The 144,179-nt window shown below is 42.0% G+C and overlaps 1 protein-coding gene and 2 long non-coding RNA genes across 4 annotated transcripts; 1 reads left to right on the top strand and 2 right to left on the bottom strand.

Moving 5' to 3' along the window:
* Window positions 1–58,519: 58,519 nt before the first annotated feature.
* On the bottom strand, window positions 58,520–60,942 carry Sox17 (SRY-box transcription factor 17). Its single transcript, XM_004653353.2, has 2 exons — window positions 60,366–60,942; window positions 58,520–59,828 (listed from the first exon to the last, which is right to left on the bottom strand). Exons 1-2 carry the CDS (start codon window positions 60,670–60,672, stop codon window positions 58,876–58,878), a joined length of 1,260 nt encoding a protein of 419 aa, XP_004653410.1. The 5' UTR covers window positions 60,673–60,942; the 3' UTR covers window positions 58,520–58,875.
* A 10-nt stretch (window positions 60,943–60,952) lies between these two features.
* Window positions 60,953–64,858, bottom strand: LOC123458503. 2 transcript variants are annotated; one of them, XR_006635692.1, is made up of 4 exons: window positions 64,529–64,858; window positions 63,581–63,958; window positions 63,229–63,367; window positions 60,953–61,066 (listed from the first exon to the last, which is right to left on the bottom strand). It is a non-coding gene; the product is annotated as an uncharacterized LOC123458503 (long non-coding RNA). The 2 variants fall into 2 exon arrangements; XR_006635691.1 differs by lacking the exon at window positions 60,953–61,066 and having other exon boundaries at window positions 63,147–63,367.
* On the top strand, window positions 64,376–114,733 carry LOC123458504. Its single transcript, XR_006635693.1, has 3 exons — window positions 64,376–64,450; window positions 95,832–95,970; window positions 114,255–114,733. It is a non-coding gene; the product is annotated as an uncharacterized LOC123458504 (long non-coding RNA).
* Window positions 114,734–144,179: the final 29,446 nt, after the last annotated feature.

Below are 144,179 nucleotides of genomic sequence, written 5' to 3'. Positions count from 1 at the left end.
AAGCTGACAGCCAAATTTGGGGGGAGGAACCACTTTTCAAGGCAGCAAGCGCTTGAGAAATGACCACCTTGTCCCTCTTGGTTTGGGTTCGCAGGCGGCAAATCAACCAGAGGCAAAGTACGCATCCTCCCAGGCAGCACACTAGGAACATTCCCACTCCTACCCCTTCCTTAAAATGACAGATAGCAGGAAGCATTGGTGCAATTACTAAAAGAGAAGTTACTAAGAACGAACAGAAACAGTGGATGAACACACACCAGCGCAGGGGCAAAGGAAGTATTCCTCCCACAGCCATGTCCAATGTCATTAACACCCCCAGATGTATTGAGGCGCTTCCAAGACGCCCCTTCATCTTGTGTCCCTTCCTCTTCCACTTGATTCATGGATTCCAGGCACAGGAGGAAGATTATTCACTAGACCTTTATCATCTCCGCCCTGATGAACATCACTGTCTCCTGGACCCTCCTCCGGAGATCGCTTGACTGTCCTCACCAGCCGGGCTGGAACCCAATGAGGGGAACCCAATGAGGGGAATCCTGTTCCTGTGGAAAAACACAAACAGCTCCCCTGGATCTTATCACAACAAGATCCGGTCCTTTCCATTTATTATCTAAGACATCCTTCCACAACACCATCTCACTAGATGATTGAATCACATGTTGACTGTGCCTGTCAGCTGCAGATTTATTATTATTATCCAAGATTAAAAAATTAAGGGTAAAAAGGGCTAAAGACACTCTTTCCTTGGGAGTTGCATTTTCCGCTATACCCCCTTTTTGTTTAAATAAAAGAACTTTTAGACTTTTATTGGCTCTTTCTACTATACCTTGACCTTGTGGGTTGTAAGGAAGGCCAGTGGTATGTGCAACCTGCATTTGGGCACAGAAGGCTTGAAAGCCACCAGATGAGTACGCTGGGCCATTATCAGTTTTTAGGCGGTGTGGCTTTCCCCAAGCAGCCCAGGCCTCTAGGCAGTGAGTTTTTACATGAGAGACCTTCTCACCTGCCAATGGTGAGGCAAAAATAATACCTGAGCACGTGTCCACTGAGACATGTAGGTATTTTAATCTTCCAAACTCTGGAAGATGTGTCACATCCATTTGCCAAAGGTCTCCAGGACGTAGGCCTCGAGGGTTAACGCCCACATGTGGGGAAGGCAAAAAGGTGACACAAGATTGACAAGATTTTACAATGTCTCGTGCTTCATTTCTGGAAATGAGAAATTTGAGTTTTAAAGTATTTGCAGGCACATGATATAATCTATGAAATTCTATAGCTGAAGCCTTAGGATCTCCTAAGGAAACCATGGCCAGCCTGGTAGCCCGATCTATCAGGTCATTAGCCTGTGACAGGGGTCCAGGCAGCAATGAATGGGCTCGGATATGAGAAACATAAAATGGGCAAGTTCTCTGCTGAATTAAAGATTGAAGTTGTAATAGAATATTGGACACTGAACTAGAGGAGCGAACTGAAGCTGCGATCTCTAAATTAGCCACTGCATTGGCCACATACAAGGAATCTGTAAACAAATTAAAGGAAGTGGGAAATGTCTGAAATACCTCCAAGACTATTAAGCATTCAACAATCTGAGGAGAGTCAGGTCTGAACATTCTTACTATAGGCTCTGATCCCTGTACCACGTAGGCCCCACGACCAGACTTTGAGCCATCAGTAAAGATGGCAGGGGCTGATGTAATAGGCTCCTGAACAGTGATTTTAGGAAAGTAAACCAAATTGTTTTTAACGAAAGACAAAATAGGGCTCTTTGGATAATGATTATCTATGACATTTGGGAAAGCACACATGAGAATGCTCCAATCATCCACAGTGCCAGACAAAACTTCTACCTGTTCCTTAGTATAGGGGATGATGAGTTTGTCAGGCAACTTTGCAAAGTGTATTAAACAATATTTAAGCCCCAAACAAGCCTGTCGAGCTACCAGTTGTGGAAAATATTGGAGAGTGCGGCTCCCAAAGAGTTTTTTTCCCCTTTTTTTTTTTTTTTTTTTTTCTCTTGAAGCCATAATAGAAGCCCCTCCTAGCGGAGGCCAGCCGCGACCAAGTTTTTGTTTTAATGAAGCGGCATGTGTCCCCAGGGGTGTTATGGGGTGGGGGTGCGGAAGGCTCTAGGGACTGTAAAGGACTACACCCTTGGCCTTTAGGCCCCTTTGTCTGTTCCCTTTTATAACAGGTGGTGGCCTCCTTTAGTCTTTCCTCTTCCCCTTTAAATAATTCTTCTTCTTCCTCCTCTGCAGAATCGGAGCTAGCCTCCTTATCTGTGTCAAGTACATTTGCATGTGTAAGCTCCTCAATGGGAGGATAGAGCCTGTTAAAGGCTCCTTTTTCCCCCTCAGGGGGGGGCCAATTATAGATTTTACCTGTTTCTTTGAGCTCATCTTGTAAACTTTTTTCTTTGTTTAATCCCTTCTTTTTTATTTTTTTTCTTTTTCTAGGCCTAGTTTTTGACTCCCCATTTGAATCTGACTCAGAAAGGCTATCCTGATGCCTTGTGAGAACTTCCCGTCCCCTTCTAATAAGTTCCTTGTGGTTTTCTTTACTTAAGCAAGAGTGAATCAGCCGCCAAAACGGCAGTGTACCCTTACCAATTCTGTCCTCTGAGTTGCCCATGTTGCACTCACAGCAAATGGCAAGGACAATAAACCACACAGGAATGAAAATAACAAGGATCAGGTAGGGATCTAAGTGAAAAAACATTATGACTGGGGATGACTTACCGACGTCTTCCTCTCCGACGTCTTCCTCTCCGTGTGTCAAGTTCTGGATCCTCTTCGGCCCCTCGCCTGGTGACCACAAAACACCCGGCGTTCCCGGGTTTCAGCACCACTTTGCGGCAAGCCCCTGTCCCACAGGAAAAGCACGACCAGCAAACAAGGATCCTTCTCGATCACACTTTATTGGAGAGCCTCTTGGTTAACAGAAAAGTTGATGGCGAGGGGCGAGGGGCCCAGGAGTGTAGCTGTTTTTATAGGGCAGAATACTATGGGACGCCTGCTGATTGGCTGCCATAGGCTCACCCACCCACAGGAGCCACGGGATAGGCTCAGGACAAGGTGCATCAAGTGCATGCACAACCTCAAGGGAGGTTGCTGCCTAAATGAGGAAGTATTTACCTCAAGAATGGCGAGAATGGCGTCTGCATTGGCTCCCTACATTTGATGAGCTCCACAAAGAATTGTACAGTGCTCACACATAGTAAGTAATCAAGAGCACTGAGGAGTTGCAGGTAGAAAGAAAAAGATGTCCTGGGCCTGAGTCAAGAGAGCCTGTCATTCAGGCTGGCTTACACATGAAGTGCACAATTAGTTAATTTATTCAGGGACTCTTGAGCTGAGCTATCAAAATGATAAATTTTTGAATTTTAAAGTGGACTGTTTGAAAAGCATTTAAAAATCCTTTTGTGTTAAGAGCTCTGAAGAGATTCATAAACATTTTAGAAGTTTGGCTCACAGTCCAAACTTGTAACAACCTAGCAATCAATATTTATCTAATAAATAGGTTTGTATAAATTTTTAAATTTTTTTTTATTTATTTGCAAGAAGAGAGAAATAGAGAGGAAAGAGACAGAGAGAATGCGCATGCCAGGGCCTGCAGCCACTGCAAACGACCTCCAGATGCACGTGACAATTTGTGCAGCTGGCTTTACATGGGTACTGGTGAACTGAACTTGGGTCATTAGGTTTTAAAGGCAAGTGCCCTAATCACTGAGCAATCTCTCCAGCCCAGTGCATATATATATATATTTGGTTTTTCAAGGTAGGGTCTCACTCTGGTCCAGGTTGATCTGGAATTCTTTATGTAGTCTCAGTATGGCCTCCAACTCACTGTGATCCTCCTACCTCTGCCTCCCAAGTGCTGGGATCAAAGGCATGCACCACCAAAGCCAGGCACTGGCCTCCCTATGCATGGCACACATGTGACTGGGCACCTCCACACGTGTGCCCATATGCACATGCACACACGCATACCACATACACATGCAAAAAAAAAAAAAGAAAGAAAGAAATGAAAATGTAACACTAAAACAGAATTTGCTTTTACAGAGTTGACTTTACAGGGACCTTTTTGCAAATAAAGCCATCCTTATAAAATAAAATGGTAACACATTTTTTTTTTTACTAGGATTATTTTAGTACCACTGCTATAGACTTTAAGATTTTTGGTTTGTTTTGTTTTTGCTTTTTGAGATAGGGATTCACTCTAGCCCAGGCTGACCTGGAATTCACTATGTAGTCTCAGGGTTGCCTCAAACTCTCAGTGATCCTCCTACCTCTGCCTCCCAAGTGCTGGGATTAAAGGTGTGCGCCGCCACGCCCAGCTCAATTTTAAGAGAATTTTTAATAAATTATATTATTGTAGTGTTGCTGAACTTCCTGTGTTATTGTCATCATCATGAAGAGGGGAGAGGAGCTGGGAGATGACTCGAAAAGCACATGCTGTGCAAGCATGAGGATCTGAGTTCTGATCCCCAGCTCCCAGAAAAGAGCCAGGTGTGGCGGTACCTGCCCATGATCCCAGCACTGAGGGCGAAGACTGGGGGATCCTTGAGGCTTGATGATCAGCTTGTCTAACCAAACAGGTGAGGTCTAACCAAATCGGTGAGCCCTGGGTTCGGTGAAAGACCTTGCTCAAAACCTAAGGTGGAAGGGCCAGGCACGATAGCGCACGCCTTTAATCCCAGCACTCGGGAGGCAGAGGTAAGAGGGTTGCCATGAATTCAAGGCCACCCTGAGACTACATAGTGAATTGCAGATCAACCTGAGCTACAGTGAGACCTTACCTAAAACACACACACACACACAAAAAAAAAAAAAAAAAAACAAAGGTGGAGAGCAATAAAGGAAAACTCTAAATGTGGACCTCTGGCCTGCACCTGAATGCATGCACATATGTATGTGCATCTGCATACAAATGTGCTTTCACACACATATGAACACCTATGCACATATATACACACACACATTACAAACCTACACAAACCAAATATGCGTGCGTGTGTGTGTGTGTGTAGGAATTGAGATAAAATTTATCTGAAGTCACCCAGTGGGCAAGCAACAGACCTGAACTCATCTATCCACTGTCCCTGTACGTGAGCACCTCATGCTGCCAGCACAAGGCAGTTTCCGAGGCTCCCCTGGCAGTAAGATGGGCTTTGGTGGCTCTGCACATAGTTCACTCGGTGCCCACTTCCAGCCATGTTTGGCTGCATCTCATCCTGCTACTCAGATGTCACTGAGCTTTTTCATTTAGTTTCTAAGTTCAAACCCCAGAGATAAGACCCCATGAGGCAGGAGAGGGAAGCACTTTGTCAGGCCTTCAGGATTTTCCCTCCACCTTTCAGCTGACACTGCTCACTTCCTGGAGAATGTTCAAGGAAAATGCCTGAAACACATTTCCTCTTGCTTTAAACTACACCATGAGAACCCATAAAGATCTCTGATTCTACACCAGAACATGAGAATTCCTGGATCTGATTCCAATTCTAAATTAGGAAATAAGCATTAAACAACAGGATGGTTTGTTTACATGAAGTACCACAGCATTGTTAGTCATCACTTAGCCTAAAAACTAGGTTGGCCCATTCCCATTTAATATTAGAAAGCTTCTAGTTTCCCTTTTTTAAAGACTTGGTCCGGTAAGAATCAATCCTGCAGTCTGTTCAAGAAAAAAGAAGGGGGTCCTTGTCAAGTGAAACACCCTGCGCTGGGAAGTCAGTGAACTTCACTGTCTTGTCACTTTGGAAGGTGGTGTGGGCTAAAGCAGACACTGTCCCAGGCACCTGTTGAAAAGTGGCAGCTTGAGTCCCCAAGAAGGTGCTGAGTTCCTTATTTTCATCAAGGAAAGCTGAAAATAAGTGCACAAGAGGTGATCCAGTGGTGTACACCCAACTCCCAAGTGGCAAAAAGGAATCAGAGAGTTCTTCAGGCTGTGTATTAAAAATTGCACAAAAGCCAGGCATGGTGGCACACACTTTTAATTCAAGCACCGGGAGGCAGAGGTAGGAGGATTGCTGTGAGTTTGAGGCCACCCTGAGGCTACATAGTGAATTCCAGGTCAGCCTGGGCTAGAGTGAGACCCTACCTCAAAAAAATCGAAAAAAAAAAAAAAAAAAAAAAACTTCCACAAAAGAGAATCAGATTCCTGAAGAAGCAGGATGCAAGGGCTAGAAAAAAAAAAACAAAGAGAAAATCATGTTTTTGCCACACATGGTGGGGCATGCCTCTAATCCCAGCACTCGGGACGCAGAAGTAGGAGGATCACTGTGAGTTCGAGGCCACCCCAAAAATACAGAGTGAATTCCAGGTCAGCCTGGGATACAGTGAGACCCTACCTAAAAAAAAAAAAGAAGAAGAAAAAAGAAAAGAAAAACATCATGTTCTTTGGGACCTGATCACACAGGTGAGGAGAAAGAATGGAACTTTCTTTCACATCTTTGAATAATGCCTCCAGTTCACATGGTATTCTAGGATGTAAATTTGGGCTGATGCTGCTGAATTGACCTACTGAATAGGCATTTCATTTTTTACAAGGAGGCTCACATGTAGGTATTCAAAATCAACTAGTTATGAAAATGGAGAACTTGTAAAATTATGGTTGTACACTTTAGACTGAATATAATGCAATATATTGCTCCTCTTACCTGTTAGGTTCTTGTTTGTTGTTGCATGCTGTTGTAAGCAATATGCTGTCATTGAAGTTTGCTTAGATCTTTGTACTGATGCCATTTTATGGGCATTTGATTTTTGGAATAGTGCCATATTGTTACTCACTATTTGCTTTAAAAGTAGAATTAGTCTTTTGGACAATAAAAAAATCAATATTGGGCTGGACAGATGGCTTAGTAGCTAAGGCATTTGCCTATGAAGTCTGAGGACCCAGGTTTGATTCCCTGATACCCATGAATGCCAGATGCACAAGGTGGCACATATATCTGGAGTTCATTTGCAGTTGCTAGAGGCCCTGGCGTACCCATTCTTTCTTTCTCTCTCTCTATCTATCTATCTCTCAAATAAATAAATAATAATAAATTTTAAAAATTCAGTATTAATTTAAAAAAAGAAGCTGGGCATGGTGACACATGTCTTTAATCCCAGCACTCACTTGGGAGGCAGAGGTAGGAAGATTGCTGTGAGTTTGAGGCCAGCCTGAGACTACAGAGTGAATTCCAGGTCAACATGGGATAGAGCAAGACCCTACTTAGAAAAAAGAAGAGATCTGCATCTGCTATTGCTATACTTTCAGAGACTATACTGAAAATAGAAGTAATTGGCCACTACTACATACTGCTTCTTAATGTAAGGAGGGTGGCAAGGGGGACTCAACACAGAACAACGTTTTTCTGAGACTATGTTAGCAATGTCATTTAAAAAATATGAAGTGCCTAAGCATTAATAATATTATGTGGTCCATTAATATTGAAAGCAGCGTAGATCAATGCAGCAATACAGACCTGTCTGGTGGTGAACACCAAGCACCCTCTAGGCCAGTCATATGAGCCTCACCTTGCCAGGTTGAGAGGCCAGTGCTCCTTCGACCTCATGATCTGACTACAGCCCTAGCCCTGTGGGCAAGGCTGTTCATAGGCCAGACAGGAAATTCTGCTCCCTGTGAGGGCTCTTGCTTCATTTCTTCCCTCCACTCACAGTGTCCACAGCTCTCTGCATCTCAGAAAATAAAAAAAAAAAATGGAGGCCCAGCTTAAATGCATGACTGCTGTAGAGAATGTGTTACCTTGGTTAACCATAAAAAAAAGCAGACCTACCTCTCTTCTTGAGCAATATGTTGTATGTGGTAATGTCTCAACACAAGCACAGCCAGAGGAATAAAAAGAAGTATACAGGTCAGCATTCTATTGGCTTTTGTCAGAATTTCTGATAATAACTGTATTTGGAAAGTTTGTCTTAACATGAGATATTAAAGAAACACATATATTCTCCTAATTTGGAAGCTATTTTTATTTCAAAAGAAAAACCATGGGTTGAATTCTGGGATTTTACAACATTAAAGGGACCAAATGTTTCCTTTTGTCTAGTAATTCTTAAAACAAATATCATAGATCACTGCCTCCTGACTAAGAATCAATCACCCTGAGTGCTTGTAAAATGTGGATTTCTTAGCTGGTACCTAGAGAGACCAAGGGTACGTGTTCTGACCAAGAGCTAAGATACTGCACAGAGGAAGCCTTCAGAAGAACTCTAGACAAAGCCATTTTGTAAAGAGACTGGAACAATCCTCTCAATAATAGAAACTTGAAAATTTTTCCAAGACTTTAGAAATTTAAAAATATTCCTAATAACTCATAGAAATTTAAAAGTATGTTAACTGGACAAAAGTAAAAGTATATTATCTTAGGAATTGTCAAAATAGCATTAATCAAAAAAAAAAAAAAAAGACTGAGAATACATAGTGAATTCCAGGTTATCCTAGGCTAGAGTGAGACCCTACTTCAAAAACAACAACAACAAAAAGACTGTTAATCAATAGTTTGAGGAATCTGTATTATTATACCAGGAAAGAAGAACGTACTTAATGGTTTCAACTACCTCAAGAAACTAGAAGAAGAAAAGTGAGCTTAAAATAGGCAGAAGAGCCGGGCGTGGTGGCACACACCTTTAATCCCAGCACTCAGGAGACAGACATAGGAGGATCATTGTGAGTGTGAGGCAAGCCTAAGATTACATAGTGAATTCCAGGTCCACCTGAGCTACAGTGAGACCCTACCTCGAAAAACAAAAGACAAAACAAAACAAAAAGGCAGAAGACATACAATATAAAAAATAAATAAATGATGGGAAAATGGTAGTGAAAAGAAGTGAGGTCAAAACATGGCCCTTTGAGAACAATAAAACTACACCAGGACAGCCTTTCAATGAAACCCAGGTTGTACCACAGAGCACCCTTCTTCTTGCCCATTAATCCTCATCTGGCTTTTGTGCCTTTTGGTGGGGGGGGGGGGCTTTTATGACAATGGATGAAATTATTTACTACAGAATGGGCAACTTTCCAGTGTCTACAGCCCTGATGAACCTGACCCCTCTATCCAAGCAACCATTTGCTATTCTGGGAGATCTGGCCTCATGCACCCTTCTCCCATTGAAGATGATGTATTGACAGGCTCAATCTTGTGCAGAAAATATAGATACTATGAATTCATAAGTGTATTGGTCATGTTATATCCAAAAGACAGAAACTTTCAGCCCTCCTCCAACTTTTACATTTTTTCTTTCTTTCTTTTTTGCTATTTTTATTTATTTTTTAATTAATTAATTTTGGGGGGAGGTTTCAAGTTAGGGTCTCGCTCTAGCTCAGGCTGACCTGGAATCCACTATGTACTCTCAGGGTGGACTCAAACTCACAGCAGTCCTCCTACCTCTGCTTCCCAAGTGATGGGATTAAAGGTGCGCACCACCATGCCTGGCTGATTTTTAATTATTTTTTATAGACCACTCCCATAATTGTAGACAATAACCCATAGTAATTCCCTCCCTCCCACACTTTCCCCTTTGAAACTCCACTCTCCATCATAATTCTTCCCCCTTTTAATCAGTCTCTCTTTTATTTTGATGTCATCATATTTTCCTCCTATCATGATGGTCTTCTGTAAGTACTGTTAGGCACTGTGACGTCATGGATATCTAGGCCATTTTGTGTCTGGAAGAGTGCATTGTAAGGAGTCCTACCCTTCCTTTGGCTCTTACATTCTTTCCACCACTCTTCCACAATGGACCGTGAGCCTCAGAAGGTGTGACAAAGATGTTTCAGGCGGAGAACTCCTCTGTCACTTCTTCTCAGCACTAAGGTGCCCTCTGAGTCATCCCAGCTGTCACTGCCATCTGAAAAGGGAAGAATCTCTAACCAAAAGTGAGAGTAGCATTAATATATGGCTACGAATATTAAGAGAAGTGTTTACCAGGCAGTTTGGTGAGCATAGTCCAGCAGATGTTACACCCCTACGGCTCATGACTACTCCTGTTGTAGGTTTCTCAATATCAAGGATGTATTCCCTCCCATGAAGTGGGCCTCCAGTCCAATTAGAGAGTGATTGCTTTCCTTCATAACAGACATGCACTATTACACCCCCTGGCTCATTTGGCCTGGCTGGCCAAATTTAAGGCTTGCAGTGTCCACTGTTGAGTATCTCCACGGGTGATTTCTCTCTCTCCCATTGAATTGCATGCAGCAGGGCTTTTTCCAGCTTTCTGTCAGCTGATCTACACAAAGGAGGTTTTCAGCTCAGCTCCAGCAGTATTTCTCAGTGACCTTTCAGCCCAAGTATGTGGAGTCTTCAGCAATAGAGTCTTACCATTTATTCCTGGTGGGAAACCAAGAGCTTCACCAATGGCCTGTAATGTTTTGGGGACATCAGTGACCTCCCTGGCCAACAACTCACTGGAAGGTATCCCATCCTTGGCACTGAAAATATTCTAGTAACAATCTAAGGCTTCTGGGTGTCCCGTTGTCCAAAAAAAAATAGGTTTCCATATGACTTATTTTTTCTAATTTTTTTAATTGACAATACTTACAGACAATAAACTATGATGAATATGAACATTAAGTGTAGTGCTTTCAGTCTGGTGAGAATAATATATGTATTTAGCAAGACCAGAGCAGGCTTTATACCCCTAAGACTCATAACCTCTCCTGCCATAGGCTTTTGATTAGGTTTGCAGTACCAGGCATGTATTCCCTCCCATAGAGGGGGCCTCCAACCCAATTAGGGAGCAGTTGGTTGTCCCCAAAGCAGACCTGACACTATTGTACCCATTCAGTCATTTGGCCTGTCTGACCAACCTGGAGGCTTCCAGTATCCATTGTTTTCACCACTGATGACTTCCGTTTTCCATAGGGCTGTGCAGCTTTTTGCAGTTTTCAGTTTGCTGGTCTACAGGGAGTATTTCAGCTCAGCACCAGCTTGATTTTTCAGTGATCTTGCTTGCCACATATGTGAAGTCTTCAGCAATAAGGTCTTACCATCTATTTCTCATGGGAAACCAAGGGCCTTGGCAATAGTCTGTAATGTTTTGGAGGCAACAGGGACCTTCCTGACCAACAACTCACTGGAAAGTTTCCCATCTCTGGCACTAAAAATTTTCTAGTAACAATCTATGGCCTCTGGGTGTTCTATTGTCCAAAAAAGCAGGTTTCCATATGACATATTTATATCATCTTAGATTTTGATTAGTCCTCCCTCCACCTTTCCTTTACTCAATCTCTTCCCCTGATATCACTCAGGCCTTTTCACCCCCATTAATCTGTTCTTCTACTTACATATATGTAATACCATCCTATTAAGTCCCTCCCTCCCTTTCTATTCCCTTTATATACCTTTTCTAGCTTACTGGCCTCTGCTACTGAGTTTTATTCCTACTCACATAGAAGTCCAATCATTTGTAGTTAGGATCCACATAGGAGAGAGAACAGGTGACCTTTGGCTTTCTGGGCCTGGGTTACCTAACTATAATTCTTTCCAGATCCATCCATTTTCCTGCAAATTTATTAATCTCAATTTTCTTTACCACTGAGTAGAAATCCATGTGCTACATCTTCATTATCCACTCATCAGTTGAGAAACATCTAGACTGGTTCCATTTCCTAGCTATTGTGAATCAAGTGGCAATAAACATCATGAAGCAAGTGTTTCTAAGGTATTGAGATGAGTCCTTAGACTATATTCCTGGGAGTTCTATAGCTGGGAAATATATTAGATCTGTTTTTAGCTATCTCAGGAACCTGCACATTGATTTCCACAATGGCTGGACCAGATTGCATTCCCATCAACAGTCTAGAAGTGTTCCTCTTTCTCTGCATTCTCACCAACATTTATGATCATTTGTTTTCATGATGGTAGCCAATCTGACAGGAGTGAGATGGAATCTCAAAGTAGTTTTAATGTGCATTTCCCTGATGGGTAGGGATGTAGAACTTTTTTTTAGATGTTTACATGCCATTTGTATTTCTTCTTTTGAGAACTCTCTATTTAGTTCCATAGCCCATTTTTTTAAATTGGGTTGTTTGACTTATTACTTTTTTGAGTTCTTTGTATATTTTGAATATTAATCCTCTCTCAGATGTATAGCTGGCAAAGATTTTCTATTCTGTAGGTTGCCTCTTTTTTTTTATTCACCGTGTCCTTTGCTATACAAAAGCTTTGTAATTTCATGAGGTTCCAGTGATTGATCCATGGTTTTATTTCCTGTTGCTCTTACATTCTTTCCATCCCCTTTTCCACAGGGTTCCCTGGGCCTTGACAGAGGAGGTTTACATGTTGCAGTAGTTTCAATCAGATGTCCACCATAAACTTATATATACTTCTTGGAGGAGATGTCCTGCTGGGGTTGGTCTTGGGACATTACAGTTACAGTCTTGCTAGAGATCTGCTCACTCTCTTGCTACTGTTTCCACCCCCAGAGGGTGATGTCCAGTCTCTGCGCTACCATCTTTCCCCTGCCATCAGACAGCTTCCCCTTGAGACTTTAAGCCAAAATAAATACTTCCTTCCATTACTTGCTTTTGTGCAGGTATTTTGTCCTGGCAACATATATATATACACAATAGCATCCCCTTAAATCCTTCCTTCTCCTTGTTCCCTTATAACCCATTTTTAGCTTACTGGCCTCTGCTACCAAGTTTTATTCCAACCCACATACAAGTCCAAAAATTTGTAGCTAGGATCCACATATGAGAGAGAATATGCAGAACCTGGCTTTCTGGGCCTGGGTAAATCTATTTTTAGAACCTCCACACTGATTTCCACAATCTGGCTATACCAGATTACATTCTCACTAACAGTGTAGAGGGTTTCTTTTTTTTCTCCACCCTCTCCAACATTTATTGTCATTTGTTTTCTTGATGACAGCCATTCTGACAGGAATGAGATGGAATCTCAAAGTAGTTTTAATTTGCATTTCCCTGATGACTAAGGATGTAGAACGTTGTTTTAGATGTTTATAGGCCAACTGTATTTCTTTCTTTCAGAACTCTCGAGTTAGTTCCATAGCCCTTTTTTATTGGGTTGTTTGATTTCTTATTATTTCACTTTACGAGTTATTTTTATATCCTGGATATTAATCCTCTGTCCGATGTATAGCTGGCAAAGATTTTCTCCCATTCTGTAGATTGCCTCTTTGCTCTATTCACAGTGTCCTTGGCTGTACAAAGGCTTTATAATTTCATGAGGTCCCAGTGGTTGACTAGTAGTTTTATTTCCTGAGCAACTGAGGTTATATTCAGAAATTTGTTACCTATGCCAATAATTTGAAGGGTTTCCCCTACTTTGTCCTCTAGTAATTTCAGTTTCATGTCTGATATTAAGGTCTTTGATCCATTTGGACTTGATTTTTGTACATGGAGAGAGATCAGGACATATTTTTATCCTTCTACATATAGATATCCAGTTTTCTCAGCACCATTTGTTGAAGAGGCTGACTTTTCTCCAATGAGTATGTTGGGCATTCTTGTCAAAAATTAGATGGCTGCAGCTGCCTGGACTTAATCTGGGTCCTTTATTCTGTTCCATTGATCTACATGTCTGTCGTTATGCCTGTGTTTGTTACTATGGCTCTGTAACATAGGTTAAAATCAGGTATGGTAATACTGGCAGCCTTATTTCTGCTTCTCAAAATTGTTTTGGATATTCAAGGTTTTTGTTGTTGTTGTTGTTTAATGATTTATTTATTTACTTAGGGTTATTTTTATTGACAACATCCATGATTATAAACAATATCCCATGGTAATCCCCTCCCTTCTCCCACTTTCCCTTTTGCAACTCCACTCTCCTTCATCTCCCCTCCCCCTCTCAATTAGTCTCTCTTTTATTTTGATGTCATCTTTTTCTCCTATTTTTCTGGTCTTGTGTAGGTAATATCAGACACTGTGAGGTCATGGATATCCAAGCCATTTTATGTCTGGAGGAACAAGTTGTAAGGAGACCTACCCTGTTTTGGGCTCTTACATTCTTTCTGCCACCTCTTCCACAATGCACCCTGAGCCTTGGAAGGTATGATAGAGATACTGCAATGCTGAGCACTCCTCTGTCACTTCTTCTCAGCACTATGGTGCCTTCTGAGTCATCCCAAGGTCACTGGCATCTGAAAAAGAGAAGGTTCTCTAACCAAAAGTGAGAGTTGCCTTAATATATGGGTATGAACATTAAGATAAATGCTTCCTGGGCAGTTTGGTGAGCATAGTACATAGATTTAGCCAGACAGTAGCAGACATTATACCCTTAGAGCTCATGACTACCCCTGTTGTAGGTTTTCAGTAACAGGAATGTATTCCCTCCCATGGAGTGGGCCTCCAGTCAAATTATAGGGTGGCTGGTTTCCCCCATAACAGACATGCCACTATTGCACCTGTTGGCTCACTTGACCTGGCTGGCCAAATATAAGGCTGTGGAGTCTTCAGCAATAGGGTCTTACTATCTATTCCTGGTGGGAAACTAAGGGCCTTGGCAATGGCCTGAAATGTTTTGAGGGCATCAGTGACCTCCCTGGTCAACAACTCACTGGAAGGTACCCCATCCTTGGCACTGAAAATTTTCTACTAACAATCTATGGTTCCTGAGTGTTCCATTGTCCAGAAAAGTAGGATTTTTAGTGCGGGGGGGGACTTCCAATGAATTTTAGGATTATTTCTCTATTTCCATGAAGAACATGGAATTTTGATGGGGATTGCATGATTAATGTGTAGATTGCTTTTAGTAAGATTGATATTTTCACTACATTGATTCTTATCATTCAAGAATATGGAATGTTTTTCCATTTCTTAGTGTCTTCTACAATTTCTGTCTTGAGTGTTTTAAAGTTTTCATTATAGAGATTCTTCACTTCCTTGGTTAGGTTTATTCCAAGGTACTTTTTTTGAGGCAATTGTGAATCAGAATGATTCCCTGAATTCATTCTCAGCCTGTTTGTTGTTAGTATATAGGAAGGCTACTGATTTCTGCATGTTTATTTTTTATTCTGCTACATTGCTGAAAGTGTTCATCAGCTCTAAAAGTTTGCTGGTAGTCTTTAGGGTCCTGTATGTATAGAATCATATCAACTGCAAATAATGATAATTTGATCTCTTCCTTTCCAATCTGTATTCTTTTTATGAGTGTCTCTTGCCTTATTGCTATGGCTAAGACTTCCAGGACTATATTAAATAAAAGTGGGGATAGTGGACACCCTTGTCTTATTCTTTATTTTAGTGGAACTCTTCAAATTTGTCCCCAGTTAGTATTATGTTGGATGTAGGTTTGTCATAAATAGCCTTTATTATGTTGAGATATGTTCCTTCTAGTCCCAGTTTCTTTAGGGCTTTTACCATAAAGGAATGTTGGATTTTGTCAAATGCCTTTCTTACATCTATTGAGATGATCATGTGATTTTTGTCCTTCAGTCCATTTATATAGTGTATTATATTTATCAATTTGCATATGTTGAACCATCCCTGCATCGCTGGGATAAAGGCTTCTTGGTCAAGATGAATGACCTTTTTGATATATCCTTTTATTCTGCTTGCTAATATTTTATTGAGAAGACCAAAATTAATGAGGAACTAGATCTTGTTCATGGACTAGTACTTTCAGTATTGTTAATATGCCAATTATTACCTACTGCTATAATGATGCCCCAATCTAATCCCTGGATGGCTACTTTGGTAAAAATTTTCAAGCTTATTCTAAAATTCATGTAGGAGCACAGAAGATCTGCAATAGTCAAAAGATCTCTTACAAAGAAGAACATAGAGCAGGGTGTGGTGGCGCATGCCTTTAATCCCAGCACTCAGAAGGCAGAGGTAGGAGGATAGCCATGAGTTCAAGGCCACCCTGAGACTACATAGTGAATTCCAAGTCAGCCTGGGCCAGAGTGAGACCCTGCTTTGAAAAAAAAAACACAAAAAAAGAAAGAAGAACATAGTTGAAAAGCTAACACTAACTGATTTCAAGATTTGTAAAGCTTCATTAATAAGTGGTGCTGAGGAGATGACCCAGCAGTTCAAGGCACTTGCTTGCAAACCTGCAGGCCTGAATTCAATTCCTGAGTACCCATGTAAAGCCAGATACAATAGTGGGACACTGCCTACAATTTCAGTGTGCCTGTGGCAATGGGAGGTAGAGCCAGGAGAATCTTAAAGCTCTCAGGCAACTAGACTAACACACATAATAGCAAAATCCAACAAGGAAGATCCTGCTTCAAGCAAGACAAAGGAGAGAACAAAACACCCTGAGGTTGTCCTCAGACTTCCATAAACACACTATGGCATCTACACACACACTTATTTCTTTTTTTTTAAGAAGCAGCATGGTAGGTCTATAATGATAGATTCAGGAAGCAGAATGGTAAAACCAGGAATAAGCCTACATCAAGACAAAACAAACTTATTTTTGATAAATGCACAAAGGCAATACAGTCAAGACAGGAGATCATGTCCAAATAGTGATGCTCAGATAAATTGATACCCATATGCAGAGTGTGTACCTTCATCTTTATCCACACTGTCTCTAAAACATTAGCACAAATTACATACACACCACACCTAAATTTAACACCTAAAATTACAAAACATCAAGATAACCAAAGATAGAATTCTCATATGATCTAACAATCTAGTTTTGGCTATTTTCCCAAAAGATCTGAAATCAACATATTTGGGCAATATTTGGGTCTGCACTACAGTGTTAATTGGAGTATTATTCACTATAGCCAAGATTTGTCTTCAACCTAATCGTCCATCAACAGACGAATAAAGAAAAGACTGCAGGGGCTGGAGAGATGGCTTAGTGGTTAAGGCACTTGCCTGCAAAGCCAAAGGAACCAAGTAACCAAGTTCAATTCTCCAGGATACACGATTCCAAGTGCACAAGGTGGCACATGCATCTGGAGTTCATTTTCAGCAGTTGAAGGTCATGGTGCACTCATTTTCTCCCTCCCTTCCAATCCCCCTGCCTTCTCCTTCATAAATTAATTAATTACCTTTAAAAAAAATAAAAAAAAAGGGCTGGAGAGATGGCTTAGCAGTTAAGGCGCTTGCCTGCAAAGCCAAAGAACCCACGTTCAATTCCCCAGGGCCCACATAAGCCAGATGCACAAGGGGGTGCATACATCTGGAATTTGTTTGCAGTGGCTGGAGGCCCTGGCATGACCATTCTCTCTCTCTCTCTCTCTCTCTCTCTATCTATCTATCTCTCTCTCTCTCTCTCCCTCTTTCTGTCAAGTAAATAAATCAATAAAAAATATTTTGAGGGCTGGAGAGATGGCTTAGCGGCTAAGCGCTTGCCTGTGAAGCCTAAGGACCCCGGTTCAAGGCTCAATTCCCCAGGGCCCACGTTAGCCAGATGCACAAGGGGGCGCACGTATCTGGAGTTCATATGCAGTGGCTGGAAGCCCTAGCGTGCCTATTCTGTCTCTCTCTCTCTCTCTTCCCCCCTTTCTCTCTCTGTCTGTCACTCTCAAATAAATAAACAAAAAATTTTTAAAAATTTTTGAAAAAATAAAGGTTGCAAGCAGAAAAACTCATTCTAGGGTGGAGAGATGGCTCAGCAGTTAAGGTGCTTGCCTGCAAAGCCCATTGACCCAGGTTCAAATCCTCAGTACCCATGTAAAGCCAATGCACAACGCGGCACATGCATCTAGAGTTCAGTTGCAGCAGCTAGAGGCCCTGGAAGGCCCATTCTCTCTCTCTCCTCTCTTCCTCTCTTTCTCTGCTGGATGAGGTGGTATATGCTTTGAATCCCAGCACTCAGAAGGCAGAGGTAGGAGGAGGATAGCAATAAGACCTCACCATAGCCCAGGCTGACCTGGAATTCACTATGTAGTCTCAGGGTGGCCTTGAACTCATGGCAATCCTCCTATCTCTGCCTTTCAAGTGCTGGGATTAAAGGTGTGCACCACCACACCCAGCTCTGGTTTGTTTTGTTGTTGTTATTGTTGTTGTTTTCTTCAGGATTGTGTAAAGCTTTTAAGTGATATTTCAAAAATACTCTCTGGGCTGGTGAGATGGCTCAGCAATTAACGAAACTTGCTTGTGAAAAAGCCTACCAGCCAGGGTTTGATTCCCCAATACCCATGCAAAGCCAGTTACACACAGTAGCATATACATCTGGACATTATTTGTATTGGCAAGAGGCCCTGTACCTCCATTCTCTCTGTCTCTCTCCTCACAAATAAAAATAGTTTTAAATAACTAAAAATATTCTTGTGCGCTGGGATATCAATCAGAATATAGCCACCACTGTCACCAACCCTCATAAAGTCTTCCTGGAGGTCCGAGACTTGGGCATTCCATGGGGAAAATGGCCCATTTTCTTTTCAGGATCCATTATGTGCTAAGTGTGCATGTGATTTATCTCAATATCAACCTTAAATCAGAAGTGTTACAGTAGTCTATGAGCATACACTGTAGCAACATGAAGACAGAGGCAATTAACTGTGGGCAGGAAGGGACTGGGCCGTGGCTCAGTGGGACAGCACCTGCCTTGTGTGCATGAAGAGCCCAGATCCGAAGCACCACAGAAACCGAAGCAAAGAAAACTTTGACCAGCAACAGTCCGCACTGAGGAACAGGATGAAGAGGAGTTCTCAAACCCTAGAGACATGGATGAGGAGAGTGGAGAAGTGAAAGACTATGGGGAGTGCACTTCCTTCTTTTCTTTCTTTGAGAATTTTCATAAATGAAGTAATTTGTAATTTGATTATAATCTCCTCCTCTTACCTTCTTTTGTCTCCCTTCCTGAATTAGTCAGGGTTCTCTAGAGGAACAGAACTGCTAGAATGAATATTAAGAAGGGAATTTATTGGATTAGTTTACAGTAGTCCAACAGCAGTTTGCAGGCCAGAGAATCAAAAAACGCGGCAGCTGCTCAGTCCACGCAGCCAGATGTCTCAGCAGTCCCGATCCAGCACTGAAGGCCTGGAGGCTTCCTGAGGAGCTGCTGGGTTTCCATCCGCATGGGTGCATGGGTTTTCATTTCAGTCCGCGCTGGAAGACAGCGAGCACCGCCCACAGCCAAGTGGGAGGAAGGAAGGAGCTCTTTTCACCCAGAGCTTCCTTATCTGAAGTCCCCCTCTGAGAGGGTCACTGCTCTGGGAATAGGGTTCACTCTGGGGGAAGGACTCCCTCCTTCAGTTAGTCCTTCCTGGAAGCAACCTCAGAGACCCACCAGAAAGGGATTCCTGTGAATTACTAAACAGATCAAGTTGACAACACCGTAACCTTCACAACTCCCCCGTCCATATTCCACTGAATCCCCTCCTCTTTCCAACTAGTCCGTCTATCTTGCCTCTCTTTTTGTCCCTCCATCTCCTATGTCAATGTTGGTGGGCACCCCACAGATACAGTCTCTAGCACACTGTTGCTCTTCACATGAACTCACAACTTGTGCATCAACTGGTCTGAAGTTCTATAACAACATACAGAAGGAGAATTTGGGGAGTGCCCAGTGGAGGTGCTAAACTTAGGGAGACAGAGGTAAAACATGAGGAAAGGGGTTGAGACAATAGAATTTCTGGACTACAGTAGCCAAGTAGTAGAAAGAGCTCCAGAAATCTGTATAGAAGTCCCTGGAGTTGTGGCTGCATATTAGTCTGCATGTGTGTAGGAAGAAGTTTCACAGGGCTCACTGAACAAGCAATGGGAAGATCACCAACTACTGGGCCTTCCCAGAACTCACTCACAGAGCAAGGTCACTGGGTATACCACGAGGACACTCTAGCACACTTCTGCTTTTCTTGTTTGTTTTTTGAGGTAGGGTCTCACTATAACCCAGGCTGACCTGGAATTCGCTATGTGGTCTCAGACTGGCCTCGAACTCACAGTGTTCCTCCTACCTGTGCTTCCCAGGTGCTGGGATTAAAGGCATTCAACACCTCACCTGGCTGCACTTCTGCTTTTCACATGGACTCCCCTTACTTATGTGCTTCACTGTGCGTCCTCACAGGGGCAGCCTTCGAGGTTGGATTCATTCTAGACTTCGGATGCCTCTTCACATTTTTCCTTATTAGCAGTCCCCAGTGCTCCATGGCTTCCCTTTCTAGCACAGGTCAGTCTTCTGGCTGTCAGATAAATTGACAATCAGGAGTTCCTGGCATTTCAGAAGCAAGGATGAGGAAGGAATGGAAATGAGGACCTGGGTACCATAAGTCATAGCAACTTTTTATAGCTTGCCATAAAGGAGAAGAAAGAGTCTACCTACATCAAGAGGATAGAGAAAGGCTTCAAAGGGGAAGGGTTCTTTCAGATTAGGAAACACTTCAAGTATATACAGGCAAGAGGTATGGAAAAACGGTCCAGATTAGACAAGCAATGGTAGAGGGAGATGAATAGATATGCTGCTGATAGGCCTCCTGGCCCCACTTTATCTTTTTGCTCAGAGAATACATTTGATGGCTGGAAATTGCCTGAAAAATCTCCAGAGTAACTGCAAGAAAAATCCAGCCTATGTTTCTAGATACCTTGTACAAGACTAGTGCCAATTAGTGAATCTGGAGCACACTTTCTCGTCTATGACACAGGCATGGCATTACTTCACAGAGCTGTTTGTAGTGGAATACATGGCCACAGGAAGGGACTAATATAATATCCTAGATGTTCAACAATGATTTACTTCTGTGGTTCCTTTTCCTAGAAACTATTTATGCCTGAGGGTATTAAGGAATAGGAAGGGGAGTATTCTGAAGTAATTTTCAAGCACCAAGGAAAAATGTATAATCTCATAAAATTAATTATTATGTTACCACTGGGACAATCTCTCCAGGCAGCTTCCTTGAAGGTTTTACACAATAACTTACCACAAAAGAATGAGAGTCCTGGAGATTATTACTTATCACAGCTCGGCATCCAATACCATGTGATGTGATGCTCAAGCCTGGCTCACAGAAAACAAAACTGTGATGGAGGTTTATATACGTCTCTGCATTGTGACATCCGTGAGAGCCTCTCCCAGTCATTTCCTTCCTCAGTCTACAGCTTCAGCAACCCACACTTCAAAATAAGGAACATACTCATGTTCAAGAAAGAGGGAAGCAGTCCAAAGTGGAAAAGTCCAGTCTGTGTCTCATTTGATTACCTTCTACTTTTTTCTATTCAGATGTAAAGTGCATGTAATCCACAGTGATTAGCGCTGTCAGAGTCCTATAGAGAACTGGAATTTGGCATCAAGATTTTGGTAGGGGTGTGTGTGTATGTGTGTGTAGCTTGTGGAGATCAGAGGACAACTTCAGTTGTCAGTCCTCATCTTCTACTTTGTTTGAGGCAGAATCTCTCATTATTCACAGCCATATTCACCAGGCTGGCTGATCACAAGCTTTGATGGATTCTCCTGTCTGTACCTCTCGTCTGACAATAGGAGCACTGAGATTACAGGTGCTCATGCTACCACATCTGGCTTACATAGATTCTGGGAATCTGGTACTCACCTAGCACTCCCTTTATCCACAGAGTCATCTCCACAGCCTATTCTGCTAGTTCTTTATCACTTTGAGGGTAAAGGCTCCTTTAAAAATCTAAGGATCCATTGGATTGCTCTTCCCAGAAACTCTCACACACAAGGACCTGATATGCAACTTGAGGATTTTACTTGCTCTCAGAAGGCCATCTTTAGACTCCAGGCCAAAAGCATTTCAATGGCCAGAAAGGCTGAGATGGTATTAAATCCTAAAAAACATCCCTCCCCACCCCCACCCCCACAGCATAAAAGGAAACCAAAAATACTTCCAGGTCAAAAGAATTACAGCACCATCCAAGTGAGTAAAAGCAGAGGGAATCTGGTCCAAAGTTATAGCTCACTTAGTTTCACTGAAGCATCTTCATTGTTAGGACTTACTGACAATGTGGACTTTTGAATATGATTTCTTCAGAGTCCTAGAGTCCATGTGGAATGATGAGAGCCAGGTTTCCCCCTCATTGCAACCTTCCACAAGCAACCACAGGTCTGATAGCAAGAAGGTCTTGCTCCATGTCCTTGCCTACCTGGAGAGAATTTTAAGTGAAGCACCACCTGGCCACTTTTATTCTTTTGAATTAGATTCAGAATGTATTTAGCAGAATGCATTTGAATGTGAAGCTGTATTTTCATTGCATTCAGTGCAGAGGGGAAGCCCAGTGTGGCAAACTTCCCCAATTTCCACCTCAAGAAATGTGGAAGCTCTTACTGTTACCCAACTCATCTCTGGAGACTGCCAAATATGGTAGCTTTGACTAATTGACAAAGAAAACATATTTTCCTCTCCATACAAATCATTTAGAATGATTTTTCAACTCAGTGTTCTCTCTTATCAAGTATAACTTGTGTCAGAACATCTATAACAGCTACCAGTCTGCCAGGTGACTCACACTGCTACCATTTTGTACTTGTGTAACTTCATTTGGTTCTAGAAGCTTTTTCAAAGACATACTGGACTGACACTAAGCTGGTTACAATAAAATCCCATGAAGGTGTACTATCTACCACAAGGATTCTGAGTTCTAGTCCGTGAGCTTAAGGCTTATGCTTGCTTTGGCTCCTCGTCCAGGGCTTGAAACTACTGCAATGCTGCATGCCTTACCATTCCCAAGCAATCCTTCACACCTACACTGCAGCAGAAGTTTCCTTTCAGTTTCATATGCAGAACTGACATCACTGAGCTTGAGACCCTCATCATTGCCCCAGCATGTCACTTTCTAGACGTGCTTCACTGACCATCTCCTTTTCCTCCTGTTTTACTCTAAGATGCCAGGGGGATGTGTATTCCCAGGGGAAGCACATAAACTCTACTGGTTTATGCTGCCGTCAGGAAGAGCCATCCTGTGATGATGACTATTATAGTTCAGTTCACAGCTCTTCAACAAAGAGTTGGGATTTTGCATCGTGCACTAGTTTTCTTCTTGCGACTCACCTATTTCATTTAAAAGAACTCCCAGGTCCATGCTATGGCATGTGGCAGAATTTTATTTCATTTTAAAGATTATGTGACATTTCCACATGTGCATGTTCCTAGTCATCCCTTGATGTATGTGGGGAATTGAGTCCAGGACCTTCCAGAGATACCAAAATCTGAGAATGTTCAAGTCCCTTATATAAACTGAAATAGCATGTACAGGCAACTTGCACAATGCTGTCATATGCTCTATATCATCTCTACATTATTTATAATTCCTAACAGAGCACAAATGCTATTTATATAGCTACAATACTACATTGTTTAGGGAATATTAACAAGAAAAAAATTCTGTGTATGTTCAGTACAGAGGTAGATTTTTGTTTTTGTTAATTTTTTATTTTATTATTTTTCATTTATTTGAGAGAAAGAGACAGAGACAGAGAGAGAATTGGCATGCCAGAGCTTCCAGCCACTACTAAGGAACTCCAGATGCATGTGCTACTTTGCACATCTGGCTTATGTGGGTCCCAAGGAATCAAACCTGGGTCCTTCAGCTTTGCAGGCAAGCACCTTAACCACTAAACCATCCTTCCAGCCCACCGTTAATTTTTTGAACAAGAATATGATGTTGTAATGGTATTTGATTTCAGAATACAAAAAAATGTTAGGTGTGACAGAAATAGGATAAAATTTAATTAAGATAAATTACCCGAAGACATGGCCTCCACTACCCATCAGACTCCTCAGTGTTACCTCTACCATCTCAGCAGAGACCATGGCATCAGTGAAGAGTTCAGTTCTTGGCTTCCCCCATTCTGAATGGACATTTTCAAATCTACAACAGATAATGATCATGAAAGTTTCAAATTATTAGAGACTCCCTTAGAGAAATTGTGGCTGAGGATGTAGCTTAGTGGCAGAGCACTTCCCTGGCATGCCCAAGGTGTTGCATTTGAGCCTCAGCAGCACACAATAAACCCAAAAAGGAGAAAGGGAGGGAGGGAAAGATAAACAGAGAAAGAGAGCAATGGAGAATGTTCATAACTATAGTGGTGGTTTGCTGTGTGTCTGTATTAGAATTCCTAACACTTGGCTATACTCAGCAAGAGTAAAGCCTGGGGAATTCAAGCCCAGAGGTGCTTTAAAGAGTTAGCAAGGGTACAGGAAGGAAGGCTGCTGTTTTGCTTTTACGCAATGGGTAGGCAATGTGGCTTAGTTGTAGCTCTCTTGCCGAGTGTGCATGAGGGCTCAGATACCACCATCAACACAACAAGGAACCAAAACCAAAGGCGAAAAATGTGAAGGACTAGTGCATACCCCTTGCACCTGTTCACAATTTTGTCCAAACCCCTCTGAAGAAGATCAAGAAACATCATAGAGCTGGAGATACCTGACCAGAACAGACTTGAGATTTATTTGATTTTGAAATATGAAGCTACAAATGACAGAAAGTGCATTTATGGTTTTAAAAATAGAAAGTTAGAAGAGACTGTGAGATGACTTAAAAAGTTTCTTCAACTTCCATCACCTTGAAGTTGGGACAAAACCAAAAAGGCAAAGATGCCCTGGAGGCAGGGAAGGGCTGCAGGGAAGGCAGCCATGCAAGGGCACAGAGAAATCCCCACCCCCCTGGTGGCTGGGAGATTTCCTGAGTCCCAGGAGAAGGGGAAAGACAAAATTCAAGCCCACAGGAGTCACCAGACAGAAATGGGATGTGGCACATAAAAAGGCCAAGCCATGAAGAAGCCAGCGTGGCCATGGGACTATGAGTTCAGTTCAGTCAGAAACAAACAAGGAACCACTTCTGCATGTCTCAGCGGTGTGGGCTCTGAAATGGGAAATCCACTCCATCAACAGGAAAAGTCATTACAGATACGTGCCGTCATCATTTTTGGATGACGCAGAGTGTTGGCAGCACAGTGGTAAATCTAATGAAGGGAGTCTCTGCAGTTGAGCAAAAATGGAAGCTGGTTCTCACTGTAACTACGTGAGCATTGCTGTTTGCATTGATATAATGTAGACAATAGCACTTTTATCATGTAATACATACATGGCACATAAACCATAATGTCAGACATCATGCTGTTTCACTTATATTATCACCTTTTGAGAGCAGCTTGGGAATTGAACCCTGGCCAGCAGACTGCATTCAAGTGCCTTCAACCAGAGAACCAACTTCCCAATCCACTTACATTATTAGCACATGGGAATTTCTCATTGACCCTGAAGCAGGCACTGTTCTCCTTGTTTATCACAGATGAAGAAAATGAAAACTGGTAACAGCATCGAATACTTACAGTGTGCCAAGCACTGTATTAGATGCTCCACATTTGTATTCATCCCCATGGTAGGAGGAAGGCAACATGCATAGTTTGTAAGGGTACCAATCAGGAATTGAAAAGATTTCAAATCCAAACATTACCACTCAGGCAGGAGACTTGCCTGGGCTAGATAGTGACACTGCCTCAAGGGGGGAAAAACCTGCTATTCAAACTCACTATTTCAAACTTCACTATTGAAGCTTAATTCTTGAAAACTGTATTGTCAAATAAATGCCTGCTTGACTTTTTCTCCTTTGTTTGTCTTTTTCTTGAATTCATAAAAATTTAGGTCTAGAAGGCAGGTTATAAGTCATCAAACTTAACTTCTTCGTCCTCTGTATTAGAATATGCTGATCCAAGGAATGAAATGACTTCCTCAATTCCAGGAAGATAGTGGCTGCAGTGGGACTGGGATCCAAATTTTCAAGCCTATTTCAGGTTTTTTTTTTTTTTTACTCTAGAAAGCCATCGTATCTCTTGCAGCAATCAGCCCACATCCTCCTCTATGAGAAGTGAACCTTGCAGAGCAACCATTCCTGTGCTCAGTGCTGGTTCGGTGACCAAAATGAAGCCCATATAGAGCTTAAAGAGTATTACTGGAGCTGGAACCTCCAGAAAAAGTCAGGTATTCATGACCCTTGACTTGAATCTCATGTCATGGACATATTGAAGCCATTTCAGTCATCTTGCCTCTCTCCATGTGGAATCTAAAGATGTACCTACTGTCAAGGAAACAGCTGTGGGGGGAATGGAAAGAGAAAGTTTTGGTCTTATAAAAATTCCTGATCCTGTAGATCTAGCCATGCCTGCTACCAGACTTAGTTCTAGATATCGTAGTTGTGTGAGTTAACAAAATTACTGCTGTTCTCTCTTTCTCGCTCTCTTGCATAAAAAAGGCTAGTCTGTTGGGCTTGCCTCAAAAAAAAAAAAAAAAAAACCATCTGATTGTAAAGCATTTAAATTAGCACCTTGTCACAAGTCTAAAGAAATAGTATCTCTCCGCCAGGCGTGGTGGCGCACACCTTTAATCCCAGCACTCGGGAGGCAGAGGTAGGAGGATCGCCAAAAGTTCGAGGCCACCCTGAGACCACATAGTGAATTCCAGGTCAGCCTGAGCCAGAGTGAGACCCTACCTCGGGAAAAAAAAAGAAAGAAAGAAATAGTATCTCTGATGCAGCAGACATCACAATTCTAGCTGAAGGTTTCAAAGGGGACTGACAGGAGATAAGGCGCCTCTACCCTCAGACCAAAGTTAGCAAAAACCAGATTGAGTTCCAAGGCTGACGTAAGCCAGAAGCTTCTCTAGTCACTGATCAGGGCTAGAGATGGCCAATAAAGGCAGATGCACAGGGCATAGAAGGGCCTTCTCAGGTCAAACCCACAGGGACCGTCCAGGGAAGGGATGGTGACAAGCTCAGGAAAAAGCAAGAAGAGCACCAAGAGAAGCTGATGAGAGCTAGTCAGAAATCACTCTTTGACAGAAGCCCTGCTTTGAGAACAAGCAATATGCTGACCTTCCACACAGTGACATTTTCCTTGAGTTACCTAAGAAAGGAAGCCCATCAAGAAAAGACCCAAAAAGAAGCCATGTCCAGTACTAGTCACACTTTAGCGGACCACAGTTAAACCAATCAATACTAAAATTCCTTGAGTGGCCTAGGAGTGTAGCTCCATGGTAAGCACATGCTTGGCCTGCACCAGGCCTGGGTTTAATCTCCAGCGCCAAGAAAGAAAAGGCTTGCCTGGAGACTCCTGCCAAATTACCATTTCTCTAGATTTTTCATCTTCATAAGTGTACCATTGCTAAGTACCTTAACCTACAAAGCAATTATATACAAACCGCATCTCTTTCGGACGTCCTCAGCCAGAAAGTATGACTTCTACTTTACAAGAATACTTGGAAACTGTGAAGATGTGGGCCAGATGCTTTCTGCCTTGGTCTTCCATAACATCGAAAGAGCATGAACAACAAACAGCACTCATGAGGGCCTTGGCTGTTATATGCCTTTATAAAAAAATAAATAAAAAGGAAAGGGGCCGAGCATGGTGGCGCACTCCTTTAATCCCAGCACTCGGGAGACAAAGATAGGAGGATTGCTGTGAGTTCAAGGCTACCCTGAGATTCCATAGTGAATTCAAGGTCAGCCTGAGCTAGAGTGAGACCCTACCTCAAAAAACAAAAAAAAAAAAAAAAAAGGAAAGGAAAGAAAAAAAGAAAAGATGTAAATATGCTACAACATAGCAAAGAAAAAAAGTACTACCAAAGAGGACCTCAATCAATCTGTGTTGCTCAGGAAGAAGATGTGGCTCTACATACTTATGCCCCTGTGACCAGGCAGGAACAGATACAGCCCTACAAGATGCCACCCAGCCTGAGGAGCACACTGCCGTCTTCTCAGAGGAAACAGCGTACGTTGAGGATCCTGTATCTGAGAAGTTGAAGACCAGAAGTGTATGTGATTTCACATCATTGTGGATTTTTGCAGTTAAAAGAATTTGAGCTGTGTGAAGATGGAATCTAAGTCTAAACATGAAATTTATTCATGTTTCACTTATCCTTTATACATAATAGCTAGATGTAATTTTATATCATAATTTAATTTACCTATGCTTGGACTTTAACCCATCATATGAGGTCAAGTGTGGAATTTCCACTTGTTGGAATGATGTTAGTCCTCAAAATTTTTGGATTTTAGATTAGGCAGGCTCAGCTTTAAGCCAAGCATTGTGGTGCATGCATCACTCCAGCTAATTGGGAGGATGAGAGGAAAAGGGATTGTTTGAGCCCATCTATTCAAAACTACCCTGAACAATAAAGCTACAACCTGTTTCTGAGAGGAGACTCAGTCTCACCGTAAATATTTAAGTACTATCATTGTGTTGTATATAAAAATGTATACTTTGGGGCTGGAGAGATGGCTTAGCAGTTAAGGTATTTGCCTGCAGAGCCAAAAGACCTTGGTTCAATTCCCCAGGACTCGTGTAAGCCAGATGCACAAGATGGTTCATGTGTGTGGAGTTAGTTTACAGTAGCTGGATGCCCTGGCATACTCATTCTCTCTCTCTCTCTCTCTCTCTCTCTCTCTCTTTCTCTCTCTCTGTCTGTGTGTGTGTGTGTGTGTGTGTCTGTCTGCCTCTCTCTCAAATAAATAAATAAAATATTTAATAAAAAAACAAAAAAATGTACACTTTTAAAGAAGGGGAAATTAAAACAAGAAAATGGAAGGAGGGGAAAAGCAGGGAAGGGAAAGGAAGGGGCTGGGATATAATAAACTAGTAAAGCACTTGACTAGCATGCATGAATCCCTGGGTTCCATCTCCAGCACTACACAACACAAACCTGCCCAGCCTCCTTAAATTAGTTAAGAGAACAAAATTACAGTGTAAAGTGCATGTTTGATTTGTAGCTCCATTTGGCCATCAATGTGATCATTAAAAGAAGTACACTTTCTTATACATTTATCTCTGCCTAACAGAGGAAAAAATTCTGTTTTAAACAGGAAGTGTGCAGGATAAATTTTGTTTTTAAACTGCAATAACAAGAAGCCTTAAAGCAAATTAGACACTGTAAAGTAATTTTACAATGCCTTGGAAAGAGCCCAAGACTATGGGTTCTTAAATAGGTTCTCTTGGAAAATGGAGCTGCCACCCTCTCTCTGCATGAACAATAAGCCTATTCCCAAGAAACTCCAAGGAATACTGACTCTCGTAGATTTAGTGATAAGGAGTGGGAATATGTTCAGTTCTTTGCCTCATTTTTAACTCATTGCAGCAAAGTTCTTAATGAGTGTTTTGCAAGCCTCCTATCCCACCCCCAGTGCAACTTCATACTTGGGTCCACTCTACACAAAAGGGCTTATAGACTGCTCCTTATGACATAGGTGCTCCTACCCTTGTGCTCCCACACACCTTTAGCTTCCACACCTGTGAGGAAACTAGAGCAGCCATGAGAGTGCACAAAGTTGTGCACAAGGAACTTTGCAAACCCATGGTTTTTTCAAGAAAAAAATTAAATATTTTCATTTATTTATTTTTAAGCAGAGAGAGAGAGAGATGGAATGAAAGTAAGAATGAGAATGAGTGTGCCAGGGCCTAGTGCCTCTGAAAATGAACTCCACACACATGCACCACCTGTGTATCTGGCTGTACATGGATACTGGGGGACTGAACCAAGGTCTTTAGTCTTTGCACGTACGTGCCTTTAACTGCTGTGAAGACTCATTGTAATCTAATCCCAACTCCTTGTCATCAATTTAAACCCTTAGACTTCAAACACCTTTGTGTGTTGTATTACATATGTTTAAATTAAAACCAAGCCTGGTTTAGAGGCGCATGCTACTCAGAAGGCTGAGGTAGGATCACAAATCTGAGACCTGACTAGGCTACATAGCAAGTTCAAAGTCAGCCTAGGCAACTTAACAAGATACTGCCTCAAAATGAAAAGTGAAATGGCTACGGATGTAGCACAGCAATGTAGCGCTTTCACAGCAAATGAAAGACCCTCGATTCCTTAGAAGTATGTTCTACTGTCAACTTTAGCCATGGAAGCACCTCCCTCCCTCCCTCCTTCCCTTCCTTCTTTCTTCTTCTCTTTGGCAGTGGGAAGTAGTCCATGCAGAGAATCAAACTTGGACAAGTCCTGAAAATAAGTATCTGATGAATACGCAGCCCTTCACGGGACACACACTTCATCCCCTCCAAGGCCCAGGGAACATGGAAGAAGGTGAGTTGGGGAGAATGTTAGAGCTAGAGGATGGGGGACAATGCTGTAGTACTTTTTTCCCTTTTTAAAAAATATATGTATTTTTATTGACAACTTCTATGCTTACAGACAACAAACCATGGTATTTTCCTCCCCTGCCCTCCCCCACTTTCTCCTTCATAACTCTGCTCTCTGCCATATCCCCTCCCTCCCTCCATTAGTCTCTCTTTTAATTTGATGTCGTCATCTTTTCTCCTATTATGAAGGTCTTGTGTGGGTATTGCTAGGCACTGCAAGGTCTTGGATATTGAGGCCAAATTCTGTCTGGACAGTTGTATGTAAGGAGTGGTACCCTTCCTTTGGCTCTTACATTATTACCACCACCTCTTCCGCAATGGACCCTGAGCCTTGATGGGTGTGAGATGTTTCAGTGCTGGACAGTCCTCCATCCCTTCTTCTCAGCACTATGTTGCCTTTTGGGTCATTCCAGTGGTCATCGCCATCTGAAAGAGAAGCTTCTCTAACCAGAAGTGAGAGTAGCATTAATATATGAGTACGAACATTAAGTGTGGTGCTTTCAGGGCAATTCTGTGAAAGTAATATATGCATTTATCCAGACAAGAGCAGGCTTTATACCCCTAAGGCTCATGTCCTCCCCTGTCAGAGGCTTTTGATTAGGTTTTCAGTACCAGGCATGTATTCCCTCCCATAGAGTGGGCCTTCAGTCCAACTAAAGAGCCGTTGGTTTCCCCCAGAGCAGACATGCCACTATTGCGCTTGGTCAGTCATTTGGCCTGTCTGGCCAAACTTGAGGTTTCCATTGTCCACTGTTTTCACCATTGATGACTTCTGTCTCCCATAAGACTGCATATTGGGAAAAGTGCAGCTTTTTCCGGCTTTCTGTTGGCTGGGCTACATGGAGACAGTTTTCTGCTCAGTACCAACTTGATTTCTCAGTGACTTTGCTGCTCAGGCATGTCACATCTTCAGCAAAAGGGTCTTACCATCTCTTTCTCATAGGGAGCCAAGGGCCTTGGCAATAGCCTATAATGTTTTGGAGGCAACAGGGACCTCCCTGAATAACAACTCACTGGGAGGTATTCCATTTCAGGCACTGAAAATTTTCTAGTAACAATCTATGGCTTCTGGATGTGCCATTATTTAAGAAAGTATATTTTCATATGTCTTATTCAGAATATCTTGAATTTTGATTGACCCTCCCCCCACCCTTCTTTTATATAATATCTTCCACTGACCTCATTTAGGCCTTTCCCCTCCCTGTAATCTGTTCTTCTACTTACATATATACAATACCATTCTCTTAAGACCTTCCCTCTCCTCCCTCCCTTATAGCCTTTTTCTAGTGTATGGGCTGCTGCTACTAATTTTTGGTTACAGATCACACACAAGTCTATACATTTGTAGCTAGGATTCACATATAAGAGAGAACAAATGATGCTTGGCTTTTGGGGCCTGGGTTACCTCACTTAGTATAATCCTTTCCAGATCCATCCATTTCCCTGCAAACTTCATTTTCTTTAACACTGAATAGAACTCCATTGAATAGATGTACCTCATCTTTACTATCCATTCATCTGTGGATGGTCATCTAGGCTGGTTCCATTTCCTAGATATTGTGAATAGAGCAACAATAAACATGTTTGTGCAAGTATCTCTGAGGTCATTAGAAGAGTCATTAGAATATATGCCTAAGAGTACTATAGCTGGATCATATGGCAAATCTATTTTTAGCTGTCTCAAGAACCTCCACACTGATTTCCACAATGGCTGTACCAAATTACATTCCCACCAATATTGCAGAAGGGTTCCCCTTTTAGCACATCCTCACCAACATTTATTTTTATTTGTTTTCTTGATAGTAGCTATTCTGACAGGAGAGAGATAGAATCTCAAGGTAGTTTTAATTTGCATTTCCCTGAAGGCTAAGGATGTAGAACACTTTTTTAGATGTTTATATGCCATCTGTATTTCTTCTAGTGAGAACTCTCTATTTAATTCCATCACCCATTTTTTTATTGGGCTGTTTGATTTCTTATTGTTCTGTTTTTTGAGTTCTTTGTATATTCTGTATAATAATCCTCTGTCAAATGTGTAACTGGCAAAGATTTTCTCCCATTCTGTAGGTTGTCTCTTTGCTCTATTCACAGTGTCCTTTGCTATGCAAAAGCTTTGTAATTTAATGAGATCCCAATGTTTGATTAGTGGTTTTATTTTCTGAGCAAGTAAGGTTAAATTCAGAAAGTCATTACCTATGCCAATATGTTGAAGGGTTTTCCCCATCTTTTCCTCTAGCAATTTCAGAGATTCAGGTCTGATATTAAGGCCCCTGGTCCACTTGGATTTGATTCTTGTGCATGGAGAAAGACAAGAATCTATTTTCATCTTTCTACATATAGATGTCCAGTTTTCCCAGCACCACTTGTTGAAGAGGCTGTCTTTTCTCCAATGAATATTTTTGTCAAAAATAAGATGGTTGTAGCTGCCTGGATTAACATCTGGATCCTCTATTCTGTTCCATTGATCTACATGTCTGTCTTTGTGCCAACACCATGCTGTTTTAGTTACTATGGCTTTGTAATATAGTTTAAAATCAGGTATAGTGATACCACCAGCCTTATTTTTGTTGCTCAAACTTGTTTTGGCTGTTCAAGGTGTTTTCTGCTTCCAGATGAAATTTAGGATTTTCTTTTTTCTATTTCTGTGAAGAATGCCATTGGAATTTTAATGGGGAATGCCTTTGGTATGATTGACATTTTCACAATATTGATTCTTCCAACCCAAGAACATGGGATATCTTTCCATTTCCTTGTGTCCTCTGCAATTTCTCACTTGAGTGTTTTAAAGTTCTCATTGTAGAGCTCCTTCACCTCCTTAGTTAATTTTGCTATAGTACTTTTCATCTGGACAAGACACAAAACAAAGCTGTTGTAGTCATGAGCTCACAGCAGCTATGGGTACCTGCACCAGATGCACATGATGAGGCCACAGAAGAGAATGGGAGGGAGGGGGCTTTGGAAGCCACGTGCAACAGCTAATAGGTATTGGGTGTTGGGACTTGAGAGGCCCAGGGCGTGAGGCCTAGTGGAACTTCCTGAGCCTAGCTAAAGTTTGGTGATCTACTTCGAGCCAGCTACACCTAATGGCTTCTGGCCTGCTACTTCCACATAGGAGTTGGAATTCCTGCGCACCGCACTTGGGGCCAATCATCTCAAATATCTTGGTTTACTATTGGCCCTTGCCTCTACCCTCTTCCCCCCTCCTAGAATCCCCGCCTTCATTCCCAACATTATATAGGCAGCTGCTTGTAACAATAAAGCGAGTTCCTGCTTCCACAAGACTCCCAACTCACTATGGTTTTTCTCCAGTGACTAGGAGAGGGTCTGAGTCCTCCAACATTCATCCTTCTCCTCACCCCCTTGGGAGGAACCAGCAGGCCCGGTCCCTCCTCAGCACTACCTACCCGCCGGGGAGGAGCCCGGCAGTTGGGGAGGAGGACTCATTCTCTGCCACAGCTTAGCCACTGGTAAGTGATGCGAACTGCAGTGGGACTGAGTGAGATAAAAAAGCGTAATGTGGGGCACATGTGATCAAAATGTAATATGTATATGTGAAATGTTCCAAGAAACAAAAACCAATAAAAATATGAATTAAGAAAGAAAGACTGGGCTCAATCTAAATCACAACCAAACAAAACAACACAAAGGTCTGACTTGAATCCCCATCTTGTGCTTGGTGAGACGCACACCTTCATCCTCTGGGGATCCCTTTCTCTTCTTCTGGATCACCATGCACTTCAGTTCTTGTGCAGTCCACACAGGTTCCTCCAACATCCTTTCCCAGCTCGATCCGAGGCTTCATTAGCCCTGATACTCCTAAAACCAGACTCTCATAGTTATCACATTTCTGCAATCCATAATTGCCATCATCTATGGTCTCCCTTTTATCCAAAGCAAAGGCTGACCTGTCCCGAATCCTAGCACAGACTAGCAAAATTTTCTAAAGGTAGATGCTGCCCTGTATGCCTCTACCTCCTCAAAGCCACACTTGATTAAGTTTTTCATTACAATGGCCATGCTGTAGCCTAAGTGCCTAGCATTTTGGTTAAATGAATGGCCTTTCTCCTCTGATCCCAACTGCCCCAAAGACACATCTCCATCAGGCTCGGTGTCGGTCGTAGTGCACTTCTGTAATTCCAGCATTCAGGAGGCTGAACCAGGATGATGACCATGAGTTCAAGGCCAGCCTAGGCTACATAGTGATATTGTTTCAAACAAATAAAAACAAACAAGGTTCACTGCTGGTTAAGGCCATTGATGACTTTTCTCCCCCAACAGGCTTCACAGCTCTTTGCAGCATGACAGCTAGTCAAGAGGAAGAAAGCTTCCAACTCAGCCCCAGCTTGATTTCTCAGTGCCCTACAGCCCAAGCATGTGATGTCTTCAGCAATAATTATCACGATTTAAAAAAATTTATTTGCAAGCAGAGACAGACAGACAGAGACAGAATGGGCAGGCCAGGGCCTCCAGCCACTGCAAACAAACTCTAGATACATGTGCCACTTTGTGCACCTAGGTACTGGGGAAATGAACTTGGTTTTGCAGCCAAGCACCTTAACTGCTGAGTCATCCCTCCAGCCCTACCTAGAATTTAAAATGATGCAATAATATTTCAGTAAGTAATTACAGGTGTGCGTAAAACAAATGAAAATATGCAGCCGGGTGTGGTGGCGCACACCTTTAATCCCAGCACTCGGGAGGCAGAGGTAGGAGGATTGCCATGAGTTCAAGGCCACCCTGAGATGACAGAGTTAATTCCAAGTCAGCCTGGACCAGAGTGAGACCCTACCTCGAAAAACCAAAAAAAAAAAAAAAAAAGAAAGAAAATATACAAAGCCTAAGACTATAAGCCAACATTGCAGTAAGTAAATTTAACAAAAAAAAAAAAAAAGGAGACGTTTTTTCAAAGAAGTTTTTTTAGGAGGAGACAAAGTAAGGCACGAGTGTGACTAGCACCAAGAGCATGCGTGGACGCCAGGGTCTCCGGACGCTTCACTCTGTTCTCTCTTCATCATTTGTGTTGGCCCTGCCCAGTTTCCTGTGAATTTCAGTATTAAGTTGCCCATTTCTAAACAGAAAAAAGGTGTAACTCTGTCTGGATTCACACTGAATCTCTAGAAAAGATTGGAGAAGGTTATACAGAAATGTTTCATAAAGGTATGTCTTTCCAAAAGTAAAATACATATGTACAAATTCAACTTGAAACCCAATCATTTTTAAACTGGGAAAATGTAATTTCTAACTTAAATACAGGATGAAACATCAGCAAATGAAAAAAAAAAAAACAAAAAACCTTTAAATAAGAATAGTTCATAGGTTGGCCTTACCATGACTAAAATACACTATGAATTAAGACTGGAGATATTTGCAAAAAATAACAACATACAGAGGAAGAATACAAAACTCAAAATAAATTAAAGCATGCACATAAAGCAGCCAATTTTGAGATGAGTGAGAAAAGAGTAGTTTGTTAAATACTTTGAAATAATTTGCTGTTTTCTACCCTATAAAAAAAATCATTCATTAGGAGGCAGAGGTAGGAGGATCGTCGTGAGTTTGAGGCCACCCTAAGATGACGTAGTGAATTCCAGGTCAGCCTGGACAACAGTGAGACCCTACCTCAAAAAAAGAAAAAACTTATTCAAGAGCTTGAGAGAACACTCAGCTCAGTAGTCACAGGTGTTTCTTGCAACATCTACAGGCCCAGGTTCAATTCCCTAGTACTCACATAAAGCCAGGAACACAGTGGCATATGTATCTGGAGTTTATTTGCTGTGGCAAGAGGCCCTGATGCACCTACTCATTCTTTCTCTCTCTCCCCTCTCTCTCCTCAGTCTTCCCTTGCAAATAAAATTAAAATGTATTTTTTAATGATTTAGGTTACAAACCAATAAAAATAATGGACCTAAGTATGAAAAAAATCCATCTTAATAGTAAAATTTAAGAGAAGGACATTTAGGGCTGGAGAGATGGCTTAGCAGTTAAGCGTTTGCCTGTGAAGCCTAAGGACCCTGGTTCGAGGCTCGATTCTCCAGGACCCATGTTAGTCAAATGCATAAGGGGGCATACACGTCTGGAGTTTGTTTGCAGTGGCTGGAGGCCCTGACGCACCCATTCTATGTCCCTCTCTCTTTATCTCTCTCTCCCTCTTTCTTTCTGTCTGTAGCTCTCAAATAAATAAATAAAAATAAACAAAAAAAAATTTTAAAGAGAGAAGGACATTTAATCTCTATCACATAATCTAAACAAAATTAACAAGATGACACACTATAGTTTGATCAACTGCAGAAACTGACCACAGTGCCGGGCGTGGTGGCAAAGCCTTTAATCCCAGCACTCAAGAGGCAGAGGCAAGAGGATCACTGTGAGTTCGAGGCCAGCATGAGACAATATAGTAAATTCCAGGTCAGACCCTACCTAGGAAAAAAAAAAAAATGACTACAGGCTTTTTCAGATTCTTCCATGGAGAAGCTCAGTTTCCTTTTCCATCCATGAAGCTGGGCTTATTCATGTTTCCCAAACGCAGGCACAAATACTCCTCATACAGTATGGCTTACTTCCTTGCTGTTCTGTATAATCCTTTGACCATCAACAGCATTCTAGCTGGTAAGTACAAATGGCCCAGTTGCCTCCATAAGCCTGGTATTTAATACCCAACCCATTGCCAAATGTGTAAGAAAGGACACTCACGTCCATCTGACTCCAGGCCGTTCTAGCTGAGCCCTCCCTAAACTGTCCATGGAACGGTGGCCAAGTAAATAGTTGTTTAAGCCCCAAGTTTTAGGATACTTTATTTTGTGCCGTAAGTTAGCCCACACGTGAGTGCTGAGAGTGTGGGAAAGTAGCAGTCATACAACTGGTAGAAGTATGATGAGAATTCAATGTGATGCTATGGAAATTTTAAACGTGACAACATCAAAACTTTAAACATTTTGCAGCAATTTCACCTATAAAAATTTATCTTATAAAAATATTTACAGGGCTGGAGAGATGGCTTAGTGGTTAAGCACTTGCCTGTGAAGCCTAAGGACCCCAGTTTGAGGCTCGATTTCCCCACCCACACTAGCCAGATTCACAAGGCAGCACATGCATCTGGAGTTCATTTGCAGTGGCTAGAGGCCATGGCACGCCCACTCTCTCCTCTCTCTCTCTCTCTGCCTCTTTCTCTCTCTGTCGCTCTCAAAAATAAATAAATAAAAAATATTTAGATATGGTGTGCAGTGACTGGAGGCCCTGGTATGCCCATTCTCTCTCTATCTGCCTTTCTTTCTTTCTCTCTGAAAATAAGTAAATAAATAAATAAATAAATAAAACAAAAAAAATTTACATATGGGACTAAAGAGATGGCTCAGAGTTTAAAGGCACTTGTTTGCAAAAGTCTACCAGCGTGGGTTCAATTCCCCAGTACCCACATAAAGCCATATTACAAATGGCATGTATCTAGAGTTTGTTTGCAGTAGAAAGAGAACTTGGCATGCCCATTCTCTCTCTCTCTCTCTCTCTCTCTCTCTCTCTCTCTCTTCTCTCTTCTCTACTTGCAAATCAATAAAAATATTTTGAAAAAAATTTTTAGCTTACATATGCTCAGTAAAATAAAATAATATTATTGAAATCATTGTTTATAATCAGAAGCTATAAGAGACAACTTTAATAACCATTGAGAGCTTTATCATATAAGTAATTAACATTGCAATCCTTAAATGGGCACAGTAACACATTTTAAAGAAAGGTGTAAATCTATGAAATCGATATTAATTAGTACTGAGCATTCACTCTCAATGTTTTTCTAGAAATAAAATTCATGCCCCAAGGATTATAGCCGAACCTAACATAAGACACAGTCCTCCAAGTCACGGTAATTGGTTCAATGATAAACATACAACTTCTCCTGAGATTTTTGGCTACAATGTGCAGGAATACATCTGTCTAGTGATCGGGCTATGAAGAGGTCTCAGGATGGTTTCAGTGTTCAAGAGCTCCAGAGCCCAGCTGATTGAAGCCAACAAACCAAGAGGAACTCAGATAAGAAAAAGAAAGAAGACTCCTGTATATAACCAGTCCTTTCTTTTTTCTTTTAAGGTCAAACAAAGTCATCTAATTATGATGAGCAGTGGGAAAATAAATGTATGCTATTACGTTGTGTAATTTTAAATGTTTTGTAATTACACAATGTACTATTTTAAATGCTTTTTTTCTTTTCAAGGAAGCTAGTGGTTACAAAACACAATAAAGGAGATTTGAATTCTGGTCCCTAGTTTGATATCTAAGAATCAAGCTAAAGAGAAAAAGGATTCAAGAAAAAGTAACAGCATGGGAAGTGGAGACATGGGACAAAATGTCACTGCCCCAAGGGGCATATGGATTTCTTTGGAGTCATGAGGACCCCATGGAAAGTGTCCAGACCTTGACTATCTGTTTGATGGACCAGGAAGAAAATTTCTCCTTCAAGGTAAGCACAGAGCGTTTGGGCTCCAGCCCAGGACAGGGGGAGAAGCAGGAGGCAGCTGAAGGGCATTTTCATATCAGGGAAGTCTAAGTATTCACATATGACCCGCCAGAACCAGGGAAATTGAATCCTATGGATGATTTGCGGGGAAGCAGCAGGGAACTATCAAGTGGCCTAGTAAGCAAAAGACCCACGTTCCCCTTTTCCTGTCCTTCTTGCACACCCCCAGCACCCAAAACCATCGTCCAGAAACAGCACTGAGAGGGAGGAGAGGGGAACATATCTGCCAGGCAAGTCTGTCCCCTCTCTACAGTGATTAGGAGATAGGGTCACTGCTTAACTCATGGGGATGGGATCAGAGGGAGGAGACTTAAGCTAGGAAGAAGACTTTACTCTGGCTGATTTTTTGCATCCTTAATTTTCAAAATAGATTTTTTTGTTGTTGTTGTTTTGTTTTGTTTTTCAAGGTAGGGTTTTACTCTAGTCCAGGCTGACCTGGAATTCACTATGTAGTCTCAGGGTAGCTTTGAACTCATGGAAATCCTCCTACCTCTGTCTCCCGAGTGCTGGGATTAAAGGTCTGCACCAACATGCCTGGCCAAAATAGGTATTTAAATATTTTACATTTATTTATTTATTGTGTTGTGAGAGAGAGAGAGAGACAGAGAGAGAGAGAGAGAGAGAGAGAGACAGAGAGAGATTGGGAGGGAGAGAATGGGTGCAACAGGGCCTCTAGTCACTGCAAACAAACTCCAGATGCATGCACCACCATATACATCTGGCTTACATGGATTCTAAGGAATCAAATCTGGGTCCTTAGGCTTCTCAGGCAAGTGCCCCAACTGCTGAGCCATCTCTCCAGTCCTCAAAATATATTTTTAACAAGTAAAAGTAACTAGAAAGTAATAAAACCTTCCCCAAGTCACGAGCTAACAAGACAGGGGGAGGTTCAAGAGAGCACAGCTAAAGCTCTACTTGGAGAAAAGCAAAAACCTCTCATGTCTATTAAGACTTCTGAGTAAACTGGTTGGTTTATCTATAGACTCCTGGTGCATTGTTGTTAGAGATAGGGACTGGAATCACAGCCCTGCCTTGTCCCCCCACCGACTCCTCCCTAAGGAAATATCAAATGGAAAAAACACATATATAGCTATCTAATAACATCACTCAGACCCTGTGCAGACATTCCAGTGACTGTCCCTAGTTATTGCCCACTTCTTACAGATGAGGAAACTGATGTCTTAAGTAGCAAAGGGGCTAGCCCATGGCCACAGAGTCAGCCAGTGAGCTCTGTGGAATGCAAACCCAGTCTATCTGGGCACAGCATGAACCAGCCCTAGGATGCGACCTGCCTTCACTTTCTCCCTAGATGGCTTCTTGGAAACCTCTGTGACATCCAAAGAGCTCCTGCCACTTCCCCTACCTTGGTGGCCCTTTGCCCACTTTCCAATTCTACCTTTCCAAAAGGTTTCCTTCCATGGCTCATGGTCACACACACTTAACTTTCTGCCTTCCAAATTGCTGAATCCTGAGTTGGGGTGTTTGATGTGATGGTGGAGATACTTCTGCAAAGCCCCTGAAGCTAAGCCTAGCCTGCAGTGCAGCCTGCGGGAGGAAGAGGGGGTGGGTCAGCTAGAGAGGATGCTGACCCCACAGGTCAGCCGGAGGAGGGGCCGGGGCCCTGTGGGTTGAGGGAAGTGAACACAGGGAGTGCCTGGAAGAGATTGTTCATGCTTTCAAGCAGGGCCAAAGTGAGTAACTGTGGGCGTGCTGGCCTTGCTATAAATACCTGCTCCTTAGACCCCCTACGCCTGTGAGCCCTCGCCCCATCACAAGTCAGCCTCCCCCATTCTACAGCCTGGAAAGGAAGGCTGAGAGCCTGCTCTTCCCTTTCCCCATTCAGCAGAGTGGTGCTGATAGAACAGGACTGGGAGCTCACTTGGGAAGCAGAAAGCCTCCCTTCTGCTGCCAGTGTGGAGTGGTCCGCAGCTCCACCTTCCTAGTACAGGCAGTTTACCCTGGCCTGAGGCAGACGGTCAGATTTGCTGTGCTTGCAGCCGCTGCCCTGAAGGTCTTTGAGTGGCTGTCCCTGGGAGAGGGACACATCTTGCCAAGCCTCTGTGGTGCTGGACTTCTGGAGGAGGATTGTAGGAGTCTCCAGCACGCATGCTTCCCTGCCCTGTGCAGTTCTCCCCACGCACTCACAAAAATCCTGGACAAACAAGCCTACCCTCTGCCTTCCAGTATACCTCAGGTCAGAAGTGACCATTCATTCATTCATTTATTTATTATTAATTTATCTATTTGTTTAAGAGAAAGTGGAAGAGAGAGAGTATGGGCACACCAGGACCTTGAGCTGCTCTAAACATAAATCCATTTGCATGTGTCACTTTGTGTATCTGGATTTATTTGGGCATTGAGGAATCAAACCTGGACCTGCAGGCTTTGCAAGCAAGTACCCTTAACTTTTAATGTCTCCAGCCCCCAGATAGTGACATTTTTGACATATGGTGTCCTTGTGCTTGTCTGACACAAAGCCTGATGATATTGCATTGAACCGAGAGTCTAGAATGGGAGGGAGGCAGCCAGAAGGCCAAGCGTAGGAAGCCAGACACCTTTACTGGCTAAAGAGAACCCAACAGCCAGAGAGTGGGGCTTTGCTGGTTAGGGAGAATAGATGTTTTATCAATGGTGATTTTTAAAATTTGGTCCCTAGAGATCAAATACAATTAATTCTAACAGGATGTGCTCTGAAGCATGGCACTTCCTTTGATGGCTAGGAATTTCTACATTTTCCCCTCAGTCTTTCCCAATCTGAGTGGGCTTCTCATCTGAACATATGCCTGCACTCTCTTCTGGTGGGCTCTACTCCACAGTGGGCCCACTGGTCAGGAGTCTGATGAACTGTTCAAATGATCACATTCTCCCTCCTCTTTCCTCCCATCCAGAAGATTTCACAATCCATACCCAGACCTCCAGCAACCACAGGCCACTCCTGTGCCATCCTCCTTACCCCCACTGCCTCAGGAGAGCATATCCCATCCCCCCCACACACACACACACAAGCAAAAACTAAAACCTTCCATTGACTCCACTGTGCAGCCTCTTTAAAAATCACTGGCTTTAAAAATCACTGTGCAGCCTCTTTAAAAATCACCTACTGAATGGGAGAAAATCTTTGCCAGCTATACCACTGACAGAAGCCTAATATCTAGAATCTACAAAGAACTCAAAAAACTAAACAATAAAAAATCAAACAACCCACTCCAAAAGTGGGGCAGAGAACTAAATAGGGAATTCTCAGAGGAAGAATTACAAGTGGCTAACACACACTTAAGAAAATGTTCAACATCCCTAGACATTAAGGAAATGCAAATTAAAATAACTATGAGGGCTGGAGAGATGGCTTAGCGGTTAAGTGCTTGCCTGTGAAGCCTAAGGACCCCGGTTCGAGGCTCGGTTCCCCAGGTCCCACTTTAGCCAGATGCAGAAGGGGGCGCACGTGTCTGGAGTTTGTTTGCAGAGGCTGGAAGCCCTGGCACACCCATTTTCTCTCTCTCCCTCTATCTGTCTTTCTCTCTGTGCCTGTCACTCTCAAATAAATAAATAAAAAATTAAAAAAAAAAAACAACTATGAGATTCTACCTTACCTCAGTAAGGATAATAAAACTTTAAAAAGTTAAATGAAGGATGGAGGGATGGCTTAGCCATTAAGGAATTTGCTTATAAAACCAAGGGATCCTGGTTTGATTCCCCAGGACCCACATTGGCCAGATGCACAAGGGGGTGCATGCGTCTGGAGTTCATTTGCAGTGACTGGAGGCCCTGGCACACCCATTCCCTCTCTCTGTCTCTCCCCCACTTTTTTCTCTGTCAAATAAATAAATAAATACAAAAAAAAAATGTTGACAAGACCGTGGAGAAATAGGAACCCTCATTAACTGTTGGTGGAAATGTAAGCTGGTACAACCACTGTGGAAATCAATGTGGAGACTCCTGAAAAGGATGAATATAGTTACCAACAGACCCTGTTATTCCCTTACTGGGCATTTACCCACAAAGCTCTGCATCTCAGTTCAGAGATATTTGCTCAACCATGTTTATAGCTGCTCAATTCATCATAGCTAAAAACTGGAATCCACCCAGGTGCCCATCATTGAGTGAAAGGATAGCCAAGATCTCCTATATCTACACAGTGGAATCTATTCAGCTATAGAAAAAAAAAAAATGACACATTGAAACTTGCAGAAAAAAGGTCAAACTTGGAACAGATCATTCTAAGTGAACTCACACAATCACAGAAAGACAACTGTTGCATGATCTCACTCATCCGCAATTCCTAACCTGGATCAGCCCAAGTTGCTGACATAACTAATACCATCTTGAGGCTTGGGCAATAGGAGGGTAGGGCCTGGGGGAAGGGAAAGAGTTCGGGGGGGGGAAACAAAACTGAATCCAAATTGAACTGGTACCATAGAATCCTATATCCTGGAAGTCAGACTAATAGGTGGAACCCTCGAGAGGAACTTAGGAGGAGGACCTAAATCAAAGTGCCCTGGAGAGGGTGAGACAAATATAACCTCAAATTTCTCCTGTTTCTTTTTCTTCTGTCTTTTTCTTTTTTCTTTTCCCTTGGTGCTGGCCTGTAATTCCCTGTACCAGGATGTGGTATACATCCACAATGAGCTGTTGATCAGAGAGACATACTCGATCTCCCAAAACAAATAAGATGCACATCTGTCAGAGCACTTGATTACCCACCAGAGGTTAATGGTAAGACTCTACTGCCGAAGACACCATATGCTGTTGGCATAGACCATGAAGAGACCTGGTTGTAATTCAAAGGAGAGCTAATCCCCAATTAGCCCATTGAGTGCTGGAAGGCACTATATGAGCTACTGGGGTGGAGGGGGAGGGGGAGTGGCCAATATCTGTCCAAGCAACTCAAAGTCTAAGTGACTCAGAAGCAAACAACAGGATGTGATGCTCACTCAAGTGCAATAGTGGCACACAGCCATGGTGAGTAACCAACTGCTCTTGGATTAGCTAACAGATCCACTCAGTGAAAAGGAAACCATATCTGGAAGGAGAAAACAAGTCAGAATCATATCCAGATAATGCTTCCACTTTCCATTGTCAAGCTCCCACTAACCTTAGACTATAAGAGGGTCTACACCCTTTTAATACTCTATAAATTAATAATGGTTATTCCATTTAACCAGTACTGACTTCATTCACTGTTGGAGAATTTGCTTTTCTTTTTCAGATGGGAACTGGACCTGAGGAGATAAACAATCCAGTGCACTCCACCCCGGCCCCAGCTGAAACCACAGAGGAACTGGGGAAATGAGCAAAAGTGCTGCTTTCTTAGTGAATCTCATATCAGCACAAAGGTGATGGAGATAGATACTGAGGGCACTCAACTCCTATCAAACCAGAAATCCAGGGGCTCCTAAGTGCCCATCACTGAAGTAGATTTAAAATGCTCCCAGCATGGCTCAGGTAATTTTGTGGAAGAGAGGGTGTATTGTAGTTTGAATAGATGACCCACAATATAGTCAGTGTTTTATTAGTTTGTAGTTTGCATCCACAGCCACCTGGCTGAAGGCAGTGTCACTGGGTGGATCTTAAGGTGTGGTGGGGGGTTGAGATTTCAATCTAAAGATATGTAAAGTGTGCCTATCTGGAGTTCCTGAAGTGTGCTGTGCTGTGTGGCTTTTAGGCTTGTGCTTCTTTCTGGTTTGGTCCAGTAAAAGCAGGCCAGCTTCTTCTGCCATAATGGAACTTGCCCTGGTTCTATAAGCTTCAATAAATCCCTTCCTCCATAACTGTGCCTGGTCTGGAAGTTCATCTCAGCAAACCTGAAGCTGTCTGCTACAGGACGGAAAGATTGTTAGAGCCACAAGTTGGGACACTTTGCACAGAGACATTGCCTCTCCTCCCTTCCCCATAGTACATGACCCACAATCCCCATGGGGTTGACCTGCATCCTCAACAAGGAAGGCTTCTTCAGAAAAGGGGCTGGGAGGAGAGAAAGGATGGTACCAACATGTGTTGTTTACATACAAAATATGTCCATATCTAATTTAAAAGTTGCTTAAATAAAAAAAAGAGAGAAAGAAAAAAGAAAACTAACTACTGGACTGGATAGAGGGCTTAGCAGTTAAGGCATTTGCCTACAAAGCCTAAGGACCCAGATTCGATTTCCCAGATTCCACATACACAAGGGGGCTCATGTGTGGAGTTCATCTGCAGTGGCTGGAGGCCCTGGTGTGCTCATTCTCTTTCTCTCTACATTTGCCTCTGTCTCTAAAATAAATAAAGAAAAAAATCAAAAGGAAAAGAAGTCACTGGCTCATAACTCAGTATCTAAATCTAATAAGTTATGTTACAAGAAGAGCCTGGTTCTAATCTAGCAAGAGAGACAAACAAGAAGGAGATTCGTGCAATGTTAAACAATTACGAAGTTGGTGATAAAGTCAATGGAAATGCATAGTGGGGGCTGGGCACCTGTGACTGACTCCTTAGGACCAGTTTTCTAAGATTTTAGAAAGGCAGGCAGACATGGTGGGTGCATGCCTGTAATCCTGGCATTCAGGAGATGGAAGTAGGAGAATAAGTGTTTGAGTCCATCCTTGGCTACACAGAAAACTCTAGGCCAGCCTATGCACAGGAAGGGGGTATACTGAGCCTGACTTTGGAGAAAAGATGTCCATAGTTGTAGAAAGATAACAACAGGCAGACATGACCAAGAAGGAAGAAATCACCTAACACTGTCTAGCTGATGGACTTTTCTAAAATGACTCTTCAGCTTCTCTCCTGTATTTGGCATGTTCTAGGTAAAGAACGGTCTCTTGGGCCAGGCGTGGTGGCACACGCCTTTAATCCCAGCACTTGGGAGGCAGAGGTAGGAGGATCACCGTGAGTTCGAGGCCACCCTGAGAATACATAGTGAATTCCAGGTCAGCCTGGGCTAGAGTGAGACCCTACCTCAAAAAAAAACAAAAAAAAAAAAAAGAATGGTCTCTTACTCAGTAGGGCCACAGCACTCTAGCCTTGTGGCCATCAGTCTCATATGATTTTCTCAATCATTTCAGCAAGATGGCCAGAACATTTGCACACCTGCTCAAATTTGAAATGACAATTCCTATTCCACACCAGAACTCAGCACATTTCTGCCAATTTCTCCTGTAGTGAAAAATGCTGGTTGCTGGTCCAATGCATTTCATACAGGTTTTCTTTCTGCTAACCAGAGCAACTAGAAAGTACACAGCCCCCAACTTGTCCTATCCTCCTATCTGTAATAAATTCCCTTCCTTAAAATGAGAAGCAAAACAAACCAACACAGCGGGTTTTGGTGGCAGTGGTGCTGGTAAAGTAGTGATAGTAGTTTTGGTTTTGTTATTGCTGAAGCAGTGTCTCACTCGCATCTTGTGATTACAAATGTGTGCCATTCTATCTGGTGGGGTTAGAGGAGTTAAACAGTACATGAACTAACTGCAGTTGCTCCCCTAACAGAAGCACCCAGAGGTAGGGCTCATGTCCTGCTTGAGAGATTCAGATTCTGTTCCTGCCCTCCCTCTCACCATGCTTCCTGGGTGACATTCAGGGTCTGCTCTAGTAAACAAACTGGCTTCGTCACAGCCTGTCACCCCACTGTGCACAAGACAATCTCTTCCAGTCACACCCTATCTCTGGACCTTCAACTTGATAATAGCTTGAGACCTTCAGGGCTCTCTGAGAAGAGTTACCTCCACCTACCTGGCTGAAGAGTAACAGACAGTAGCTTCCTCCACTGGAACTGCTAAGCATGGAAAAGGAAAACAGAGGTTGGGGTGATATTGCAAGTGCCACTACCACATCCCATCTGCAGGGATAAAGGGAGCTCAGTCCCCCATCCTCAAAGTACAATACAGTGCTCGTCATGTGAGTGTCCAACTCGTTCACTTTGAAATTTATGTAGCTAGAATCTACATAGCTGTACCTTTGATAATAAACATGCTTCCTAAAATCTGATTTCGAAAATTCTCCACAAAGCCAGCACCCACAACACTGACCCCAAGGGAAGGCCCCAAGAGCTTTTTAAAGCAAAAATGAGTCTTGTTTTCAAAATTTCCATGTTCATGCAAAACCTCAAATAGCATGAAAAAATGCAGCCCCATGTGAACTGTATGTTTGACACAGAGAATGGAACTTATTATTATTTTAGGACTAGAGATGCATCTCCAGGGTGTAGAACATAGTGAAAAATGCTGGGTTCACCTACTACAAGCTGCCTGTTGATTTCTCTTCTTTCATATCTTTCCCATCTGACCCTGACACAGACACACTTAGTTAAATTTTGCCAAATACAAAGTATACACATACTGAGCGTGTGCAGGGTCCTGGGTCTGATTCCAGAAATAGAGAACCCTAACCTTAGGAAAGAGGAAGGAAGGAAGGAAGGAAGGAAGGAAGGAAGGAAGGGAGGGAGGGAGGGAGGGAGGGAGGGAGGGAGGGAGGGAGGGAAGGAAGGAGAGAACAGAGGAGAAAGGGAAAAAAGAAGAGGGAGGAAGGGGAAGGAGAATGGGAGGAAGGGAGAAGAAAGGAAGGGAAGAAGGAAGGGAGGGAAGGAAAGAGAAAAGGGAAGAAGGGAAAGAATGGGAGATAGATCCATTATTTTAATGTCATTTCCAAGCACTAATCAGCTTTAACTTTTGAGAAAAAGCATCCTTGAAGACCAGTGTTTCCAACTAATAACATTCTGGGGCTTTGGTTTGATTGATTGGTGATTTTTGGTTTCCTTTTCTTGTTGCTTGTTCTGGGTTTATACTTTCTTGTTTTTGTGTTGCTTTATTATTTGTTTTTGAGACAGAGCTCTGCTATGTAACCCAGGCTGGTCTTCAATTTTCAATCCTTCTTCCTCAGCCTCTGGAGTGTTGGGCTTACTAGTATGTGCCACCCTGCCTGGCTCCAGTAAGTAACAGCACAACAAGCTTCTAGGAGGGTGTTGCCAGAACTTTCTAGGAAATGACCTCAGCCGGAGAAGGGAGGTGATGCTCTGCTTCACAGTTCTGTACTGTTGTTACTCACTTTTTCCTGTGTCCCCACCTGGGCCACAAACTTCCTGAGAAGAAGCCTCAATTCAGACTCCCTCTACTTCTCACCCAGCAGTAGTCAGTCGTGTCACTGCGTTCATCCTAAGTGCTGTGCTAAGCTCTCCTGTGATTTGTTTCAAACTGGGCAGGCAGGCAAGGGAGGAAGTCCCATCCTGTCTGGAAGCATCTTCCCCTTCTTCTGCTCCTGCCCTCTTGTTTGTGAGTCAGGGTTGGCCAGCCAATAAGAAAAGCAACAAGATTTTCCCTAGGACTTATTTCCTGGATTCATCTTCTGGGCCACTGTCTGCAGTCATTGTCTTCCCCAAGGCTGTAGCGCCAGGCTATCGGAAATCTTAGGTCACTGGGTTCCAATCACTACCCCTCCATCTTAGCAGCCAGGCTCATGTTAGGTGTCTGGAGAGAAACTGCTGCCCTGAGGAATTTCCAATGTGGCTGGATTCACCTATTATAGGTTGCTTGTTGATTTTTCTTCTGTTATGTCTTTCCTGTAGAATCCTAACACAATATTTAATTTTGCAAAATAGAAACTGTACATATTTTTTTCACTTTTATAGGGATGTCAATAGTTGAAGAGTCTAGAATTAATAATTTCAAATGCAGATGATAATAAATGGTAGAAAATATTTAAAACTAGCCCAAAAGAGATCTATTTGGAAATATATTTTCCTCCTCCATTTGTCTATTTTTCTTTTATGGTGATTAATTTTTCATTTTTTAAAGCAATCCATATTTAATTAAGAAGTATCATGTGTAAATAGAAAATGTCAAGAGATTGATTTTTTTCACATATTGAAGCTAACTAATGTAGAAATCCATATTGGTCAAAGTACTGAAAATAAGTGACTAATGAATGCTTGGCCTACTCAGGAAATACATATTCTCCCCTCCGAGACTCAGGGAACTTCACAAAAGATGGGTCAGAAAGAATGTAAGGGCTGGATGGGAGGAGTGCAGGATTTTAGCCTTTACAGTCGTGAATTCACAGCAGCTGCTGTTACCTGCCCAAGACCTGTACTACCGGAGCCCATCAACATTCTGGGAGGGGCCTCTCCGGCCACTGCCCTCCCTCAGGAGTTAATGAGTTAATGGTTGCTGGGGGAGTGGGAATCATTTTCTTCCCTGGAGTGGCCACCATAGTGGTAGGAAGAAATGGCACTGAGAATAATGGTAAGTATACAGAGTGCATATGAGTAAAATGCAATGTGTGTATGTTTCTGTGTGTAAATGTCAAAATTTAAAAAAAAAAAAAACAAGGGGGAAAAAGACACAATCATGTTAGGAAGTACAAAAACATTTCCTGTATTCTGACAGGGTAAATGGGCAACAGAACTCAAAGGACAGAACAGAGGAGTTAAGGCTAGCCTTGACACCGCCTGGCCACCAGCTGTCCCCAGGGAGCTCTAGGGACTTGTAGGTCCTGAAGTGGCGCGGGTCTGCTGCTGACCGCCTGACAACATCTGGCAGCCCTGGCGGCTTGCAAGCCCACCGCACCGCAGTATGCATCCTGGGCGCTGGGGGGCGGCAAGAGGTCAGGAACTGCGTAGCCCGCCACAGGTTCCATACCATAAGGCTGAGCGGCAGGAAAGGCCAGGTCTGGTTCCTTGCGGTTCCAGCAGACGAGTCCGGCGGTCTTGTCTGAAGAAGCTACTTGACCCGCAAGGGCAAGTTCAAGTCCTTTGGTGGTTGCGGTGGTGGTGGGAGCACAGACCAAGGCTGTGGGAAGGGCAGGCTCAAGCCATGCAGGGCCACAAGACCTGGGCAGCGCTGGTATTACCGCCCTACAAATGCCAACAAGGCACCTTGGCTGCAAACAAGGAGTTAAGCGAATGAAGTAGGGAAACATTCCTCCTCAAGCAACACCCAAGAGATCGGTTGCAAAAGCAGCTTGTGGCACAAGTTTGCAATTAAAGGTCTCATAATCTCCAGCTCTTTTCGAATGAAATGTGCTCCCTTCCCCCCCTGCTCCCGCCCCCAGTCCTCTAATTTAAGTACTGGCACAGCCGGCTCTTATAAGCAAAATTCAGATTTTGCATATCTATTAGGAAGTCTTAGGGCTCTCACTGTAGAAGACTAAGCCGTAGACAAATTTACATCCTCCTAGGGATGGGATCACACGCCAATCACGCGGGAATACTAGAACTCCAGGTGTGTGTGTGTGTGTGTGTGTGTGTGTGTGTAAATGATTGGAAAAGCAAGTTTCAGAGCAGGAAGAAAATTCATGTGACTGCTGACTCCTCCAAGTCTACATAGACCGTGGGTGCAGAGGAAATGTGTGCCGGTGGACACAAGGCCAACAGGTATAATGAACAGGAAGTTACCTCGGAGGCAGAAATGAATTTTTTCATGCGTTGTCTAAATTTTGGGGGCGGGGAGTTTGTGCAAAAGAACAGTGATTTTACGTTGGTTTAATAAAATTAAACCTGGCCATTTCATCCCCTCTCTTTATAAACAACCACAACAAAAACAATTCTACCTCTTAACGTTAATGATTGGGGGGAGGGGCAAATCGAGGCCAACCTCTCTCAAGTTTTCTAATACAAAGTTAAGGGACAACTCCCCAAAGCTCAAGACTGCTAGTGTGACATTCTAACTCTAACACCATTTATGAATGACAGTTTCATGCAGTAAATCTGTCCCCATGACCCATCTCTAGATTTCTCTCACCTGAAAAATAAAGCAGACATGCAGCTCAAAAAAAAAAAAAAAAAAAACAGTAAAACTGAGAAATAAGGCAGTTTTTTTCTTCTTTATAGAACCGCACCTCACAAAACAGGCACCTTAATATTTTCCCAAGACAGCACAAACGCACATTGTCACCCAAAAGTGGATATGGAAGGACAATTTAGTCTTGAGCCTTTTACTTTAATCTCCTGCCTAACAACACTGTATTAGTCAGTTCCCCCAAAGATAAAAGGAGGGGAGTTCTCTACGGTAGCGCCTCCGACTCGCTGATGTGGAATTCCCCTTGCGGCGCCCGCAGTCTCCAGCGCCTCCTCCAGCCCGGCCCGCAAGGTACCGGCGGAGCTTAGAACTGGACTCGCGCGCAGGCAGATGCCGGCACTTAGCCTAAGAAGCTTCTGAAACGCTGGAGGCGAAGGATGCAGCTCGTGCCCTTCGTTGGGCCGGGACCCTGGCCTTTGCCACCCCCTTCACCTGAGAGTCCCAGTGGACAGGCGGTGCGTTCGGGGCGGCTCTGGTCCTAACTGGCACGTCCGGCTTCCCACCTGGCGCTCCGTGCCTGCGCACTTAGCCACGCCATCCTCCGCGGGTCCACGGCCTCCCCACACCCGGGTGAACCCGGAGTGGGTCTGGAGACGCCGAAGACTGCGAGGGTCTCCCGTCCAAACTCGCCGGGCCCCAGGGTCCCACTCCCGGAATGAGAGCGCCGGATTTTCCCTCCACACTTGATGGCGCGTCCGGAGAAGCTGAGGCAGGAGGATCGCGAGTTTGGGGCTTACCTGGGCTACAAAGCAAGAACCTCCCGCCTCCAAGGGAGAAAAGAAAACGTGTTTAGAGCCACACACACAACACCCTCCTGGCAGGAAGGCCGTCCCGGATGTCGCGCTTAGCTCTTAGAACCCCGACACGAGAGACGCCTCCGTCCAACCTGGAGTGGGAAGCGGTCACCGCGGCGCCGAGCCCGGGAGTGGAGACACCTGGACGCAGGGTGCCGCGTCCTTTCATGCTCCTCCCCAGCAGGCGCAGGCGGGAGGCGCGTAGCCCCACTGTCCTCAAGCCCCCCACTCCCCGCCTGTCCCCCAAGGTCACTGCTATGTCCCTTTATCTCTTTAGGTAATGTCACTCCGGACACTTGTTTAAAGCTCCGATTAACAACAGCCTGAGAGCTGATTGCTGGCCTTCCGCGCCCCGGGGGCTGGGGTGCTTTCGCCTGCCCCGAAGAAAGGAGGGACCCTGCCTGACGCTCTCGGGCTGCGGCTGGGGAAACCTAGCCGAGAGCCCGGGGTCTGCCCCTTTCACACGGTTCCATTTCCGTATTTCCATAAAGCTTTGAGGAAATCACTTATCTTTCTACTTACTGAAGTGTAGGAAGACAACGTGGAGTTACAGCTCCCAAACGAGATAATAGGTCTCGATTTTCCTAGGATTACTCGAAACGTTGTAAAAGGGAGATATATCTTGATTAAAGGCAAAACCAATATCCCGCATACTAATCATACCCTTCTAAAAAAAAAAATAAGTCGAAAAATATCCGAGTTTGCGGAAAGGAGGAGAGTGGCCTGGGGAAGAGTCGACAGCCTCAACCTTTTCAGATGGGGGAGCCAAGATTTCCCTTTCCTTTGCAAGGGAAGGAATAGAGGTTCGGGGCCCTAGTGTTTTAAAAGGTGATAATTATAATACATAGGAAGCCCACATTCGCAGGTAGAGGAAGGCAGGGAATTCTTCGTTACCCCATCTATAAGTGAATAAATCTGCTAACCTAGAATTAGATTACTAATCACCAGATGTCCAGCGGAAAGAACAAGTATGGGTTCTGCCATGGGACTGACTGACTCTTCAGAACTCATTTAACATATTTGGGTTCGACTGTGCATCATTTAAATGTTTTAATTATTTTAAAAGACTTAAACCGAAAGTATCTATTTTCCAATTCCCACAATCCGTGTTGAAGCCATACACTTGAATTTTTGTCTGTTATCCATACTGTAACTTCAGTAAATGTTTTCAGTTTAATATCATTGTCTCTGTACGTGCTCAGCTGCACTGCCGGCTTTCAAATATCCAAACAGATTCTTAATTTTAAAGAGAGAGAGAGAGAGAGAGAGAGAGAGAGAGAGAGGGAGAGGGAGGGAGGGAGGGAGGGAGGGAGGGAGGGAGGGAGGGAGAGAGAATGAGAGAGAGAGAGAATTCAGGGCTGGAGAGATGGCTTAGCGGTTAAGCGCTTGCCTGTGAATCCTAAGGACCCCGGTTCGAGGCTCAGTTCCCCAGGACCCACGTTAGCCAGATGCACAAGGGGGCACACGCGTCTGGAGTTCGTTTGCAGTGGCTGGAAGCCCTGGCAAGCCCATTCTCTCCCTCCCCCCCCCCCCCCGTCACTCTCAAATAAATAAATAAAAATAAACAAAAAAAAATTTTTAAAAAAGAATTCAGTGCATAGGGAACAACTGTAAAATTCCCCCCTTCCTTCCCTCACCAGCAATTTGCTGTTGCCCTGAGGAAACAACTCAGAGAGAAGGCTGAGTGTCAGGTTTCCGTGTTACCTGGGACTGCTAGAGGCAGTTTTTAATTCCTTTTCCTCCTACCTTGCCCTCAAAAACTCTGACTGTTAGACTTTTAAAAGTAAATGACTTGGAGCTGCTGAGGACTCAGAAGCCCAGTCTGCTGTGTGAGGTGCACTGGAAGGTATTTAACAACGTGTCTCAATTGGCTGATTGGCTTATCATTGTCTTGAGATTTTCAGACAAAGTGGGAGTTTGAGGGTACTGAGACCTCTTACACATGTTCTCCAAGTTGCAATCATTTCTGTTCTCATGTTATTAATCAAAGAGCCTGAGCTACCCAGAGTTTAGAATACAGCCAAGATATCTGTTTCTTCCACCAATGTGGACAAGCTTATAAGACTGACATGCTTGTTCTTGGTCCACTAAACAAAGCATCCAGAGACGATGCATTCTGTTATCTCCTCTTTTCCAATGGAAAAATGAGCTCAACTCCCCACCGCGCCCCCAGTCTGCTGGGATGGACATGAATTCAAAAAATGAAAAGACAAACATAAAAAGAGGACCACTGAGGCACCAGTGCATTCTGTTCAGAACAACTGTGATGGATCCCTGAACAATCCAGCAAAGCCAAAATGGTGAGGTCTTTCCCCTTGTTTTGTTTTGTTTGGGTTGTTTGTTTTAATAAAGTATACCAGAGATCAGAAAAGGCCAGCAAATTCAACTCCACAAAACTATGTAGAGCCAGGTGATTGCTTATTGTCTTGTGTTGTTGAATTTGTATGTCCCAATATATTGTGTGGTACAAAGGAATTCTAGCCACTGGCTGTGACCATCAAATAGAAAAGACAGGGAAAGCCCCTACAGAAATCTAAGGCAGTAACAGCCATGCAAGTTGTTTGAAAAATGGTCTGTGTTCCTAGCAGGTGCTACACCAGGGACAAAAAGTGCTAAAGCCCTAAGCCCTGCCTCAGAATTCCAGCCTGAGAAAGCAGATAGGCACACATGCCTCAAATCTTGTCTTTATCCAATTGTCAGGTATATGGGGAGAGTGGGCATCCACATCTACTGACACGTCGTTTTTAAAAAATAAATATTTTGGGGCATTTTATTTATTTGAGAGTAGGGAGGGAGAGAGAGGGGAGAAGAGGCAGATAGAGACAATGGGCATGCCAAGATCTCCAGCCACTGCAAAGGGAACTCCAGACACATGTGCCACCTTGTGAAACTGGCTTACATGGGTACAGGGAAATTGAACCTGGGTCCTTAGGACTTCATAGGCAAATACCTTAGCTACTAAGACATCTCTCCATCCCTACTGGCACTTTTTTTAAAATGGTTTGAGAACACTGTCTTGGAGTGGTGAGCTGGAAAGTAACTACAATACTTCCATACTGACACTGTTCTCTGAATCTCCAGAGAGGATGGCTTCACAAAATCATCTTCTCCAATAACATCAATGGGGAATATTGTTTTGAAATCATTTTAGCAAGATGTTAAAGTAGAAGTCTTGGGCTGGAGAGATGGCTTAGTGGTTAAGGCGCATGCCTGGGAAGCCTAAGGACCCAGGTTCGACTCTCCAGGTCTCATGTAAGCCAGATGCACATGGTGGCACATGCATCTGGAGTTTGTTAGCAGTGGCTACAGGACCTGGAGTGCCCATTTTCTCCCTCTCTCTCTCTCTCAATAAATAAATAAAAATAAAAAAGCAGAAGTCTTCAAAGTTAAGTTTCCTCAACAAGAATAATTGAAATTTTATCCAATCAGTTGTTTGAATCTGAACTACTGAGAACTTTTTATATTAAAGAGCATTCTTGTTATCACATCTTGTTTAGCCCTTGCTATATACCAGGTTCTGCACATGGAAATTTTAATTTTCAATATTTTGAATACAGTTGGGAGAAGTGTCAGTGGTAAAGGTTCTGTGTTTATGTATAGGACATGGTGAAGCTTGAATTCTTCTTGCCCATAAAGTTGTTTAATGGTTCAAAAGAAACAGAATAACCTTCTCATCAGGAGAGTGGGGAAGAGATGTTACCCTGAAAAATGAAGGAGATGCAGTTGGAGCCCAGGACAGAGGACCTACCCAAATACTCAGTTTAACACAAGCTCATAATGTGTGGAGGAATTTGTGCTAAATGAACAGCCATCTTATCCAACTCCAGATGGGGACAATAACATTTTCTCCTGAGAAATATTTTGGACCCAGAAGTAAACACCTTTAAACAGGAAGAATAAATTGGTGCTGAAATAGTTCAAATACTGCTGTCTCCACTATTGTTCAGACAAACAGCAGAGGAACAGGGGATGAGGGGAATGTTGAACATCCATTATGTGACTGATGCAATTCTGAGTATTTAAAACAAAATGAAATGAAACTTGTAAAAAAAAAATTAGGTTAAATCAATACATTTTGGTTCATTGCACCTCATTCCATTTTCCCGTTTGTTTCCTTTTGTTTGTATGTGCTTTTGCTAATATCAGCTCAGATTTAACGTTTTCAGTACAAACTGAAGTAAATCTTCTCTGATAAGTAAAATTGTGATATCACTTAGCCACTTGTATAAGTAATTTCCAAGTTTACCTGTAGTTTAGCACCTAGTAGCTTTAATGAGATTACGCAGTGCCTTCAAGGGTGAAAAAAATACCCTCACCCTTATTATTATCAGAGGTGTACAGTTGGATCCTCATTTTCTGACACTTCTAACAAAAAGCAATGTATTCTTCATGAATATTTTCCAAAGTAAAATGGCTTTAAAAATTAAATAAATGGTTTTTTGAAAATAACTTGCTAGGGGCTGAAGCATAGCTTAGTGAGAAGCACTTCTTAATGAAAGGCACTTCTCGCAGTGCCAAGCACTGGGTTCCACCTTCATGGAGCAGGCACTAGTTACCAGGCACTGCTTGCAGAAAGAGCAGTTAAATGCTTGGTGTTGTCATGATCACAATCTTCCAAACTTTTTGCCTTTCACTATAAAATAATATTTCTGTGGGCCCCAAAGCCTTTTCCTGATTTTGCTCCCAGGGTCCACATTTCAATACTTAAAACTGAGTGTCCTATACGTTAAAATAGGTGTAAGGATAACAACTGCTTCAGGAATCTCTTACTACACCAAAGTATTGCCAGAATTGATTTACAACCACCAACCTGCTGCTTCTTATCTTAAGAGTTCCAATCAGGTGGTGGCAGGTGGGAGTGGGCTGAGTCTGCTCCCTTTTCAGGAAGTTGGAGGAGTCTCCACATTTCCGTGTGGTATCTCAAAATGGTTAAGAGGTGAATTGGCTTCTATAGTTGTTCAGTACTCACAAGTACACGGGTAACAAAATCTGCAAAATCCTCTCACAGAATGGTCCAGGAGTTTGCATAGCTCTACTTCTATTATCTTTTATTGGGTTAGAAGAGCAAATCCCACTGAGGCAAGTCATGGGAAGAAATTATGCAAGGCTCTAACTACCCAAGTAGGTTTATTGGGGTGAAACATAGAAACTAGGCACCACCAGGACTCCAAGAATTCACATCGTCCTCTTGCCCAAGCATTATGGGTTTCTCTTACATGTGAAAGTGACACCTATTCCTCTTGTTCCTGACTAATATGCCACGAGAAAGGAGAGGTAAAGGTAGAGAGGGTTCCTTCTGTTTTCAAATATTGAAAAACTGCCTTTTTGTTTGGATGCTTGGGTTGCTTGTGCTGTTCCCCTCTCAACAAACCTCTATCAAGGACTTCTATATCTAAGGACTTCAGATACTCAACTCTTGGATGATTAGGATGGGTCATACAGTACCTGAATTATATCTCAGTACTAAGTGCATGTGCGTGTTTCTAGGCAGGGCATGTCTGTTTTCCTCAGACTATTCTGAGGTGAATCAAAGGCTACTTAGAACCCAACAAAGAGCTGACCTGCATTCTCACCTTCTGATACACTTGTAAAGTATCCTTTATGTATGTGTTTACTACATAAAGCAGTAAAAAAAATGAAATAAATACTAAACAACAAAGCAATCACTTAGTACTTTTGGTCATTCACTGGAGTGCTTGAGAAAAAAGAAATTGGCTAGAAGCCCTCCAAGAGTTATCTAAGATGAATAACTGCCCCAATCTAGGTAATCACATTGCAAATGCCTTAACAATTTTAGCTCATAGCATTTTCCCACTTACAAGTAGTGAGGAGTTAATAACTTAATCAGATTTTAGATTTTTTCCCAAAAAACTTTTTCTCCCTTCCTCTTTTCCATATTTATCTTCAATTTCTTAAAAAGATGGCAGCCACAGGTTAGCTTAATATCTCCTGCTCATGCTCCAAAATGTATAAATACAGAAAATCTGAACTGGTCACATGACTTCAAACCATGGTCAGGGAAACCCTTATCTACTGGGGAATGACCCCAATATATGAATTTAGGCTTGGGGCAGACAACCTCTTTGGAACTAGAGAAACAAATACTGTGGCAAAGAGAACACTAAAGATTAATTGGATTAGACCATAATTCTGAGGTAGATTTAGCAATTTTAAATATAATTTTTAAATCAAAATTTAGTTCCCATTATATCTAACAAAATAGAGCAGGGCATGGAGGGAGTTCAAGGGCACCCTGAGGAATTCCAGGTCAGCATGGGCTAGAATAAAACACTACCTTGAAAAACTTAAAAAAAAATTATATTTCAATAAAAAGGCTTACCATTTCCTAGCTGAAACCTTCCATTGCAAGTATCCAGGAGATAGTATATATCTTGTCATCTTCAAGATAATCTAGCCGAATCTTTCAATTCAGCGCTCTGCCATATACTTTACACTCTGACCAGAATGTGTAAGGTCCAGTGTCTGTGGTTACAATCCACAGGAAGGAACAGTGTGAATAAATGTTAAAAACTAATAATGGGGGGGGGCAGCTCACGGGCAGAGCACTTGCCTAGCGTGCCAGCGACTCTCGATCCAATGCCCAGAACCACAGAAAAAAATGTTAACGCCAACCCTTTGTATGTGTGGCAGGAGAGGATTTTGTGCCTCCTGTCACTTGCAAAATAAAAAGAGACCAGCACCTGAGCTTCCTGGCTTGTTCAGGCACAAACTATGCAGAAAGACACCGAGGAAACATCTGGCACAGGAAACACCCAATGCAAGCTATCAGTTCCCACGTATGCCTCGGTCTTCACAAGTGCTACTAGTGCTACAGTAAAAAAGTATTTGTAAAGCACACACATCATCTAGATTCTCCCCCTAAGTTTGAGAAGCTCACTTATGTACCTACAGCAAAAGGCATAACTAAAATTAAATACTGAAGTTTACTAAGTCATCATGCAAGCTTTATTGATTAGTTCATGCAACTCCTCCATGTTATTTCTTAGAGCGAGAACGGCGCTTCCTGGAATGTGCCGGTTAGGTTAAAAGCAAACTGTTGAGTGAAGGGTAAGATAAAGATTACAGTGGGATATAGGCAAGGAATGCCCCCTTACACAAGTCATAAGATTATGAATTAACAACTAAGAAAACCAAAAACATTTGGGCATCCCCACTTAACCAGTGGCATGCCAGAATTAAAAACTCAGTACTATTTTTAGAGGGCAAGGTCACTTGGAATGTATAAAACAGGCTCATTCTCAGAAAACTTTCCCCCTAATGAGACAATTGCACGTGTATATCCACTGTTCATTTACTAGGGCTTCTATATGAGTTATTTAGGTTGGCTACTGCAAGAAGACTGTAATTACATACTTATAGTTATATAGTACCTACCAACGGATGATCCTTAAAATTGATCCCCAGTAAGACGAAAGTGATAGAGGCACTGCTAAAGTAAAAGGACAGGATTCTAGATTTTATTTTTTAGGATATTGAAAAAAAAAAACATGCGGGACAAAATTTCTTTGATCAATACTTTCCAAGAAATGGAGCAAGTTGTATTTAGACACATGAAAACTGGGCTACTTGAAGGAGATTGGAAACAAACCAGGTTTGGATGATAACACGATGGAGAACAAGTCCCTGAATATAGGTTAAAACAAAGCTTCCCATAACACCTCCCCCCCAACTGTTCAAGTGGCAGACAAAATAAATTACCATAAATTATGTGCGAAGGCAACTTCAAAAAAAAAAAAAGGAAAAAAAGAAACATGACGCTAAGGATTTCCTTTGCTCTTCCAGGAAGCGTGGAGCAACGGTGCTTCTGACCTGCAGGCTGGGGCTTCTGGGGACCAGTCAAACGTCAGGGTAGTTGCAGTAATATACTGCAGAGCTGGCATCCGACACCACGGAGGAAATGGCCCCGTGGTTGTCTGGGAGGGTCACACTACAGTCGTGTCCCTGGTAAGGAAGACCCATCTCGGGCTTGTACACAAAGTGCAGATACTGTTCAAATTCCGTGCGGTCCACCTCCCCGAGCAGCTCGGCGGGCTGGCTGGGGTCCGCGCCGTCCCGACAGGGCAGCGCTTCCGGAGGGGGCGACGGCTGCCCGGGGCCGGGCGTGGGGTGCTGCTGCTGCTGTTGTTGGGGTGGCAGCTGCTGCGGAGGCTGCACGTGGAACCCGCGCCCCGCCGCGGCCGCGGGGGAGCCCATCGCGCCGTAGTACATGTGCAGGGCGCTGGGGGGCGCCAGGAGGCCCGACATCGCGGAGCCGGCGGCGGGCTCGGGACCCAGCCGGGGGTGATGCAAGGGGCCCGAGGACGGCTCCTGGGGCACCGCATAGTCCGACACCTGCGCGTAGGTGTAGGTGCCAGCCGCCGGGCAGTCCCCAGGTAGCGGGGCAGCGAAGAAGGCCGGCTCCGGCTCCACCCCATCCAACGGGGACGTGTCCGGTGTGGGCAGCGGGTAGCCGTCGAGCGGGGGCGCGCCCAGGCCCTGGCAGTCGCGGTAGTGGCCGCCCAAGTGCGGGGGCAGCAGCGGCGGGCCGGTGGGGAAGCCCTGGTCGGGGAAAGGCAGGCCCAGGCCGTCCATGGCCACGCGGCCGCCCTCGGGGCCCAGCGCGGCGGCCGGCGGCTCGGCTAGGCCGTGCAGGAAGCCTCCCTCCACCCGCTTCATGCGCTTCACCTGCTTTCGGCGCCGGGGCCGGTACTTGTAGTTGGGGTGGTCCTGCATGTGCTGCACGCGCAGCCGCTCGGCCTCCTCCACGAAGGGCCGCTTCTCCGCCAGCGTCAGCGCCTTCCACGACTTGCCTGCGGGGCGCGGGAGGGTGGAGAGGGCGCGCGGTGACTCCGGCGCTCCCGCCAACGAGCCCTACCTGACTGTCCTCTCCACCTTGCGTTAGAACCCAGATCCGGGGAACCCCCGCGCCGCACGGAAGAGAGGACGCGTTCTCAAAGGCCGCTTTCAGCCGCTTCTCGTCCCACCCATCTTCCGTGTAATTAGAAAAAAACTGAAAGTGTCCCCTAGGCTGGGAAGCGGACGGAGCACCAAGACCAAGACCAGGACCAGGACCAGGACCAGGAGGGCCCAGGTCGCCACTCAGAGGCGCCTCCCTCGTCACTGTGATCGTTGCCCACCACCCGGGAAATCCCAGCGACCCAGGCCACCGCCAAATGCCCGTTTGGAGAGTCGGGAGGTGGAAAGGGAGCGGAGGGCCCTCTGGGAAGGACGTGGCCGCACGCACACCGAGGGTGTCAATCGCAAGGCTCGTAAAGACACCTTTCGGATCAAGGAAGTGGCCGAGGGACCCAGCAGCGCTTGGCCGGCCGCCTGGGGCGCGGGCTCACCTAGCATCTTGCTCAGCTCGGCGTTGTGCAGGTCCGGGTTCTGCTGTGCCAGACGCTTGCGCTCATCTTTAGCCCACACCATGAAGGCGTTCATGGGCCGCCGGATGCGAGACTCGCCCTTGGCTCGGCCGGACGCCCCCGCGGGTGCTCCGCTATTCGTCGCCGCTTCGCCCTTCACCTTTACGTCTCCGAGGGGGCTCAGTGACTCGGCCCAGGGGCACGGGCCCAGCCCCGCCATCGCCGGGGGCAGCGAGCTCCGGGACTGGCTCTGGTCGTCACTGGCGTATCCCGCATCCGGGCTGCTCATGGCGCTCCAGACCTGCCCCGCGCTCCGCTACCCTCGACTAGGGGTGGGGAGCGAGCCCGGAGATGCCCCGAGGGCTGCGCGGGTTTCCAGGCGCGAACCCGCCGCCTTCGCTCAGGACCAGTCCAAGTGCAACGAGATCCAGTGCCCGAGGTTGACCAAGAGACACTGCGGGGGCCCCGCCGGGAGCCCTTTTCTGTATAGACGTGGCCAATGGCGCTGCGGGGGCGGGCCGGACCCGCGTCCTTAGGCCCACGCCCAGCCGGTGGTCCGAGTCCCAAGTCCCAGTTCAACCCCACGCCCGCCTCTTTCCCCTCCCCCAGTCCTGCGTCCTAGGTTACACCTGCCCCGGGAAAAACTGGCTGGAGCCGGGCTCTGGCGCCAAGTCCTCTGCGACCTGGGAAGGAAGACTGCTGCATTCAACTGGGTGGGGGGGGGGGGGGGCGACGACTGTACTGTTAGAGGTTCTCACCCTCAGTAGTAGTAGTTGGCATTCTAAATATCTATTCTAGTCTCTTCTAAATCACATATTTATTACCCGCCAACAGCTATTCCAGGGTATCTACCCTCCCACCAAAACTGTCCGTAGTTTCTTTCATGTTTTCCCCCACCCCCACACAAGAGATACTTCAGATCTCCCATCCCAAGAATTAATCTTGCTTAAATTATTTTCAAAACGCTATGCTCAAAAGAAATGGTATTTTTTAAAAAAAAAAAAAAGGTTAAATACAGAATGTCCTCTCTCCAATAGTTCCACACATCAAGAAATAAAAGCTTAAACCAGTCCTTGAAAATTCCCATATGTAATGTGTAAGGTAAATACACCTTGCTAATATGTGCTCAAGTAAAGCCTAGTTTTGATTTTCAGGTTATAGGCTTGCAAGAGGCCCTTGGTTTCATCCTAGCACCACAAAAATAAAATGGAAAGGCAGGATCAATATGCATTTAAGTATACGTTTATGAAGGAAGGAGAGCAATTCTTGTAAGGAGCAAAATAACTCTCTTTGTCACTTTAAGGCATTTACCTGGACAGATAACTACAACAGTTCTGTGTATCTCTTGAGACTGATTAGGGAATCTGAGTAACTTATTTTTACACCGGAAAGAACTTTTTCAGGGGATTTTTCAAAACATTTTGTGGATAGTACATACATATGACATAGTGTTAGTAGCATCCTCCACACTTTATCCAAGTAGTGAGCCTTCAACTAATCTTATGAATTGGACACTAGTATAGCTTACAGGGAAGGGAACAGGCACAGAGGTTAAGGAATGAGTCTGAGATCAAGGCATTCAGAGGGTGAAACTGCCAGCAGCAGTCTGCTTTCAGACTAGGAGCTCTAAAGCACCGAGCCAAGCTGTTGTGTTGGGCATTTGTTTTCATATTTGTGCTGTTTTCTAAGGAAACTAGTGTTGCCATTCCTTCATAATTTTGAGGCAAAAAAAAAAAAATTGAAGAAGGGGGAACCTAGCTCGGTTGATAGTTGATAGAGAGCTCGCTGAGCAAGCACAGGGTCTGTAGTTCAATCCCCAGCCCTACATAAACCAGGGAAGTGCTGGGCACCGTAATCCCGGACCCTCAGCTGCTAGAGACAAGAGGATCAGAAGTTCAACACCATCCTCCACCACTCAGGGAACTGGAGGTCAGCCTGAGTTACAAGGGACACTGATTCAATACATCAATCTCCAGACAGATTTCGTTTAATATGAAAGGCTCATTATTTTAGTGCTTATATCTTGGATCAAAGTGGTAAAATGCAGCTTCTTATGCTATTTCAGAGACAATGTTTTCTACTGGTTTGCAGAGCTTTAGTCAACTCCTGGTCTTTGATTTCTGGCATGTCTCTCTCCAAACAACAGAACCATTTAAGGCAACCTTTTCTTTATTTATGGCTCTGAAAAGCACTGGTGACTCTCTGTCCCCTTGTACATAGTCTTCCCCGAAGAGGCAATGTTGACAGTGGTTAAAGCTCCTGGTCTATAAGGTTCAGATGAGGAAAAAATTTAAATCTTCTTAAAGAAATCAATGAGATGTGTTTTTTGAATTGATTTGAAAGAAATTGATCGTAAACAAATGTAACTGATAATGTGCTTTGCTTTAAAGCGTTTTTCTGAAAAATTGTTTTGAAACTAAAATAAAATCGTGTTATAAATGGTTTTATAAGTAAGGAAACTATGGGAGTAGTCAACAGTATTACAAATTACTCCCCTAGCAACTAGATTTTTTAAAAAAGTGTCTTTTCTAACTTTTTGTTGTTTTGTGAAGGAGTTTCCTTCTGTGGCCCTGGCCTCCAACTTGCAGTGAGTGATCCTCCAGTTTTGGGTCTCCCAGGTCCATCCACCCTGGCACTGACTTTAGCAGATAGTAACAAAAAACTTTACAAAGATGTCAGAGCAGAATTTTCTGTAACAGCGAAATATTTTGTGAACCATGAGTTTTATTACAATGAAAACTAAACAAAAACAATACTGGTCTCTTTTTTTTTTTGGCTACTTTCTTCAAATATAACTCAAGGGCAGTTGCAGAAAATGTCTACCCACGCTTTTACACTTTCTCACCTTCGTGTTCTTGCAAGGTCAGCCCTTCACCAGAAGTGCGCTTGGGACCCGGGAAGGCCCAGGCCCGGGTGGGGAAGAAAACATGCGTGCCTCCTTGTTTTTGCGCTTGTTCCTGGGCTCTTGCAGACAAGCTACTGATCTGTCAGGAACGATTACCAAGCAATCAGGGCAGAGATGGGATGAAATGGCATTGGAGGGTCACGTTCTTGTACTTCTCCCCTACTTCTTAACCGCACCCTCACCACCAGCTCACCTCCCCCCACACCCAGGGAACTATAAGCCTTCACTTAAATTTACCAGGAAGCAACTGTGGTGCCTTTCCCCAGACTACTCCCCAATCCCGTCCTCTTACCTAGATCTAATTTCTGACCATTCTCCTGACAGTTACTTTTGGTGGCGCGTTGTGAGCGACGGGGCCGCAGATGCGTCCGCTCAGTGTGTGGACTCATACTTCAGTTTCTGAACTACACGCGGTGTTGGAAGCTGAGCTGGCCACGTTATCAGAGCCAGCCACAAATGCCACATGTAAAGAAGCAAACATCCGGAGTGGCTTCCTGCGAGGCTGGCTTTGCTCAACACCAGACACCAGAGATTTACTGGTGAAGGGGACGAGTTTCAGGAGCCTGGCATGCCTACTCCGCAGCCGGCGGTGACACTCGCAACGCCCAGTGCGCGAATTCTGGGCTCCTGGCGGCACCCACATCCCGGAGTCCACAGACAGGACCTGAGGCTGGGCGAGAAAACAACTAATGTAACAAAAAGCCATGCTCGTTATCACTTGGGGTGTTTGGCAAGTGGGCGCGGGCATTAACCCGGGAAGGTGAGGGGCTAAGGCTCAAATGTGAAAGCGTCAGAGCCACGCTTTTCCACCGGCCTCTGGGAGACCGAACGATGGGTGGGTGATTCCCCGCAGATTTTTGTGTTTCCATTGCTCAGAAAGCGGGAGCCAGATAAAGGGGCCTCAAGTCCAAGGCGCAGGGTCGCAGGCCCCAGCGCTGTCCCTAGAGCGCAAGTTCGCAGGGGCGGGGGCGGGGAGGGGAGTGCGTGCCTCCAGCCCCCCCTCACACTCCCGGCGGGACCTGGGAAACGGACAATGGTGTCCCAGGAGCAAAGAACAATACGGTCTTTGCATTTATAAACCGGGCCCCTAGAGGCTGTCTTCAGGAACCCCTGGGGCTGTGGAGGACTGCAAGGAGCGCGGCCCCTGCTCCGCACCTCCCAGGTAGGGCCACGCAGCACCACGTCGCTCATTGGCACCTCGCGCCCGGCGCCTACACGGCGTCGTCGCGCCCCAAGATACCTTTAAGCGTCTCCTCCCAGTTCCCCGTGGGTCCAGGATGGAGGTCGAAGGTCGCGAGCAGGAGGGGAGAGGTGGGGAGGAAGGAGTGGCCGGGAAGATAGCGGTCACCCGCTCCAGCGAGCCAGCCAGCACCCAGCGTCCCTGGCCCAAGGAGGATTACTCCAAAGTACACTTGACTACACCTGCCTCTCTCGCGGGGGTCCAAAACAGGGCTACAGCAAGAGTGGCTTTGGGGACCCTCCTTTCCTAACTGGATGGGACCGCGCATTCTACTTTCAAGACACCTCGCTGCCCTCTGCCTGTAGCCCTCTCCAATCCTGGCTGTCCTCCTGGCCGCCCCCATCTCCAACCTGGCAGCCTGCGGCTTTTCGACCGAGTCCTCTTTCCAGCTAGGCCTCGCCTTGAGTTTGCACACAGGCCAAGCAGGAAATGCGCTGTTCCGGGTCCACTTCCCAGCTCAGAAACTGGTAGGCGGGAATGTTTCTTAGATCCCCCAACCCCCCTACTGTGGTCTCCAGTAGAAATGGGTGCGCCCTCCCTTTATTGCCTGGTGTATTGAATCTCAGACTCCATTGGGGAGGTGGCCTGGGGGTGAGGGAGAAAATGCATACAGCTTTGCTCATCTCTTAGGAGTTGGCCTTGCACAAATGTGGTTTGGTTTTCCATGTAGGCAGAGGTAGAGGTGGCTGGCTGGCTGGCTGGTTAGTCATTGTCCACTCAACATTCTTCTTACCAGAGACCGGGGCTTTCTAAGGAGAGGTGTATCCTCACCTGACCGGACAGCTTTACCAGCTGCAGGCCCACTGTGAGCAGAGAACACTTCTGTTCCCTCAAAGGAGAGCAGACAGGACTGCTACCTCCAAAGAATGTACAGTGCAATAGCATTAGTCTTCCTCCCTGATTTATTAAAGTCCACCGTGTGTTCCCAGGCTGTGGTCCTGTAATTGGTTCCTGGCATGGGAAAGTGATGCTGACAGCAGTAAGTCAAGCGCTTTGATTTTTTTTTTTTTAGTAGTAGAGGCAATAGGTGCCTTTGCACTCTGAAAACTGTTGCCAAGTTTCCTGCAAAGCAGGACTGATGTGCCAGATGCTTGGTGAAGGCAAGGTGTGCATTCTGTGATCATGGAAGTGATCAAACTTAAGTGGGTTATAGAACAGGGCCACTCCTAACAGCACTTATTACCTCCACTGGGCAACTTTACCCACACATATATCATATTTGAACGTGAACCTAAGTTGACTTCCAAAGTTTCCAAGCAGGAGGGAAAATATTAAGGATCCTTGCTGGAATCCATGCTGTTAGTTTTCTGCTGATTCCTTCTCTCTAGGTCTGGTTATCCGACCCTGCCAACAATTTTGTCTTTGGTTTGTTTATTAGGAACACGGGGTCTTTGTTCATCTCACCTTTGTGTCCCTAGAGTGCTCAATGCATTACTCTTTAATAAATGCTTATAGTTACTACAAAGCCGCCAATCGGGGTTATCAACCTTGTGGGCAATGCACCAGGATGGATTTTTGTAGATCTTAAACTAAAGACTCGCCTATGGACATGTCTTCTGGTGGGTAACATTCGCCTACCCACTCCTTCACTGGCTCTGTCTGCAGACATTAAGCATCTGACATTTCACTGTGAACTTAACTAAACTCTGTTGCTTTTCTTAATGCATTCAACATGGAAATCCAAGCTAAGAATGTGCATGTGTAATCGTGTGGATATAAGGCAAAAGCAAATGTCTTTTTTTGTTGTTGGGGTAGGGGTTGGGGTTGGAAAACTAGTCTTATTATCAATTTCTTCATGAACAGTGCAGAATACAAAGCCCATCCTCCCCTCCCTTCCTATTTCCCCTTTTTTCCCAAGCTTCATTCTAGTTCCCTGACAGTACTTCTGACGCTTGCTCGTCATCTCAAGCTGTTCCAGGTTAGGAACCACATATGAGGAAGAACATGAGATGTTTGTCTTTCTGATCCTGTGTAACCTCACTTAGTATGATTTTTTTCAAATCCATCCATTTTCCTGAAAATTGCATTTTTTTTTTTTTTTTACTGCTGAGTAGAGCTGCCTTGTGTATATGTGCTATATCATCATTAACTATTCATCTATTGATGGGCATCTGGGCTGATTCAAGTTCCTAGCTATTGTGAATAGAACATTGATGAATACACTTGAACAAGTATCTCAATAGTCAATAGTAAAGTCTTTAGTGTGTTTGGCCCAAAAAGATACAGCTGGATGCAATGGTAGATCTGATTTCAGCCTTTTGGGGAGTCGCCATACTGATTTCTCTAGTGACTATACAAGTGTTCACTCCCAGAATCAGTGAATAGGGGGTTCCTTTTTTCTCATATCCCCACCAGCATTTGCTGTCATTTGATTTTCTGATGATTTCCATTCTGACTGGTGTGAGATGTAGTCTCAGGGTTGTTTTAACTTGCATTTCCTAGTGGCCAAAGATGTTGAATATCACTTTAGGTGTTTGTTGGGCATTTGTATTTCTTCCTTTGAGAACTCTGTTTAATTCCCTGCCCCACTTTTTGGGTGGGCTGCTTAATTTTTTTAAATTATTTGCTTTTTTTTTTTTGAGTTCTTTGTAGAGCTTAGATATTAAACATATGTCGATTGTATAGCTAGCACAGATTTTCTCCCATTTGGTAGGTTGCCTATTGACTCTGCTGATGGGTCATTTATCTGTACAATAGCTTTTCAGTTTCATGAGGTCCCAATGTTTGTGAGTTTGTCTAATTCCCTGGGCTACTAGGGTCTTACTCAGAAAGTCTTTGCCTACACCTTTATCTTGGAGTATTCTCCCATTTCTTTCTTCTTGTCATTGTAGAGTTTCAGGTCTTATTTGAGGACCTTGATCCACATGGAATGGATTTTGTGCCGGGTGAGAGAAGAGGATCCAGGTCCATTCTACATGTGACTATCCAGTTTCTCCGGCACCATTTGTAGATGATGCTGTCTTTTTTGCAATACACATTTTGGGCCGTTTTGTCAAAGATCAGTTGGCTATAGTTGCTCCAAGTTTTACCTGTATCTTCTATTCTATTCCATTGATCTTCGTGTCTGTTTTTGTGCCAGTCTTAAATCTCATTTATTTTGACTGTTGTTCCATACCGATTCCAGTTCAACTAAAATGAATGAGAAAAGTTCAGAGTTAAATGAATCATAAGTTCACTTATAAGGAAGTTGAAGATTTATAATTTTCTGTTATGTTCCTTCTGACTGTAAAAGATTTAATTAATTACCCTGAATTGTTGTGGTCTCATGCATCACCTACTTAAGCCATTGGCTACTCAACACCCAGTACGGAGCCAGTTTAAAATACATAGGCATGTACCACAGCTAGGTAAATTCTTTCATTCTAAGTGTTGTTAAGGTGTAAAATTAAGGGTAAAACAGTTGAGGGATTTGCTTAGTGCTTCCAATCATAGTAACAGACAAGAAAATAATCAATTAATTTAATGAACAAATAATTACCCAGCCCTTGTTAAGTCGGAGGCTTAGCACAGCATGGCATATCAGTAATGAGCACAGACATGGGGGATGTGCTGCTTACGCTTGAATTCCACCTCAACAGCCGCCAGTTGCGGGTCTTTGGAATGTTATGAAATGTCTTTAAACTTCATCTGTAAATGAGAATAATGATAGCAATCACTTCAGAGGGCTTTATGAGGATAAAATGAGGTCATTACTCATAAACTACTTAAAATAGGTCCAGGCACATAAATAGATGCTACACAAATATTTAATAAAGAAAGAAGTAAATTAATGTGTATTTACATAGTGAGGTAAGCTAAGAAAAGTAAGAGAAAGTTCAATTTAACAAACTGAAAATATATGAATTATAACAACTAAACAGATAATTTCATTATATGTTAAACCTATGATAGTAATATTTAATAATGTCATACTTTAATCAAAATTGTCTGCTTGAAAACTTTAGGAAGTGTTCTGTAAACTATCGTGCATTTTTATTGCATTTGAACATAAACATTCTTCTACTTATGGTATAGAAAAATTTGTACATGTCTACCTTCTAAAACTAAACTTAGCAAGGAAAAATTTCATAGGATTCTAAAACACTCAACATTCCAGTTGAAAAAAATATATAAAGCACAAAAATATACCTTTCAAATCAGTCCTAACCTATGTGATCCTGGAAACTTTCCTGAACACTCTAAAAGCAGCATTTAATCTCCATCACTGTGGTTGGTACCTGTATGTTTCCAAGAAAGAATAATTTACAAGTATTCCAATCCAACCTAGGCCTTCTGTGTTGTCTAGGGGAAGATTCCAGATCCTAGTCTTGGTAGCTCAATAGCTTGCTACCTGGTAAACTAAAAATCACTTAAACTGCCTTAAGATCAATTTTCTCAAGAAAAATAAAATGAGGGAGGAGGAAGAAAGAAGAGAAAGGTGCTTCATCTCTTCCTAGCTTTTCCAGTTAAAGATGAGAACAAATATTCACAGGCGCTGTTGCAGCCGAAGAGGACTAAGTAAAACTATGCTATTGAATGCAGGTGGTGCTGGCTATAGGTGTTTGAGGCAATTAGGAGCTAGAGAAGATTCTTTTACAGAAAAACAATAGTAGCAAACTGTGATAAAATGGAAACCAGGGGTTGTAATATTATAGCTTTGTATTATAATAGAATGCTATTATTTGTAGAGCAAAAGTGTTTGTAAAACTTACAATTTTTAAATTATTTATTATATTTGTATGTGTGTGTGTGTGTGTGTGTGTGTGTGTGTGTGTGTGTGTGTGTGTATACATGTGTTCCAGAGCATACATGTGGAAGTCAGAGGATAACTTCAAGGTGCCTGCGCTCCTTGACCTTGAGACAGGACCTCTTGCTACTGCCAAGAAATGTCAGGCTGGCCCAGTGACCTTTGGGTTCTTCGAGTTCCACCTCCCATTTTCCTCGGGTGTGTTGCCATCACAGATGTGTGAGCCCCTTGACATCTGCCTTAGGGTGGTTGGTGGGGGTGGGGAATTGACCCCTAGCTAGCAGGCTTCGCAAGCAAGTGCCTTTAGCCACTGAGCCATCTGCCCAACCCCTAGAAATGAATTGTTTAAAAATTCAATTTAGCCGGGCGTGGTGGTGCACACCTTTAATCCCAGCACTCAGGAGGCAGGGGTAGGAGTATCGCCGTGAGTTCGAGGCCACCCTGAGACTCCATAGTGAATTCTAGTTCAGCCTGGGCTACAGTGAGACCCTACCTCGAAAACCCCCCGCAAAAATAAAATAAATAAAAATTCAATTTAACTTAACTATTTATTGTACAGATAGTCCCACCTTTGATCCAGGGAAAAGCAGAGTCTGTTTCAGTGAACTTAGACCAGGGATTTACTGGAGTACTATTATCTTTGTGATTAACTTAAAACCAGAATTTGGAGATAAAATTGAAATTTCTTTCTTTTTGACATTTTTCCTATCATGACACATTTCGTCTAACATTCTGATTGACATATATTGAATAATACAGCTAAAATGACCACATAGCACACACCCTCCCTTCAAGTTCTGTAATTCCTAAGGAGAATGTTAAAATATGAGTCTGCCATCTAAAATATTACAGATGTCCCTACAAGTTAGTGTTTCTTACTAATAAAGGCATAAAAATACTACATTATTTTTAAAACATTTATTTTGAAATAATGTCAAGCTGGCAAAGAAATTGCAAGATGGAACAAAGGAGTGGATGACTTTCACAAAGACTTTCCTGTTTGTTAGCATTTATTTTTTGATGCATCTGTCCCTACCTAAATGAACATAAACATTTCCCTGTACTTGCCCCATCCTGTTTTCTCTTTCTAAGTATAAATGTATAAAGCAATATGAGTATACACTATGTTCATATATAGTAGTACTAACATATTGACCATGAACATACACCATGAATATACTCTCATATCCTGTACAGTAAATTGTATGTGTATGTGTATGTGTCACTAGTTTTTCTAAACCACTTGAGAGTAAGCCACAGCACTGCGTCTCATCACTCATTGCCCGTTCTCTAGTGGGGGCTCCTCTGAAATAAGTATGCTCTCCCCTAGTCACCACAAAACTGTAGAAATCAGAAAATGAACATGATGCCTTTATGGCACTGTCATCTAAGCCGCAGATACAACTTATATTTTGCAAACTGCTCTGGCACTCCCTTTTCTCCTTCTGAGTCACAGAATCACACTGTTTACTACCAAGCATCTTCAGTCTTTCTCTCTTCCTCCTCCACCCCACACACCTTTCAGAGCATGCAGCCTTTCATTTATGGTCTGTACAGGCTGATTTGGCTCATATATTCTTTGCAGGAAACCTATGGAAATGGTGGCATGCTAATATCAGAGCATGACAAATACTGGTGATAGATATGAACCTTGATCACCTGGTCAAGTTGGTATCTCTTACTCCAATTTAGATACAAATCTAAAAATTCAAGCTGGGATCTGCATATGAGAAGAACATTCTGGTTTGTGTCACCTCACTTAGTATAGTATTTTCCAGATCCATCCATTTTCCTGAAAATTTCTATTTTTTTTTTTCTTTTGGTCTTTTGAAGTAGGGTTTCACCCTAGTCCAGACTGACCTGAAATTCACTATGTAGTCTCAGAGTGGCCTCGACCTCATTGGTGATCCTCCTACCTCTGCCTCCCAAGTGCTGAGATTAAAGGCGTGCGCCACCACGCCCGGCCATACTCTTATTTTTTGTCTACTGTTTTTTGGTTGGGATTGTTCTCTTTTCCAAGGTCCTGAGATGCTTCATTAAGTTATTTCATGTAATAGTTAGCTTATTTGATGTTGCTGGCACAAAGCACCCAGCCCAAAACAGCTGATGGAAGGACAGGGTTTATTTTGATTTACAAACTCAAGGGGAAGCTCCGTGATGGCAGGGGCAAATGTGGCATTAGCTGAGGTTGGACATCATCTCCTGGTCAACATCAGGTGGACAATAGCAGCAGGAGAGTCTGCCAAACAAACACTGGCAAGCTAGGGGTTAATAAACCATCAAAGTCCAGCCCCCGCAACACACCTCTTCCTGCATTTGGAACACAAGAGTTTATAAGGGACACCTAATTTAAAACACCATATTTCAGAGTTCTCTAATTCCTTAATATAGGCACTTAGAATTATAAACTTGCCTCTTAGGACTGTCTTTATTTCATCCCATAAGATTTGATGTTGTGTGTTTTCAGTATCACTTGATTAAAGGAATTTTTTGATTTTTTTCTTAGTTTCTTTAATGGCCCATGCATCGTTCAATTGTGAATTGTTTAACTTATATGACTTTGTGTATGTACTAGAGTAGGATCAGATAGAATGCCAGGAATTATTTCAATTTTCCTACATTTGTTAAGATTGGATGGTGTCCTAATATAAGATCTATTATAGGCAAAGTTCCATGCACTCTTGAAAAGATGTGTGCATTCTGCAGCATTTAGATGGAAGGTTCTGTAGATGTACACTAAGTTAATTTTTATGAAATCCTTTAATACAGAAGCTTCTATTAATGTTTTTGCTGTGTTGATCTATCAGTTGGTAAGTAGAGTATGGAAGTCACACACGACTATTGTGCTTGAGGCTATCTCTGACTTTACATCTAATAGTGTTTGTTAATGAAATTAGGTACACCCATGTTTGGTGTGTTTATGTTTAGAGTTATAATGTCCTCTTGTTGTATTATTCCCCAAATCAGTATAAAATTACCTTCTTTATCTCTTCTAAGTTATGTTGCTTTGAAGTCTATCTTGTCAGATATTAGTCCGTAACACCTGCTTGTTTCCTATTCCCATTTATTTGAAATACCATTTTCCATCGTTTCACCCTAAGGTAGCTTCTGTCTTTCATGAAGAAATTTTTGTTGGAGAGACAACAAACAGAAGGATCATGTATGTTTGTCTATTCCACTAGTCTGTATGTTTTGATTGGGGAATTGAGACAATTTATATTCAGATTTAGTTTTGAAAAGTGTATATTAATTCATACTCTTGTTGATTTTGTAGTGCTTGATGTTTTTCTATTCCTATCTTGCATTAAGTATTATTTCAGCAGGCTTCTAAGGCTTCATGCCTGTGCTTTTCCTCCTCTTTAGTCTGAAGGATTATTTCAAGTGTCATGCCTTCTTATTAATTTCTTGTTGGAGTACTTGAATTCCTTGATCTTTTCTTTAAGCTCATATACTCTACCTTCACTTTCTATGGAGGTTTTGTTGTTGTTTTGAGGTAGGATCTCACTCTAGCCCAGGGTGACCTGGAATTCACTATGTAGTCTCAGGCTGGCATTGAACTCACAGCCATCCTCCTACCTCTGCCTCTCAGTGCTAGGACTAGAAGTGTGGACCACCACACCTGGCTGTATGGAGTTTTGATTTTTTTTTACTTTACTGTGTTTTTCATTTCTAGCTTTTCAGATTGTTTTTCTTCAGTATTTATATCTCCTTACTCATATCTTTTTGAAAAAAATAGCTTATTTATTTAATAAAGGTTATAGTCTATGTCCCCTCTCCCGCAGACCCACTTTCCCTGCAGGTTCTCAGTAGGGTTACTGTTATTCATTGTGGGGCAATTAAAGCCTCAGTCCACCTCTGTGAGTGGGGGCTGTACTTCTGGAAATTTCTACCCTCCTTGTCTATTACAATCTGCCTTCCCTCTCTTCTTCAATGTTCCCTGAGCCTTGACTGCTCTGTTAGCAGTCTGGTTTAGTGCTAAGATTTCTGTAGCCTCTGGGTTTCTGCTTTGATATGATTTCATTAGCCACTGTATCTATCTCCTCCTTACTCATCTTGTATCACCCTCCTATTTTCGTTGAGCTGATTTTTTATTTTTATTTTTTGGTATTTTCCTGAGATTCCTTCAGGAATGTTCATGTTTCTTATATTACTATGTTGGGATTTTCACATCTTGGACTAATTCCTTGCTTTGATTTTCTGTTTTATCAGCTATATTCTTAGGTGTATAGTTCATATATCCTCAATATAGGAGCTCAAGATATCTGGCATGACCTCGATGTTCCTCCTAGAGTAGTCTACTAACAGCAGGAGTCACCAAAGCAAGCAGATGTGTATGCTTTTGGAATGAATTTTTCTCACCTACACTGAGTTGTGAAGTCAGTTCCCTACTTAGTGCTCTCTAGGCTCTTCTCCTCCAGCATCTTAAGGTTCTTCCTAACACATATCATATTTGCAAATCCCTCTCCTACAGTGTGAAAGATGGCTCCTCTGTCCTTCAACATATGTACATTTCTCTCACTGTAATCACCTCCCAGCCATACTCACATCCCCTTTGCTTTGCTCTTGGATGAGCCAGCATTTTTGGGCAGTCCTTTTGAGTACCTTGCTTTCACTGTGTCCACAGCAAAGCAAAGAAAGAGTAATTGGTTTAAGTGTATGTTTGTTTATTTTGTGTTGAGACAAGGTCTCCCAACATAGCCCAGCTAGCCTGAAACTCATAATCCTCCTGCCACAGCCTCTCAGGTGCTGGGATTATAGGCATGTGCCACTATATCTAATTTACTGGTTTGGATTTATTTAAAATAGTTAAAGTACTAAATATGACTATAACTAAAGCCATTCTTTTCCTCAATGCCATTACTTGCTGGCACATTCCTTAGGAATAAAAAAAAAAAAAAACAAATTATAGAACACTGTCTTAAAGAGTATCCCTCATAGTTTTGAAACTGAACATAATACCATAAAAAATATTCCTTGGACTTAAAGTCATGACTAAAGCAAAACTAGATATCAACTTAACCTTGTATAATTTCTTTTACTCAAACTGTAAATAAGAGACTTTGGAAATGGCTTAGTGATTACGGCATTTGTCTACAAAACCTAAGGACCCTTGTTTGATTCACCAGGACCCACGTAAGCCAGATGCACAAGGGGGCACACGTATCTGGAGTTTGTATGCACTGGCTAGAGGCCCTGGAGTACCCATTCTGTCTTTCTCTCTGTCTCTTTGTCTCTCATAAGTAAATAAATGAAATATTTTAAAGAAACATAAAGAAGGGATGGGGATGTGATAGAATAAGTACCCAGCATGAGCAGCGCCCTGGATTCCATACCACACACACACACAGAGAGAGAGAGAGAGAGAGAGAGAGAGAGAGAGAGAGAGAGAGAGAGGAAGATAACTTAGGAAGAATAAGAAACAACCATGAAATAAGATTTTTCCAAATATATTAGACTTTCTAGCAGCTTTAAGCAATACTTCAGAAATACATTGTTTCTCCCCTCTGGCAGCCCCTCCCACACTCTCCATGACCTTACATGAAGAAAATAATGAGTAACGAGTCAGGTTTCCTGACTTGCCAAGAGTAGGGTTGGCCAGTCTGCTTTACACTGCTTCTATGCATGAATGGGTTCCCATGCGTCACTGTCATCTTAGATGTGAGAGAGAAAGTCAGTAGAAATAAAACGAAGACCAGCCACCGTGTTTCCAGAACATGCTCAGCCGCCTCTGGAAGCCACGTTTGCCTTGAGGTGCTGCTGTCCCTCTGCAAAGACCAGGGCCGTAGGTCCAGGTGCAGGTCCCCGTTCAACTGCAGGACAAGCGGGGTGCGCGTGTACCCAGGCTCTTCTCTTGGGCCAAATCTCTTCCTTTATCAGACCTAAAAGCAGAGGGTACAACTGCGTTAAATCTATAGAAAAGCAGCTGAAGAAATGTCTCAGGACCAGAAAGGGCAGCCTCTGAGAAATCCAAGATTCTCAGCATGAGAGATTCAAATAGCTGTCAGCCAGATGTACCTGCAGTAACTGGTGTGAGCTGTAGGTAGTGACATGTACTCTAATATGTCCTGTCAGTTTGAAAGCTTTTGCTAACTGAAACTATAATCCCCAGGCAGTTGAATATTCAATTACTAAATGGCCTAGGAAATTTTAGTTTTGCTAGTACTCATGTGATTCTGATTGACAACAAATTATTATAACAGTCTATTTATGAAAAATGAGTGGTGTGAATACTTTTTAGCACTTTTCTAGGGGATTTTATCTGGGCTTTTTTTTTTTTTTTTTTTTAAACCTAGGGCTTCCTAGTTCTACCACTAAGCTACATCCCCACCTTGTTTTGGATTTTATTAATGAGGTCAATCCAATACATAGTTGTAGCATCACAGTCTCCTAATCCAGTCAACCTTATGAAGATACCCGGCCCACAATAGTGACCTTGTGGTGCCCCATCAACTGGCTGCTTCTCTCTTTGTACCCCATCTTTCCACTCCTAAATTCTAGCCAGCTGAACACTGCTGTTTCTAGAACATGTCACACTCTTTCTTCCCAAAAATCTGTGTCCTCTTCCTTTTGAATGTTATTAAGGCCACAGATATTTTCCTATGGCCAACTCCTTTCATCTATCCTGAGCCCATCCTGCCATAGTAGTTAAGGTGCCTTTCTTTTCCACAAATGAAACACTGTTCTTTCAGTTAATATGTTTTACACTTTTTGCCATCTGTTCCCTGCCTATTAGGACCAGTTTCCTGAGATATCATCTGTGTTGGCCATTTCTTTGAAAAATCTTCTGCTCAATAGTGAAGTTGATTGACCCATCATGAGAATGCCACCAAATTAATAAAAACTTCTTATTTATTTATTTATTTATTTATTTATTTATTTGAGAGCAAAAGAGAACATGGGCACACCAGGGCCTCTCCAGACACATGTACAACTTTGTGCATCTGACTATACATGGGTACTGGGGGAATTGAACCCTGGACCAACAGGCTTTGCTAGCAAGTTTCTTCAACTGCTGAGCCATCTTTCCAGCCCCTGACGCCAACTTTTTGAGTGTATAAAGGTTCACTGACACTCTGACACTTTCTCTGTGGTCCTCAGTTGAACTAACGCTAGGGAAGCTTAGAGTACACATGCTCATATTTCCTCTTTTTCATGAAATCACTCTTCCCCTTTAGAGCTTTCATTGCTTTTACTTAAGCCTCATTATGTCACTTTAAAAGGAATGTTTCTGAAAGGGACACCCCACAAGCATGTATTTCATTAACAGAGTATTATCTCAAAGTGTAACTAAGAACTTTCTGAATAAGGGGAATGCTTATAACAACCTCTAAATAATTTTGGCTGATTAGGTATCTTAATCTAGTTGCCAGTTAATTGTGTTTGTTGTGATTAAGAATACGATTTTCACCTGCTTCCCGGGACAGTCTCCCTGTGTTTGGAGAAAGCCAATCTGCCCACCTTCTTTGTATCTGTAACACGCTCTTTGAAGATGTTTGCTGAGGGGATGAGAGCCCAGCTCTCACCTGGAGCCAGGAGCTGGGAAGAAGGAATCTCTGTCAAGCCACCTGCAGATTCACTAAGAAAGATTCCAACACCCATAGCAAACAAGGACATCTGAGGACATGTCTCCTGGCCCACCCCCTCACCCTGTGCTCTGATCACTATTTCTAGGCATGAGATGACTCAGTCCTTGTGAATTCCAATCACAATTTAATAGTAAATGTTCTTTAAAGAAAGGTTTCTCAGCATACCAAGTGCACAAGTACCAGATTTTTCTCTTTATTTTTGACTTGTTGCACAGCCATACTTTAAAGAAGGAGGAGGAGGAAGAGGAAGAGAAGTAGTAGTAGAAAATTTTAAGAAAAGTCAGGGCAGGCAAAATACCAGTTCATGTTTTGTATTATGGTTTCGGCAGTATCAGGTGACTGGCTTTGCTCTCAGAGTTCCCTTCCACTTCCTTGAGGTTTCTGCGCTTCCCCTGCAGGTGGGACAGAGAGGGTAGAGGTCTTCTCGCAGATAGACCAGGCAAGGGTTCTGAAAATAGTGGCCCTTTCATTCGTTTTGCATTTTGTTACTAGACTTTATTTTAAAAAGAAAGAAAGAGGAGATATCTAATTAAAACAACAACAAAACTTGCACCACCTCTCTAGTGAATCCACATCGAGCCATCTACTGACTGCATTGCCTGTCACTGCAGGATCTTAGGCCCCCTGGGAGTGAAGATGTGAATCACTCAGCTTCCTCTCCTGGGTCTTAGTTTAGGTACAACAGGCTAAAGGGGGTGAGAAGTAAACCAAGTGGCCAGGAGGCAAAGGGGAACAGGAGCCTTCAGGTTAACTTAACCTGCCAGTGACCTGATCCTCAACCACAGATTTGAATTCTTTCTTCTGATGCCAAATATTTAAGTCTATTTTATTAACCACTGTGACTCTTACACAGCAAGTTTTTTTTTTTTTTTTCTGTTCTACTGATGAAAAAAAAATTGAAGAGTAGTTTCTAATACCCAATCCATTTTGGGCGGGGGGAGAGGCTTAGGGTTGAGCCTTTGCCTGCAGCTCTGACACACAGGACTGTCGCACACACCTTTTGAACCTCCACCTGAGAGACAAGCAACTCACAGACCAGTCCACTCTTCAAATGGAATCAGGTGTTTTGTCCAAACTCTCCTTCCATAGCAGTTTTAAGACAAGCCTTCTACTCCATCTTCCAAATCATTTAGCTTTTGACTTTCCAAGTACACTTGAAATCCTGGCTGTGGAGAAAATATGGGGCTCTCATCATCCTCCTATTGTTCCTACCATGGCCAAAGAGCAGTGATGACACACTTCCATGCATGAGAAATGGTAAAATAATATTTATATTTTTGTACCAATTATTACCATCCTACACCCTTTATTCAGACAGAGGCTTATAATTGTCATTTGACATGCCATTTGACTTTCCAGGCAGGTATTTGAACTATTTACCTACAAATCTTTTCACTTTAAATGGCAACTAACTGACTTCTCAAGATGCCTAAATCATATAATATAGTCTCATTTTAATCTTTTAATAAATAACATTCTTGAGTTCAAATCATCTGCAAATATTATCTATTTTAAATGTCCACATATTGTCTCAAAATCAGTCATCCATAATCATCTTCACATCTTTTTGACTAAGAACTTTCTGTAAAGAAGGGTACCGGAAGAAAGAAGGAAAGCAAGAAAAAAAAAAAAAAGAAAAATTTACAGCATGAAGAAATATACAAAAGAAAAATGGTTCTCTTGCAGATTTATTTATTTTCGTTTTTGTTTTGGTTTTTGAGGTAGGGTCTCACTCTAGCCCAGCTGACCTGGAATTCACTATGGAGTCTCAGGGTGGCCTCAAACTCACAGCCATCCTCCTACCTGTGCCTCCCAAGTGCTGGGATTAAAGATGTATGCCACCACGCCCAGCTGTAGATTTATTTTGTGATTACATGGATTTGCAAAAATATTTTTTAAATAATATCACTTTGTGAAAGTTGTTAAAATAATTGGTGTAGCTTTTCAAAGGACATACACTTGGAAAAATTCTTTGGCCTTTTTTTTTTTTTTTTTTTTTGCAAAATACGTTTACATAATACTTAGAATATTTTTGTATACATCAAGTTACTTTCAGAAATCATCCTGCCAGTAAGATATTTCTACTGGTGAAGAGCAGAGTTGTGAAGGGGAAAGTTGGGGAGGGGAGGAAAATATCATGGTTTATTGTCTGTAAGTATAGAAGCTGTCAATAAAAAATAAAAATTAAAAAAAAATTCTACTGCTTCCATTTCTTTCAAAAGGAAATGGAGTTCAGAGAGATGAAATGACTCACCGAGAGTCACAACCAAGGATGTCAGAGCTCCATTCCACATTTTGTGCTTCCCCTGTGTTATACACTGCTAATATGATTTTACACATGCACAAAGGACCATTCCACCATATACCCATGGGCTGCAATGTTGCTTCTCCATTGCTTGAAGGACTTCCGCTCACTTAAATTACAAAGACATTCTAGTGAGGGCTAGAGATGGGCTGCAACATACTTCTTACATGCACACACTCGTGTGTGTGTGTGTGTGTGTGTGTGTGTGTGTGTGTGTGTGCTGATTAAACCTCCAGCCCCATGCATGCTAGACATAATCTACCACCAAGTTATATCCCAACCTCTATAATACACTGCTTATGAAATATTTTTGCAATAATATTTACTATGGCTAAGCATCATGATAACTTCATATCTGAAATTTAGATTATAAACTCTGTGAGAGTGTGTTTCATCGTCCCAGATCTCTCCCCTTTGGCCCTCTCAGTGAATCTGCAGACGGCCCTGATTCTGAATACCCTGTGGGTTCACTTCCCTGGCCATGGCTAGGCCATGCTGCTTGCTCATGTTAAAAGTTTTTAACTAAGGGTTGAGGGTAGAGTGAAGTGGTAGACTGCTTGACTAAGTATACGTTAGGACCCTGGATTCAATCCCAAGGGCTTGGGATTGTGTGTAAGGGGGCTGGCCATAGCTATCGTTAATAATTAACTTCCTGGTTACCTGTAAAATAGTAAAAACTTTTGAGGATAGGATCTTATAAACTTCCTCATATCACTTTTTCTATAAAAGGAATCTAGCCTGGGTCATCTTTACTGCCTCTTACCCAAAGGGGGAAAAATGACTCAAAGGTTTCACAGCGCATTTTTCTTTCCTTCCAGGAAGAATTATTGTTATCTTCCATATCACTTTGTCATAATTTTGCTAACACAATTCTAGCCTCAATATGTTGGAATTGATTACCTTTGTGAAAATTGGCAATTATATCTTATTTCTCTGTATACCTCTTCATGCCACCTTTCTCCAAAAGTAAGTACTTAATAGATATTAATTATGACTCCAGTTTACTAAGACTAATGGAAAAGAACTTGATATGCCTTTGACTTTTTAAAGCTCTGTCTCATATGCCCTCATTGCACTTCCTATAGTCAGTCCTAAGCTTTCATGTTACTAAATTTTGCTGGGCACACAAGAAAAATAAAACTGCCTATAAACAAATGCACATCTTTCACTTAATTTCTATAATTAAGCGGATCTGGTGAGAGCATACCTCAGTCTCATCTGGTTTCAAATCATTTTCAGAAAAAATTCATAATAGCAATTCATATTGCTCATAAAGGGTTAGAGATGTAGCACAGGGTGAAATGCTTGCCTAGCATGTCTTAAGGTCCTAGCTTTAATCCAAATCACTGCAGAAAGCTATTTATAAGCATTTTTTAGTAAATTGCCCTTAACTATGACTATTTTTAATACTGTGTTGCTACAGGTAACAGACATTGAAACCTTTCAACATATGATTGATAATAGGCTGATGTGGATAAGGGACTAGGGAAGGATTATACAACTTTTATTTTAGCAACACTTCTTTGAAGGTTTGAAAGTATTCTCAAATTAATTCTTCAATTAAACATTAAACATTGGAAACATTAAGAAGAATATTAAAAAGCTTATCATAAAGGACCACAAATTGCTTCATTTTGATTATATGAAATGCCCACATAGGCAGTTAATAAGAAGAAAACAGATTATGGAGTCCTTAGCGCTGGGTGTGGGGTTATTTTGAGGCTAATAAAATTATTTTAAACTTGAGTATGGTTATGATCACAAAATTGAATATACTAACCTCCTATATTGTACACTGTAAACAAGTGAACTACACTGGATATTAATTTTATCTCAATAATGCAGTTATTTTTAAAAATTAGGAGCAAGAGATAATCTGGAAAAGATACATATTGAAGGTCTGGTTCAGACTGATACTGTGATACTGGCACCATGGAGTAGCCCCCTTTGATGACAAAATCAGGATTTTATCATTTCCCCCCCCCCCCCCCGCCCGGCACATTTCACCTTAGCTATAAATGTCCATACTAGTCCAGACTAGTTCATAGACAAAAATTCTGGTGCAAAACTTTAAACTAATAGATAAATTTTAAATTTTGTCTTACAATATAAATTCTTCTGAAAGAGCTTTTTGTTTTTACTTTTTCTAAAAGCATTGTACAAATTCGTTTAGAATCCTAAATGAAATTTATCCTCTTTATCTTCCTATCTGGAGTGGATGAAAGTGGCTTTTCACCTCACTCTTGCTCAGTTTTATTAAGATGAAGTTTTGTTCAGGAATTCTGAAGAACTAAAAAAAAAGGATAAGCTTATCTTAAGTTAATCAGTTAAAATGACCTGAGTAATTAATGCAAGGATGGAATAAAATCTCTTCAACATGTAGTGTTTCTTTGTTCTCCTAGTATAAATGGGATAATATGTCTTTATCAACCATTCTCTCCCTTGCTTACTTTGGAACTTACTTTGGAACTTAAGGAATTCCAGAACTTAGTCAAATGTTCAGTGATTTTATGTAAGAATGGGGTTGAATGAGTCAGAAAAATAGTTACATAGAAGAAAAGTTTCATTGTTGATCAATATTTTGTGTTCATCCATATGAAATAAAACAACTTTGTAAATAGACTTAAAGACACAGGACTGTGTTCTGTGTGAGATGCTTTCTTCAGGACCGTGAAAGGATAATAAGAAAATAGTTGCTTTTCTACGTATTGAGATCTGCACCACCCAGGTTGTTTTCTTCCAGCATAAGCCTGTGAGAGTATGCCACTATGTAGAAATCAGCCATGGGGATGTAACTCAGTGATAGAGCTCCTGCCTAGCAAGCTCAAAGCTCAGGGTTCTGTTCCTGGCATAACAAAAACATAACATATGGAAATCACTCAATTTCTGCCTGGGTGTCCATTTCATTGTAAATGGAGGTATCCCGGGTGCAGAGATGTGAGAATAATTCTAACACACCAACACTGAGCAAATGAGTTTGCCAGCTGCCAATTAAACATCTTACTTGTCCTTCCTGCCTCAAAAGGAAATATTTTTCTAAAGTTGATTGGGGTAATTTTTCTATTGCAAACATTTGCTACAAGGAAAAAAATGAGATTTCATGAAATGTTAAGGAATAATACACAAGGGCCTATGATTTAGTTTTGAAATATAGATAGATAGATAGATTCTTTTATTTTATTTTATTTTTGTTTATTTTATTTTTTCTCAATTTTTAAAAAACATTTTCCATGATGATAAAAAATATCCCATGGTAATAATACACTTTCTCCTCCCTTTTCCCCCTTTAAAATTTCATTCTCCATCATATCCCCTCCCCGTCTCAATCAGTCTCTTTTATTTTGATGTCATGATCTTTCCCTCTTCTCATGATGGTCTTGTGTAGGTAGTGTCAGGCACTGTGAGGTCATGGATATCGAGGCCATTTTATGTCTGGAGGGAGCACGTTGTAAGGAGTCATACCCTTCCTTTGGCTCTTACATTCTTTCTGCCACCTCTTCCGCATTAGACCCTGAGCCTTGGAAGGTGTGATCGAGATGTTACTCAGTACTCTAGTCACTTCTTTCCAGCACTATGATACCTTCTGAGTCGTCCCAAGGTCACTGCCATCTGAAAAGAGAAGATTCTCTACCCAAAGTGAGAGTAGCATTAATATAAGGATATGAATATTAAGAGAAGTGCTTCCTGGGCCATTTGATAAGCATAGTATGTACACTTACTCAGACATCAGCAGATGTTACACCCCTACCCCTGTCATAAGTTTTCAGTATCGAGGATGTATTCCCTCCCATGGAGCGGGCCTCCAGTCCAATTGAAGGGCAGTTTGTTCCCACCATGATAGACGTGCCACTATTGCACCCATTGTCATATTTGGCATGGCTGGCCAATTATAGGGCTTGCAGTGTCCACCAGTGTTCACTGATGATTTCTCTTTCTCCCATTGAACTGCATGTAGAATGGCTTCTTCCAGCTTTCTGTCAGCTGGTCTACATGGAGGAGGTTATCAGCTCAGTTCCAGCAGGATTTCTCAGTGGCCTTGCAGCCCAAATATGTGGAGTCTTCAGCCATAGGGTCTTACCATCTATTCCTGGTGCGAAACCAAGGGCCTTGGCAATGGCTTATAATGTTTTGGGGGCATCAGGAACCTCCCTGGCCAACAACTCACTGGAAGGTATCCCATCCCTGGTACTGAAAATTTTCTAGCAATGATCTACGGCTCCTGAGCGTTCCATTGTCCAAAACTGGAGGATTCCATATGATTTATTTATATCCTCTTAGATTTTAATTAGCCCTCCCTCCACCTTTCCTTTACTCAATCTCCTCCCCTGACCTCACTTTGGGCCTTTTCACCCCCCCATTAATCTACTCTTCTACTTACGTATATACAACACCAATCTATTAAGTACCCTCCTCCCTTCCCTTCTCTTCCCTTTGTATCTTTTTTAGCTTACTGGCCTCTGCTGCTGAGTTTTTTCCTTCTCACACAGAAGCCCAATCATCTGTAGCTAGGATCCACATATGAGGGAGAACATGCGGCGCTTGGCTTTCTGGGCCTGGGTTACCTCACTTAGTATAATCCTTTCCAGTCCATCCATTTTTCTGAAAATTCATAACTTCATTTTTTTTTTTGCCACTGAGTAGAACTCCATTGTATAAATGTGCCATATCTTCATTATCCACTCATAAATTGAGGGACATCTAGGCTGGTTCCATTTCCCAGCTATTATGAATTGAGAGGCAATAAACATGGTTGAGCACGTACTTCTAAGGAAATGAGATGAGTCCTTAGGATATATGCCTAGGAGTGCTACAGCTGGGTCATATGGTAGATCAATCTTTAGCTGTTTTAGGAACCCCCACACTGATTTCCACAATGGCTGGACCAGATTGTGTTCCCACCAACAGTGTAGAAGGGTTCCTCTTTTCCACATCCCCGCCAGCATTTATGATCATTTGTTTTCATGATGGTGGCCAATCTGACAGGAGTGAGATGGAATCTCAATATAGTTTTAATCTGCATTTCCCTGATGAGTAGGGACATAGAACATTTTTTTAGATGCTTATACACCATCCATGTTTCTTGTTTTGAGAACTCTCTGTTTAGCTTCATAGCCCATTTTTTAATTGGTTTGTTTGATTTCTTATTATTTAACTTTTTGAGTTCTTTGTATATTATAATTTTTTTGAGGTAGCATCTCACTCTAGCCCAGGACCTGGAATTCACTCTGTATTCTCAGGGTGGCCTCAAACTCACAGCAATTCTCCTACCCTCACCTCCTGAGTGCTGGGATTAAAGGCGTGCACCACCATGCCCAGCAAGATGCATATTTTTTTTCTACCCAAATAAGTAGTGTGTTGGAGTCAAAAAGAACTTTCACTAATTTTTTAAAATTTCTTATGACCAAATAGTTGATTTATATTTTCCTACTTTAAATTCTCTAAAATGAAGTAGCATAAAAATGGAATTCTCTACTTTCACTGAACTAGATAATTGCTAATGTAAAACACTATGTTTAAAATTTAATAAAGGACAGACTCCTTTGAATGCCTAGTGTGTCTTTATCAAGCATTTCCTCCCTTGCTCACTTTGGGACTCAAGGAATTCCAGAATTTAGTCAAATATTCAATAATTTTATATAAGAATGGGGATTAAATAAGCCTGAAACATTATTCATGCAGGAGAAATTTTTCAATGGTAATCCATATTTTGTGTACTCCCAAATGAAATGAAACCTCTATTAAGAATTCTTAAATAAACAAACAAGCCAACGAAAATAACAATGAAACTGGGAGTTGGAGATTATGCATGTGCTGCTATAATGATTCATCAGTGCCTACAGGTTTCCTTTTCTGATTTTTGAAAGCTAAACAGTAGTGGAGGGTTTACCAATTATTGTCCTCTATGCTGATCATATTATTTAAGGTTTTTAAAGGTTATACTGAATTTCATAAAACATAGCCTCATAATACTGTTTGATAACTAATTGAATTAGAGCGAATATCAATAAAATAAATATCTCTGATATGATATCAACTATTCTAAATTCTTCCATATTCTTCATTATAGCCCCAATTCATTAGAGGCAAGAGAATTTTCTAGAAGAGCTAGCCACTGAGTTTTGCCTTATGTGGGTTTTGAAATCTATCATTAAATATTAGCTAATAGACGGTATTCACCAGTACAACTGACAAAATGTTGTATCTTACCAAATGTGTGATCATTAATTCCATTTTAAATAAATATTATTGATCTCAATAAAAAAAGAACCTTGAATTTTATGATGTAGTCATTTTGGACTAATTTTTACACTGGAAATGTTCTATTAAGTTAGATCAAACACAAGTTCTTTGCCTTAACTAAGTGGACATGCTGAACTGGCTCCAGAGTTGATTTGTGGAACACATTATGAGCTTCACAAAGTGTTCAAGGTTTCTTTTCAATTTGCTTCGCCCAAATCAATAAATCTCACCTGGTTTTTCTGCTGTACATGTTGTACTGGTTAACCATGTATGTTTGAAACACAGCACATTAGACCCAGAAAAAGAGCTTTCTGATGGGAGCCAGTTTTTAACAACCACACTGTTGAAGACTGAAAACAAAAGAGAGCTGCTTCTGTTTATTCCTAAGGCATGATGTGAACTAAGAGCCATAAATAATTCTGCTGGCCACTTTCCAGAACTAGAGGTAGGGAAAGCCTGAGAGTATAGGGAGGATATTGCAATGTTTAGACAATCCTTAAAAGAAAGACACACCATTGCTCCCAAAGAAAGGGAAAGAATCAATTTACAAATATCAAAGTGAGCTTTCTTACATGCATGCATACCTGGGAATACTTCCTAGAGACTAAACACTAAACTTTACTATATATAGCAGAGAATATCCTTTCAAATCTTTCCAGTAACCCCTTTTCATGCTTACTACAAACTTGTTTTTCTTTTCTCTGGATAATTTTTACTAATGGCAGATGGATATAGCATGTAATGTCCTAACAACCAAGCTCTGCTTAATGGAGCTGAAGTTGCTGCTCTGGACATCAGAACACCTGAGCACCAACTTGCCCAGCTTCATCATGTGCCTGTAACACAACTGTTCGAAAGACTGGATGGTCATCTTAGTTCTTCCACCATGAAGGAGACATTGCACTGGGTAACTTTTCCCCAGTGCTAGTTGTGGAGTGCAGGGCCTCCTGAGTACATAGCGAGTCCTTCTGTGGCATGTATATTGTGTGATGTGCAAACATATGTATGACTATGCATATGTGTGTGCACACATATGTAAAGGCCACAGGTCAATATCAGGTGTCCCCCTCAATTGCTCTCCACCTTATTGTCTGAGAAATGTATGTCACTGAAACTGGATCTCACTGACTGGGTACCAAGCACACCCCAGGGACCCTCCTGTCTCCTCAGCGCTGGGATTACACATGTGACCTACCATACTTAGCCTTTACATGGGTGTTGGGAACCCAAAAGCAGGTCCTCATGCTTTCAAGGCAAGCATTTTTACTAACTGAGCCATCACCCCAGCCCTCTAATTCCCTTATTTTTCTAAAGAAAGCAAGTGGGTCATCTACAAAGATACCACATTGTATTATACATAAGAATCACTTGGGGCTAAGGTAGGTTTGAGATTGCCACTTTGAATGTAATTTTTTCCCCTGCCACCAAGATGCTCATAAGATCAGGTATGGGGAAGCTCTAACCCTGGGCTTTCACATAGAAGACAACTGAGAATCAAGTCTTTATTCATTTGTTCATCTCTATCTTTTATCTATTTGAGTGTTTATTATCTACTTATTGGTTGATTTATTTTTACATTGCCAGGAATTAAACCCAAGGTCTTGTGCATACATGTGCTATATCACTGAGCTGCACTCTCAGCCCAAGATTTTGTAAATGGGTTTATCTAGGGGAATTATTAACATTTAGCATGAAAATAAGAGCTTTTGCATTGTATAAATTGACCAATATAAATGGTAACTTCAGAAGGAGTAAGAGTCATAGTCACCTATGGGCTGCTAAAGAGTGAGACGACAGCAGATAAAGAACGAGTAAGATATGCTGGGCATGGTGGCATACGCTTTTAATCCCAGCACTCAGGAGGCAGGATAATCATCATGAGTTCGAGGCCACCCTGAGACTCCATAGTGAATTTCATGTTAGCCTGGGCTAGAGTGAGACCCTACCTCCTTAAAAAACCAAAAAAAAAAAAAAAAGAAAAGAAAAGAAAGAAAGAAATATTTGAATTTCATAATCAAAATAATATACACTGCAATATATGATATTCATTCAATCTAAGTGTTAGTAATTTTATATGCCATAATACTCATTGTTTAGCACTTTTGTAATCTAAAGCTTTTTGTTTTGTTTTGTTTTTTGAGGTAGAGTCACTCTAGCCCAGGTTGACTGGGATTCACTATGGAGTCTCAGGGTGGCCTCAAACTCACGGCGATCCTCCTACCTCTGCCTCCCGAGTGCTGGGATTAAAGGCTTGCACCACCACACCTTGCTTCTAAAGCTATTTTTTAAAAATATGTATGTATTTATTTGCAAGCGGATAAAGAAGAGAGACAGAGAAAATGGGTGCTCCAGGGTCTCCAACCTGAAAATAAACTCCAGATGCATGCACCACTTTCTGAATCTGGCTTTACATGGCTACTGGGGAATCAAACCTGGATCGTTAGGCTTTGCAGGCAAGTACCTTAACCACTGAGCAATCTCTTCAGTCCTAATGCCGTTTTTAATCAATGACACAATTTAATGATGGTGAATCACTCCATTGTTGTATATGTGTTGTCTTTGAGATTTAATTCCTATATTACACAATTCATTTTAACTTGTACTATCCAGGAGTTTTCATTACATTCATAGATATTCACAGCAACCACCACCATCAATTTTGAAATGTTTTCATCATGCACGAAAGGAACATTTAGCAGTCACTCTCCTTTCCCCAAACCTGGTCCTAAGCACTAAACTGATTTCTGCTCTGTGGTTTGTTCAGTACAATGTTTTCAAGGCTTGTATACGTTGTAGGCTACATCAATACTGCATTTCTTCCTATGGCTGAACTCATTCATTAATAATATTCATTATTACTCATTAATAATGATCCTTTGTATAAATATGCCACATTTATCCTAACTTCATCAATCAAAAGGCCTTTAGGCCTGGTGTGGTGGCGCATGCCTTTAATCTCAGCCCTCGGGAGGCAGAGGTAGGAGGATTGCTGTGACTTCTAAGCTAGCCTGAGACTACACAGTGAGTATGAGGTCAACCAGAGCCACAGAAAAACAGTTTCTTGGTTGTTTCTGCATCTTGTCTGTTATGAATAATGCTACTATGAATGCTTGTATATACATTTAGCTCCTGAGCCATTTCCAAACTGGTTGCATCATTTTAAAGTAATAGTAGGCATGTATCAATCAGCATTTCATTCTCTCCATATCCTCATTGGTATTTAATCTTTTTAATTTTGGGGTGTGTTCATATGTATAAGGTGCAGTGTATGTAGAGGTCAGAGGACAGTCTTCCGCCTTGTTTGAGGCAGAATCTCTTGTTCTTTGCTGTATTTGCCAGGTCATCTGGCCATCAACTTCTAGAAGATTCTTTCTCTGTCTCCCTTCTCATCATTGGCTCACAGACACTCATGCTTCACTGTCCAGCTTTTATGATGGGCGCTGGGGGTCCAAACTCAAGTATGCACAGCACACTGGCACAGCAAAGTGCTTTATTCATTGAGCATCTTTTCACCCCCCGAGCTGTGGCCATCTTCGTGAGTCTGAAATGGAATCTCACTGTGGTCTTGGCTTCATTTACCTGGTGACCAAGCACTTTTCCAGGTCTTTTTTGGTTGTTTATATGTCTTCTTTGGATAAATGTCTATTGGAATTCTTTACCCTTTTAAAATTGGGTTATCTTTTTTATTCAGCTATAAGCATTATTTTCTATATTCTAGATACAAGTTGTTAAAAAATATATGATTTTCAAATGATTTCATCCTGGTTGTCTTTTTTTATTCTCTGAAAAAAACATCCTTGGAAACAAAAATATTCATTTTAGTCAAGCCATTTTGTCTCTCTTTGACTGATTATATTTTCAGTGTCAGACCTAAGAAATGTCTTCTAGTCCATGATCATGAATATTTACACCTATATTTTCTTATATGAATTCTATAACTTAAGGACTTGAATTTACAAGTTTGATCCAATTTTAAATTTTCATGTGTTTTTAATTGTGGAAAGACACATATAACATGAAATTTAATATCTGAACCATTTAACAGTGTTCATCATATTCACATTATTGCACAACCCTCACCACCATCCAACTCCAAAATTATTCATCTTTCCAAGTTTGACCACAGTGGCCATTACTCAGCATGTCCCAGTCTGTCCCTCCCCAGCCCTGGCAGGCAGCATTCTACTTTCTGTCTCCACAAATGGTACCATCTCATATAAGTGGATTCATAGCATTTGTTCCTTTGTGGCTGGTTAATTTCAGTTGGCATAATGTCCCCAAAGTTCATGCATGCTGCAGCATGTGTGAGAATTTCCTTCCTTTTAAAGATTGAATAATATTCTTTTGTATGGATAGACCACATCTTGTTCAGACTTTCGATCTAATTTGAGTTAAGCACCATCATGTGTAAGGTAGGAGTTCAACTTGATTCAGTTGCATGTGTAAATTAAGTCATTTCAACATTATCTGTAGCCCACTAATTTTTATCACAAATGAGCAAATGAATTTAAGTTACTTCATTATTTTAAACTTATAAATGTTAAGAAAAAAGAATCTAAATGCTGTCTCAAAAAATACAGAGCATATTCAGGACACTTTGTTCTGTGAAAATAACTACTCAGGGCAAGTACTAAATATCATGCAATGTCATGTCGACGTTTCCTTGTATTCAATGATTTTTTTTTATATTACAAGTAAAAAATAGATTGCTGATGCACATATTACCTTAAGGACACTGTGAAACTAATAAAACTATAACACAAAATTATGTATCATTATAATTAGCAATATTCAACTACAGTAACTTTCATAAAGCATGCATATGTACATACCAACAGAAAAAAATTATAAAAGTCACTTCCGGTTTTTGGGAACTAGCCTTATGCATCAATATATATTTGGCAGCCAATAGGTGGCGCCAGACAGTTAGGATCGCATTTGTTTTTATGTTGCCCATAATATATATGACAATTTCCTGCTGGAAAAGAAAAACAAAATGATTGGGATACCATGACTTTTTTCTTCATCCCAAAATGGCCAGATCCAAATTGACAGTCAAATGAAAGTTATTAAATTGATAATCACCAATCAGGCACATGTTTATAGGGTTGAGATGTCCCAACATTTAAGAGAAGCTTGCTTATTGCTCTTATGGTCAAGGATATAGCCATAGCCCAGAGTCCAGGAAAATTGGAAGATTTTTTTTTAATGTCTTGAGAGAAAATGCATGAAATTACAGAAGGGTAAGTTCTCTGGCTCCAGGTAGATTGTTGTCTGACCAAAGATAAACATGTGACTGATAACAGGACTTGCATATATTTCCTATGTTATTCCACAGTTACTTCTGCAGTTGTCAGTCTTAACCCCTGGAAGATTACACATTACATCTATGTCTATGTAAATGCACAATTGATTGTTGCTGCATCAATATTGAAAACTGGAGTCTTTTACAACCTCTTTTACATTGAAAACCAAAACAGTAGAAGCATATCACATGTTGAGTATAGTGCATTGGTTCTAGTGTCTCACTCCACTGAGGAACTGCCCTTAAGCAAGTGATGCCATGTTACAACCTGGTGCACTCAAGGAAACAGAAACCTATAAAATGGAAGGTAAAATTAGAATTTATAACGGTGACTTTTCAAAAATATTGTTTCAACATGAAATGGCTTCATGGTATATGGAAATCTTTACTTGTGATAGAGCCATATATTTAAGATGCTAGGTGGTCAACAGTGTTAATATGTACAACTGGGGTGGTTGCATTGAATGGATACTCTTTCTGAGTCCTGGTAACATCCAGAAAAACTATCAACTGTTCTCCAAAGAATATTGAGTTCTTCGTCCTTGGGTGAACTGTTCTGAACTGTTAAAAGAAAATCCACACAGCAAAAATCCCCATGCTTTCCAACCAATCCCTGCAGTGTGGTCAACTCTTTCACTGCTTTGGTCTACCTTAGAATGGTATATATTTGCTTCTGAGTCCTGAACCTTAAAAGTCTCTGAACTCACCTTAGTCCTAGGTTCCTTTTGTGAATGTGAATTACAAGGCTAAAAGACTTGGTAGGCTTCTTATAAATAAATAAATAAATAAATAAATAAATAAATAAATAAATAAATAAATAAAACAAAACAGAACTTTCTCCATCATCTATTTTTCAGCGTCTGTGGTAAAAGTAAAAAGCTGCTTTCCCTCCAGATCCTTGTCTTTCTTGAAATGCAACTTGTTACCAAGTAGATCCCTCCCCACCTCTGGATCAGTGTTAGGCCTAGCACCCAATAGCAAAGCACCCTACCATTAAGTCTCACTAAATGCAAAGTATCAGGATATGATGCCCATAATATTTTTGATAGATAGAGCTAGTGCAATGAAATAATTAACTTTACAGATTTTTCCCCCACCAATAAAAGCTAGGCATTTAAAATTTCCAAACAATTCAATACCAATCAAACACATTAATTGGCTTCCTTTCAAAGAGCATTGAATCATTTAGATTCACTTTCAGTTATCTTTGGTATTTTAGCTTTTGTATTTTGTTTAGCATCTTAGAAATGATTGGCCTCCTTGGCAGGGCTCCATTGGATGGAAAACATGATTAGATTTTTGTCCCACTGAAGAGAACTCCTTGAAAGCCAGAGAGAAGTAGACAGATTACATCCATTTACATGGAGGACTCTGAGATGACAGGCACTCTGGGAATAACTTGTCTTCAGTTTAACCTTTTAAATTTCACATGTAACAATTGTCTAGTATTTTCAAAGTAGGTTTCATAGGATTTTGCAACATCAAATGTGTTCTATAGGGGGGATCTTGGAATTTTCTACATAATTTTCTAATTGAGGGGCGTTGGTTTAAAAAGAAAAGATATTTCCTAAGTCACGCAGATAACAGCCTTTTACAGGCAGTGTTTGAGTCTTCTGCTTGACTTTGTGTTTGCATACAATGGCCACCAGCTAAACCACTTTGACAACCAAGAGATAATAAAAAGAGACCAAGAGAAGCAGAGGGGGTCAGTAAGGCTCTTCTAATACTGAAATCACAGCCCCAGTTTTCAAATAAAGTTTAGAGTATGCTTAGGGTTTTTGAATTTCATTTAAACCGTTTTTGTCTTTTAAACTATTGTTTTGGGTGTTGTTTTTTTTTTGCCAGGCATCAATTTTATTAATGTTTTTTTTTCTTGGTTTGTTTTAATGCATGATAGGAAAGCATTCCACCACTGAGCTGCTTCTTTAACCCCTAAATAATTGGTTTGGTTTTAAAAAAATATATTTTATTTTTATTTATGAGACAGAAAGCACACGGGCATATCAGGGCCTCTAACCACTGCAAATGAACTCCAGACATATGTGCCACCAGGTGCTTCTCTCTCATGTTGGTTTTGGGAAGTTGAACCTAGGTTCTTAGGCTTCACAGGCAAGTGCCTTAACCACTAAGCCATCTCTCTCCAAATCTTTCTTTTTTTTGAACTGAGTATTGACAGAGAGAGAGAGAGAGAGAGAGAGAGCAAGAGAGAGAGTGTGTACACCAGAGCTTCTAGTCACTGCAAACAAACTCCAGGTATATGCACTACCATGTACATTATGTGGGTTTTGGGGACTCAAACCTGGGTCCTTAGGCTTTGCAGGCAAGTGCCTTAACCACTAAACCATCTCTCCAGCCTTGTTTGTTTGTTTGTTTGTTTGTTTGTTTGTTTGTTTGTTTTGTTTTTTTGAGGTGGGGTTTCACTGTAGCCCAGGCTGACCTGGAATTCAGTCTCAGGATAGCCTTGAACTCATAGCAATCCTACTACCCCTGCCTCCTAAGTGCTGGGATTAAATGCATGCATCACCACACCAGTCTCTTGATTTTGTTTTTTAGACAGGATCTCATGTAATCCAGGCAGCTCTCAAACTTGTATGTAGCTGAGGATGACCTTGAATGGCTGATCCTCTTGCCTCTGGAATGCTGGAATTATAGATGTACTCCCTCATGCTGGTGTATGCTGTGCTAAGAATTGAACTAAGGATTTGTGCATGCTAGGTAAGCATTCTATCAACAGAGCTAGAACCCCTACTGTGGTGGTTTGATTCAGGTGTCCCCCATAAACTTAGGTGTTCTGAATGCTAGGTTCCCAGCTGATGGAGATTTGGGAATTAATGCCTCCTGGAGGGAGTGTATTGTTGGGGGTAGGATTATTGGTATTATAGCCAGTTTCCCTTGCCAGTGTTTGGCACTCTCCTATTCCTGTTGTCTACCTGATGTTGGCTAGGAGGTGATGTCCATCTGCTCGTGCCATCATTTTCCACTGCCACCATGGAGCTTCCCTTTGAGTCTGTAAAATGAAATAAATTCTTTTTCCCATCAGCTGCTCTTGGTCAGGTGATTTCTGCCAGCAATGCAAATCTGACTACAACAGTAAAGTTGGTACCTAGAAGTGGTATCATTTGCTGCTAGTCACCTGACTGCGTGGCTTTGGCCTTTTGGAGCTGATTTTCAAGAGACATGTGAAAGTATTTGAAATGCTGGCCTAAGAGATAACTTGCAGTGCTGTAAGTATAGCTTGATGGACTATTCTGGCAAGAGTTGAAAGACATGAATGCAGTAAGAAATATGGATTGTGTGGTTTGGCTTATGAGGATAAGAAAGATCTTTGCCTGGCCTGGGCTAGAAGTAGTTTGTGTGGGAAGCTTGCTGTTATGCCCCTGTCCTGAGAACTTGTGCAGGGTTGCTTTGTGTAGAAATGGACTGGCGTGAGCAGAGGGATATGGCACAGAAATGAAATCTTCGGTCTGAAACTTCTGCCCGTTCAGCTACAATTATATGAGATACTACAACCATTGAGGTTGGGCCAGCTGACCTGCACTGGGGAAACAGGAAGAATGTAAACTGTTTTTTAAAAGGGGCCTGAATGCTTAATGAGTGTTTCATCTTCAAAGTCTGCTTTATTCTTCTCTGGGTTAACAGATTGGCACCCACCTGGTATTATGGAGTATAGAAATGCAGGAAAGAGAGGGTCAGTGAATTTGCAACATGGTCTTGTGTTTTGGAAACTGCTTTGGGCAGTGTGAAGTAAGTTTGCTAGATACCCTCATGGAGACCCAATGGAGCTGTGAGGATGGAATGTGGGATGCAGTGGAGACCCAGTGGAGATGCCAGGACCACGAGATGGCTGCTAAGGAGTGCTGCCAAGCCCAGATGAAGTTTTCCAGGACTGTGAGTAGCCTAGCTGGAGGGGCAGAATTGGAACTCAAGAGACTTGTTGCTTGGGGGAAGCTCCATCATGGTAGGGAAATGTTGCTGGTTAGAGTTATTGACTTAGAGATTTGTCACTGACTAGAGTTGTTGGACTTGGAGCTAAGAGTTTGATGTTTGCCCTGTTTAAATATTGTATTGGTTGAATATTTCTTTATTATGCCCAATGCCATCTTTTGCAGTGTGAATGTTTATTCTCTGCCATTATGGGTTTTGGGGGGCAGATATTTTGGCATTATGGGTTAGTTAAAAGATATTGGGACTATGGTAATGTTTGAATATCACTAGGATTGATAAAAAGCTATGGGGACTTTTAAAGTTGGACTGAATGGATTATATTTTACATCATGTATGGATATCAGTTTATAGGATCCAGGGGTGTAATGTGGTGGCTTGATTCAGGTGTCCCCCATAAACTTAGGTGCTCTGAATGCTAGGTTCACAGCTGATGGGGACTTGGGAATTAACAGCTCCTGGAGGCAGTGTATTATTTGAGGTGGGCTTGTGAGTATTATAGCCAGTTTCTCCTTGCCAATGTCTGGCACACTCTCCTGTTGCTCTTGTCCACCTTATGTTGACCAGTGGGTGATGTCCACCCTCTGCTCATGTCATGGCTTTTCCCTACCATGATGGAGCTACCCCCGAGTCTTTAGGCCAAAATACCGCCCCCCCCCAAAAAAAAACTGCTCATGGTCAGGTGATTTCTGCCAGCATTGCGAACCTGACTACAACACCCACCAATGATTTTTTTTTTGTTGTTGGTGGTGAAAGTTGTGCTTGAGATATATGCTAACAAAGGATTATATACACCACTTGCTCCTTCACCAACAAGTTAAGAGGTCTTTTTGTTTTTACTGTTGCTGTTTTGAGACAGGAGCTCACTGTGTAGTATAGACTGTCTTAAAGCTTGCTGGGATTCAGGCATAATCCAAAATGCCCCACAAATTACCAGATCTAAATTCTTATTTCAGAGCCTTTGCATCAAGTAGAAAAACAATGGAACACACGTGTCATCTAATAAGTGTCACCTTAGAGAGGTTGAGGTTGGGAATACTATCCTGTGAGCAAACATTGATGTTTTGGCACAAAATGTGAATATTTGCACTACATGTATATATTAAATTGAAAAAAATTCTTGACATCATTTTTTTCTTCTGCCTAGTAGGTTGTAAAAGTTACTTTGATTTTCACTGTTGGATTCTTGTTTATTTTAGAATTTTACCTGAGAGATTTGTGATCTGGTCCATGTGGTTTTCACAACAGAACACAGCTGCACCACAGAAAAGTGAACTGTTCGTTATATGGCCAACTGGGTATGCTTTGGAATACACAGAAGAGACCTTCCCATAACATGTAAGACCAGAGAGTATGACTTTTACATTTTTCTTATTAAATGTTCATATAATTGGTAGGATTTGGCTAAAGGTTTTCAAGCTTGTCTAAAAGAAACTATATAGTTCCCATCTACTGATAGTCACTGGAAGGCACTGATATTCTGAACAGGACTGCCCATGTACAGGCGGCCCATGGCGGGGGGGGGGGGGTAGGTCACTAGGCTCATGGCAAATGAACAAAGCTGTAAATCTATTACTATGGGAGGAACATGAGATGAGTCATATCTCATTTTACAGTAAGTGATGTACAGGCTAAAGTGATAGACTAAAGTAACCATGGGCCAGGTCAGGCCAGGTTTGCCTGTAGTTTATAGAGCCTCTTGGATTTCAGTACAGTGAATAAGAATGGTAACTGGTATGGGTTCTGCCATTTATTAGTTACATGAAAAAGTTACTTCTTGATTCCTCAGGGTGCAGTCATTTCTATCCTGGACAGTGGTCTCCAGGTTAAAAGCAGCTGCTGGGCTGGCACACATAATGCCTTGACTTGTTTGTTTGTTTTGTCTTTATGCATGTTGTTGTTGAGACACAGTCTCATTCTAGCTCAGGCTGACCTGGAACTCACTGTGTAGCTCAGGTTGGCCTCAAAGTTACAATGATCCTCTTACCTTAGCCTCCCAACCCACATGCTGGGAGTATAGGGTGAGCCAACTGCACCCTGGTTCTTTTATAACATCCTAAACCTGCGTTATTACAGTGCTAGCTAGTGTGTTTAACTATAGCCATCATCTCCGACTAATTTATGCAAGAACAGAATTGAATGGGGGTGGTGTGAAGGATTGAAAAATCCTTAGGACAAACTAAGCTAGGAAGAGCATGGGACTCAGAGAATAGGAAGCAAGTCATTATGGATTTCTCTGTGCATTGCTACGTCAAAATTGGGATCATGGTGGGCTGGAGAGATGGCTTAGTGGTTAAGCGCTTGCCTGTGAAGCCTAAGGACCCCGGTTCGAGGCTCGGTTCCCCAGGTCCCACGTTAGCCAGATGCACAAGAGGGCGCACGCATCTGGAGTTCGTTTGCAGAGGCTGGAAGCCCTGGCGCGCCCATTCTCTCTCCCTCCCTCTATCTGTCTTTCTCTCTGTGTCTGTCGCTCTCAAATAAATAAATAAAAATTTTTTAAAAAACTGGGATCATAGGGACCACTTTTCACAAAACTAAATCTGATATGAGTCATCCAGTAAAGGGGTCCCAGGTCTTTCACTTCAGATGGGGTCGGAGGTACTTTCAACCCCTCATAACTCTAGCACCATGACCACGTCCTCCAAGAACCCACTAATTTCCTGTGCTTTCCTTAATAAATGCACTGTATACCCAAAGGAAATGGATCCAATGAAGAAGAATAAGCATCCTGCATAAGACATAGCAGAGACATAATATATGAATCTCTGTTGTCATTTCTTGACCCTGCTGCTTATTACACGAGCCCCTGGGTGTATCACTCTGAGCCTCCCATCTTTAAAGTAGGAGCAAAGGTACTGGCATCCTTGGTCACCATGAGATTTACTGGATACCAAGCCCTTGGAACCTAGTAGTACCCTATAACATCCTCATTGGTACTTCCTATGCACCAGTGCAAAACCCAACATTCGTCCACTCCTTCTCAGAAATTCAACCAAACCTGGCAAATCTTCAAATCATACTGGTGCTCTTGATTACTCTTTTGAGTGAGTGCAATTTGCAGAGACATATGCAGCAGTGGAAACTGACACCAACTGCACATGGAAACCCTCCTAGGCAGGAGGTCTACCACAGATAAAGCTTGCAGCAAGACTGGAAAAAGGACACATTCTCATTTTTCTTTCTTTTTTTTTTTTAAAGCATCAAAAAATGAGTGTATTTAATCATGCTCAGCACATAATAAAGCAAATAGATGAAGGGAATGATTCATGCTATTGCATGCTTAATGACCAGCACCAGAGAAAGTTGGTGCAAGGAAAGCAGGGGAATTTCATCTTGTAAGAACTAGAACCAAAGGACATTCTCATTTTTCTTCCTCCTCCTCTTCCTTCCAGCCTTTCTCCATTCAGTCCACACCTCCAAGACTGGAGCCTAGGAAGCATGTTTCAGATACATTTCAAGATAATTCTAGTTCAGCCCCTCTCTCTTTGAATATCAGTTATTTGATTAAAATAACCAAAAAATATATAAATTTGAATACTTCCTTCTAATTTTTGAGAGTAAAATGAACATTACATCAGATTAAAGAAAAGAGAAGAGCACATTCTGAAAACGAATCACTTACACCCAAGGAGCAGGCATGGACTTGAGCTGAGAAGGGTTATCCTCTGGGAAACTGGCCCAGAAGTTCCCTGCAGCCTTTCCTTTCTGAAAAGATAGTGAAGCCAAGAAGTGTAGAGGCTCAAACACGATGTTGGGTGGATAAAGAGTCTGGGGGCAGGGGAAAAGGAAGATAATATGGCTGTAAAATAAGCATTGCCCCCAAAGAACATCAGTTCCTCCCCTGACCACGTGTCACTATGCCTCAGGCCTTCCAGTGTGGAGCTGCTCCTTCCTGCCATCCTTTGTGTGATCAGTGAGTACAGTGGAGGAAGGAACAGGATGCTCGCTTCATGCCCCTGGAGGGGCATCAGGGGTGTGTGTGTGTGTGTGTGTGTGTGTGTGTGTGTGTGTGTGTGTTTGAAGTTAAAACACCTGATTGGGATCAGAGGCCAACCATCCCGGCCAGCAGGTCTATCACAGTGAAAGAAGTCTGGCAAATAACTCATGGTGTAGATGGTGTTCACTCTTTCTATGGGAAGGGCTTTCTTTGCACTGGCGAGACCCCCACTAGCAGCAGCTGTGGACTGTGAGCAGCTCAACTCCTAACCCAAGACTTCATTCTCTACTGTGTCAGCAACTCCTTTCTCTCAGTCAGCACTCAGAGACCATCATCGGGCTAACCCAGCTAAATAGTACTACGTAGGTGCAGCCCACTAGCTGATAGGACATCTGCTATGAGAGAACTCTTCTAAGCCCAGTAAAATAGCAATGTCTAAGTGTCCCGGGGGTTTGAATGGGCACCATGGCTCAGGTGGTAACAGCAGGAAAGATTACAAGATGTCAGAACTGGGACCCGCTTGAGGCCACAGGAGTGTGCTAGATACCAGGAGCAAAATAGTAGGAGGAGGGCAGAGGATGGGATGGGAGGTCCAGTGCTCACGGTTAGAGGGCATCCTGTCCCCTCAGTAGAAAGGCTTCTCTTAGTTGACATGGGGGCCACCTTCCCCTCCCTTGGAGATATCTGCAAAGCCAATGACACTGGAGAAATGCTGTGATTTAGGCAGAGCCCGCCAGGATGACAAGGACAAGCCCGCCAGGACAGAACAAGTCCTTGGCACTGAGTCCTAGGCTGTTTGTTCTGTTGATTTGCTCCAAACCAGCCCTGACAAGAGCCCATCTGAAGTGAAAGACCCGAGACCTCTTTAGTGGGTGACTCATATCAGATTTAGCTTTGTGAAAAGTGGTCCCCAAGCTCCTAATGTTGACGTAGCAATGCAAAGAGAAATCCATAATGACTTGCTTCCTGTTCTCTGAGCCCCATGCTCTTCCTGGCTTAGTTTGTCCTAAGGGTTTTTCAGTCATTCACACCACCCCCATTCAATTCTGTTCTTGCATAAATTAGTCGGAGATGATGGCTATAGTTAAAAGCACTAGCTAGCACTGTAATAACTGCTAGTACTGTAATAACGCAGGTTTAGGATGCACCAGAGTAATGGGTACAGTGGAGGAAGGAACAGGAGGGGCATCAGGGTGAGTGTGTAGAAGGATGGGCTGCCTGTCTAAGAAATGTGTTCCAGACTTCTAGAATTCTCTTATCCAAGATTATTACGAACAGGTTTTTCTTCCAGTAACTATTTAAATATTGTTATCTCTTGCCCCCATATGATATCCTTTGACTTGACATGTGCACACTATAACCATGAATGTCCATCCTGCCCTAAGGAGTGTTGTCTCCACACCTCAAGAGGGCATGGACTTACCCTTTCCTCAGTTTGGCTCAAATATCCAGGAAGAGGGGCCAGCTTTCTGAACTCTCAAAACTCCTCGTGAGGGCCTGTGACATTAGACCCTTTAATAACTTCTATTGAGACGTAATACCTGGAGTAAGACCAGTTATGTTTATGAGAGGAAAATCAAGTTGATTGTCATAGAGTGATGTGATAAAATAATTCCTGATGTGAAAAGGTAGCATTTATTAGGAACCTGACCTAGTAACTTTTCGATAATTGAGACTTGTTGCTATCTACAAAGTTCATGAGAACCACACAATCAAGTTACAAAAAAAAACCCCATAAAATTATAATGTTGTAAGTGTACAACTTTTTTGTTGGACTGTACTAATATGTATAGAATATCATAAACATGCTTAAATTTCCAAACTTAGTTTCATGCATAGACCATTTTTAGTTTTTTTTAAATTTATTATTATTTATTTATTTATTTGAGAGCGACAGACAGAGAAATAAGCAGATAGAGAGAGAGAATGGGTGCACCAGGACCTCTATCCACTGCAAACCAACTCCAGATGCATGTGCCCCCTTGTGTGTCTGGCTAACGTGGGTCCTGGGGAATCAAACCTTGAACCGGGGTCCTTAAGCTTCACAGGCAAGCACTTAACCACTAAGCCATCTCTCCAGCCCCATTTTTAGTTTTAATAATACAGCAAAAGTCTTTTTTCTATTATGGAAAGATATGTTTCTTAATGACTTTGAGAAAGAGAATGGTGTAAACCACAACTTATATCAAGAATTTAGGGTTAGGATTCAGAGGAAGGTGGATTGCAATGAGTTCAAGGCCACCCTGAGACTACATAGTGAATTCCAGGTCAACATGAGATAGAGTGAGATCCTACCTCACAAAACCAAAACAAATTAACAAAAAACAGAATTTAAGGCAATTAGGTTTCACCTAGAGAAAACTAAAACATTTTGAGATGATTTGATAGCTTGATAGTTAGGAATGAAATTTTTGTTCAGTGAGTACAGTTTTTATTAATAAATTGAATATTTCAATAATTTTTGTGGTGGACCAAGGAATTTTTTTCCACTACTACTGGTTAACAGAAGACATAAGTTGACTAAGCACCAAAAGGGATCTTTCTGACATGAAAACCGTGAAGACAAATGCTTTGTACTGTAGGCATAAATTCTTGGTAGATTACCTTAACAAAAGTTTAGGAAGAAATCAAAAAAGAAGACTCACTATGTGATAAACCTATTTCCTATTAAAACAGTTCTTAGATATTGCAAGAATTCAGTTTTGACTCAAAACATTTCGATTTATTTCCATGTAGACAGTGACACTGTACATCATACAACACACACAACTTAGAACTCAGACTAGGAACTGTGAGGAAATATTTTCAGGGAACATTTGCTGGCAAAAAGGAGTCCAGCATCTTCCAGCCAGTGGATCCAATGAAGAGATAATCATTTCAGGAAAACATGTCTTTATCCAGCATTGGAATGCATCCAAAGGAAACAGGAGAGACTTCTGACATCAGAGACACTTGCTGGCTTTGGAGCGTCCATATCAACGGCAGCATTCCACATGGCAGATGTGCAGCTGTGGAGCCCGCTCTGCAGAGCAGAAGGGGTGTCAGCTAGGAAAAGAACCAAAAGGAAAAGCAACAGAAAGTTCCAATTTCCTCTACTTTTGTGTTTACATGTCATTAATTTGCCCCCCCCTTTTTTTTTACCTTGGCCTCAAAACCAGTTCTAACACTGCATTTTCTGCTTTTCATTCCCTTGAACAAAAATATGATTTTAGTACACTTACCACATGACCCCACTATACCACTCCTGGGCTTATAACTCTGAGGACTCTACACTTTGCTATATAGAAAGATACTTACTTATTCAGCCATGCTTATTGCTGTTCTATTCACAATAGCTTGGAAATGGAATCAGCCGAGTTGCCCTGAATAATAATAATAATAATAATAATAACTGAAGAATAAATAATGACAATGTGGTACATATACACAATAATGTTTTATTCAGCTGCAAAGATAAATAAAATTTTCAGGAAAATGGGTGGATCTGAAAGACCATACTAAGGAAGGTAACCCAGGCTCAGAAAGACCAACCACATGTTCCTTCTCATGGTAGATTCTAGCTTCAAATGTTTAGATTTGTATGTGAACTGGAGTAAGAGTCAGTAGTAGAGGCTAGACACATGGCTTAGCCATTAAGGTGCTTGCTTGCAAAGCCTAAAAACCTAGGTTTGATTCCCCAGTACCAACATAAACCAGATGCACAGGTGTGGTATGCTTCTGCAGTTCGTTTGCAGTGACTGGAGGCCTTAGTGTGCCCATTTCCTCTCTGTTTCTGCCTCTTCATCTCTCTCTCACTCTGAAATAATTTTTTAAAAAGTCAGTAGTAGTAGAGACCAAGAAGCTAGAAGGAGCCATGAGGGAAGAAGGAGTGGCAAAGGCTTAGAGGGAGCAGATAGTAGATATGTCAGCAGAGAGGCAGAATACTGGGGGTCTACAGGTATAAGTGGGGTCAGGAATTGGGATTGGAGGACAGGAAAGGATTGGAGAATGGTTAATCAAAACAAAAGATACTATGAATAAGCTATCTGGATACCTACTTCTTTGTTCGCTAAATAAAATCATGTATAATTTTAAAAAGAGAGAGTTTTGACCAAAGTACCCATGGAAGTGGATAATGCAATACCCAGAAGCCATAGGTTGCTCTAGGAAAATTCCAGTGCAAAGGTAACTACAATAGCAATCTTGAAAAAAAAAAAAAGCAAAGTTGGAAGATGTATACTTTTGCTTCCTAAAAAAGTATTTAATACTAAAATTAGGATGTCTGGTACTGACATCAGTATGATGAATAAGTGAAGTAAATAAAGACTCCATAAAATATATCCATACATTGATGGTGAGTCCATTTTGGACAAGGGTGCTAAGACAATTGAATAGAGAAAGAATACCTTTTCTCAACCATATGGCCCTCCGTACATATCAGTTAACTCAGAATGGATCAATAGCCCAAAAGTCAGAATTGCATCTGTAAAGCTTTTAGACATGAACACAAACCTTTCTTAACATGGATGGGACATTAATCTGAAAGCACAAGCAATAAAACTGAACTTCAACAGTTTTCTAAATAATTTTTTATGCTTCAAAGGGCACTAAAAGAAAAATGTTAACCCACAGAATCTAAGAGAATATTTGTAAATCACATACATGAAAAGAATCTAGTATCTGACAGATACTAAAAGCTCATGTTCTGACAGCAAAAACACAAATGACACACCTAAAAATAGGCAAATGGATATTCAGATTTGTTTTCTTTCCTTAAGAATATATGTACTTAATAAAAACAACCCAGGGCTGGAGAGATGGCTTAGCGGTTAAGCGCTTGCCTGTAAAGCCTAAGGACCCTGGATCGAGGTTCGGTTCCCCAGGTCCCACGTTAGCCAGATGCACAAGGGGGCACACGCGTCTGGAGTTCGTTTGCAGGGGCTGGAAGCCCTGGTGCGCCCATTCTCTCTCTCTCTCTCCTTCTATCTGTCTTTCTCTCTATGTCTGTCGCTCTCAAAAAAAAAAAAAAAAAAAAACAGATGAAAAGATGCTTTTATACTTGAAGACAAAAGCAATGTAAATAATACATAGAAATCAACCTATGATTTTAAACTTTCCTTGGATAACCCATAGTGTGACTAACTCAAATGCAGAAAATGATATAAAAAAATAGTTGTGTATTTTTTCAGAAAAAGGTTAAAACAGGCCAGGCATGGTGACACATGTCTTTAATCCCAGCACTCAGGAGGCAGAGGTAGGAGGGATCGCCATGATTTCTAGGGCAGCCTGAGACTACATAGTGAATTCCTGGTCAGCCTGGGCTAGGGCAAGACACTATATTGGGGGAAAACAAAAAGGAGTTAAAGCAAAGTTCTATTACTTTCGTTCCTCCTTCATAGTATAATAGTAATTTTTTATATTTCTTTGTTACTGGAATTTTATTTTTAGAATAAAATTTTGTTCTCTTAAAAGAAAAGCATACATTCTGAAGACCCAAAGAGAGATTTCTCCAAGGAAGATACACAAATGAGCAAAGAGCGCATGAAAGAATTCTCAGCATCATTGCTTAGCAGGGATTATGCCATCCAAACCACAGCAAAGTAGATCCCACTTCACACTGACTGGAATCCTTCTAATAACACGGCAGAACATAATTAGAGTTGCTGGGACTGCTGGAGCGTTCACAGATTGCCAACAGGGGTATAAAATGATACCCAGTTTGGAAAACAGCCTGGATATTCTTCAGAAAGTTAAAGTAGAGATACAGCATTAACCCAACAATTCCACACCTAGGTACAGACTGTGACAACTAAAATATTATATATGTAGAGGAAAATTGTACAGCATGTGTATGGAAGAATGTAGATAACAGGCGAAGATGAGCAACAACTGGCATGCATTAAGTCAGGAACAGGTAAGAAACGTGTGGTATGCCCGTGCGGCAGGAAGAAGTCAGCCTTCACATTGGCACAACCTACTCAACCCCCTTTAACAAGCATAATACTTTAAAAAAAGACTAACGGAGACAATTCAGACACAAATGGCTACAGATACATGATTATTGCTTATACAGAGTGCCTATCCTCTGGGCTTCTTTCTGGTCTTTCAGTTCCTCAGTATTCGGTGTGTATTTTAATTCTTCAAGCTTGTCGTTCGCTCCCTGTCCCACACTCACCAGCTGAGGTCCACCAAGCCCCTGCTTGTTGTCTTACTGACTGCAGGGATCTCTTCTCTATTACTGACCCAAAGAGAATTGTCTTTCCAAATTAATCAATCACATTTTAAGCTAAACTGAGACAATCAGGTTTTTATCTCTGAGGCTTTGACTTCTCCTTCACATAGAAGAATAAATGAAGGTGGTTCTGGAGGAGTAATTATCAATTAAATGTATGATCCCAGCCGTGGAGGGACTATAGACCCCCAGATATTAATTCAGCAACTAAAATGGAATATGATAAGTGTTATGAAAGAGTCTTGAGCAAGGAACCTGGGGTCGTCATGGGACTCTTACCATGTTCTTGAAGAATGGATTTGAGTTACTCAAGCAAAGGAAAGGAAAGGACATTTTAGACAAGGAAGTACCTTTTACAATAGGTGAGAGAGAGCATGCTGTCATCAAATGCCAGAGAGAGGCTTGACAACTAAAGGTCTGGTGCTGCCATCAATAGTAAGGTCTCTAGCTTGAAAATCTAAAAACACAAATTCAGATGGGTTAAAAGAAAAAGGGGACTGGGTAACTGAGAAGAACAGAGGCAAATTGATCTGAGCAAGCCTGTGACCAAAATGACACTTCAGAGTCTGTGTGGTCCATTTCTTTGGTGCCTATCTCTGGCAGGCCTGGAGTTGACTGTGGCCAAATTATCACCAGTAGTTCCAGGCATGGATTCCACAGGTTTGCAAAGCAGCAGAGGGAGCTGTTCCTGGCCCGTTCTTCCTTTACCAATGCTTCACTGGGCCCATGTAGGTAAGCAATAGCCAAGGCTGAATTAATCACTGCACAAGGGTCACTGCCTCATCTCTCATCCCTAGAAGTAGCCAAGCCAGAGAGGCCAGCAGGATAATAGGGACCTACGCAAGAGAGGAGCCCCATGGACAATCAGGCATAATGTTCTGGTAAAAGGGTGGCTGCCCTGAAGCCTCTAAGGCTTCTAGTCTTCTTCCAACAAGCAGGAGCCTGTGCTGTGTGTGTGTGTGTGTGGTGGTGGGGGGGGTATGGGTGTGTATTTGCAAGCAGTGACACCTTATGGAGTCAGTAATAATGGGAAGTAAGTATCTCTGAGAATAATGACACTGATATGGTAGCTTATGGGTTAATTTAGAAACACATGACCATTTCTGAAATTAAGGTAGTTTTTGCAGTCAGGTTCACATTGCTGGTAGAAATCACCCAACCAAGAGCAGCTTGTGGGAAAAAGAGGTTGATTTTGGCTTACAGGCTCGATGTGGAAGCTCCAAGATAGCAGGGGGAAATGATGGCATGAGCAGAGGGTGGACATCACCCCCGACCAACATAAGGTGGACAATAGCAACAGGAGAGTGTGCCAAACACTGGCAAGGGGACACTGGCTATAACACCCATAAGTCTGCCCCCAACAATACATTCCCTCCAGGAGACATTTATTCCCAAATCTCCATCAGCTAGTAACCTAGCATTCAGAGCACCTAAGTTTATGGGGGACACCTGAATCAAACCATCACAGTAGTTTTAGAACAAAAAAATAAATAAATAAAAAGAATGGTAATTTAGGTAACTGATTAAAATTGGGAGCTATGTGTATGGGAAAGTGCTCCAGGGAGGAAAGAACTGAGTGTGATTCCAGATTTAAGACTTTGGGAAATCAAATTAATGGGAAACTATTGGCCAGTCCCTAAGGAGAAAGAGCATCTCAGGGGAGTGGGCAGTTGAATGATCATAACGTGCATATTGGATGTCCTTTATCTGAAATGCTTAAGATCAGAAGTGTTTCACATTTTAGGTTTTGCAATATGTACAATTAAGTTATCTTTGTTAGAAAAACCAATTCTAACTACAAAATTTATATGTTTAATACATACCATCTACATAAGCCTAAATGCAATTTTATATAGTATTCTTTGTGCAAGAAAATAATGTGAGATTATATGTTTATGTGTGGAATATTCTACTGTGGCCACTTGTCAGCACTTGGTAAATTTTGGCTTTTAGAACATTTTGGACTTTAGATTTTCAGGTTAACAATGTTCAACCTACACCTGTGTGATATCCAAGGACAGCTGCTTAGTAAGTAGCTGGAATTTGTAGACTGAAGTTCAAGGGCCAGGGTATCTCATCACTGTGCACATATTCATTTCACAGTGACCCCCTCCTAAGAAAAGAGCTGGAATGGTGAAGAAGACCTATTTCTAACTCTCAAAAGCTCATAAGTCACAAGGGACTTGGGCTATGTCCACAAATGAAAGAAGCAATGGTCTGCAATGTGGATGGATGCAGATAGGCCCTTGGCCTGTCTTACAATGGAGCTATCTCAGGAGCTATTAAAGGGGATTTTCTCTGGGTGAAACAGCAAAGTAGTTTTGTGGAATGAAATAGAATTCATGTCCATTCTTGGAGACCAAAAATGGGAGAATAAATAACTTTCTAAATCAAAATAATATATGGAGGGCTAGAGAAATGGCTTAGCAGTTAAGGAGCCTGCCTGGAAAGCCTAAGGATCTAGGTTCAATTCCCCAGTGCCCACATAAGCCAGATGCACAAGGTGGCACATGCATCTGAAGTTTGTTGGCAGTGGCTAGAGGCCATGATATGCCATCCTCTCACTGTCTATCTGCCTCTTTCCCTCTTTATCTCAAATAAAATAGAGTAGGATCTGGACATTTTTTCTATGAAATTGGCCTTTTCATAAAAGCAGGTATAGCTAGTACTGAGTGGCTCACATGGGACCTGGAACAAGCCAGGTAGGACTCAGCCTCTACGAGGAGACAGGGGACAACATCTAGGGACATAGCTCACAGGAGTAGTATCTTAGACTTTTGTACTCCAAGAATGCTTAAGGATCCAGAAAATGCTCTAACATGTTTCTGAACACCACTGCATGAAAAGGCTTATCTGATCAGAGGCCCCAACAAGTGAGTCATCCCTAAAGCTCCCCCTTAAGGAAAGTCTAGATTCCTTACAGATTTATTCATAGAGTCAGGAAAGAGTAAATGTGCAGCTGGTCTTTGGTGGGCAGAGAGATTGGATAAACCTTCACCAGAGCCTTGCCTGAACCCACTGGAAGGAGGAGACTTGGCAGGAAATTGGCAAAAGTCAGGCATACTGACATACTGCAGCTGTTGCAACTGAATCTCACCCCAGACTGCCATAGTAAACTTGCTTTGTTTTCCTTTTACAAAAAGGTGTCAGCCTAGGATTTATGAGAGAGTCCTTGACACAAAAACTTAAAAAACAACTTAGGACTGAAGAATGTCCAGAAAACCAGAGAAGTGCTAAATGGCCCTGTAAGGAAATGAAAAACAGGAGGTGACATGTTTGTGTTGGGCAGATGGGAAGTGGCTCTCTGTATTTCCATAGGCAATTATAACATCATTAAGGAAATATGAGAAAACCATTAGTGTTGCACAAATGCCTGCTAATCTGCCTGCTTTTGAACATTGTTCATTGAATTCAACAACAGTTGCCTATACACATCAGTAAAATTTTAGTTTTGCTAATTCACTTTGAGTTTAAATATGTATTTACTCTTAACTATGTAATTTCCAAATAACACCTAAGATATCACATGGAACACTGACATTTCACAAGACAGCTCCACCCTTACTAAGAGAGGAATTATGCAAACTAAATCCTGGCAGTAAGCATCCAGACTTGCCAACGTTTGTTTGAACAGCCAAGTCACTGTTCAGAGTGTATGCATTGACTTGTATGCCTACAATGCTAGAAAAATAAGGAAACACTGTGTTTCCTTTCTTTAGCAAGATCTGTATATCTGCTGTCTTTGGGGACCTGTTGGCTGCTGAACAAATCACTCTGTTCTATGTATAGCCTTGTTGATTTACTTACTTATGCATGGAGGATTTGTTACAAATGACTGACATTAGTAAACAAATCATCTAATAGACCTGAGATGTTGTTGGAGGGGATGGAAAGAATGGTAAGATCTTCAGATATCAGCAATTCTTTTCTCTGACCCTGGAGTCTTTCTGTCTCAAAATCATTTGAAGGTTGGAATCTCCTTTTCAGGTTCAATTAATTCCATGAAAGCATGAAATGTTGATGGGAATGAGGTACCTCTTTCCCCTGGCCTTTTAGATAGTAGAGATGTCTTGCTCTTAAGAGAATTGGAATGGGTTAGATGAGGCCTTAGGCCCCTTGAAAAAAAATCTCATAGGTTTTGTTTATGTGTGGACTTTGTAAGGTCATACTAAAAAGTACTATTTAATGGTGCCTGAGTGACCTGCTTGAGATCTGAAATGTGGGTAGTCTTGAGAAAGGACTGATGGAGACACACATCTTAACAGATGAGTAACTCTAGCTGACACTGTCAGGTGCCACAAAATTGCGTATGAATCTTTCTAAAACTGCTAACATATATGCTTTTCATGTGCTCAAATGTAAATGCTTTAGCTCACTTATTCATTGTAGAAGCCCAAAGCAGAGGCTAGAGAGGCCCAGCTACTGGCCCAGGACAGGTAGTCGTCTGAAGCTCAGCTGGAGAAGGAAGTCACGCAGTAGAAGGCCCAGTCAGTCCCTGCTCTTCAATATGAAGCACAATTGTTTCTGGGCCAGGTGTTTTTGCCTTTGCTTGCCACCTTCTCTCTTTTTCATAACTTGTAAATATACATGGACAAATGTTGAGCAGTTCTTTCTAATGAGGCAACCACACCAGTTCTGTGAAAGCATAGTAAGTTCTGAATCTGAGCATGCGTCCCAGGCTTTGTAGACGCCAGCCCTGAGACTTTGCAGAGGACAGTGAAGCACAAGAGGAGAAAACCCAGTTCTCACCTGGGCTCTTCTCTTGGCGAGCTGGGGATCCCTCAGACCCACTTAAGAGCTGGCCCAGCCTCTTCCTCCCTGTAGGCTAGAACATGGGCTGATTCTAAGGCATAGGCTTTAAGAAATTTGTGCAGACCCTTGGCAAAAGCTGGAGGTAGAGAAGAAGGAAAAATGTCAAACTGCACATCTCAGGTGACAGAAATGTTTCTGCTTCGATTCTGTGCCCACAAATCCATCTCTGCTGATAGAAAACTGTTGTTCAGAGACAACAAAATCTTATTTGTGTCATTTATTTCTCAACACTCAATGGCTACTTTGGTACTTGAGGAAGATAGAAAGACAGAAAATAGTTTGACTTAGGCTATATAGATGAAAGAGATCCTTTACAGGTTTTAAATAAGAGTTGGGAGAGTGATTTGAAATGAGAACTATTACAATTCATGTCTTTGCAAACAATTAGCTTTTGGCTGGGTGTGGTGGCGCACGCCTTTAATCCCAGCACTCCGGAGGAAGAGGTAGCAGGATCGTCAAGAGTTCGAGGCCACCCTGAGACTCCATAGTGAATTCCAGGTCAGCCTAGGCTAAAGTGAGACTCTACCTTGAGAAAAAAAAAAATTAGCTTTTGTATATTATTTTGACCTTAAAATGATGAGATGTGGAGTAATCTTCTAACAGTAATCAAGTATTAGGAGTAGATTCAATAAGAAAGCATTTTTACTTTAAATGGCGATCACATAACACTTATTAGCTTTTGATATTTCATTCATTATGCAATTTGTTACTAAGAAAAACGTCTAGTTCTAGAAAAATATAATAAAAACGAGGCATTTGTAAGTTATATATTTATGGTCTGCTGTAATTTTAAAAAATTATAAGTAAATTTATAGCTCTATCACAATTTACACATTGAAATTATCAACTATAGTCTTGCTCTGCCACCCCTGTAAGATAAGATATTACTATGTATCCCAAGCTGGCTTCAAACTCTCATTCTTCCTCCCTCAGTCTCCCCAGTCCTGGGACCCCAGGTATATATCACCATACCCTGAAGCCTCAGTTTTTGTTTTGTTTTTGAGGTAGGGTCTCCTCTAGCCCAGGCTGACCTGGAATTCATTATGTAGTCTCAGGTTGACCTTGAACTCACAGCAGTCCTTCTACCTCTGCCTCCCAAGTGCTAGGATCAAAAGTATGTGCCACCATACCCAGCTTTTTGCCCCCACCCCCTTTTTTTATTTGACAGAGAGAAAGGAGTGGCGAACTTTCAAACTCCTTCAAGGAGCATCCAGGTAGGAAGCTTCAGGTTTTTTAATCTGTTCTTTGGATAAGAAAGATTTCTGATTTTTATGTATTAAACTTTGTTACAGTACTTAAATCCTGTATGAATTCAACAGATGGATAAAACTAAATGTAACAGTGGGTTTTGTGGACATCTCAACAATATCTTAAACCAAACTCATCATTATTGGAGTAGCTTCATCACATGATTTGAGTATTAGCTGAAACGGTTCCTAAGAAGTTGCCTCATCTTCTGATGCGAGGCTCTGGCCTTTTGACCCGTGAGCCTCTTTCAGAGGAGGCACGTGGACATGTGCGCTGGTGCCACACACACTGTACAGACAATGTCGGGGAGCCTGCCTGAGCGTGAGCTCTGAAAGGTATTGAGAAGCTGCATCCTGTCAGAGTTTCCTCTCATTCCTGTATTTCTTTTTCCCTGAAGCACCTTATTGGCAGCAAAGGGACTATTCTTTGGTACTGTTTCTCAGCACATTCTTTCCCACAATCTTTTTTTTTTTTTCTTTTTCTATGTATTTCCTTGTCTCCTTCAGTGCTTTCTTTCCAGATCGCCCAACTAATTTTCCATTTCTTCCCCATGAATTCTTCACCCCAGCATCTTTTTTTTCTCCAAGTCAGAATCCATGTTGCTAACTGAGAGGAATCAAAGCCCAGAACGACAAGGAACAGTCCTCAAGCTGTCTGTGAGAAGAAAACTTCACTTCATCCCCTTCACCAGGCTTGTTTATCTGATGCTCATTTTTTCTGTGATGAAAGTATCAGTATTCATACCTTGATTAAACTATGGAGAGACATGAATATCTATAGCAGGCTCCAAGAGAAAGCAGAGGAACCCTATTCAGACTTCCTTCACCACACTGTTCAATTTGCACACCTATCAGTGGGTGTGTCCTCACCAAGGAGACAGCCCTACACTGAGTCTAGGGAGGACTTAGCGACACAATCAAGTACCTACAATACGATATGATAAGGGCTGATATGAATTGATACTTGAGTTTGCAAGAAGATATTCAAGCAAGTATACATTGTGCTGGAAAGGCAGACAGCTCAGAAGGGAGATGACCTTTAAGAAGAGACCTGAAAAAAAAAAAAAAACAACAAGGAAGAAGAGGTCCACAGGGTGAATTCTCTGACAGGAGGGTTTGGAGAGTCAGAGACCACCTGGGCCATGGAATAGCCACCCTAAAAGTCATCTCTGGAAAACACTGCTAGAAAACCTCAGCAGGATCAAAAAATGAAGTGTTTTGCTGTACTGTAGGTGGGGTGGAATTTGGAAGAGTTATAAACACCCAAAGTGCAGGCTTGAAAGGAAACTGACAAGCAATTGGGAGGAAAGTTGGGGGTGGCTGATTGGCAATCTAAGAAAAGTATGATATGAGCGTAAGCAGGAGGATAAACAAGGAACAAACACAAAAGGTATTTGGAAGCTGCAAGTGATTTCAGAGACCTACTACGTACTGAGGGACATGAGAAAGCACCAAAGGTAACCTCACAAGTTTTGCTTTAAGTTATTAGTTTTAAAATAAATGGACAACAGAATCATTGACTAAAGCATACATGAAAGTCAAAGCGTGAAAGTCGAAGCTTAAGTAGATGTTTCCCTTTTGGGGTGCTTCTTGAGCATCATTGGGAAAAGGTAATATCAAGCCTATGCCCAAAAATGAAGATTTTGAAATTATTGGATATTGGTCACAACTAATACCAAAGATTTTAGGGCAGAAATACATAAGGTGTAACAGAGAAAAATCCCTGGTTGGCACTTTGTCAGGGCAAGGAGCAAGCAAAGGATTGGAAAGATGCGAAGGTCAGGTTGGGAGAGATATTGAGAGGGTCAGTGTCTCAACATCAAAGGGAGACAGATGTTCAGGAAGGGAGTGGACAAGAATGCCAGAGGTTTAAGGGTGGCCAAATAAGATAAGAAATGCAAATGTGAGGTGGATTTTGAAATCTGGAATTTATAAGCAATCTTACCACAAAGAGCTTCAGAAAGTCGTAAAAGATGGGGATATTACCGCAAGGAAGATGACAACGTGAGACCCGAGGATGTTAAGAAGGTGGGGGAGGGACAGGGAGATGGCTCAGGGGATGAAGCACTTGCTGTGCAAACAATGTGAACAAAAGAACCTGACTTAGACAACGTGGAAGGCAAGGAACCACGCCCAAGGATGTACTCTAAAGGCCATACGCACATACCCACATTCATACACACGAACATGCATGCACGTGCGTGCAAGCGTGCATACACACGGGTGCGGATAGACTCCCTCTTGATCTCGTGATCCTCTACACTCTAAAAATTAAGAGCACTCAAACTTGGTTTGTGTGTATAAAATTGACTCAACTATCTTAGAAATTAAAGCAAAATGCTTCTAAAAATTACTTATTAATTTAAAATAACAAATCTAGGGCTGGGAGATGGCTTAGCAGTTAAGGTGCTTGCTTTCAAAGCGAAAGGATTCCCCAGGACCTACATAAACCAGTTGTAAAAGGTGGCACATGTGTCTGGAATTTGTTGGCAGAGGCTGGAGGTCCTGGTGCATCCATTCTCCCTCCCCCACTCCTCAAAAAAATAAATTAAAAATATTTTAAAATGACAAATGTATTCTAGTCAACATAAATAAAGTTTTCTAATGAAAAGTAACCTTTCCAAAGCAAGTTAGGATTTATAATAGTACAGTACAATTTATAATTCTTAAGTTGCTGGCTTGTAAGGAAACTGTGCAACAGCCTTTCTCCTGGCTGGAAACCTAAGCAGTCTCCTCAGGGATCACAATCTGTTGTCTTCTTGTGCTAAGAAAATACTTGAAGAAAGTACTTTACTCTTTTCACATACTGTTGTACTCTATAGCATATGCCAAAGGAATAGACAAAAGCTCCTAAAAGACATGAGACTCCAAGTCATAGAAGTGCCCTTTTCAGTCTCATTAGCTAGGTACAGCTCCATCGCAACATGCAAACTAAGATAAAAATGAGTTTTCATGTCTTGGCTGACTATATACGGAAGGATGACCTTGAACTCCATATTCTCCTGGCTTCACCTCCTCAGAACTGGGATTACAGGCATGAACCACCACACATGGTTTTTATGTGGTGCTGAGATCAAACCCAGGGCTAAGCAAGTGCTCTACCAACTCCCGATACAAACTATTCTTAAACTTCCTATAGCATTGTAGGAATGCTGAAGTACAATATTTGCAGCTCTAGCTTTTCAAGTGAGCTAAGCTGAGTCCCAGAAATAATAACAAGTATTATCTAACTATTGAAGAACTTAGAGTATACATATATATACACATATATATGTATATACATATATGTGTGTGTATAGAAATATATATCAAATATGTATAATTATTTTATACACTTAAAAATATTGCAGTGTTTCTCTTAGAATGTTTTACTATTGTTCACATTGCTTTTCTTTTTCTTTCTTCCTGAAAATAGGAGAAAAGATAATCAGCAGGTCCTCTCCACTCTCTTCTGCTCTACCTGTGCCATTCTCAGCACAGTGTATTCCAAGAATAGACTGATGCCCAAAAGGAAAGTCAAGGACATATCCTGGGTCCTCTTCAGACTCAGATTTCCTCACTGGACAGCAAGACCCACAATAAATCTACTTTCGGGTGTTGAAAGAATCGCTGTACACCTGCTGGAATGGCTACAATCAGACTGAGAGTGCCAAGTGTTGGCAAGAATATGGAGAAGTTGTAATCTGAAGACATTCCTGATAGAAAAGCAAAATGGCACACTTTGGGAATGGTTGACAATTTCTTTAAAGTTAAGCATGCATATATATTCACAACCAAGGAATTCAGTCCAAAAGCTATGCACACACATTCAGTCCAAAAGAACTGAGAAACACATTCACTCAGACTTGCATACAAATGGTCATAGTAACTTTATTCATAGAATCCAAGACTAGAATGCCCTCCAAGTGTCATTTTTCTAGAATCAATCAATAAAATGTGTGTATACTTGTAATAAAATATTACTTGGTGATAAAAATTAAAGATCATTTATCAGTTATTATATATAAATGATAACTGTTTATCATTTAATAATGATAACTGATAAATCTCAAAAATGTTAGTTTTTGCTAAATGAAAGAAACCAGGTATAAAATAGTATATATTGTAGGGTAACATTTCCAAGAGCAATGAAAAAGTGCACTGTAAGTGGAATTATACAATATGTGCCCTTTTGTGATATTTCACTTAGTATATCTTCAGACTGCCTTCATATTGGAGTATGCAGGCACACTTCCTTCCTTTATAACTATGGATATTTCACATGGATGTGAATATACCATATTTTGCTCATTTATTCATTCATTGATGGACTTTGGTCACTTCCATCTTTTAACTATTGTCAATAATGCTAAACTGAATATGAGTATACAAATATCTGCTTGAATCCCTACTTCCACTTTTTTTTGAGAATTCTTAGAATTGAATTTGCCAGATAATATTCTCTATTTTTTGTTTCTGTTGAAGAATTATCATACCATTTCCCTAGTGGCTGTATCTTACTATCAGTCATGCATAATGGTTTTTATTTTTATGCACCCTCTACTTGTTATTTTCCATCTTTTGCTTGTGTTTCTTTTTTTTTTATATATAATAGCCATCCTAGCGAATACAAATGAATTGGTATTTCATTGTCATCTTGTTACTGAAACACTATAAGATATCTTTATATTCTAGATGCAAATCTCTTGCTTGCTAAAAAACTTCTCCTATTCTGTGGGTTACCTTTTTACTGTCATCATCCTGTCTCTTCAAATGTAAAAGCTTTATTTATTTTTTCTTTTTTTTCTGAGGTAGGGTCTCACTCTAGCTCAGGCTGACCTGGAACTCACTATGGAGTCTCAGGGTGGCCTCGAACTCACGGCTACCTCTGCCTCCCGAGTGCTGGGATTAAAGGCGTGCGCCACCACACCTGGCTCTTAATTTTGATGGAGTCCAGCCTTGCTGTTTTTTCTTCCCCCTGTCATTGGCTATTTATGCTTTGGATGTTGTATATGAAACTATTACTAAACTCAGAGACACTACTCCTACATGTTTTATAATTTTACCTCTTACATTTAGGTCTGTGATCAACTCTTTGTTTTTATAACCTGTCCTGAGATAAGAGTCAAACGTCATTCTTTAGCATATGGAGAGTCAACTTTCCAAGCATCATTTATTGAAAATATTGCCCTTTCTCTAACTTGTCAAAAGTCAGTTGTGAGGGCTTACCTCTGAACTCTTGGAGCATTTGTTGTTGAGGATCTGTTTGACTTTACACCACCTTTACACTGTCCTGATTACTAGAAACTTGACAATGTGAGTTCTCCAACTTTGCTTTTACTTTCAAGATTGTTTTGGCTGTTCTTAGGCTTTTGAATTTCCACAGACTTTTAGGGTGAGCTTGTAAATTTCTACAAGTAAGTAGGCTAGGCTACTGCTCTACTAGTGAGCTACAGTGCAACCTTTGTGGTTGTTAAAACCCCACTTATCTGGAGCACAGGATCCCTGAACTGTGGGAATTCAGGACATTTCAGGCCCCTCCAAGCAGTCAGGTCCAAGATTTAGGCGCCTGATCTGAGAATGGCTCTCTCGAGCCCAACCAGCTTCCCTGCCATTCTTTGCAAGAACTGTGTGTATAGCATTGGACTTACTTTCCCAGAAATGCTTCTGGGACCAAAGTCTGCACAAAGGGGCTGTTAAATGTGTTTCCCTCCCTTCTGGCTCAGCTGGCTCCTGAGCCTCAGGTCACACACAGCTCATAGTTCCTATCAACTTTTCCCAAAGGACCCCTGGGCTCCTGCAGGAGCCAGCACGTCCCTGGAACAGGAAGCTCTATTTACACTGTCTTGGAGCCTGGTGCTCATCCATAAAAGGGAAAAGAGTCCTTTAGGAAAAGGGCAGGGTGCTTAGAAACTCTTTAAAAGTGAAAGCTACACAACTGCTTTCTGTTGTTGGACACTTGCTCTATACAGTTTTTCTGTACAAAAAAAAAGCACCTGCCATGTGGATTGGCTGAACAGTCCACCAGAAATCCATAGTCCGATAAATAGAAAATATGGAGTGAGCATCATGGGAACCCTCCCAAGAACATACCTGGGCCAAATAACTATTCTTGATTCTTCTGGAATCTAGTCTATCATACTGATTTATATGTGAATAATTCAATTGTATTTCACACAAGAAAGAAGGCCTGTCTAGATTTTGGAATATTATGACCTTCATTCACGTTTGTAGACGGTCACTTCAAAGTTCTCATACTGGTGTCCAACATGCACTTTCTGCATTAACAAACACACTTGACCAGTGTTCTAAATATCAAGTGAGTGCAAGACAGACAAAGAAAAGACCTCAGTTTGGATGGGAGAGAGGACTTTAGGAATCTCTGCTCTTGGGGATTCACTCATAATGGTCAAATAATTTAACCAAAAGTGAGATTATTAGTAATTTTCATCACTGGATAGCACTTATACACAATTATTGTGAATTGTTTCAAGGCCTTAGGTTAGTTGCTTTGCATGTACAAACTCACCTGATCTTCATGATAACCTTGTGAGTTTGGAGCTATCAGAATTCCCACTGTAAGAGATGGGGAGATGGCTTCATGGTTAACAATGCTTACTACAAATGCATGAGGGCCGGAGACTGTTGGAGTCAATTCCCCAGATTCCCCAGCACTCAGGTAAATAGCTGGGCATGGCCTATGAATATCTAAAAGCCCAGACCTATGGAGCAGAGAAGACTGAAGAATTGCTGGGGCTTGCTGATGAAGAAGGAGAAAAAGGAGAAGACTTTCCACTGCATAAATGACACAAAAATGTTAAAGATATTGTCCAAAGTAAGCCAGGTATGGTGGTGCACACCTTTAATCCCAGCACTTGGGAGGCAGAGGTAGGAGGATTGCTGTGAGTTCAAGGCCACCCTGAGACTACACAGTGAATTCCACATCAGCCTGGACTAGAGTGAGACTCTACCTTGAAATACCAAAAGTAAGATATTGTCTAAAGTAATAGAAAATAGAGAAATTTGGATTTGAATCCTAGGCATCTAGACCACTAGATTGGTGCCATAACCATCTTGCTTCACTGCCTTATATTAGTGGCTAGTCATATTTTAAACATTGTAAACATTCAAATTTTAAATCTAGAAAGTACACAAATGATACAGGAGTTTTAAGAATTAAAGTCATCATTCAGCCATTTCTCATTTATTTAGTACTTGCTAACATCTAAGACCCTGTCTAATGATTCTGATGTTATTTTCTATGAGAGAGGTTGGCCAGAGGCCGTGATTTAATTTGAACACTGTTAATTTCTAATAGACATCACCATATCTAGGCCCCCTCTACTCCCAACACATGAACCACTTCCACCCCAGGTTTCCACACCAGCACATGACATGATGCTTCCTGCATGTCACACATGTTATCTTCACTGGCTGGTTCTGTTTTCCCAGCTAGCACTTCTTCTGTGAAGCCATTGCTGGTTATTCAAAGAAGGCCCCTTCCTCAGATAGAGGTATAGATGTCTCAGGTTTGAATTCCAACCTCTCTCTTTTCCTGTCTTCATGCTTCCTAAGCTGGGTCTTCCATCAAGCACCATGTATCCTCACTGTACCTTCCAGGCCAGCCGGTAGACCCTTGAGAAGGAGCTGCTTCTGTGCCATGGTGGAGTCCTGTCACCCAGAGCCTTGCATAGTGTGCAGTCAGCAAACATGGCACTGACTCCGGGAAGTCACTTTCCCAAACTACTTCTTCTACCCTGGGACCTCAGGGACAAGACCCTGGGAAGCTGAGGAGTGGGTTTGGGGTTCTAGCACTCTAGAAATCATTTGTGATCTTAATAAAACCATACTAACATGATATGTGGAGAGCCTGGAAAGTGAAGGAAATAACAAAATGAATAAATTTTATCATAATGAGCAAAATATAAGAGGCTAATAACCAAGGGATGTAAAGCTACATGATGGTTTTTTTTAAATTTTTTGTTCATTTATTCATTTATTTGAAAGTGACAGAGAAAGAGGCAGAGAGAGAGAGGGAGGGAGAATGGGCATGCCAGTAACTGCCTCCCTTGATGACCGTGTTTCTCAAATGAAGTGTCTGTATCTTGTTTCGTCTTCTTGTTCCTTCTCATTTCACTCAGTATGGCTTTTAGTATCACCGATGCAGTATTGCCAACCTGCCAGGCTGAGCTGTTTCTCCACAATCCTCAGCTGCTCAATACAATATCAGATGGTGAGCATCATTGGGTTCATTTGAATTTCAGGTTTGTTAGGCTTGGTCAACAAAACAGGGCATGGGGCTTGGATTGTTTGCAAGAAAGCAGTTAACATCATGGGCTACGGAATACACCCTAGATGCCAGGAAAATTCACAATGGAGAGCCCATGAATGGGAGAGAGTGACTGGAGAAAGGAGTCCAAATGACTTAGAGATGGGAAGATGGCTGTGGTGGGCATTACCAGCCAGAAGCTGCAGAGATGGGCTCTGTGATCAGCAAGGAGGACACTTGCATCTGTGAGGATGGAGATGGAGATGGGGCCATTTCAAGAGTTAACATGGTTCAGACTTCATAGCCTGTACCAGGAGAATGGGAAGCCATGGCTGAGCAGGGAAAAGGGTCATTGGGTCAAGGAGCTAAGAGGTCACAGAGTCAGATGTGCTCAAAGTGAAGGCCAGGATGAGAATGAAGAATGAGGTTCCAAAGTCCTCCGGGAACAGTGGTGGCTGTCCAGAGGAGGACTTAGCACAGAAGTTCTCACCTTTAAGTCTTCCTTGGTGAGTGAGAGGACATAGAGCAGGCTGGCCTTGAAATATATTGTTTGTCAATTTCCCCAATTTAGGAATATATGTATGTGTGTGTGTGTGTGTGTGTGTGTGTGTGTACACATAGGATTTATTGGTACAACAAACAAATAGCGAGCTCTAATATAAGCTGTCGGCTTTGAATAGTTATGATGTGCCATTGTGCATGCATTGTGTATTGATCAGGGGAGGCTCTACATATGCAGGGCGAGGATGATAACGGAAGCAAGTCCCTGTGTCTTCTGCTTGTTTTATTTTATACTTTTTATTTTTTCAGAGGTAGGGTCTTACTCTAGCCCAGGCTGACCTAGAAGTCACTCTGTAGCCCCAGGCTGGCCTCAAAATCATAGTAATCCTCCTACCTCTACCTCCTGAGTGCTGAGATTAAAGGTGTACACTACCATGCTCAGCTCTTCTTAATTTATATGTGAACCTAAAACTTTTCAATAAAGAATCTTTCCAAAAGGATTTAGAAGAATAGGTCATTATAAAAACAAAAATTAGGAAACAGTTAAAATAAAATCAATTTCATAATATCAGTAGGAACCAGCCTAGTTTCTTTTCTCTTGCTATGACAGAAGCACTGAGACTGGGGACTTTATACAGGAAAGACGTTTGTGTGTCTCACAGTTCTGGAGGCTGGACCCTCAGGTGGTCTCGACCAGTAAGGACTGCATTCTGTATCATAACATGACAGAAAAGCAGAAGGTTCCAGTAGGTATGAATGGGAAAAGACAAGAAGAGAGATAGGTCTGGATTTATAACAACCAGCTCTTGGGAGAACTAATGCAGTCCAAAACTAAAAGCATCAATCTACCCGAACAACCTTATATCTCTTAGCTCTCACTTCCCAATGCTGCAATAATGATAGTCAAGTTCCCACATGAGTTCAGAGATGACACACCATATTCATGTGAGTAACACATGCTACCCAGTTGTGCCGCTGGAGCTCCAGGTACACCATATTGAAACCACAGCATTACCATTGTAGACTGAGCAACAGAGAGGAACTGAGGAATTAGTATTTTCTTTTATGCCTCCCTTACCTCAGTGCTGAGATAAACCTGGGGTGCACAACCCACGTATCTTGGCTTTTAAAGGAATTGCTCAAAAAGCTCTGGGTTTCTATAGCTAGAGACCAATGAGGCAGCTGCCTATGGGTCAATTTCCTTCTTTGGACATGGGTGACCATAATGTGTTCTAATGTGTGCAGGCAGCTTTTTATCTTTTAAACAAAATTAGACATCCCTAAGGCTACATTATTCTCCAAGATTCCATCTCCCTGTGTTCATTAAGAATAACTGCCTGGGGGCTGGAGAGATGGCGTAGCGGTTAAGCGCTTGCCTGTGAAGCCTAAGGACCCCGGTTCGAGGCTTGGTTCCCCAGGTCCCACGTTAACCAGATGCACAAGGGGGCGCATGCATCTGGAGTTCGTTTGCAGGGCTGGAAGCCCTGGCGCGCCCATTCTCTCTCTCTCCCTCTATCTGTCTTTCTCTCTGTGTCTGTCGCTCTCAAATAAATAAATAAATAATTTAAAAAAAAAAAAAAGAATAACTGCCTGATGACCTTGGGATGACTCAGAAGGTATCATAGTGCTGGAAAGAAGTGACTAGAGTACTGAGTAACATCTCGATCACACCTTCCAAGGCTCAGGGTCTAATGCAGAAGAGGTGACAGAAAGAATGTAAGAGACAAAGGAAGGGTAGGACTCCTTACAACATGCTCCTCCAGACACAAAATGGCCTGCATATCCATGACCTCACCGTGCCTGACACTACCTACACAAGACCACCATAAGAGGAGGAAAAGATCATGACATCAAAATAAAAGAGAGACTGATTGAGATGGGGAGGGGATATGATGGAGAATGGAATTTCAAAGGGGAAAGTGGGGGGAGGAGGGAGGGTATTACCATGGGATATTTTTTATAATCATGGAAAATGTTAATAAAAAATTGAAAATAAAAAAAGAATAACTGCCTGAGGATTTGGTGAGTGTTAGGTGCTGGTCTGATGCTGACATGCATTGATTTATTTAATCCACACAATGAAGGTCTGTTCTTGTCATTCTCGCTTTTAGACAAAGACTCTGAGACACTGACATTAAACATCTTCCTGGAACTATGGTCAGCAAGTGCAAGAGAGAGCACCTGTTGTCAAAGGCTTTGGTTTCAGCTTCCCCTGTCAATTGTGTCTTCCCAGAGGGGACCTCATTCAGTCCCACCCTCCACTTGTCTCCTCCTCCCCCTTATTGCCTGCATCAGTGACTTGCTGTGGTCTTAACCACCTTCTATGGGATATGGCTCTAGTCTCTTCCTGGTACTGACACCTTCCTCCAGGTTCAAGCCCCTCTTATTCCCCATCCCCAATCTGTCTTCTCTAAAACACTAATCTTGGGTCTGTCAAGAGCTTTAAAGCTCCTTAGCAGGACACATGGGGTGACCCTCCTGGGAAATGACTTTCCCAGTGCTCATTGTCACCTCTGAGCTGCCTCCCTTTCCAGATCCCCACATCACCCAGAACAGAGTGACTTTATAAATCCCAAAGAGAGGACGCTGTTTGTCCTCTCCAGGCCCTTGCTTTTGACCTCTGTCTAGCGGAATGCCTCTCCACTTTCTACCACCATGCCACTCCTATCTATGCTAGAAATTTCTCTGTAGCCTAGGACTCAGTTTGGTAAGCAATCCCTAACGTTCTCATAGCACTTTGCACACTTATGCGTCTTTCTCCTCCACTTAACTGTCAGTCAGCACCAGAGGACAAGGCAGCCTCCTCCATCTCTTGCTCTGGATGCTTGGAAGAACTCCCTGCCTATGGAAACCAGGCACCCACTAACTGTGGTTGGAATGAGTAGCAAAAAATTGAAGCAATGTGAGCCCAAAGGACTCAAAGTGTATGAAGTACAACGACCTCTCAAAGTGTCCCTCTGTCCTACTTTTGGACAATAAATGAAGAGCTTATCAGCATTTAAGAGGGAAGTCCCCAGTGTATTTATGGATATTTTAAAACTTGTTTTTACCCCATGTTGTGGTTTGGATTAAAAATGTCCCTAATAGGTCTTAATAGGTTCATGCATTTGTTCCCCTGCTGGAGGCACTGTTTGGGAAAACTGTGGAAACTTTGGGAGGTAGAGGCCTTAGTGGAAGAAGTTATTCAATCAGGGCAGGCCTTGCAATTTTATTACCTACTCTCACTTCCTGTTTGACCTCTGCTTCATGACTATGGCTACAATGTGGCCTTCTGTTCCTGCTGCCTTACCTTCTCCACCATAATGGAATGTGTCCCCTCAGAAATGTAAGGCAAAGGAATGTAAGAAGCAAGGGATATGGAAGAGTGCTTTGGAATGCTGTCTTCCCAGACATTAAATGGTCATGGTGTTCATGATCCCATAGCAGCTATTCTTGTCTATATGAGATCTGCATAATATTGGACCCACCAAGAGGTTGTTGTGGATGATGGAGGAGGGCAAAAAAAGACATCAATGTAGAAGAAGAAATAGTAGCAAAAAAGTGGGGGTTCAGTGGAGGAAGATGATGGAAGAGGGACAAAGAAGAGCGATGGGAGGAAATTGTGTAATTTTTAAATTGTTTTATATTAACATTTTTTTTTAATTTTTATTAACATTTTCCATGATTATAAAATATATCCCATGGTAATTCCCTCCCTACCCACCCCCACACTTTCCCATTTGAAATTCCATTCTCCATCATATTACCTCCCCATTACAATCATTGTAATTACATATATACAATATCAACCTATTAAGTATCCTCCTCCCTTCCTTTCTCTACCCTTTATGTCTCCTTTTTAACTTACTGGTCTCTGCTACTAAGTATTTTCATTCTCACGCAGAAGCCCAGTCATCTGTAGCTAGGATCCACATATATTAACATTTTTTTTAACCTTTTTGTTTCTTTCAGCTGCTTCCTGACAGGTATCTGATCATAGAAACAGTCAAGTAGCTAATATACCTCAGTACTGTCCAGACCTCCCACTCTTTGGACATAGTTCCCCACTGGAACACGGATTTCACTAAGGCACTTTGGTTGGTTGGTTTACAGTCATGTTACCGGATAAGAAACTCAGTGCAGTATTTATGTGTGCTTTGTGAAATAAATAAGTGATTAAGTAAGTACATAATCTCTACTCCCACTACTGTGAGTCATACTGGGAAGTTGTCCCAGCTATGAGAACTGCTCAAAAGAGGACCAAATTATTTCTTCAGTGTAAATAGGTTATAATTTTTCTGTTTAAAACTTGACTGGCAAGAGAAAACCTGATAATGACCTTAGCTCTGGATAAGGATTAGCTTGCACACTGAGTGGCTGAACAACATAGCAGCCAAGGACTGCTCTGCCCCAGAGACCTGGTCACCCAGAACTACTTGGCTCAAAGTAGGTCTTGATCTGAGAAGTTCACTTGGTGGACAAAGTTACTCACTGCCCGGTTTCTCAACCAGCAACAAAGAACATCAGAATTCAGTCAGTTTCATTTGTGTTCCATCAAAAGAAGTCAAAGAAATGTCTTCTATTTTACTTTAGTTCCCTTAACATTCACACAACTCCCAAATTGATTTCTTATATAATGAAATAGGCATTCCCTTTCTTAGTCTGAAAAAAGTTGCAGTTTCTTAGAAAAGATTACTCAGCTAGACCTTACCATAACCCATGAAGACCATCTATATTTTTAGCTTTATCTTCACAGCAAGGAAACACAGTCACAGTTAGAAAATGATTTCACTAAGTCTTCCAGTGAGTCAGCTATAGAACCCCTTGGGGCAAATTAAACACGTGGGTCTTGGTTATTAAACCCTGAGATCCTACTAATGTTCTGAAGCAAAAATGAAAGTTTTAACAATGTCTTCTGAAAATGATTTTAATGCCAGGTTTTGCTGTACATTTTTTATCTGATAGGCATTGTCCTGAAAATGTCCCCTCAGTATTGTCATATGGCATTAAGAGAACAGATATAAATACTGAGACCAACATACAAACTTCAACATAGTTGCAGTAACTACTTAATAAACATGCTCACTTCCTAGACTGTTTGGGAAGAGAAAGGCAACTGGCAGGAGGTGAGAGGTGATGAGGCAATAAAGGCTGAATATGATCAAAGCACAGTATATATACATGTGTGACAATGTCATAATGAAACTCACGATTTTGCTTACTTAGTATATGTAATAAAGCCCTATGTCAAGGAACTTTCTCTATTTGTGAGAATTCTGTTGCAATTCCCTTTTGTTCTGAATCTTTAAAAATAAGAGATATGCCTGCTGATCCATCAATATCTACAAAATAAATGTCAAGAGCATAGCAGTTCACTACCCTGTCTCCACGGGAAGACCTTTGCTTCTTGTGGTGGATAAACTGAACTGGGCTCATTTGTTGACAGCGTGCTTTGTTGGGGAGCTATAAAAATGATTCATATTTCATATTTTTACAAGTATAACAATGAAAATGAAAAAATAAAATTCACTCTCAGGCCAAACTAAAATTTGTGACTAACTTGTGGTTTTATAAGCCCCAAATGAATACCTGACTATTGTATTCAAAGTGATTTTTTTTTCAATTTTATTATTACCTTAAGTCTAGCTATGAGTAATCTAACAGTTTTGTCTGTTCACCTCAGTGTGTTCCTGTTCTGCAGATTATTAAAGTTAAATAGTTTAAAGAATTGGGTTTTTGAAATGCTTTTGTGGCTGGGGACAGTGGCTTGCGCCACCAAGTGTAGGGTACTCACTTTGCCCGCTGTACAAGGGCTGTCAGAGTCTCACAGCGGACTATCCGACTTCCTCTACTGTTAGCTTGTAGGTTTCAAGGTTTTCTGGAAATTTTCCCTGAAAGGGCATGTTTTAAATCCTCCAAAATCATAGGATGTATCCAAAGCACACTTATGTTAGGAATAAGAAAAATATGTCTTTATCAATTCTGACCTAGTTGTGCTTTGAAAAGAAAAACGCCAGCTTGTTTCTTTGTAAATGTTTTAAATCTTATGCAGCATTACACACACACACACACACACACACACACACACACGCATGAGTTTTTTGGTTTTTTGAAGCAGGATCTCATTATATAGCCCTGGCTAACCCAGAACTGGCTCTATAGACAAAACTGTTATCAAATTTGTGGCAATCATCATGCCATCAGTTGGAAACCAAATAATCAAAATACATGAGTTTATGGAAGACACTTAAATCAACGCATCTCTTAACTGTCTTTAATGATTCAAAAAAATAAGGAGAAAATATAAGTTGCTTAAAATTCTGCTGTAGTCAATTCTATATTGCTGGGATGAAACAGTTTGGGGGTGGAAGGGATTTATTTCAAGCTTAGATCCAGGGGATGTTCCAAAATCGTAGAAGGTCGTTCTCATTCACAAAGACCAACAGAGAGAGGCAGCACCACATCAACAGCATCACAAGCAAGCACAAATGGACACTAAACAGCAGGGACCCAGGCAGAGATCAAACCGCTGTGTGCAAACCTTTTAGGCTGTTATTCAGATCCTCCAAACACACCTTAGGGAATGACCCCAGGGTCCACCTCCAGTGACACTTCCTGCAGCCAGCCAGCTGGAAACCCAGGTTACAAGCTCTAATAAAACATTCATGTTTATGGGGGACATATATTCAAACTACCACAGACAATTTACTTAAATGTGGACTTGAATTTTTAGCTTAAGAATTTCATAAGTTTTTGCCTACTTTATCCTGCAATATGTAACTTTGCATATTTAAGCAACTACAGATCAATGCTCATATGAGAAATTCAGCCAAAAACACAATATCTATTCAAATTTTAGAGATTTTGTAATTCATTGAAAGACTTCTTAGTTTTCTTTTGAATTAAATTCTACATCCTGGGGAGATGGCTCAGTGGTTGAAGGTACTTGCTTGCAAAGCATGCCAGTCTGGGTTCAATTCTCAAGTATCTATGTAAAACCAGATATACAAAGAGTCACATGCATCTGGAGTTCATTTGCAGTGGCCAGAGCCCTAGCATACCCATTCATTTGCTCTTTTCCTCCCTCCCTCCCTCTTTCTAAAATGAAAGAAAGGAAGGAAGGAAGGGAAGGAGGGAGGAAGGAAGGAAGGGAAGGAGGGAGGAAGGAAGGGAGGGAGGAAAGGAAGAAGGGAGAAAGAAAGGGAAGGAAGGAGGAGGTGAATGAAAGAATCTACTCAGAAAAAGCAAAAAAGCTGGGCATGGTGGCACACGCCTTTAATCCCAGCACTCGGGAGGCAGAGATAGGAGGATCACCATGAGTTCGAGGCCACCCTGAGAATACATAGTTAATTCCAGGTTAGCCTGGGCCAAAGTGAGACCCTACCTTGAAAAACAAAAAACAAAACAAAAAAAAAATATTCATCATTCAAAGTTTCTTCCTTACTGTGGTGCTTGAATCAGATGTCCCCATAAACTCATATGTCCTGAATGCCCGGTCTCCAGCTGATGGCACCCTGGCAGGTGGAGACTTGGAGGAATGGTGCTGGGGATGGACCTTGAGGTGTATTACCCTGTAGCTTGGTAGTGTTAGCGTAGCTCACTCTCCTGCTACCGTTTGACACCTGCTGTGGCAGAGGTGATGTCCAGCCTCTGCTCTACCCTCTTCCTGCCGCCACCATGAAGCTTCCTGGTGAGAATATAAGCCAAAATAATAATAATTAAAAAAAGGCGGGCATGGTGATGCACACCTTTAATCCCAGCACTCGGGAGGCAGAGGTAGGAAGATTGCTGTGAGTTCAAGGCCACCCTGAGACTCCATAGTGAATTCCAGGTCAGCCTGGGCTACAGTGAGACCCTACCTTGAAAAACAAAAGAGAGAGAGAGAGAATGAAAGGCAGAGAGAATGGGTAAACCAGGACCTCCAACCCCTGAAAATGAACTCCAGACAATGAACTCCAGAAGCCTGTGCCACCTTGTGCATCTGGCTTACATGGGTCCTAGGGAATTTAAACCTGGGTCCTTTGGCTTCACAGGCAAACACCTGAACTGCTAAGCTATCGCTCCAGCCCTAATTTAGAAACTTTTAATGCTGTGTATCCATGACACATTCAGTGCAGAAAACATTGCTTGTTCAAAAATATTTTTATTGACAGGTAACAACTGGACATTTTGTAGGTTGCAGTGTAAGGTACTAGTATATTTATACCAACAAAATAAGTGTTAATGACAATGTAGGTGCATCTCAATCCTTACACACTACTAATGGAACTAGAAAACGATGCTGTCTATTTGGAAAACAGTCCAGCAGGTAGTTGAAAGATTAAATGCAGAGTTGCCATATCATCCAGAAATTCTTCCCTTAAACATACATATTCTCTAAAGAACTGAAATGTGTTCCCATGTAAGCTCAAGCAGATACCATTCTCATTTGCAAACAGCGTCACTCATAATGACCCCAGAGTGGAAACAATCCAAATATACAGTGAGGGATCAATCAATAAAATTTTAAGATAAATACGATGTGATCCTTCTATAGTATGGAATATTACAGGGCAACAAAAAGAAATGAAGTAGCAATACAGGCTACATCCTGAGTAAAAGAAGCCAGACCCACAGGTCTCCTATATATGATCCTATTTACATGAAATTAGCAGTCTCTAGAGACAGAAAGCAAAATCTGGGAGCAGTGTAGGCGATGACTGTAAATTGGTGCAGGTGGAGAGGGTTTTTATTGGCAGGACCTAAAGATGATTAAAATTTTCAAAAGTTATGGTGACAGTCGTATAACTCTGCATACACTGAAAATCCTGAATTGTACAAGTTAAAGAAATTTCTAGATCATATGAACTATATCTGAACAAAAGTCACAAAACAAAAGAGATATGTAGATTATAAGATTTCTATTAAAATTTAAAACTATGCAAAATAATCTTTTTCATATAAAGACACCTTTGGAAACATGTTGGCAAAAGTGATAAATGAAATACCCACGCACACACACACAAACACATCATACCACAGACATGAACATGCAAAAGAAAAAAAATTGAGTTGTGGATAGGGAAAAGATTAAGAAGACTCAAAATTTTGACGTGAGAAGAGCCAAGCCATAAAGTGCTGAGATTTAATAAAAACTCATTGGTGAGTGCATGAACACTTGCTTGTGTTACCCTTTGTATTTTCCTGGATGCTTGAGATATATTAGATAAAACCACTCTACATTTCTAGGCCCCAGGCTCATGAAAGCAAGTGCTTTCAGACCGGTTTGTTTGTTGCAAACAGCTGGTCTTTAGACATTTGCCAGAATACCACCCCATCGGTGGCTTAAAAAAAAAAAAAAAAAAAAACAGCTTGCTTGCTTTTGACAAAAGCAAGGACCAGAGGGATCTTCATCTTAAATATGAAAGAATCTACTCAGGCACATTCAAGGTCAACCAAGGGTCATGTTTACTTTTGTGGTGCTGGGGATGGAGCCCCCATCCTCATTCACAGCCAGGCAGAGTCACATCTCAGGCCTACTTATTTATGTATTTTTGAAGTGGGTCTGCCACACTGTCTGGGATGTTAACTAAGAGCCCCTACACTCAGGACACATCATCCAAATGTGCTTAAATTCGTGTTTCAGTGCACTGGAATTCCCAGAAGCCCAAAGCTAAGGTCCCTGGTCATGTTCCCTGCTTGCCCAGCCAGCCTTCCCAGGCCTCTTTAAGCGAGCACATCTGTGGCCAAGTCCACATTCTGGTGAACAGCAGCCTGCCAAAAACTTCCTGACCCTGAAGCAGAAAGGCTTAAGGAGCATTTCTGGTAACTCTTGGACTAAACTCTTGACTTCTGGGAGCAGGCTACTTACTTTCAAGGTTTAAAACTTTCTGGCCCTTGGAAGGTTCCATTAGATACTTATAATGTAACTGAAATGTTGCTAAGGCCAAGAACATCAAGTTGTTTTGTTTTTTTTTAAAGAGAAACTTCTCAGTCTCTCTCTTTTAAAAACATATTAATAGTAACAGGAATAAATCGCTTCAAATATTGTATCTTAATCCATGACTTGTTTTGAGTGTATTTGCGTTTAAACACAATTCAAACATGCCGAAATGGGCTGGGGATGTGGCTCAGTGGCGGAGTATTTATCTATCAGACTGCAAGGCCTTGGCTTCCATCCCAAGCACGGCAAAATGCATCAATCAATCAGCAAGTAAATATCCTGAAAGCAGATTGCTAGTAGCTTTGCACAGTCCATTCACCCACGTCCCTCTCCGTCATAGCCTTCTTGCTTTCCTGGTACAAACATCAGTCCCCTCGAGAGGTGAGAAAGGGGTTGGCTGCGTGGTGAGAGGCTGAGGCCAGCTAGGCAAAATAGCAAGATCCAGGCTTTAAAAAAAAAAAAAAAAAAAAAAAGGTGAGAGAGAAAGCCCAGTGACCTAGGGCGACGTCGTCCCTCCGGGGACCTAGGCTGGCGCGGGCTCCTCGGGGACCGCGACTCTGCAGCGTCTGCAGTTCCCAGGGCACCCGCGGCTCTAGGCGGGGCGGGGACGGCCGAGCGGGCGGCGAGTGTCCGCGAGCGGCTGCAGCTCGGACAGTTTGTGCCTCGAGGCCCGGGACAGGAAGCGCTCGCGTCTCCGCAGCCGCGGCTGGCCCGAGATAATGCCATTGTGTCCCCCGGGCGGCCGCTCCCACCGCGCGGGCCGGCGCTGGCGTCTGGCTCGCGGGCTGGCCGCGCGCCCGGGGCCCCGCCGTCTGCCGGCCGCCCCGCGCCCCTCCCGGCCACGCCCGCCCCGCCCGCCCGCGCAGGAAGCCTGGCCGCTACGCCAGACTCGGTGACTTCGCCGTTACGAGCTCCGCCCACCCCGGCCCCGGCCCCGGCCCCGGCCCGGCGGCTGCTTTCCGCTCGCCCAGCGGGGCGGGGGGTGCTCGCAGGATCGCGGGTCCCGGGCTTGCGGGAGCCGGCCACCGGGTTATTGAGAAGATGCAATATAGTGCTGGGCCCCCGCTGCCTCCCGGGGGCCCTCTCATCACTTCTCCGAAAGGCTCTTCTGGCCCAGCCTTCACCAAAGACTATTCTAGACACATTTAGTAGCAATAGTGTTTGATTTTTAACTAGACATTGTTCTGAACACACAAAAGAGTTCAAGGATGTGGCTTTGTGTTTTGTCCTTCTCTAACCCCCACCTCCTCCCGCTGTCCTCCTCCCTCCTCTCTGGGAAAATGGGATGAAAATGTTTGAGGACATTTCCACAATAAAACACCCTGCAGTGCTTTTTTTTTTTTTTTTTTTAAAGATTTCCTTTCTAGTCATGTCAAGATTATATTCACATCAGCAGAAGTCAGGAAATGCCAAATTTATGTTGACACTTTCCCCTTGAAACCTTCAGCAGATGACCAGCAATGTAAAAATTCTGTTTCTGTTCAGACATTCCCAATAGGACAACTGTGCAAGTCCTGAGAAGGCACTTCACAGGGAGAAAGAGCGACCCATCAAGAAGCAAACATAGTCTTAAGTACCAACACTTAGGAGGTAGGAAGATCACTGTGAGTTCAAGGCCAGACTAGGTTCCAAGGAACATTGTCTCAAAAAAGTATGCTTTGGGGCTGTAGAGATGGCTCAGCGGTTAAGGCTCTTGCGTGCAATAACTAAGAACCAAGGTTTGATTCTCCAGCAGTCATGTAAAGCCAGATACACAAAGTGGCACATCCACCTGGAGGATTTTTTTTTTTTTTCCAGCAACTGGAGGCCCTGACACGCCCATTCTCTTCTCTCCTCTCCTCTCCTCTCCTCTCCTCTCCTCTCCTCTCCTCTCCTCTCCTCTCCTCTCCTCTCCTCTCCTCTCCTCTCCTCTCCTCTCCTCTCCTCTCCTCTCCTCTCCTCTCTTCTCTCCTCTCTTCTCTCCTGCCCCCTCTCCCTCTCTGTCTCTGCTTGCAAATAAATAAGTAAAAATATTTTTTAGATAATTAATTTTTGTTTATTTGACAGAGAGAAAGAGGTGGGTGGGGAAGACAGAATGGGCGCGCCAGGGACTCCAGCCACTGCAAACGAACTCCAGACACATGTGCCACCTTGTGCATCTGGCTAACTGAGTCCTGGGGAATCGAACCAGGGTCCTTTGACTTTTCAGACAAAAGCCTTAACTGCTAAACCATCCCTCCAGCCCAGTAAAAATAATTTTTTATAAAATATTTTTTGATGTGTATCAGTGTGGCATGCATGTGCCATGGTGTGTGTCTTATCTTTGCCTTCCACCTCCTTTGAGGCCACCTCTCTGTTCGTCAGTTCACTAGCTCACCTGCAAACTTCCAGGGAATTCTCCTGTATCGGCCTCCCTTTTCTCCACAGGTGCACTGGGATTGCAGGTGTTTGTGCCTCAGCATCAGCTTTACATAGGTTCTGGGGGTCTAAACTCAGAGACTCAGGCTTGTGCAGCAAGTGCTTTATCCACCGAGTCTCCGAAGTTCCAAATTAAAAAAAAAAAAAGTTTCTTAAGGTAGGTTAAAATTGTTATTGATATAAACATAGAACCAGAAGTGGTGGTACATGCCTATAATCCACTTGGTAGATAGAGGCAGGAAGAACAGGAATTCAAATCTACATAGCAAGTTCAAAGACAGCCTGGGCTACACAACACTTGACTTAGAGGAAAAAAAAAAAAATGGGACTGGGAAAATGGCCCAGTGTTTAAAGGGGCTTGTTTGCAGAGTCAGTAGGCTAGGGATTTGATTCCCAAGCCACCTTGTAAGCCTGATGCAAAAAAGTGGTGCAAGACTTTGGCATTCCTTTGCAGGGGAAGTTCAATGCATGTCTGGGCTAAGTAGTTAGTGTCTCTCTCTCTCTCTCTCTCTCTCTCTCTCTCTCTCTCTCTCTATATATATATATATATATATATATATATATATATATATATATATATGGTCACCAGCAACCTTCCTTAATGATTTCTTTGTTTAGACAGTAAATAATCACTTCAGGTTGGTTTCTTGGTTTAATTCACACAAATGGAAAGGAATGAAAGATGAAAGTGAATGAAAGAAAAAAATGACTTGCAGTGCTTTGGGGGTTGAATTAGGGCCTTATAAATGCTATGCAAGTGCTGTGCCACTGAACCACAGCCCCAGCCATTTAAGTTTGCAGTTTTCTTATTTATAGAAAGGAGAAGAAGACAATAGCACCTGGGGTTATTGGAGATGAAATGAGGTAATGTATTAGATAGCTCAGCAGTTAAAGGCAGTTGTTTGCAAAGCCTATCAGGCTGGGGGTCAATTTCCCAGTACTCATATAAAGTCAGATGTGTAAAGTGGTGCATGCATCTGGAGTTCATTTGCAGTGGCAAGAGGCGCTGGCTTGCCCATTTTCTCTCTCGCTCGCTCTGCTTATAAATAAATAAATATATTTTTAGGAATGAAAAAAATATTTTTATAAAAGGCAAACTGGAATTAGTTAAGTCCTTCAACTGGGAATAAAACTAACTCCTGGAATACAGGAGTGTGGAAATTCCCTGCCTACAATGGGCTCAGGTGCCTCAGGGAATTTAAGCCACATTTTTTTTTCCCAAACTGATAATATGGTAAGGAAGTGCAAAAGGCACACACAGTATCTCTGAATTTAGACTAGAAATAAAAAGAGACCAGTTCTGGGCATGAAATGGATAGATCAGCTTAATTTTCATATCTGCAAGGATGTTATAGTTAACAGTCACCCATCAGTACACAGCCAAGAAGACTGTGGGAAGAGGAAGCCATTCCAGACCAATTTCACTTCCACCTATGACAGACAGTGAGACTAAGTAATAAAGGCAGAACAATGGATGTGAAATCTGCTCCCAGGGCTGGGTCTAAGGACTTCCTTGTCAGCTTTCTCAGGGTGGCCCTTTTCCTTGTCCACTTGCCCATGGTGGCTGTTCCCCAAGCTGCTGGCCTGCTGCTGTTTACTGCTAATTTGTTTCCAGAGCCATATGCATTGATTTTGGGCTTCAGTGTCACTAAAGACTATGGGCAAGTATGGGGTCAAAACATTGAAGATGTGTGGCTACGTCATTCACTGTCACCTGGGCTCAGGCTGGTTCTCATCCTCACTGTGATATTGCTTCTTATGAAATAGGATCAAAATAACATGATTTCATGATTGCTGTAAGGATTAAAACTCAATGACTATGACTCCATGCATATTTCCTTGACTCCTAACCTATAAGCATGCATCCTCTTCAGCTCTGAGCTTTATCCAGATCTTAGCCCCTTACTGTGGAGAGGTTCCTGTGTTTCCAAAGGTGACCTGCTAATTTCACATATTGGGTTTATTTTTATTGCTGTGGTGGTGGTGGCACCAGTAGCAATTGCTGCTGTTTTCATTATTTAAAATATTTTATTTTATTTTATTTTACAGAGAAAGAAGGAGAGATAGAGAGAATAGGCATGCCAGGGCCTCCAGCCACTGCAACTGAACTCCAGACATGTGCACCCCCTTGTGCATCTGGCTAATGTGGGTCCTGGGGAATCAAACATGGGTCCTTTTGCTTTGTAGGCAAATGCCTTACCTGCTAAGCCATCCTTCCAGCTCCATAAATAAATTTTTTATTTTATATATATTTTTATTGGCAACTTCTATACTTATAGACAACAAACTATGATATTTCCCTCCCCATCCTTTCCCCACTTTCTCCTTCATAGCTCTGCTCTCTTTCTCATCCCCTCCCTCTGTCCATTAGTCTCTCTTTTAGTTTTATGTCATCATCTTTTTCTCCTATTAGGAGGGTCTTGTGTGGGTATTGCTAGGCACTGTGAGGTCTTGGATATCGAGGCCAAATTCTGTCTGGACAGTTGCATGTAAGGAGTGGTACCCTTCCTTTGGCTCTTACATTCTTACCACCACCTCTTCCACAATGGACCCTGAACCTTAGTGGGTATGAGATGTTTCAGTGATGGACTCTCCTCCATCTCTTCTTCTCAGTACTATGTTGCCTTTTGGGTCATCCCAGTGGTCATTGCCATCTGAAAAGAGAAGTTTCTGTAACCAGAAATGAGAGTAACCTTAATTTATGAGTATGAACATTAAGTCTAGTGATTTCAGAGCAATTTTGTGAGAGTAATATATGCATTTATCCAGACAAGAGCAGGCTTTATACCCATAAGGCTCATGACCTCTTCTGCCATAGGCTTTTGATTAGGTTTTCAGTACCAGGCATGTATTCCCTCCCATAGAGTGGGCCTTCAGTCCAATTAGAGAGCAGTTGGTTTCCCCCAGAGCAGACATGCCACTATTGCGCTTGGTCAGTCATTTGGCCTGTCTGGCCAAACTTGAGGTTTCCATTGTCCACTGTTTTCACCACTTATGACTTCTGTCTCCCATAAGACTGCATACTGGAAAAAGTGCAGCTTTTTCCAGCTTTCTGTTGGCTGGGCTACAGGGAGAAGATTTTCTGCTCAGCACCATCTTGATTTCTCAGTGACTTTGCCACTCAGGCATGTGACGTCTTCAACAATAAGTTCTTACCATCTCTTTCTCACAGGGAACCAAGGGCCTTGGCAATAGCCTGTGATGGTTTGGAAGCAACATAGACCTCCCAGGTCAATGGCTCACTGGGAGGTATCCCATCCCAGGCACTGAAAATTTTCTAGTAACAATCTATGGCTTCTGGATGTGCCATTATTTAAGAACGTATATTTTCATATGTCTTATTTAGAATATCTTGAATTTTGATTGATCCTCCCCACCCTCACAGCTTTCTTTTATACAATCTCTTTCCCTGACCTTGCTTAGGCCTTTCCCCTCCCTGTCATTTGGTTTTGTTATTGAAACAGGGTTACGTGTAGCCAAGACTGGCCTTGAACTTCTGATATTTCTGCCTCCACCCCCAAGTGCTGGGGCAACAGGCATGTACAACTGTGCCCAACTGCTTATGTTGAGGTTTTTATTCTCCACATGGACGCTTGCCATTTCTATGTTGTCGTTTGGCCTGAGTGGGCCAGCTGCAGCCAAAGGTTCTGAAAAGTCAGGGAAGGGAAACGCCTTACTTCTCAGCCAGCCCTCCCTGCAGGGACCTTTTTTTCCTAACCTTTCTACATTCCTCTTTTCCTTTACTCCTCTTTCTTATCTAATTTTTCATCTTATTTTTCCTTCTTTTCTAACTCCTAGGCCTTGATGCTGACAAGGAAAGTCTCAGAGCCTGTAAACTTAACCCTGAGACCAGGTTTGTTTTCCAGGTTAATTACCTGGGGGTGGAGGGATAGCAGACAGCCACATTTCAACACCTATGGGAATAAACTTGGAGTTAACCCCTCTCCTCCTCACTGCTATCAGCTGCCCCTTGGGGGTGACCCCAGGTTGACTTGGCCACATGTCATCGTTTGCCTCGTTAATACTGACACTCCTGGAAGTGCGCAGAGCCAGTAAATATTTGCCTGGACAGGAGGGAGGAAATGGTGGGATCTGCACAGGGTAGGTGAAGAGACAGCTCATCTCTCTGGGTCAACAGTGCAAACCAACAATGGCCATGTACAACAACAAACAACACACTGTCTCCTGCAGTCAGAGAAGGCGCTGGCGATGGCTGTGACCACCAGATTCTGTCTTGTGCCTTTTGGAAGGGCTAATGCAGAGCAGGCTCTTGCTGCCCTGGGTGTCTGCTCTTGACGTTGGGGTACTGCCCTTCACCCTCTGGAGGAGCTGCGGGGACATTTCAATTTGTCTCAAAAGGCTTAAAGTAAAATATATCCATTTGTTTCTTGGTAGCTCTGTGTTTGTCACGAGCAGAGCTGTGGGGGAGAAGAGACACTCAGAGAACACATGGAGAAGCACTGCTCACAAGAAGCCAGATTAGACTGCTGGAAAGTACTGTGTACATTTAGGAAACTGACCCCAGGTCATATTTATGAAACAGACCTGCATGACTTTGATACTGAAGAGGAAAAAAAAATGACTATAAATAAACCAGGGTGGCTTCCTAGATTAGCCATTTAGATTTCTATTCTATCCCTTTCAGTTTAGGTAATTAATTCTCAAAACATAAGTGGAATTGACACTGAACTCTCAGTGCATCTGAGAGGAGCACTCACTTATTCTGTAATACCATTGTATTAATTTGGAGTAAAATTACTTCTGATGAAAGAGAAGTAAACATCAGCATGACAAGGTGTCACCACTGGAAATTCATTCTAAGGCTGTAAGAAGAAAATTAAAGGAATGTCAGTGTTTTGCCCAAGCCACAATGTTGCAGTATAAAATAGATGTGGTTGCTTCACAATTAGCAATCGCCTAGGAGATTCCACCTGAAATTTTAACCTGAGAAAGGTGGTATGTAAAGGCATGGGCCAAATAAAAGTTTGAGTGCCAAATAATTGGCTCTGTTCCCCTGAAAACCTTGTCATGAGCTCAAGGTGGTTGGCTTTAACTATTTACATAAGAGTGTCATGAGTAGTCTTGTCTTCCTTGTCTTCAACCAAGTGGCATGGCACAGAGGAAGTGCTGAGATTGCATTGAGGCTGTCTGCTGTGGAGTCCGGTGCCTGGCTTAGAATACTAGTTCTGCCCCTTTGCCAGGTCTTAGCTGCGAGTCTTTTCTTGATCCCATGCTTCTTTCTGCTTCCATATGTGTAAGGTAGAGTGAGAAATGCACCTCCTTCAAGGTCGCCACAAGAATGAAGGGCACTGAAGCAGACCAGTGTCTGAGCAGAGCTCCTGCTTCACAGAAGACTGTAAAGATGAGTCATAATGGTACTAAATGAAGTGATTTTGGATGTCTCCTATGTTTGTAATAAGCATAGATAATATTTCTTGAGTATTGGCCATAGGTAAGGCAAATTCCAAAGTTCAGAGGGACAAAGAAGTTCGAAGAATATTTATGTTCAAATACAAATAAAAATAAATACAGTAGGTTACTTTAAAATATTCAACACAGAATTGTCATATTACTGAACAATTTCACCTCTGAGTAAATGCACACAAAATGAAATCAGGAACTCAAAAAGATATTTACACATTTGTCTAGGTATAGCCAACCCCCCTGAATATACTCCATCTTGTCTCATCTTAGTTAAGCAGGGTTGGACCTGGTTTATACTTGGATGGGAGATTTTTATACATTAATTTTCCAGCAATGTTATTCACAGTAGCCCAAAGTATGGAAGCAACTCCATTGTTCATTGATGAGCAACTCATGTGTTAATATAATGTCTTCAAGTTTTATTTATGTTGAAGCATATGCCAGAATTTCCTCCTTTCTACACTTGATCTTAGCCAAAACGTAGAGAAGTGATTAGAATTTCCTCTGATCTAAAAGCAGGCAGAAAAATATTCTTTTATATGGATATACCAGAGTTTGTTCAGAGTGGGATTTTTAAATATCAAAGTGGGTGTTAATATAATGAGTTCTTACTATTTTCCTATTATTAGTTCACTGACTCCTTAACACTGCCCTGAGCGATTATCATTTACTTTTTGTAGCCAAAGAAAACAACATCCAGAAAAGTTCTGGAACCTTGCCAGCCAGCATGGCCTATCTTGTATATATAACCAAGCTGGGACTCACATGTGGGCAAGCACCCCAGAACTCACACTTTTTGTTTATGTGTTTTTTATTCAGTACTGGGAATGGAAGTAAGGATCTCACACATGCCCAGCAAGCACTCTACTTCTAAACCACAACCCTAGTTTCCAGAACCTACACTTTTAACACAAACCCCATCAATTTTCCTTCTTACTTCTCACATCCCTGCATAAAGTTCCCTCAGCACCTCCTATACCAAGAACAGCCTCCAAGCTCCATCCTATCCATGCCCTTGTGGCTCCCATAGCTGTCTTCACTGCATTGTACTAGCCTCCCTGCTCCCTGTCTCACATGCTCTATCCTGGCTTCTGCTCACCACACCCCTATGCTAGACACTCACCTGACCTTCCCAAGGCTAGTCCTTCTCATAAGCAGAACTTTTTCCTATAGCAGCGTTTCACAGAGGGACCTGCCATTGGTGGGACACCAGCACAGGGCCACCTGATCTCTCTCAGCTTTGGACAGCAGGCATCAGCATCTGCACAGTGAGTGCGTCACACTGTCCATTTTGCAGGGGTATGTTTCTTCCCCTTTTCTCACTAATCCACAGCCACATCCCCAGCACCAGAGAAGCACCTGGCTCCCAGTGAGGGGTCAATAACTATTGATGTGCCACCAGGCCTGGAAGAATAAATATTCCAAAAAGGCCAGATGGGAGCCGGTGATACAGTGATTGCCTATTATGCACAAAAGTCTGGGTTTGAGACTCAGTAGCACACAAACATAAAACAAAACACTTCTACAAGATTTGGCTCATTTACCTGTGCTATGCCTGGCTATATAACTATTTAATTTGTGATGCATTTTAAAAAATACTTTTACTTATTTGAGAAAGAGAAAGAGGCAGAAACTGGAGGGAGAGAGAGAGTGGGAGAGAGTGGGCCCGCCAGGGCCTCTAGCCACTGCAAACGAACTCCCTACTCATGCGCCACCATGTGCATCTGGCTTAAGTGGGTCCTGGGGAATCTAACCTTGGTTCTTAGGCTTCACAGTCAAGTGCCTTAACCACTGAGCCATCTCTCCAGCCCTTGTGATCCATTTTAATATGGTTAAACTTCCTTACTGCTGAGGACATCTCCCTCAGCATTGTTTCAAGCTGAGTTTTGCTGATCAATTTAGATGTTCAGATGAAAAGCATGATTTAAACCATGATCGTTCCTTTTGCTGATGAGTTTTTCCAGTGCAGGCTCTATGTAATTTAAATGTGTGAAATGCATGAGCTTTTATTTCTGTGGCTCAAAATGAAATGGTTTAAAGTAGAAATGCATTCTTTTTACTGGGAGGAATTCCTTCTATTAATCAAAAACTCTTAAATTGGAAGAGCCTTCTACTTTTTTTATTCTTTTTAAAATTTTTATTAGCATTTTCCATGATTATAAAAAAATATCCCATGATAATTCCCTCCCCCCCCCACACTTTCCCCTTTGAAATTCCATTCTCCATCATATTACCTCCCCATCTCAATCATTGTACTTACATATATACAATATCAACCTATTAAGTACCCTCCTCCCTTCCTTTCTCTTCCCTATTTATCTCCTTTTTAACTTACTGGCCTCTGCTACTAAGTATTTTCCTTCTCACGCAGAAGCCCAGTCATCTGTAGCTAGGATCCACATATGAGGGAGAACATGTGAGCCTTCTACTTTTAAGTGCTATGATTTATCATGCAATGTGTGAGTGTCTCCTTTTATTGTAATCTGAGCTGATTATATTGATCCCTACAATAAAAACCTCATTACTCACTATGCAACCCATTCTAACACTGGTTTGATCTATTTAATTAAGTTTTTAGAAATTATTTATTGAATGCCTTTAGTGTAATTGAGATCTGTTCTTGATAGTGATAAACAAAATTTCATTTGCTGCCTTTAAGAAACATATATTCTAAGGCAGCATGTTTTTTAGGACCACCACCAGACATGTTGGAAATATTCTGAGATGATGAAAGTATTCTATAAGCTGTGCAATCCAACAAGTGCCTTTAACCACTAAGCCATCTTCCCAGTCCCTCACCTGTGCTATCCAATACAATAAAATTATATGCACTCAACATGTCCCGCCACTACAAGTGGCTGTAGTATTGCACAGTACTGCATCCTACAGTGCAAAAGACACGTTTAGACAGGTAGCCAAAAGGGATAAAAATGTTGGAACACTGAATTTATAGAGGATGCAGTGGGCTGGCCAAGAGGAAGGCAATGTCTTCAGTTACCTGGGAGGTGAGTCAGGAATGGCTTCCTAAATGGTCAGAAAGAGGAAAAGTAGGTGTTGGAGGAATATTTAGGCTGTTGGCTGTTGCTACTAACGCAATAACACAGAATGGATATATTGTGAAGATAAGAAGCTTATTTTGGTTCATGGTTCTGTCTAAGGTCAAGGGGCAACTTGTGGTGAGACCCTTCTTGCTGGCAGAGTCTGGGAATAGTGCCAGACCTCATATGGGAGGGATATGGAGTAGAGAAACTCTAGCCAAACTGACTTTTATACCAGACTTTCTCAAGGTAATCCATTTACCTATTAATTGTGTGACTTGACAAGAATGAAGCCCTAATCACTTCTTAAAGGTTCCTTCTCTAACTATCTCATCACTGGGATCAAATGTAGCACAAACTTTGGAAGGAACCATGGGCTGGTGGGGGGATGAAAACCTGTGAGGAGGAGAGGCAGGAGGAAGAGGGAGGAAAGAGGAACTTCAGCAAAGGTTGAGAGAAGTCAGCAGCAGAAACTCAGCAGCCAGCACAGAGGGTCTAAAGGGAAAGATGAAACAGGGGGCAGAAGAGTATACAGCATTTGTATGGTGGATGACTGGGTGCTAATGAGGAATTGTTGGGTCATTTTCTCTTGAGTCGAAATCTTACTTTCTATAACAACATGGATGGGGGTAATTATTTTCTTTTTCTCCCAGAGCAATAAATAAAACAATCTTTATTCTCTCAAACACAACCAGCCTGTGCAGATCCCTCACTTTCTGGGCACCTACTCCGAAGACATTATAGTTGATTGAGCCCTTTGCAAAACTCTCTAGAGCTTAAAATATGTGGATTTCAGAAGTGGCCTGACCCTCCCAGAATAGGGCAGTAGGACACAGTAAGTTAATTAAAATATAATCAACTTTTTTTGAGAAATTCATCAACATCCAGTTTCAAAGAACTCATGCATCTGAGTGATGAGTTCCCTGTAATGTGAGTGAGCACAGTGTAACATCAAGTTAGAGAGTTCAAATGTTTTATTCTCTTCCTTAAATGATCTTTAGCAAGATCCTGGTTCTAAATGAATAATTCATAATTTAATAAGTGTGTAGAAGAAAAGAACCAACTTGAAAACCTCAAATTAAATAAAAATTTTAAGATATAAAATATAACTCAGATGCAGTGGTTTGCATAGATTCCAGAAACAAGCCATGCCACTGTCTTCCTACCATATCCATATTATCATTACAAGCACCCAATACATTTTAAAAAATAGTCATTATTTATTTATGAGAGACAGAGACAGAAATAATGAGTGCTTCAGGGCCTCTAGCCACTGCAAATGAACTACAGGTGCATGTACCACCTTGTGCATCTGCTTTTGCATGGGTACTGGGGAACCGAACCTGGTTTCTTAGGCTTTGCAGATAAATGTCTTTACCACTGAACAATCTCTCCAGCCCTCAAAACATTTTTTAAATAAAGAGATTAAGTAGAATTCCAACAAAAGATTGGGATTCCTCATAAAGTAGTGAACTTCTTTTTTAATTTTTTTTTGGTCTATTTTTATTTATTTTTTGAGAAGGACAGACAGAGAAAGAGGCAAAGAGAGAAAGAGATTGGGCATGCCAGGGCCTCCAGCCACTACACATGAACTCTAAGTTCATTTTTCTCATTTATTTTTATTTACTTATTTGAGAGCAACAAACAGAGAGAGAAAGAGTCAGATAGGTAGAGAGAATGGGCATGCCAGGGCCTCCAGCCACTGCAAACGAACTCCAGACACATGTGCCCCCTTGTGCATCTGGCTAACATGGGTCCTGGGGAATCCAGCCTTGAACCAGGGTCCTTAGGCTTCACAGACAAGTGCTTAACTGCTAAGCCATCTCTCCAGCCCCAAACGAACTCTAGATGCATGTGCCACCTTGTGCATCTGGCTTATGTGGGTCCTGGGGAATCAAGCCTCGAACTGGGGTCCTTAGGCTTCACAGGCAAGCATTTAACTGCTAAGTTACCTCTCCAGCCCCATAATGAACTTCTTATTACAGAAGATATTCAATTAGCGTATGAATATTTATAATACAGAAAAAAGGTGAATGCAAGAAATATAGTACCTTAATATTTAAAGTATATTTTTGAAGAAAATTCCAAATCTAAGAATTTAAGATAATAATAAAATTTAAAGAATAATTATTTAAATTATATACATTTATTTCTTTTAGTCCAATTCATACAAATAAATGGACTCTAGTTGAAAATCTACTTTACAGCTCAACATATACATGTCTCAACACTCCTTGGTATCAAATAAAGGAAGAAAATAATAAATTATAGTCTATTGAGTAGAATAAGAACTCATGAATCTATATGGGTAATTGGCAGGCAGACAAAGAGGGAATAAAGAAGTAAAGAATGGAAGATAGGGCAGGGAAAGGAAGATGGAAGAAAGCAAGAAAAGAAGGAAGAAAGGAAGGAAAGGAAGAAGATGGCTTAGTGGTTAAGCACTTGCCTGTGAAGCCTAAGAACCCCGGTTTGAGGCTCAATTCACAATGCACAAGGCAGTACATGCATGTGGAGTTCATTTGCAGTGGCTGGAGGCCCTGGCAAGCCCATTTGCTCTCTCTCTCTCTCTCTCCCCCCGCCCCTTTCTCTGTTGCTCTCAAATAAATAAATAAACAAATAAACACTGATTTGGAAGTAAACCTGACCAGTAAAAATTTATGGTTAAAGAATTTAATGAAGAAAGTTTAGCCTAAAACTATCATACAAAATATTGTTAGTAATTAAGAGAAAAATAATACATTTTACCAAACCCCAAACAATACCTTATTTGTTTACTAATTAAAAATAACATGGGTCGGGCATGGTGGCGCATGCCTTTAATCCCAGCACTTGGGAGGCAGAGGTAGGAGGATAGCTGTGAGTTCAAGGCCACCCTGAGACTCCATAGTGAATTCCAGGTCAGTCTGGGCCAGAGTGAGACCCTACCTCGAAAAACCAAAAAAAAAAAAAAAAAAAAAACATGGAAAGTTTAGGCAAATGACTGGACAATAGGTGTCTTCAGGCAAGATGTTCAGGAAAACATGACATCACACATACCAGATCCTAGTCAAAACATCCAGCATGAAAGTAACCTTGAAAAATCATTGCGAAGGGCTGGGAAGATGGCTCAGTGATTAAAGGCTGCTGCTTGCCATACCTGGACAGATTCAAATGCCACCAATGTCTGGCATTTGTTTGCAGTGGCAAGATACCTTGACATGCCCATCCCACACAACATGCACATATAAATAAATAGTATTTTAAAATTAAAAGAAAACATCAGGGAAATCCAAGTAGAGAAGCACTCTGTAATTGGCTTGTATCCCTCAAAGATATTGATGGTAAAAGACAGATAAAGGAATTCTTCCAAATCTTCCAATACTGACTCATCAGGCACATCAACTAAGCATGATGATGATTCTAGACTGGATCTGATTCCAGAAACAAGTTGCTATAAGGAACATCACTAGGATGAGTCAGCATTTAGAATATAGAATACATATTAGTTAGAAGTGTGACATCAGCTTTAAATTTCCCGAACTTAACAAGTAATTTGTAGAAACTTAAAAGATCACTCCTATATGTAGAACATATAGGTAGGCATTAGATAAGCAGCCTGTTTTCAAATGCTTCAGAAAAACATAAATGCAAATTTAGATGTAGACATATAGCTAACAGAGAGACAATGAAAGAGTAAATGTGTCAAGATTATATACATTAGTGAATTTAGGTGAACAGTACACAAGAGTTCTTTGTACTCTACTTTTGGACTTTTGATCAGTTTGAAAACCCTTTTTGTAATAAGAAAAGTCAAGGTATGCACTTCAAATCACACTCCTGGGTTCTGAAAAC

The sequence above is a fragment of the Jaculus jaculus genome, chromosome 2 (genome assembly GCF_020740685.1).
Source record: "Jaculus jaculus isolate mJacJac1 chromosome 2, mJacJac1.mat.Y.cur, whole genome shotgun sequence".
NCBI lineage: Eukaryota > Metazoa > Chordata > Mammalia > Rodentia > Dipodidae > Jaculus > Jaculus jaculus.
This window is presented reverse-complemented; position numbering and strand designations above follow the sequence as displayed.

What these genes read in the sequence shown, in the direction of transcription:
- Sox17 (XM_004653353.2), bottom strand. Translation starts at nt 60,672, where the DNA reads ATGAGCAGCCCGGATGCGGGATACGCCAGTGACGACCAGAGCCAGTCC. An exon ending in CGAGCTGAGCAAGATGCTAG is followed by an intron (nt 59,829 to 60,365) that starts GTGAGCCCGCGC and finishes CGCGCCCCGCAG; the next exon opens with GCAAGTCGTGGAAGGCGCTG.